This window comes from Entelurus aequoreus, linkage group LG10 (genome assembly GCF_033978785.1).
Source record: "Entelurus aequoreus isolate RoL-2023_Sb linkage group LG10, RoL_Eaeq_v1.1, whole genome shotgun sequence".
In the NCBI taxonomy this organism is placed as follows: domain Eukaryota; kingdom Metazoa; phylum Chordata; class Actinopteri; order Syngnathiformes; family Syngnathidae; genus Entelurus; species Entelurus aequoreus.
In genome coordinates, this window is record NC_084740.1 from 38,242,703 (window position 1) to 38,364,598 (window position 121,896).

At 39.4% G+C, this 121,896-nt stretch overlaps 3 protein-coding genes, 17 non-coding genes and 1 pseudogene across 31 annotated transcripts in view; 6 read left to right on the forward strand and 15 right to left on the reverse strand.

The window, feature by feature from the left end:
- Nucleotides 1–32,076, forward strand: part of LOC133658581 (homeotic protein spalt-major-like) — a 36,509-nt gene extending 4,433 nt beyond the window's left edge. Inside the window, exons 2-9 of one of the 10 annotated variants that reach the window (XM_062060765.1) lie at nucleotides 4,435–4,554; nucleotides 13,388–13,534; nucleotides 18,253–18,547; nucleotides 18,718–18,812; nucleotides 23,712–23,877; nucleotides 23,943–24,122; nucleotides 24,188–24,235; nucleotides 30,834–32,076. In XM_062060765.1, the coding sequence (XP_061916749.1) occupies nucleotides 4,435–4,554; nucleotides 13,388–13,534; nucleotides 18,253–18,547; nucleotides 18,718–18,812; nucleotides 23,712–23,877; nucleotides 23,943–24,122; nucleotides 24,188–24,235; nucleotides 30,834–31,525 (1,743 nt within the window). In that variant the 3' untranslated portion in view covers nucleotides 31,526–32,076. Of the gene's footprint in view, nucleotides 1–4,434; nucleotides 4,555–4,695; nucleotides 4,892–13,387; nucleotides 13,535–18,107; nucleotides 18,178–18,252; nucleotides 18,548–18,717; nucleotides 18,813–23,711; nucleotides 23,878–23,942; nucleotides 24,123–24,187; nucleotides 24,236–30,833 lie in introns of those variants that run through there. The other 9 variants (XM_062060766.1, XM_062060771.1, XM_062060773.1 and 6 more) reach the window with 9 other exon arrangements.
- Nucleotides 32,077–38,356: 6,280 nt separating this feature from the next.
- LOC133658582 (uncharacterized) lies at nucleotides 38,357–53,934 on the forward strand. 3 transcript variants are annotated; one of them, XM_062060777.1, is made up of 12 exons: nucleotides 38,357–38,686; nucleotides 39,911–40,103; nucleotides 49,397–49,499; nucleotides 50,506–51,061; nucleotides 51,132–51,412; nucleotides 51,491–51,600; nucleotides 51,676–52,094; nucleotides 52,177–52,501; nucleotides 52,567–52,791; nucleotides 52,866–53,409; nucleotides 53,488–53,701; nucleotides 53,790–53,934. In XM_062060777.1, the coding sequence occupies exons 4-12, from the start codon at nucleotides 50,532–50,534 to the stop codon at nucleotides 53,857–53,859; spliced, it is 2,718 nt and encodes a 905-aa protein (XP_061916761.1). In that variant the 5' UTR covers nucleotides 38,357–38,686; nucleotides 39,911–40,103; nucleotides 49,397–49,499; nucleotides 50,506–50,531; the 3' UTR covers nucleotides 53,860–53,934. The 3 variants fall into 3 exon arrangements, with proteins under 3 accessions (XP_061916761.1, XP_061916763.1, XP_061916760.1); XM_062060779.1 differs by lacking the exon at nucleotides 39,911–40,103; XM_062060776.1 differs by lacking the exons at nucleotides 39,911–40,103; nucleotides 49,397–49,499.
- LOC133659441 (U1 spliceosomal RNA) lies at nucleotides 39,620–39,783 on the forward strand. Its single transcript, XR_009827671.1, has one exon. It is a non-coding gene; the product is annotated as a U1 spliceosomal RNA (small nuclear RNA).
- On the forward strand, nucleotides 53,867–56,261 carry LOC133658583 (uncharacterized). Its single transcript, XM_062060780.1, has 5 exons — nucleotides 53,867–54,031; nucleotides 54,105–54,355; nucleotides 54,472–54,723; nucleotides 54,816–55,419; nucleotides 55,495–56,261. The coding sequence occupies exons 2-5, from the start codon at nucleotides 54,186–54,188 to the stop codon at nucleotides 56,116–56,118; spliced, it is 1,650 nt and encodes a 549-aa protein (XP_061916764.1). The 5' UTR covers nucleotides 53,867–54,031; nucleotides 54,105–54,185; the 3' UTR covers nucleotides 56,119–56,261.
- A 492-nt stretch (nucleotides 56,262–56,753) lies between these two features.
- LOC133659457 (U6 spliceosomal RNA) lies at nucleotides 56,754–56,816 on the reverse strand (annotated as a pseudogene).
- Nucleotides 56,817–61,957: 5,141 nt separating this feature from the next.
- Nucleotides 61,958–62,121, forward strand: LOC133659453 (U1 spliceosomal RNA). The gene has a single exon (XR_009827681.1). It is a non-coding gene; the product is annotated as a U1 spliceosomal RNA (small nuclear RNA).
- Nucleotides 62,122–65,493: 3,372 nt separating this feature from the next.
- LOC133659464 (U1 spliceosomal RNA) lies at nucleotides 65,494–65,657 on the forward strand. The gene has a single exon (XR_009827691.1). It is a non-coding gene; the product is annotated as a U1 spliceosomal RNA (small nuclear RNA).
- Nucleotides 65,658–71,783: 6,126 nt separating this feature from the next.
- Nucleotides 71,784–71,969, reverse strand: LOC133659449 (U2 spliceosomal RNA). The gene has a single exon (XR_009827677.1). It is a non-coding gene; the product is annotated as a U2 spliceosomal RNA (small nuclear RNA).
- Nucleotides 71,970–74,620: 2,651 nt separating this feature from the next.
- On the reverse strand, nucleotides 74,621–74,751 carry LOC133659463 (U8 small nucleolar RNA). The gene has a single exon (XR_009827690.1). It is a non-coding gene; the product is annotated as a U8 small nucleolar RNA (small nucleolar RNA).
- A 1,125-nt stretch (nucleotides 74,752–75,876) lies between these two features.
- Nucleotides 75,877–76,040, reverse strand: LOC133659446 (U1 spliceosomal RNA). Its single transcript, XR_009827675.1, has one exon. It is a non-coding gene; the product is annotated as a U1 spliceosomal RNA (small nuclear RNA).
- Nucleotides 76,041–83,154: 7,114 nt separating this feature from the next.
- LOC133659465 (U8 small nucleolar RNA) lies at nucleotides 83,155–83,277 on the reverse strand. The gene has a single exon (XR_009827692.1). It is a non-coding gene; the product is annotated as a U8 small nucleolar RNA (small nucleolar RNA).
- A 742-nt stretch (nucleotides 83,278–84,019) lies between these two features.
- On the reverse strand, nucleotides 84,020–84,183 carry LOC133659472 (U1 spliceosomal RNA). Its single transcript, XR_009827699.1, has one exon. It is a non-coding gene; the product is annotated as a U1 spliceosomal RNA (small nuclear RNA).
- Nucleotides 84,184–87,462: 3,279 nt separating this feature from the next.
- Nucleotides 87,463–87,626, reverse strand: LOC133659431 (U1 spliceosomal RNA). Its single transcript, XR_009827661.1, has one exon. It is a non-coding gene; the product is annotated as a U1 spliceosomal RNA (small nuclear RNA).
- An 8,882-nt stretch (nucleotides 87,627–96,508) lies between these two features.
- Nucleotides 96,509–96,672, reverse strand: LOC133659432 (U1 spliceosomal RNA). Its single transcript, XR_009827662.1, has one exon. It is a non-coding gene; the product is annotated as a U1 spliceosomal RNA (small nuclear RNA).
- A 2,894-nt stretch (nucleotides 96,673–99,566) lies between these two features.
- On the reverse strand, nucleotides 99,567–99,730 carry LOC133659433 (U1 spliceosomal RNA). The gene has a single exon (XR_009827663.1). It is a non-coding gene; the product is annotated as a U1 spliceosomal RNA (small nuclear RNA).
- Nucleotides 99,731–102,629: 2,899 nt separating this feature from the next.
- Nucleotides 102,630–102,793, reverse strand: LOC133659434 (U1 spliceosomal RNA). The gene has a single exon (XR_009827664.1). It is a non-coding gene; the product is annotated as a U1 spliceosomal RNA (small nuclear RNA).
- Nucleotides 102,794–105,676: 2,883 nt separating this feature from the next.
- LOC133659435 (U1 spliceosomal RNA) lies at nucleotides 105,677–105,840 on the reverse strand. Its single transcript, XR_009827665.1, has one exon. It is a non-coding gene; the product is annotated as a U1 spliceosomal RNA (small nuclear RNA).
- Nucleotides 105,841–108,749: 2,909 nt separating this feature from the next.
- On the reverse strand, nucleotides 108,750–108,913 carry LOC133659436 (U1 spliceosomal RNA). Its single transcript, XR_009827666.1, has one exon. It is a non-coding gene; the product is annotated as a U1 spliceosomal RNA (small nuclear RNA).
- A 2,883-nt stretch (nucleotides 108,914–111,796) lies between these two features.
- On the reverse strand, nucleotides 111,797–111,960 carry LOC133659437 (U1 spliceosomal RNA). Its single transcript, XR_009827667.1, has one exon. It is a non-coding gene; the product is annotated as a U1 spliceosomal RNA (small nuclear RNA).
- A 4,714-nt stretch (nucleotides 111,961–116,674) lies between these two features.
- On the reverse strand, nucleotides 116,675–116,838 carry LOC133659438 (U1 spliceosomal RNA). The gene has a single exon (XR_009827668.1). It is a non-coding gene; the product is annotated as a U1 spliceosomal RNA (small nuclear RNA).
- Nucleotides 116,839–119,728: 2,890 nt separating this feature from the next.
- Nucleotides 119,729–119,892, reverse strand: LOC133659439 (U1 spliceosomal RNA). Its single transcript, XR_009827669.1, has one exon. It is a non-coding gene; the product is annotated as a U1 spliceosomal RNA (small nuclear RNA).
- Nucleotides 119,893–121,896: the final 2,004 nt, after the last annotated feature.

Below are 121,896 nucleotides of genomic sequence, written 5' to 3' on the forward strand. Positions count from 1 at the left end.
AGTAACCGTAGAAGGGAAAGTCAAACACAAATACAAACAGACGGAGTAGACATTGAAAGGGTAAAAGAAAACACATTTTTGAGTGTAATAATAGATGATAAAATGAACTGGAAATCTCATGTAAAAAATATGACAAAGAAATCTTTGTTAAAAAAAAAAAATCACGTCATATTTGATTCTTAATCGATTCATGATTTTTTTTTTGGAATCGATTTAAAGAATGTGTTTTAAAAAAAGATAAAGAATACATTTTTGGATGAAGAACATTAAACAACTATTATTGATATTATTATTATTGATACTCTTGCTTTTATACATTTTTGGTTCCCCTTTTATTTTATTATTTACTAACTTTTGTTTTTTTAAATATATGTGACTATAAATGTATAATAGCCTTGTTACACGATTTGCATAGGCAACTATTTTTGATTATATTTTTTACTAACAAATTGATGGATAACTTGCTTTGAAGACAAGCAGATATTAATGTTGAAGTGTTTATTTTTTGACAACCAAAAAAAATTGCTTTAAACGTGACACCCCTGAGTGCACGATCAGATATAATTAAAGTGTAAAACGTGTGCAATCGCATGAAGTACATGTCGCTGTTAATTGTCAAAAAAACAAAAACATTTAGCCAGACATGCCTTTATTATTTCAAGCTTTTCACAGGCCACATAAAATAAGGAAGTGAAGCGCATAAAATGAAAGTGATGTGACAGACTACATAAAGTGATATTGTGGACCACATTAAATAATGTGACAGACCACATAAAATGATGGGGTGGGCCACATAAAATAATGTGACTGACCACATTAAATAATGTGACAGACCACATAAAATGATGGGGTGGACCACATTAAATAATGTGACAGACCACATAAAATGATGGGGTGGGCCACATTAAATAATGTGACAGACCACATTAAATAATGTGACAGACCACATAAAATGATGTGCCGGGCAATATTAAATATTGTGACAGACCAGTTGGATGAACCATCAACATACAGGTTAACGGGCATATATTTACCCCGTTAGCCTGTATGTCGATGTGTCATTGACCGGGCAAGCATGCTAAGCATTTATTGCACGAACAAACTACCTTTGTTCCTTTTACTTGTTTTACGTAATAGACTTCTTATTATCATACTGTACATTCTGTGTCTATTTTTTTGTGTATTGATTTATTATACAACGGTGTCTTGACATACAAGTTTAATTTGTTTTGTGACGTAGCTCGTAACTCAAAATACTCATACCTTAAGTTTGTCAAATTAGTCCGCCACCAAAAAAACAGCACTGTTCGTATGTAACATGCTTTTTCATCAGAGAAACGGACTTCTACAGAACAAATATTGTATAAAAAACAAAACAATAGAATGCAGTACAAATCAATCAATCAATCAATCAATGTTTATTTATATAGCCCTAAATCACAAGTGTCTCAAAGGGCTGTACAAGCCACAACGAAATGACTACAGTAGTTTAATGAAGTAGTGCATTATACATTGTACAGCATTTACCTTGGTGAGTGGACTTCTACTGTACAGTATTGTGAGTTATTATGTAGAAATATGGAGAAATAGCTACAAAAGTACACTTCATTCATTAACCTTGGTTCAAAAGAGGATAATACATGATTTTGGATATTGAGAGCACACAAAATATTGTAAATCAAAAGATTTAGTGCAATTTTAAACAGCTAAAGCTATACACAAAGCAAACCCAAGAATGTACAACTATATATTGTATGCACGCACAGCACTTAAAACCTTTAGAATATCAGTATGTGGAATTAATTTATGGAGTGTGTTAAGCAAAAAAGACAAACAATGTACTAATATGATCCACTTTAATGAAACTATTCAAACTCAGTGTTTACAAAGTTCAAAGAAGAATCCTGATAAACATCTTGAACCTTATTGAAAATAAGATAATCCTATTCACCTCACTATGTGAACCATAACTTCACTCAGGGGTGTCAAACTCCTTTATAGTGAGGGCCATATCGCAATTATGGGTGCCGCTTGCAACAGCAAATATTTAGGAGTTTAAAATGTTTATTAGATAATTGTGTATTTATTTTTTATCACCAAAAAATGTGTGGAATATCTTGTTGCATGCACAGATAATATTAAACTTTTGAAGATATGGAGTAGAGGCGCTAAAACAATTGTGATTTTTATTTATTTGATTCTGTATCGATTCATGATTATTTTTTTAATCGATTTAAATATTGTGTTTTAAAAAACATTTTTTTCAAAGAATAAATTTTTGGATTATTATTGATATTATTATTATTATTGATACTCTTGCTTTTATACATTTTTGGTTTTCCCTTTATGTTATTATTTACAAACTTTTTGTTTTTTTGTCAACTGGTCTATCTTAAGTATTGTAAGGCTGGGATTGAAAGTGAAAGTGAAAGTTGTTTTTTTTTTGTCTGTCAAACTTAAAAGAACAAACACATTTAGCCAGAAAATACTTTGTCGCACATTATTTTCACACAAAATGAAGCGATCTTGTGTTTGACACCTGTGACGTAACTATTTTTTTTCTCATGAGAACTGCTGTATTTATTATTCATTGATTTAAAAGTTTGTCGCAAAACCAGAACAGGAAGTGAACAAATGTGTTAGTAATTGCTCTGAAATGGAAAAGTAGTGTAGTATTAAACAAGCCCTGCTTCTTCCTACTCATTTTTGGACAAGTAGAATTGTGCAACTGTAAACAAAACACGCAATGTACTTTAAATATGACTTTGTTAGGCATGTTCCAGAGATATTGTTATACAAACCCCGTTTCCATATGAGTTGGGAAATTGTCTTAGATGTAAATATAAACGGAATACAATGATTTGCAAATCATTTTCAACCCATATTCAGTTGAATATGCTACACAGACAACATATTTGATGTTCAAACTGATAAACTTTTTTTTTTTTGCAAATAATCATTAACTTTAGAATTTGATGCCAGCAACACGTGACAAAGAAGTTGGGAAAGGTGGCAATAAATACTGATAGTTGAGGAATGCTCATCAAACACTTATTTGGAACATCCCACAGGTGAACAGGCAAATTGGGAACAGGTGGGTGCCATGATTGGGTATAAAAGTAGATTCCATGAAATGCTCAGTCATTCACAAACAAGGATGGGGCGAGGGTCACCACTTTGTCGACAAATGCGTGAGCAAATTGTTGAACAGTTTAAGAAAAACCTTTCTCACCCAGCTATTGCAAGGAATTTAGGGATTTCACTATCTACGGTCCGTAATATCATCAAAGGGTTCAGAGAATCTGGAGAAATCACTGCACGTAAGCAGCTAAGCCTGTGACCTTCGATCCCTCAGGCTGTACTGCATCAACAAGCGACATCAGTGTGTAAAGGATATCACCACATGGGCACAGGAACACTTCAGAAACCCACTGTCAGTAACTACAGTTGGTCGCTACATCTGTAAGTGCAAGTTAAAACTCTCCTATGCAAGGCGAAAACCGTTTATCAACAACACCCAGAAACGCTGTCGGCTTCGCTGGGCCTGAGCTCATCTAAGATGGACTGATACAAAGTGGAAAGGTGTTCTGTGGTCTGACAAGTCCACATTTCAAATTGTTTTTGGAAACTGTGGACGTCGTGTCCTCCGGACCAAAGAGGAAAAGAACCATCCAGATTGTTATAGGCGCAAAGTTGAAAAGCCAGCATGTGTGATGGTATGGGGGTGTATTAGTGCCCAAGACATGGGTAACTTACACATCTGTGAAGGCGCCATTAATGCTGAAAGGTACATACGGGTTTTGGAGCAACATATGTTGCCATCCAAGTAACGTTACCATGGACGCCCCTGCTTATTTCAGCAAGACAATGCCAAGCCACGTGTTACATCAACGTGGCTTCGTAGTAAAAGAGTGCGGGTACTAGACTGGCCTGCCTGTAATCCAGACCTGTCTCCCATTGAAAATGTGTGGCGCGCATTATGAAGCCTAAAATAGCACAACGGAGACCCCCGGACTGTTGAACAACTTAAGCTGTACATCAAGCAAGAATGGGAAATAATTCCACCTGAGAAGCTTCAAAAATGTGTCTCCTCAGTTCCCAAACGTTTACTGAGTGTTGTTAAATGGAAAGGTCATGTAACACAGTGGTAAACATGCCCTTTCCCAACTACTTTGGCACGTGTTGCAGCCATGAAATTCGAAGTTAATTATTATTTGCAAAAAAATAAAATAAAGTTTATGAGTTTGAACATCAAATATCTTGTCTTTGTAGTGCATTCAATTGAACATGGGTTGAAAAGGATTTGCAAATCATTGTATTCCGTTTATATTTACATCTAACACAATTTCCCAACTCATATGGAAACGGGGTTTGTACATAAACATCTGCTTGGATGGATAAACTTTATTGATATTTTGTTTTTTCTGTCAACAGAGGATTCACCCCGACGACGTGAGCAGGTATACTTACTTAATCGAGTCCCACAGGAGGAAAAAGTTCTGCTCTGAGGAACCTCCCAAGAAAATTACAAAGGTCACCATTGTTGCATACCAAGTAAATAAAATGTGTAGTTTTAAACATTACTAATAAAAAAAAGGTGGGCTACTAAACTGCAAAAAGAACAATAAATCAGAACTTGAGTAGGTTTGTCATTAAATCATTTTGCTTGATATTTCCCAAAAGTTACTGCACTCTTATTGCCGGCTTGTTTGCCCCCTCGGCGCGTTACCGTGCGCGCTCGATCACTTTGCGCACGAATGTTGCGCGCTCCGGCCAGAAGACGGCGGTGTTACGCGCACGGAGTCTGCGCAGTCGCGTTTCTTCTCGACACTGCGAAATCCACCGGAACGCAGCGCAGGAAGGAGGGCCCGAGCACGTCGCCATTTTGCGGGTAAAAAACATTTCACATTTTGCGGCGGGATAGCGCGCACGCACGCGAGCGCACTGTGCGTGTTGGCGTTAGCACCGCGGCTAACAAAAGAAGCTAGCTGGCGTCTCCGCGCTCGCCCCGGCCGGCGCGGCCACGCAACACGGGTGTACTCGCCCACGCGCGCGTGCGGGCTATCGCTGGCGTGTTTGCGGTGACGGTTCGATGCTCGCGACGACGTGACTATGGCGACTTTAGGCGTTTGTACCGAGCGATAAAGCTGCTGTTTGGGAGCCCACAAAGGCACGGCAGGGACACCGGTGATTGGCCGAGACGGACCACGTGACCGGACATCGTTTGACTTCATCTGTATTGTAACTCAACGTTAACTCCGCGTCGAATTAATTTACCAACAGAACGATTTCTGTCAAGCGTGTATTAATTTAACTATATTAGTGGCCGCATTACTGCGGGTTTTCAATTACGTCCACATTATGTGTGTTTGTATGAGTGCAGTGGCAAAAGTCTTGATTGAACTAATATAGTGATGTGCAATACCACCGATTTTCTTTCCGATCCGATACCAAGTAAAAGTGAGGCGGGTTTCGATGCCGAAATTTGTGCGAAAATATCTAACGTGTCTGCAAAAATTTCATTTCATTTTTTATTTATCTCCTTCATTGATGTGCATCTTTGATCAATAGACAACTAAACTCACATTTACACACCAATGCCTGAGAAGGAACAGGATGAAGAAAATCTTATATTTTCCTGCCCCCTTCAACATAATACTAGGGCTGCAACAACTTATCGATTAAAATCGATTATAAAAATAGTAGGGATGTCCAATAATGACTTTTTGCCGATATTCCGATATTGTCCGACTCTTAATTACCGATAGCGATATCAACCAATACTGATATATACAGTCGTGGAATTAACACATTATGCCTAATTTGGACAACCAGGTATGGTGAAGATAAGGTCCTTTTTAAAAAAATTAATAAAATAAGATAAATTAAAAACATTTTCTTGTATAAAAAAGAAAGTAAAAAATACAAAAACAGTTACATAGAAACTAGTAATTAATGAAAATGAGTAAAATTAACTGTTAAAGGTTAGTACTATTAGTGGACCAGCAGCACGCACAATCATGTGTGCTTACGGACTGTATCCCTTGCAGACTGTATTGATATATATTGATGTATAATGTAGGAACCAGAATATTAACAGAAAGAAACAACCCTTTTGTGTGAATGACTGTGAATGGGGGAGGGAGGTTTTTTTGGGTTGGTGCACTAATTGTAAGTGTATCTTGTTTTTTTTATGTTGATTTAATAAAAAATAAAAATAATAAAAACAGATACCGATAATTAAAAAAACGATACCGATAATTTCCGATATTACATTTTAAAACATTTATCATCTCTAAAAAATAGTTGGCGATTAATTTAGTCATCGATTCGTTGGATCTATGCTATGCGCATGCGCAGAAGCTACTTTTTTGTTTTTATTTAAATTAGATTTTTTATAAACCTTTATTTATAAACTGCAACATTTACAAACAGCTGAGAAACAATAGTCAAAATAAGTATGGTGCCAGTATTCTGTTTTTTCTTCTTCAATAAAATACTGGAAAGGATAGAAATGTAGTTCGTCTCTTTTATCCGATTATTAATCGAAGTAATAATCGACAGATTAATCGATTATCAAATTAGTTGTTAGTTGCAGCCCTACATAATACGTAGTCTTACTTAATGGATAGCATACAAACCAAACAAATACATCCAAATATAATGCAAATAAACACAAAAAAAACCACAAGTGCAAAACTTCATGAAGTACAAACCGAACAAAAAAAAGTAATGTACATCTCACGGGATTATACAAAACAAATACAAAACCAGACAATAAAATAAGTAAAATAATAAACATAAAGCAAAATGTAAACACTTATGGCTGTCCATATGATATTATTGTTCTGTCTTTATATATCAATTGGAATATATTTTTACAGTCTTTTATCTCATTAAGTGTTGTATTTTCAAGTATTAACATATTTATATTAAAAAAACAACAGTAAAATGTAAGAAAAAAGCAATAATTCAGAATGTAATGAGAAAAAGTTGATATTGTTAAACTAGTAATTGATAATAATGCACTTTGTCACCTATGACATTATTTATATCATAATATGATTTTAGCATTCTTTTTTAATTTAAATAATATCAAAAAAAGACCCCTCCATACTTGACTTTTCAGTATACGGCCCTTGGTAGAAAAAGTTTAGATACCGCTGAGCTAAAATATTAGAAGCTCTCAAAAAAATACATTATACTTAAAATATAAAGGAAGTTTAGTTAGTTAATAAAAAATATACTAAATTATTAATTAATTACAAAAATTACAACAACCACAATAAACACTTTCAAAGTGTACCTGAATATGTTTTTTTTGTACAGGCAGAAATTTTGACACATTAGGTTATGCAGTTAAACAATCATATTATCATTTTTTTATTCTACTCTTACATTTGACAAAACAATAGTAAAAATGTAATGAATAAAAAAAAGAGCAAAAAATAGGTATGTAATGAGAAAAAGTTTAAATATTATATCCAATAATAAAAAATATACTTAGTCACCCATAATACTGACACAATATTGTTTTTAGCATTTTATTAAAATAAAAAACTATCAATATGGATGGCCCCCGCACACTTTTAACTTTTCAGTTTGGGCACCACTGAAGTATCAAAAGCAGCAATATTTTGATTTGAGGATCGATATTAGAGGGTAAAGATCTGGTATCGATATTCCAGTATCGACCCGCACATCTCTACTGTAAGAGTGCATTCACACTTTTCATTCTTAGCCCGATTACAACAAATTCTGTTTGTTCTGCTAGTACAGTTTGTTTGGTCAAGTGTGAACATAATCCGGGCCGTGGCTAAATTGGGGCCCTATGTAGAATTTTATTTTGAAGCCCCTCCCATTACAAGATTTTGTCACACTATTTTATTTATGTAAAACAATTTATGTATTTTTTAATCAAACTTGAATTTGAATTGGTGCACATTTTGTACTAAACTAAATCAATTGTTAAATAATTTTTTTGGGTGCAAAATAATAATGAAAAAACCAACTAAAACAAAACTGCATGTCTTTCTTACACATCGCCGGCTAGGATTTGATCTCAGTACTACTGCCAATTAGTCCAGCACAAACGCTGCACGTCATGGCGGACAACGAGAGTGGTCTGGGAAATTTGCCAGTACAATGGAACCTCCATTTACGAACTTAATTGGTTCTTCAACCTCGTTGGTGAATCGAACCAAAGAAATCATATAGTGAAGTTCCTTCTCTATAAGAAACAATGTAAACATTAATAATTGGTTCCCTATTTTAGTAAAAGAAGATTTAAAGACACTATAATGTATATATACTTACATATTGTGTGTGTGTATGTATATATATATTATATATTTATATATATATATATATTATATATGCACATACATATTTATATATATATAATATTTTTATTATCAAAATACCACAACAACAATCGCAAGCTTTACTGTCAATGCACACACACAAAAGTCCCTTTGGCGCTCTCAAAAACGTTAACAACAATGTTGCTTTAATAATAATAAAAAACATTTAAAAAGTAAAATAATTTTGACTTTGCTGTCAGTAAATGGCAGACGACGTGTCGTCACGAGGCGTAGAAGGGAGGGCAGGCAGAGAGAGGAGGGCGTGGAGAGTTTAAGTCCTCAGCAAATCCCTCATTCTCTCCAGGCTGGTGTGTAGGCCTTTTTGGACTCGTTTTGAGTAAGCAAACTAGACACAAATGGCGAGAGAAGAAATGCTGACGCACTGAGAAGTAGCGACCAAGGGATGGACTGCGTAAACAGGATGTGACAAAATTGCAGCGCACTGTACTGCACAGGAAGTGACGTCATCAAAATGGCAGCGGCACACAAAATAAATGAATGAAGCGTTTGTACACTGAGGCATTTTTTGTGCCATCTAAATAATTGTGAACCGAAAAGTTTGCAAATGGAGGGCTACTTAATCGAGGTTCCTCTGTAAATTGTTATCAGTAACGGCGCAGGATAAGGTGAGAAATAGAATAGAATAAAATATTATTGGAATAGGGACAATACAGTTCAACATAGTGCCAAAACAATTAATGTTGTACAGAGAGTTTATAGCTATTGCTAATTACCAACTCTTGTCCCCAGCTGGGCTTCTGAATAAGTAAGATACTCTTACACGCCATACAACAACCAATATAATACACAAAATACAGGGTAACACCTTACAAAACAATTACAACCAGGGCTAAGTTATGTGTAAAGCTTTGTTTTTTTCCCTTTAGCCAACACTTAATGTTTGTTGTGAACAGATTAATATCAAAGATTACTTTGATTTGAATACGTTTGTGGTGAAGTTTCATATAGAGCGCCCGGTCATTCGTTAATTTACATTTTACATGTGCCTATTGATGCAAAACGGGGCCGTACACATATCGCATGATCTGCGACTAGGTATGATATCACCACATGTTGAGCGTTACCAGTCAATGGTTAGCAAAACTCAACAGAAAGTTAAAAAAAAACCAAATGATAATTTAGTAAACGTACTTGAAGCTTTTCAGCAAAGGTGTTGTTGTTCATTATAGTTCGGTGAAGTCGAGGCGTCTCCGGGCTCTGACCTTTTGACATCTAAAAATTCAGCCGCAGAAACATAAGTCAAACGATTGCATGCGACTCGGAAGACGTCATAAACGCGAGAGTTTCGTCGGACAATCCACACGTCTCATACACAAGCTTAATTAGGTGAGTACCGTTTGGTCCGATGACAAAAGTACAACTAACCTAACAGCATGAAAATTACCGCCAAGTTATTTATTTTGCTAGCGGACTACAAGTGTGAAAGCACATGAAGGTACTACTTTCTACTTTCTCCACCAGACTACAGTTGTCATTCCTACTTGGGACTATAAAGCGAGGTCTAGGGATGTAACGATATGAACATTTAATATCACAGTTTTTGTGACCAAAATGAGCACTGTTATGACAATCATCTCGCTATTGTTGAGTGTGCTCAAATTAAACCAAGTTTTGTTTAAAAAACATTTAATAAAATAGACACATACATACATGATATTAACATTAGACATTTTGTTGTGTTTAATGTTTAAATCACAGGTGTCAAATTATGTCAACTTTTTTTATCTGGCCTGCCAAAGCCTAAAAATAATATTTGTCAATAAAGTACATGATCTTTTCTTCCTAAATCTATTTGTTCTTTCCATTTTGGCAGAAGAAGACACATGTACTGCATGCAACAAATGTTATATTATCATACATTCCAAAAATTATATTTTTGTTGAAATGAAAATGGACAGCGTGACTCGTGATTTCAAAGCAAGTTGTTCATCAAGTTGTACAATGATTGTACGATAATATTTTACTATAAAAAAAAACTAGTAGGTCAGTCAGCAGAATAACTGGTACCATTTTTTTCATTTACCGTAATAGACCGTAAAAACAACTGTAGATTTTACCGTGAAAAATGGTGGTCCGTTTTCCCATTCATAGTAATATGCTGTAAAAACCATCGTCAATTGTACGGTAAAATTCTGCCATCTGAGCTATCATTTGATTTACTGTAAAATCTATGGAAATTTTTTTACAGTGTAGATCCTTGTTTCTTAACCATAGGGCACAATAGTAAAGCGCCGCCTAAAAATAGCTGTTTCTCAGTTGTGGTCCATACGGGCCACAGCGGTACTCGGTTGTAAAACACTTTTCCACCACTTGTGGCAGTAATGACAATATCAAACAAACAGAAGAAGTCTGAAGCTAAAGTCATAGAGAAGTTTCTTGAGCCCAAAGATTATTACGGAAGTGGTGATGCTGTATCTTTATTTTCACTTTTCAGTTTAATTATTAATTTAGCTTATTTATTTTAGCACAACATTTCAAGTAATTGTAATTTTTGTAAGTTATTAATAAGTCCCTTCTTATGCAGAATATTTGGTTAGTGTTCATTTTTTAGAATTTTTTTTCTAACCAGCCTGACCTAAGATTTAAGGTTTATTTGTTAAATAAATAACAATCTTTGTGATTAACACATGCTTCCCTATAATTTGACAAGGTTGTAAACTGTAAGTAGGTTATTGAATACAATTAAAATCAAGAGAAAGATTACTAAATCAGTGTTAGTATTTGAGTGGGCCCCGGGCCCCTCTGTAGTGGAAAAGTTGGGCCTCGAGGTCAAAAAGGTTAAGGTGTAGATAAGACAAATATATCTAATCAAATGCATCGACAATTGTGCAACAAATGTCATGCAGCGAATTCTAATACATTTATATTAGGGCTGGGCGATATATTGAGTTTGTAAGATATATCGATATATTTTTAAACAAGATATGAATTAAGAAAATCTCATATCGATATATTTCATTTCACGTTAAAATGACCAAACACCGCTTATTTGTTGTGTTCCTTATTCTCCCCCGCTCCTCCTCCATGGCCTACTGAACCCCTCCCCTTCCTCCTTCCATGACTCGCTTACAGTATAACAACATCCATGATTGGTTGGTTGTTTACTATGACGAGTCACGATTGGTTAGGGACAGGCCAATCAGAGGCAAGATAGGGCGGGTCATCAAACCAGGAAGGGAAATCACAAAGAGCTTGCCTGCAAATGTATTTTTTTATCCGAGTTTGACACATTTTGTATTATTTGCACAGCTATGTTATTTATTTTACGTAGAAATAATATTTTTATATTTTATTTATGTTATGTAATTCTGTGCTACTTAAACAGTTTCTTTTCTGTGCTGTTAATACTAGGAGTGTAACGGTACACAAAAATTTTGGTTCGGTACGTACCTTGGTTTAGAGGTCACGGTTCGGTTCATTTTCCGTACAGTAAGAAAACAACAAAATATAAATTTTGGGGTTATTTATTTACCAAATTTGCAAAATCTTCCACCTAAAATATTTTTCTTAGTGGAATATTTGATGTGAAGTAATGGGAACCTTGGATAGGTCAATAATTCATAATAACAATGATTTTGATTTAATATTATGTTTTGAGCAATGACAGTTTAAAAAAACAAAAACCGCTCTGTTTTATTAGTCAACATTGCAACTTTTTCTAAATTACATTTAACCTTTAAGCTTTTTTATTTCACTTTTGTTATGTTTTTGTTTATTTTAACAGTATTTTTAGAATGTGCCGTGGGCCTTTAAAACATTAGCTGTGGGCCGCACTTTTGACACCCTTGCTATAGATATTAAAAAATTAAATGTGATAAATCTATGGATAAAAAGCAGAGCCTGGCGACGCATGCGCGTTTATCATAACTCTCTCGCTCTCTCCGTCTCTGCCCCTCCCTCACCAATGCTGCTGCGCGCACAATTTGTTTTGTTTGTAACCCCTTCTTAACCCTGAACGTACATTGAAAATACACGCAACCCTAACTCAAAATGCCGGACATTTGAGGCATTTAAGAAACGCCGCCCTGACAGCTCTGCAAAAGAGGACATGTCCGGTGAAAAGAGGACGTATGGTCAGTCTATCCTAGCCCGTTAGCTGCTAGCATGCCGTGTGTTGTGCCTCGGTGTGCATTGTTTACACAACGTGCGTTACGCTACTTAATATGTCCATGTGGAAACTCGTTCGGTACACCACCGAACCGGAACCCCCGTACCGAAACGGTTCAATACAAATACACGTACCGTTACACCCCTAGTTAATACCCATCTTGACTAACTGGGTTAATAAAAGTGCCACTGACTGTTTACAGTACAGTAGTCATTCACCTCAATTTCACTGAATATCGCTCAAAAATTAATATCTTTATATGTATACTTTCACCGAAAAATACATCGAATATCGAGTTTAAGTATATCGAGATATACTTTTTCCTCCATATCGCCCAGCCCTAATTTATATTCATGTATTTGTTTTTACTGTTACGAACGGCCCTCTGAGGGCAGCCATAACTGTCATGTGGACCTCAATGAAAACAAGTTTGACACCCCTGGTTTAATTATCTTCTTGCGTTTTAATTTGTAAAAGTTTTGGAACACATTTTTAACAGCAAAGGTAAAATGAGGGTTGCACGTCCGGTTTATGTGAGGTCACGCGCGTTCCTTTCCTGTTGTAGACGCGTCCGCGTGCGGATCTTGGAGGGGTTTTTTTAATGAGAAAAGTTTCTATTGGGGTTTGTCTTAACGGGGAAAGATGTTAATGTCTCTTGTTTTGATGTTAACTTTCAAGCTAGCTCGCCAGCTGTTTGCGTGCCAGCTTGCTTCTCCAGTAAATGTCTGAGTTTATCAAAATGTGGTCGTCACGGTTCCGCCGCCGTTTTTAATACGAACCGTATGCTACAGCTAAACGTTTCATGTGATCACATTGAGAATGAGGAGGAAGTGGAGGTGTTCAAGCGGCCTTTTATCACTAACCTTGGCATGTGTGTTCATGTGTATGTCATCAGAAGATGGGCCCAAAAAGAAAGCCAAGTCTGGAACAAAAACGCTTGACCGCCCGAGTGAGGATGCGTGCGTACAGAGCTCGACTCGCCCTCAAGCGTGCTGCTGCTGCCAACGATATGTTTATGCAGAGGCTAAACTTTGCTCCTAGTGTGAGTTTACGTTACACACTATATGCTCCATCAGTTAGATTCTCATCAGCGCTGTTGATGTGCTTAGAACAGCAACATATTTCCTATCCATGATGTCAGTTGGTGTCATTCATGTCCTGGCTGGTGTGCTTGGTGGCGTAGGACACTTTGAGGCCATGTTCACACGAACACAGATACTTGAAAGTGAAAAGCTTAAACCATCTCCGTCCACACGATTCAAAAGCGTCTCGGTTTAAACGAAAACCCATCAGAAGCTTGGAAAAGACTGGTGGCATTATAACGTAGCGCTCAGGAAATATCATAAATGTTTTTTGTTTTTTTTTAATCGCCCAACACTCATAAAATGAAACGGCACTTGTAAGTAAATGTAGTCATGTTCTGTTGCTAAATAACGTTAAAAAACATGACGTGATGTCGCACAAACCAAAGAGCTCAGTTTTACCCATCGATGAATTTGTCAGAAAATAGATCTTTTAAGACTGTCCTTATGTTGATAATCTTACAGCAATTACATTCAGAATCGGTTCTCGATAAAAACAAATTCTCGTTTCAAACCGATCCCAGCAGTATAATATTTGATGTAAAAATGATGATAAAACCTTTTTAAAACGGTTTACAGGTACAAAAGCGCTTCTTGGTCGCTGACGTATGAAGTATGTGAGTGCAGCAGTTAAGCACGGACATGTACTAAAGAAAAAAACAATTATATATACACTACCGTTCAAAAGTTTGGGGTCACATTGAATTGTCCTTATTTTTGAAGGAAAAGCACTGTACTTTTCAATGAAGATAACTTTAAACTAGTCTTAACTTTAAAGAAATACACTCTATATATTGCTAATGTGGTAAATGACTATTCTAGCTGCAAATGTCTGGTTTTTGGTGCAATATCTACATAGGTGTATAGAGGCCCATTTCCAGCAACTATCACTCCAGTGTTCTAATGGTACAATGTGTTTGCTCATTGGCTCAGAAGGCTAATTGATGATTAGAAAACCCTCGTGCAATCATGTTCACACATCTGAAAACAGTTTAGCTCATTACAGAAGCTACAAAACTGACCTTCCTTTGAGCAGATTGAGTTTCTGGAGCATCACATTTGTGGGGTCAATTAAACGCTCAAAATGGCCAGAAAAAGAGAACTTTCATCTGAAACTCGACAGTCTATTCTTGTTCTTAGAAATGAAGGCTATGCCACAAAATTGTTTGGGTGACCCCAAACTTTTGAACGGTAGTGTATATTTTTTATTTTTTCATAAATTCTTCAAAATTGTACATTTATTTAGAATCGGTCTGAATAAGAATCGCGATTAGTCCCGCAAATTTAGCAGTGACGAGTAGGGGTGTGAAAAAAAAATTAGATTTTCGAGTGAATCGTGATTCTCATTTGTAGTGAGTCTTAATCGATTCAGAAAAAAAAATCGATTAAAAAAAAAAAAATTACTTTTTTTAATTAATAAAAAATACATTAAAAAAAGTCCTATCCAGCCACTCAGGCAAATCATATTGTTGATGTATGTGAATATTGTAAATATTTACTTTACAAAAGACAAATGTTGGATACTTCTGTTGCTGCATTATTCGTATTTGACTGTATTAAATATATGGGTAGAATTTTTTTTTTTAAACAAAACCAGTTTTCTTTTAAGTAATTTAAACATTTATCAGAGCTGTTTGTCTATTTTATGGCGGAATGTAGTTAATCATAGGACTGACACCCAATGTTATTAAAAAGTACTGATTTTTGAATCTAGAATCGATTCTTAATCGAATCGTTACCCCCCGAGAATCGAATCGAATCGTGTGGTGCCCAAAGATTCACAGCCCGAGTGACAATTAAATGACTGTCCTCAACCCAGTGTAGCGTCTTTGCGAGCAGCCAACTTCCCTCCACAGTGCAAAGCTGCTTTTAAATCCAAATTCCTTGTTTCCCTGGCAGCAAATAAACTACTTTTCCTTACAAGTATCATTATCACTGAAGGTCGAGGAATAGCTTAACATCCGGAGGAGGTTACAATAGGCCGTGCTAACCGCAAAGCTAGAGCTCTTGAATGTACACGAAGGTGAGCGGACCGATGCAAATATCAACAGTATTGATACTGTATAGCATCAGTATAAGGTCGATACTATGGTGATTAGATTGATATTTTTTATAATTACAAACTTTTTTTTTTTTTTTGCTGTTAAAAATTCAGGAAAAAAGTCCAATGGCAAAAAACAAAATATTTGAATCAGAGCCAATAGTGGGAAATAATTAAGAAAATATATTTGTTTTATGAATATTGTTACATCCTGTTTATTTGTCTGATTATAATTGTAATCAAACATTTAATCATTCAATGATCTGGAACATTTTAAGCATTAGAATCAGCATTTGTAAACTTTTTAACAGGTTTTGTAACCTGTTCATCATTTACATAGCAAATAATAACACACAGTTTGCAAAAGTGGCTGCTTTTCACGGACAAACGTATACATTAAGATGTGGACGAGAGACCAAAACATAAAAGTACGAGTTTCAAAGGTACCCACTTTCGTGTCTACATGGTCTTCAGAAAAAGATACTATTTGGGTCCACGATGACATGAGAACACACAGTAGAAATATGTTGACATACAGTTGTCATTGTATGTAGTAGGGCTGCACAAACATGAATGATCTCAATTCACAACCTGCAATCTACTTTCTCAATATTCTCTGATTGAAATCAAATATAAAAAACCTCCTTCATGAACTCACGCCGCGATGGCGTCAGCACGACGGCCGACACTTCCTCCTCACCCTCACTGGCTGTGTCATTCATCAGCTCGCAGGAGAAGCGATCGCATTATTGGGGCGTAGGCGAGCATGTTTATGGAATATTTAATTTTTCTAGTCATTCCTAACAACAACAACAACAACAAAAACTCCTGTGAAGAATTCCAGAAATACGACTGGAATTGTTCAAAAAGGAGTCTAAAAATAATTATTGTAAAAAAAATTAAAAACAGCGGGTGTGAAAGAAATCTTGCAAGAGAATCTCAGTGAATTAATGCAGACTCGTGCAGCCCTATTGTGTACATGTCAGTGTTTTCCGCCACAAATACATTTGAACTTGTACCTTCTTGGCAGAAGGAATGTAAATTATTGTTCGTGCTTTTTTCTGTGTGACTGTTCAAATGTGGTTATCTTCTTCCGTTTTAATTTGTAAACGTTTTAGGGTGAGTTTTGCCAAACAAGGTTTGCACATCCGGTTTATGTGACATCACTTCCTGTTGTAGACACGTCTGTGTCTTCATATTTCTTTGAGAAGAAAGCACAGCTTTAAGGGTCCATTTGCACTATTAAACTTTTTTTTTTGCTCAGACAGCGATGTGTTTGTGTAAACGTTTAGCTTGGTGTAAGACGTTAGTGTAGGGGTGTAACGGTACACAAAAATTTCGGTTCGGTACGTACGTCTGTTTAGAGGTCACGGTTCGGTTCATTTTCGGTACAGTAAGAAATCAACAAAATATAAATTTTTGGGTTATTCATTTACCAAATTTGCAAAATCTTCCACCAAAAATATTTTTCTTAGTGGAATATTTGATGTGAAGTAATCGGAACCTTGGATAGGTCAATAATTCATAATAACATTGATTTTGATTCAATATTATGTTTTGAACAATGACAAAACAGCTTTGTTTTATTAGTCAACATTGCAACTTTTTCTAAATTACATTTAACCTTTAAGCTTTTTTATTTCACTTTTGTTATGTTTTTGTTTATTTTAATAGTATTTTTAGAATGTGCCGTGGGCCTTTAAAACATTAGCTGTGGGCCGCAAATGGCCTCCGGGGCACACTTTTGACACCCCTGCTATAGATAATACAAAATTAAATGTGATAAATCTATGGATAAAAAGCAGAGCCTGGCGACGCATGCGCGTTTATCATAACTCTCTCGCTCTCTCTGTCTCTGCCCCTCCCTCACCAATGCTGCTGCGCGCGCAATTAGTTTTGTTTTTAACCCCTTCTTAACCCTAAACGTACATTGAAAATACACGCAACCCTAACTCAAAATGCCGGACATTTGAGGCATTTAAGAAACTCCGCCCTGACAGCCCCGCAAAAGAGGACATGTCCGGTGAAAAGAGGACGTATGGTCAGTGTATCGTAGCCCGTTAGCTGCTTGCATGCCGTGTGTTGTGCCTCGGTGTGCATTGTTTACACAACGTGCGTTACGCTACTTAATATGTCCGTGTGGAAACTCGTTCGGTACACCTCCGAACCGAACCGGAACCCCCGTACCGAAACGGTTCAATACAAATACACGTACCGTTACACCCCTACGTTAGTGTGTATTGTATTCATGTTAGCTTTTAAGCTAGATAGCGTAGCGTTTAGCGAGCTTGCTGATTCTCCAGGAAATACGCAATCAAAATCAGTCACAATTTTACGATGATCACAATTTCAAACTGTAAAACTAACTGTCAGGAATTTGTGCGCGATTTATCAATACCGGTTATCATCATAACATTTTTGCTTTTATTGTTTTCTATTTGCATGTTTTTGCAACTACATCATGGCCAATTATGTGACAATTACGACTTTAGCCCGCCGCCGCCACAAATAGATTGCAGTTCTGTGGGAAACACTCGACACACTGTATGTCCACTTCATTAGGTACAGCCGCACACGCTCTCATTCTGACGCCGCTTGATGGAAGCCACCTTTCATTCAGCCGTGCTTTTGCCTCAGGAGAAGGACGATCCGGTGGGGCGCAACAGCGACTGGATGGCGGGCGAAACGGTCACAGACTTCGAAGTGGACACCAGCCTGCCAGCCATGTCGACCCCATGGCATGAGGAGGAAGACGACTTTAACGTGGGAGGAGACGATGACTTTAAGATGGAAGAAGACGACTTTAAGGCGGGAGGAGAAGACGACTTTAAGGTGGGAGGAGCCCGGGGGCTGAGGTCCAAGCCGAGGTTCTCCTTCTCGGAGGTCAAACTCCTGCTGGAGGCGGTCAAGGAGAACCGACACATTGTTCTCAGTGAGTAGATGGAAGGTGGATCTTCTCATGCATTCCGATACGCAAGTGAAGTACGTTTTTTAAAACCTTTGATGTAAAAGTTGGTCCAAATTGACGGAGTAAACACCATATATGGACCTGCTTTTTCCAAGCAAATCTAATGTAACCGGTGTCTTCTTCCTGTCATTCAGGGAAGTTCAATCACGGCGTGTCGTCAGATTCCAAGAAACAGAAGTGGGCGGAGATCACGGATCAGATCAACAGCCTGGGAGAGAACCAGAGAGAGGTGACGTGTTACAATTTACACGCAATTTACATCATCGCCATGTACAGTAGTGCTTCCTTAAAGAGGTCAAAATATATTTTTTTTTCCTACATGTAAAACACTTCCTAGTGGTTTACATTACGGTTTCTTTTTGGGCTGCCGAAAAAAATATGTTTCTCAGTTGTAATACACTCTTCCACCACTTGTGGCAGTAATGACAACATCAAGCAAACAGAAGAAGTTTAGAGCTAAAATGGTGAAAATGTATTTTAATTTTCACTTTAATTTCATTGACACTTTAGTTAAACATACTAAATATACATTTTGACATCATTGTATGTGAAACTTTTTTTTATTAGTTATTTATTAGTTAATTTTTATGCAGCATATTTGATTCGTGCTTATTTTTCTAATTAGCCGGATAAATAATAATCTTTGTGATTAACACATGCTTTCATATCATTTGATAAGGTTGTAAACTGTAAGTATGTTAGATATAATTATTGAAGACAATAAAATCAAGAGTAAGATGAGTAATTCAGTGTTATATATTTGAGTGGGCCCCAGACCCCTCTGTAGTGGAAAAGTTGAGCCCTGAGGTCAAAAAGGTTAAGAACCCCTGGTCTACATAACATTTAATGGTGGTCAATATTTTGCATAGATTATGTTTTACAGACCGTTTTCAAGCCACTTTCTCTTCAGTATGTGCTATTTTGGGGGCGGCCTTATTTACGTGCCTCCACTTCAACTGCGTCTTCTCCTTGTCAGCCATGTTGTAGTTTTTAGCGCTGCCATAGCGAGTCTACTGCCCGATATAAGTTAAAAGTATACACTTTTACTGACAGCTATAAGTTAGAACTAGAGATGTCCGATAATATCGGCCGGCCGATAAATGCTTTAAAATGTAATATCGGAAATTATCGGTATCGTTTTTTTTTATTATCGGTATCGGTTTTTTTTTTTGTTTGTTTGTTGTTTTTTTTTTATTTTTTATTAAATCAACATAAAAAACACAATATACACTTACAATTAGTGCACCAACCCAAAAAACCTCCCTCCCCCATTTACACTCATTCACACAAAAGGGTTGTTTCCTTCTGTTATTAATATTCTGGTTCCTACATTATATATCAATATATATCAATACAGTCTGCAAGGGATACAGTCAGTAAGCACACATGATTGTGCGTGCTGCTGGTCCACTAATAGTACTAACCTTTAACAGTTAATTTTACTAATTTTCATTAATTACTAGTTTCTATGTAACTGATTTTATATTGTTTTACTTTCTTTTTTATTCAAGAAAATGTTTTTAATTTATTTATCTTATTTTATTTTATTAATTAAAAAAAAAAGGACCTTATCTTCACCATACCTGGTTGTCCAAATTAGGCATAATAATGTGTTAATTCCACAACTGTATATATCAGTATCGGTATCGGTTGGTATCGGTAATTAAAGAGTTGGACAATATCGGAATATCGGATATCGGCAAAAAGCCATTATCGGACATCCCTAGTTAGAACTATATGCTACTTTGTATTAGAAATGGAGGATGCATGTGCATGTACGAGACAGTGTGCCCCACAACAAGAGGATAGAGAAAAAGAAGGAGCTTATTGACTATAATAACGGACCCGCGTAAAGTCCTTTCTGTCAATTTATACCATATATGGATAATCTGCTGATGTCACCAATGGGAAAATCGTCACCAAGTGGGCAAATTCCAAACGGCCCGTTACTAGGAAGTATGAAAGAAGGCAAGATTCCATCCATCCATCCATCCATCTTCCTCCGCTCATCCGAGGTCGGGTCGCGGGGGCAGCAGCCTAAGCAGAGAAGACCAGACTTCCCTCTCCCCAGCCACTTCGTCCAGCTCCTCCCGAGGGATCCCGAGGCGTTCCCAGGCCAGCCGGGAGAAATTGTCTTCCCAAAATGTCCTGGGTCTTCCCCGTGGCCTCCTGCCAGTCGGACGTGCCCTAAACACCTCCCTAGGGAGGCGTTCGGGTGGCATCCTGAGCAGATACCTGAACCACCTCATCTGGCTCCTCGATGTGGAGGAGCAGCGGCTTTACTTTGAGCTCCTCCCGGATGGCAGAGCTTCTCACCCTATCTCTATAAGGGAGAGCCCCGCCACCCGGCGGAGGAAACTCATTTCGGCCGCTTGTACCCGTGATCTTGTCCTTTCGGTCATAACCCAAAGCTCATGACCATAGGTGAGGATGGGAACGTAGATCGACCGGTAAATTGAGAGCTTTGCCTTCCGGCTCAGCTCCTTCTTCACCACAACGGATCGATACAGTGTCCGCATTACTGAAGACGCCGCACCGATCCGCCTGTCGATCTCACAATTCACTCTTCCCCCACTCGTGAGCAAGACTCCGGGGTACTTAAACTCCTCCCACTCCTAGGTGATGGATCAGACAAAGAGCAGCTCAAAGACCTTTATGAAAAGTACAACTCGAGGACCTAGATTTCCCTCGCCCGGATGCGGGTCACCGGGGCTCCCCTCTGGAGCCAGACCCGGAGGTGGGGCACGATGGCGAGCGCCTCGTGGGGCCCGGCCGGGGTCAGCCCGAAGAGGCAACGTGGGTTCCCCCTCCAATGGGCTCACCACTCATGGGAGGGGTCATAGAGGTCGGGTGCAGTGTGAGCTGGGCGGCAGACGAAGGCAGAAGGCAAGATTGTTTTATAAATATCTCTGCAATGCTTCCACGGTTTGATTTCACATATTTGGGACTTATGCCGATCTCAAACATACAACAGCATGTACTAATAGGTAAGAATTTTATTTCTTTTAAATTTTGATTACATAATGATTTACTGTATTTTTTGGACTATATAAGCAGCACCCACTAAATTTTAGAATAAAAAATATATTTTCCATATATTAGCCACACCAGACTACAAGCCGCAAATATATATACGTTGTGAAATTAGTTAATTACACATAAATATTGTGCAAATGGTAGTAAATTACATGTTATGTAGACCAGTGGTCCCCAACCTTTTTTGCACCACGGACCGGTTTAATGTAGGCATTATTTTCAGGGACCAGCTTTCCACTTGTGCCAGATAAATACAGCAAAAATATGCATGAAAAATACAACTCACTAAAATGCTGAATTAGTGGGAGCCCTGGGCTTGTTCCTTTGCAATGAGTTGCAGATGGAAATCAGCCTTTTGCTCCCAATCTGTCACATTTATATTTTATATGTTTATTAATGTGCATTGTATCATGTCACAAAGCTATAACAAATGGTAACTTACTACGAGGAGTGTTATTGTAAATTTTTAAACAAGCTTATTGGTGTGTCTAGTGCAGGGGTGTCCAAACTTTTTCCACTGAGGGCCGCACACTGAAAAATCAAAGCAAGCGGGGGCCATTTGGATATTTTTTATTTTAAAAACCAATACAATATATGTATAAAAAAGATATATTTAGGCCTCCACTCAGACTTGATCCCGGGGACCCCAAAAGGTTTTGGTCAAAAAAAATATTACAAATGTGTCATTATTTAGTATTATTATTATTATTATTATTATTATTATTATTATTATTCAAGGTTTAAATCTCTAGATCAACATTAGGTCTATCTGTCAATATAACGCTTTTAAAGATTTAAGTTGTATGCCATTTTTGTCAAGGAAAACCGTGTTTTTTAACGAAAAAAACACACAAAATATGCAATATTTTCCCCTAATAAAATTTTTAAAGTGGAATATTTGAGATTATATAATAATCGTAGTCTTAAAAAGGTCAATAACTCATAACAACATTGATTTTAATTCATTATTTTTTTGAGCAATGACACTTAAAAAAAACAAAAAAGTCCCACTAAAATTATTGGGGATCCAAAAGGGTACTGCTCAGTAAAGTTTAAAAAAATAAATCCAAAATTTTTTGTAACTTTTACCACAATAGTCTCAAGATCAACTTCAGATCTATCCGTCAATTATAAGTTTTATTGTTGTTTATGTTTTTTGTTTGTTCGTTTTAGGCCCTTCTTTAAAAAACTTTGTTTTTTAAATGGCAACCAAAAAATATGCAACATTTTCCCCCCAAAATATCTCAAAGTGGAATATTTAATGTGAAGTAAATGGAGCCTTGAATAGGTCAATAATTCATAATGACATTGATTTTGATTCATTATTATTTTTTAAAGAAAGAAACAGCCTGCATGGCAGCTTTGTGTTATTAGAGTAAATAATGCAACATTTTCTTGTTACATTTCACCTGTTTGCTCTTTTATACCACTTTTTATGTTTTTTATTTTTTTTTCATCGTATTTTTAGAATGTGCCGTGGGGCCGTTAAAAAATTACCTGCAGGCCGCAAATGGCCCCCGGGCCGCACTTTGGACACCCCTGGTCTAGTGGGACAGGCGAAAGTTTAGTCTGAGAAAATGCAGTTGTTTATAAATTATTTCATGTTTCTCTGCAGCCCGGTAGCAAATGCGTCACGGACCGGTACCGATCCGTTGGGGACCGCTGATGTAGACCACAAGGATGTGCTTTAAATGTCGAAAAATTCAATCATAATATGACCCCTTTAATGTGTCCCAGTCAGGCCAAAATATGAACACTAAACACATTTTATAGAGAATAAGTATCGTTTGCATGTACTTAACGACTTCTTTCTTGAATTTGATAGTGTTTCTCACCTTTTTTATCAAAGTGCTGACCCTCGCAACTTTTTTTGGTAGATTGTTTCGCAGCCGTACGTCATAAAGTGTGTTAGTCTTTGTTTGGACACTAGACTATGTGGGCAAAAACACCAGTTTGTGAAGTGCAATAACTGAAACCGGGGAAAAAGTTTGGGCGTTGAAAACCAAATGGTGAAAGAAAAACACCCAGGTATTGCTCGTCATTCCTCCGATCCGATCCAGATCAACGTCAATGTGTTTTTTTTCCCTCCCAGGTGCGTCAGATCATGAAGAAGTGGGCGGACCTTAAGTGCGATGGCAAGCGGCGCCTGGTGGCCCTTCACTCCCCCAACGGCTCATTTGACAGGCGACGGAAGAAGTCGTCGTTGGGCCCCGTGGAGAAGATGGTCCACGAGATCCTGCTGATGAGTCCCAAAAGAGGTGAGGCGCCATCTTGTGTCACGCGATCACACGCTTCAATTCAACGAGCGGTGCGTTGTTGTCAGACGGCAACAGCGGCGTGGACTTGGGAGGCGAAGACGAAGACTCCAAGTTGTCCGTGGAACAAGGAGGCAACATAAGCCCCTCCTACTCCAGCCTCAACGTGCCCAATAGCACGCTCTCTCTTCCTGGAGGGCTTTGCCTGGACTTCTCTCCTCTGTCCTCGCCTGAGAAGGAACACAGCGGTAAGTCCGTGTCAATGGCGCCACGTCTCTACTGGACCTTCAGCGCTTTGTCTCCTGCTTTCCAGGCGACCCGTTCCACTCGTCGTCGGACTTTGACCAGCAGGATGATGCAGGTAAGGGCTAGGGATGTATAGCGGTAAGAATGTATCCGTACGATACCCTCATAGATGCCAGTATTTATCTGTACTCTTATCGGTACCGTATGTAATTTGTGGAAATAAATATGTGAAAAAATGCATTTTAATTAGCATTTTTATCAGCACAAATTAAACCATAACACCTCCACCATGATGTACTATGTCATCTCAGAGCAGCTGCTTTTTTGAAGTCTTAAAAAAGTCAACTATGTGTGCAGTGCAAGGTGAAATGCAGTTATGTCATCTTCTTGTAAAGACCACACAGATCCATCTCTGTTTCTATTCATTACAGCTAAATAATATGTATGTATGTGCAAATCAACCATTTTACATGATATATCCAGGCATGTGATTTGTCCGTCTGTAGTCGGAAATCCGTCTTTTTTTATCTATGTAAAAATATAAAAAAATATTTTATGCTATGTGTGTTATAGAGATGCGCGGTTTGCGGACACAACCGCGGATAATCCGCGGGTCGGGCGGATGCATGACGAAAAAAATAGATTTTGAATAGATTGGGGCGGGTGGCTGTTGAACCAATTCGGAAATAATATACACACCGTAATTTCCGGACTATAAGCCGCTACTTTTTCCCCTCGTTCTGGTCCCTGCGGCTTATACAAGGGTGCGGCTTATTTACGGCCTGTTCTTCTCCGACACAGACGAAGAGGATTTCGGTGGTTTTAGTACGCAGGAGGAAGACGATGACACAATGATTAAAGACTGACTTTTCATATACCGGTAGGCTGGTTATTTTGATAACGTACAGGCGAGCACTTTGTATTACTTTGCACCGTTGTATTATTTGTACTCTGCACGAATGCTGTTCGCCATGTCAAAGATGTGAAAGTTTGACTGAATGATTGAAAGATTTATTGTTAATAAATAGGACGCTTTGTGTTCCCAAACAGTCATCTCTGTCCCGACAATCCCCTCCGTGGTTGTAGGAACCCCTATATACTACGGTAATTACACATCAAAACCCTGCGGCTTATAGTCGGGTGCGGCTTATATATGGAGCAATCTGTATTTTCCCCTAAATTTAGCTGGTGCAGCTTATAGTCCGGTGCGGCTTATAGTCCGGAAATTACGGTAGTTAAATGTTGTTACCCACATACGAAAAACGAGCAGCACTCTTTGAAACAGGCAATTATTCATCAGGCACTGCTGCGGCTGTCACGCCAAATTTCTTCCCCCCCATTTACTTCCGGGGCTGCGTCCAATAAAGTCACAGTTGCCGGGGGTCCTTAACCGGCACGCGACTGTCCTGTTTCGCGCCTGTACAAAAAAAAAACAATAATCGATTTCTTCAGATTCCAGCAGCTGTCAAGGACGCAGTATCCTTCCAGCGACGGGCAGTCAAAGCCGAAGTGCTATCGATTGCTGTCAATGACGTAAGAGGAATCATGACCACAGAGGTAAATGGGGGGGGGGGGTTTTGTAGGGGGAAGAAATTTGGCGTGACACAGCACACCACAACACAACAGAAGAAGAAGAAAATTAAAAGATTGCAACGCCGGCAGCAAACGTGGTACGCGACAAACTAAAAAAGGGAATACTAAAGACCTGGGGAAAAAAATAACAATAATAGTCAACACTTTCTTAATGGAAATGACAATAATATTATAATAATGATAAATAATATTATCACGCATTAATATCTCTTAGCCTCTAATGCGTGGCCAAGAGATACTAATGCCACGCAAGAGATATTAATGCCTTGCATCGTCTATATTAGATATATAACAACGGGCGGGCGGTTGTGGTTTTGATAAAATGTTAGTTCGGGTGGATGGCGGGGGGATGACGACTTTTGTGATGCGGTTGCGGATGAAATAATTGCCTATCCGCGCATCTCTAGTGTGTTACAATGTGTGTTAAAATCTTAATCCATCTCTTTGCAATACCTGACAACTATGGTTTTCCCGTAATGAGTACGTTTTTTGATAATCCATCGGTAAAAAGTACGGTTTTCCATTAAAAATGATTAACTTAAAAATCGAAGCTACGTAGCGAAGCAACCCCACAAGCATGGGACAAAATATATGGGAAACATCAATGATGATTGGTTGCTTTACGTATAAGAACATCCACGATTGGTTGGTTGTTTACTATGACCAGTCACGATTGGTTGAGATTAGGGCAAAACATTAGGGACAGGCCAGTCAGAGGCAAGATAGGGCGGGTCATGGAACCAGGAAGGGAAATCAGAACAGACATCCCAAATGACGACGAGAAGAGGGAATATTCAAGCGGGCGATTTATATATTAAAAAACTAGTGGAAGATGGCAGAGGGATTCTCTTCTTTAGATTTTTCTTTTAGTGATGGAGACGACGTCCAGGAAACCCACATTGTGTCTACTTGGACGCATTTGGACAAATGTGTGCGTCTGGGTAAAACATTAATTTGAGTTGTTTACTATGTAAACCCAGATCAAAACTGTTCTGAAGTTGCCAAGTCGGGCATATTACGCACAAGAAATGCTGCCAAAAATGTATGCCGAAGTGAGGAAGATCATAGCCGCACAATTAAGTTTTGTCACTTACTTGGCGCTGACCAGAACCGTACATGTGTGACAGTCTAGTACAGGGGTGGGCAATTAATTTTTACCAGAGGCCGCATGAGCAACCCGAGCACTGCTGGGGGGAGGGCCACATCGACAATATTTCAATTAAATTTTGCTTAATATTATTTTTTATATATACCGTAAGGTAAATAATAATAATAATAATACTTTCATTTAACCTAACTTAACTTTATACCAAAAGCACTGCTTTGGAAATCATTTGTACCCCTTTCAGAGATCACATTTAGTTCCTCTTAAACATCCTCATGTTGCACAATGAAATGTAAGCATAGGATGAAGTGTGCATTCCTGTAACTTTCTCTAGTAACAGCATTCCATGATTAATATAAATAAATTAACATTAATAATAAATGACAGTAAAATAAGCACACGTATGACTGAGGAGTCATAGTGTAACTTTGTGTGGTGTTTGAGTTGTCCGACTTTTTGTGTGGCCATAAACGCACCAGTGGCTTAGTGGTATGCGTGTTGGTGACAGATGACAAGTTGGTTTTGGCCTGGTTTGTACGGCAGAAAATGACTAGTTTTTCGAGATAGAAGTGTTTTACTCATGTTTTTGGTGTGTTTATGGCCGAATATAAACAGTTTTGCTCAATAAAGTGATCGATATAATTCCTGGCCTCGAAGCATCTCGATAGACGTTACAATAATTGAACGGTGTTGACGAACACCGTTAGGGCCGCTTGTTGTCACTGTCACTCAGAGTTGCATTGCAAAATTACGCAGAATAAATGTGTTTATTTTGTTTAGAATTCAGGTGGGATTTGATTTGGTGCGCGGCATATATTTGCTGTGCGCAGCGGACGCTTGAGCAGTGCGCAATTGCGCAGGCGCGCACCTTAGAGGGAACGTTGCTTGGCAGTCCATGTCTTGTTGAAAACACGCCATTCGTCATCAACTTTTCTCTTTTTAGCGTCTCGGGTGTAAACCGTGCATCACCTGTCGCTGTGCACCTTCACTCACAGGTTACACACGGACAAACGCCCATAAATAACACTTTTCAAAATAAATGCAGCACAGTTGTATTGCACGCACGACATAGATGTTTTTTCAACTTTATTTTGTAATTTGTGATTGCAGCTGTTCACATTCACTCACAATCACGCACGCGCATACGTCCACACGGAAGTAATACAAATAACGCTTTTCAAAACAAAAGCAGCACCGTTGTATTGCACACTCGACATAGATACTGTTTTACATTTATTTTGTAATTTATGATTGGCCTCACGCGGACCGGGCAGGGACGCACAAAGGGCCGGATGTGGCCCGCGGGCCGCAGAATGCCCAGGTCTGGTCTAGTACATCGTCGAATGGGGATTAAAAAGTGCCTGCCTGCAAATGTATTTTTTATCTGAGTTTGATACATTTTGTATTATTTGCACAGCTATGTTATTTATTTTACGTAGAAAGAATTTGTATTATTTTATTTATGTTATGTAATTCTGTGCTACTTAAACAGTTTCTTTTCTGTGCTGTTTAATACCCATCTTGACTAACTGGGTTAATAAAAGTGCCACTGACTGTTTACAGTACAGTTGTCATTCACTTCAATTTCACTGAATCTTGCTCAAAAATGAATATCTTTATATGTATACTTTCTAGGGGTGTAACGGTACACAAAAATTTCGGTTCGGTACGTACCTCAGTTTAGAGGTCACGGTTCGGTTCATTTTCGGTACAGTAAGAAAACAACAAAATATACATTTTTTGGTTATTTATTTACCAAATTTGTGAACACTGGCATAACATACATGTACACACAGGGTCCATTGCCAGGGTTAATGTGGTCAACATATATAACATAAAAACTAAATAAGATAAGGCTCAGAATGGTTTCTTAACAAAACCTTTCTACCGGTACATATAAAGTGCTTTTTTTGATTGATTGATTGAGACTTTTATTAGTAGATTGCACAGTACAGTACATATTCCGTACAATTGACCACTAAATGGTAACAGCCCAATAAGTTTGTCAACTTGTTTAAGTCGGGGTCCACGTTAATCAACATTAAACTGCCTCAAGTTGTTGCTCAGATTAAATAAAATGACAAAACTTTTCTTCTACATATAAAAAGTGCAACATTAAACAGTTTCAAGTCAACTCAGCCTCAGATTAACTTTTCTGCAGAAAGAAGAAGTGGGTCAAAATCTAGTTTTTAATGCAATATGGTCTTAAATCTGCTGCTATAAAAACATCAACGGCATTTGTTATTGCTTTAGCCCTGCCTGACTTCTTCGTTGAAGCGATATTCACTTGGGGGGTGGTGACGCTTCAAATGGGTTAGCATGTTTGACGTGTTACCAGAAGCATACTCTACCACTGCTGAACAATGTCGGCAAACCGCTTTCGCTTTGTTGTCGTAGCCCGTTAGCTGCTAGCATGCCGTGTGTTGTGCCTCGGTGTGCATTGTTTACACAACGTGCGTTACGCTACTTAATATGTCCGTGTGGAAACTCGTTCGGTACACCTCTGAACCGAACCGAAAATCCCTGTACCGAAACGGTTCAATACAAATACACGTACCGTTACACCCTTAGTTAATACCCATCTTGACTAACTGGGTTAATAAAAGTGCCACTGACTGTTTACAGTACAGTAGTCATTCACTTCAATTTCACTGAATATCGCTCAAAAATGAATATCTTTATATGTATACTTTCACCGAAAAATATATTGAGATATATATCGAATATCGAGTTTAAGTAAAAATATATCGAGATATACTTTTCCGTCCATATCGCCCAGCCCTACTCGTTAGACATCCGTAGTAAGGGGTGTGGTTGGGTGTACACTGCAAAAAGTCAGTGTTCAAAAACAAGAAAAAAAATACAAAAATTAAGGGTATTTTATTTAATCTAAGCAAAATTATCTGCCAATAGAACAAGAAAATTTGGCTTGTCAAGACTTTCTAAAACAAGTAAAATTAGCTAACCTAATTGAACCCAAAAATACCTCAAAATAAGTATATTCTCACTAATAACAACTGTACTACTATATGAGTACGTATTTTCTATTGTTTCATTGAAAATAAAACAGCAAAGTCCATTTGGCTGTCATCTGTTTTAATTATGAGACACAATTGTGTCAAAGTCATGATTTTTTTTTTTTTTACATGCTTGAAATAAGAAATTATTACTTTAAAAAAAGTAGTTTTATACTTGTGAGTGTTGATGACACGGCTTTGCAACAGTTGATATTCTAGTTTCAAGCATGTTTTACTCAATATAGGTCATCAAATCTCAGCAACAAGCTGTAATATCTTACTGAGATCATTTAGGACCAAAACACTTAAAACAAGTAAATAACATAAAATCTGCTTAGTGAGAAGAATTATCTTATCAGACAAAAAATACCATATTTTTTGGAGTATAAGTCGCTCCGGAGTATAAGTCGCACCGGCCGAAAATGCCTAATAAAGAAGGAAAAAAACGTATATAAGTCGCACTGGAGTATAAGTCGCATATTTTGGGGAAATGTATTTGATAAAAGCCAACACCAAGAATAGACATTTGAAAGGCAATTTCAAATAAATAACGAATAGTGAACAACAGGCTGAATAAGTGTACGTTATATGAGGCATAAATAACAAACTGAGAAGGTGCCTGGTATGTTAACGTAACATATTATGGTAAGAGTCATTCAAATAACTATAACATATAAAACATGCTATAGGTTTACCAAACAATCTGTCACTCCTAATCGCTAAATCCCATGAAATCTTATACGTCTAGTCTCTTACGTGAATGAGCTAAATAATATTATTTGATATTTTACGCTAATGTGTTAATCATTTCACACATAAGACGCTCCTGAGTATAAGTCGCACCCCCGGCCAAACTATGAAAAAAATGCGACTTATAGTCCGAAAAATACGGTTAGCAAATTTCATCCTTATTTTAGGTATGTAATCTTACTTAATTTCAGTTTTTGCAGTGTAGGCTGCTCGTGACGCTCTGTTCACGTCTCCTCTTTCTCTTGCAGAACCTTCCGTGGACTTTGACGACAACGACAACTCCACCTTTTCCTACCGCTCCTCCTTTCTGCCGCCCACTGACAACGCTCAGGCTGTGGCCAAGCCCATCCACACCTACTCCAGGAACCAGAACCACAACGCCACCACCTCAAAGGCTCAGGCACGTCCCCTTTTCGAGCCTAGCACCACCTCGTCTCCCGCCGCGCCTCCGCCGGCGCACTCCCCCTCGGACGCCGCCCCCCGCGCCGGCCCCTCCTCCGCGTCTTCCTCACTGGCCCCGCCCACTGCCTCCAATGGCTCCTCTCAGCCTTTCGGAGTCCTGCCGCCTCCGAATCACCTCGCTGCGCCGCTCCCCAGGCACGCCCCTCCGGACTCCGCCCAGCCGGACCTGCTCCCGCCGGGGCCCGCCCACAAGGCGCAGCAACGCGTGGCCCAGCTGGCGTCTCAGAGCGTGCAGCAGCAGCGCGCCACCCGCCACCTGCTCTCCTCCGTGTCTCGCTCGCTGGAGACGCTGGCCCAGTCGGTGCAGCTGCTGGTGGAGAGCCAGCAGGAGTTTGTGCAGGAGTCGCTGCTCCTGCAGAGGGAGACGCTGGACATCCTCAAGGACTTCTCCGGCACGGCGCTGACCATGCTGCGCGACAAGTCCAACGCCGGCCAGGCGCCGGCACCGGCACAGCATCCGCCAGCCTCGCGCATCTGAGGCAGCGGGAAGGTTCCGTGACCAGAGGCCACCTCGGTCCACGGCCGTCACGTTGTGGACATCATGGACGTCAGAGTCCTCCTCGATGCTCTCCCGCACCACTCAAACGGTCCGTTACGAGCTGCGGAGGGAATGCGGGCGGCCTTTCCTCAAACCATGAGACGTGTGAAAGAGGCAGAATAGGACTTTTGTTTTTAACTTCATTTCCTTCACTGGATGAACAAATCATGACATATATCTAACCATGTGCTCGCAGGATGACGCGTGGCAGACACACGCAAATAAATGCAGGATCTTCTGACGCGCCACTTGAGTGGAATAAAACTGTAGTGGTGTGAGAACTTCCAGGTGACGTCACACACTTCCCAGTTAGACGACCACGTCCAGTCAATTAGTATGCTAGTGTGTGATCCATTGTGATGCTTATTAAAGTAGCAGCAACGCTAACGTTGACCATGTTGGTTTCGGACGATCATTCAAACGCCGTTCCTCCGCCGTGCTGTCAAATCCTCCACTTTGCCCCTTCACAATAAAAGTGAGCGCCTAATTCAGCCATTCGTGTTCTCAAAATGGCTGACTTGACCGTTTCTTTGCAACGAGCAGAGGAGGCGTCGTCAAAAGGAAAAGTCCAGCAACTTCCTGCTAGGCTGCTCCTCCCACACTGCAAAAAGTCAGTGTTCAAAAACAAGAAAAAAATTAAATAAAATGAGGGGTATTTTATTTGAACTAAGCAAAATTATCTGCCAATAGAACAAGAAAATTTGGCTTGTCAAGACTTTCCAAAACAAGTAAAATTAGCTAACCTCAATTAACCCAAAAATACCTTAAAATAAGTATATTCTCACTAATAACAACTGTACTTCTATACGAGTACGTATTTTCTATTGTTTCATTGAAAATAAAACAGCAAAGTCCATTTGGCTGTCATCTGTTTTAATTATGAGACACAATTGTGTCAAAGTCATGATTTTTTTTTTTTTACATGCTTGAAGTAAGAAATTATTACTTTAAAAAAGTAGTTTTATACTTGTGAGTGTTGATGACACAGCTTTGCAACAGTTGATATTCTAGTTTGAAGCATGTTTTACTCAATCAATATAGGTCATCAAATCTCAGCAACAAGCTGTAATATCTTACTGAGATCATTTAGGACCAAAACACTTAAAACAAGTAAAACACTAACATAAAATCTGCTTAGTGAGAAGAATTATCTTATCAGACAGAAAATAAGCAAATATCACCCTTATTTGAGATATTTCATCTTACTTAGATTTCAGTTTTTGCAGTGCAACACCATACCAACTTCACGGGTCACGTGTTGTGCGCGGGGCCTCGCCATCCGTGAGGGGCCCCGTTTATTGTACAGTGGGTACAGAAAGGGTTCAGACCCCTTTGAAATTGTTCACTCTGTTTCATTGCATCCATTTTCTAAAATCAAAAATGCTTTTTTTCTCATTAATGTACACCAAGTACCCCATCTTGACAGAAAAAACAGAAATATAGATTTTTTTTGTAAATGTATTTAAAATATAAAACTCAAAAAACACATGTACATACATTACCATTCAAAAGTTTGGGGTCACCCAAACAATTTTGTGGAATAGCCTTCATTTCAAAGAACAAGAATAGACTGTCGAGTTTCAGATGAAAGTTCTCTTTTTCTGGCCATTTTGAGCGTTTAATTGACCCCACAAATGTGATGCTCCAGAAACTCAATCTGCTCAAAGGAAGGTCAGTTTTGTAGCTTCTGTAATGAGCTAAACTGTTTTCAGATGTGTGAACATGATTGCACAAGGGTTTTCTAATCATCAATTAGCCTTCTGAGCCAATGAGCAAACACATTGTACCATTAGAACACTGGAGTGATAGTTGCTGGAAATGGGCCTCTATACACCTATGTAGATATTGCACCAAAAACCAGACATTTGCAGCTAGAATAGTCATTTACCACATTAGCAATGTATAGAGTGTATTTCTTTAAAGTTAAGACTAGTTTAAAGTTATCTTCATTGAAAAGTACAGTGCTTTTCCTTAAAAAATAAGGACATTTCAATGTGACCCCAAACTTGAATGGTAGTGTAAGTATTTAGACCCATTGTTCAATACTTACCGTATTTTTCGGACTATAAGTCGCTCCGGAGTATAAGTCGCAGCGGCCGAAAATGCATAATAAAGAAGGAAAAAAACATATAAGTCGCACTGGAGTATAAGTCGCAGTTTTTGGGGAAATGTATTTGATAAAAGCCAACACCAAGAATAGACATTTGAAAGGCAATTTAAAATAAATGAAGAATAGTGAACAACAGGCTGAATAAGTGTACGTTATATGAGGCATAAATAACCAACTGAGAAGGTGCCTGGTATGTTAACGTAACATATTATGGTAAGAGTCATTCAAATAACTATAACATATAGAACATGCTATACGTTTACCAAACAATCTGTCACTCCTAATCACTAAATCCCATGAAATCTTATACGTCTAGTCTCTTACGTGAATGAGCTCAATAATATTATTTGATATTTTACGCTAATGTGTTAATAATTTCACACATAAGTCGCTCCTGAGTATAAGTCGCACCCCCGGCCAAACTATGAAAAAAAACTGCGACTTATAGTCCGAAAAATACGGTAATTGATGCACCTTTGGCAGCAATTACAGTCTCAAGTGTTTTTGAATACGATGCCACAAGCTTGGCACACCTATCTTTGGGCAGTTTGGTCCATTCCTCCTTTCAGCACCTCTCAAGCTCCATCAGGTTGAATGGGAAGTGATAGTGTTCATCTCGGATGTCTCTGTATATTGCAGCATTCATCTTTCCCTCTATCTTGACTCGTCTGCCAGTTCCTAATGCTGCCACCACCATGCTTCACTGTAGGGATGGCATTGGCCTGGTTTCCTCCAAACATGATGCCTGGCATTCACGCCAAACACTTCAATCTGTGTCTCGTCAGACCGGAGAATTTTGTTTTGTATTGACCAAAGGCTGCGAATACTTGTGTGCATGTGATTATTAGTTTGTTTTTGGGTTTTTTTATTATAAATTTGCAAAAATCTCTGTTTTTTTTCTGTCGAGATGGGGTGCTGAGTGTATAATAAGGAGAAACAAAATTAACTTATTTGATTGTTGCGCATGGCTGCACTGAAACGGGGCCCCTCACAGACTGCAGGGCCCTATGCACATGTGACCGGCTCCACTGTAGCTACACTACCGTTCAAAAGTTTGGGGTCACATTGAAATGTCCTTATTTTTGAAGTAAAGCACTGTACTTTTCAATGAAGATAACTTTAAACTAGTCTTAACTTTAAAGAAATATACTCTATACATTGCTAATGTGGTAAATGACTATTCTAGCTGCAAATGTCTGGTTTTTGGTGCAATATCTACATAGGTGTATAGAGGCCCATTTCCAGCAACTATCACTCCAGTGTTCTAATGGTACAATGTGTTTGCTCATTGGCTCAGAAGGCTAATTGATGATTAGAAAACCCTTGTGCAATCATGTTCACACATCTGAAAACAGTTTAGCTCGTTACAGAAGCTACAAAACTGACCTTCCCTTGAGCAGATTGAGTTTCTGGAGCATCACATTTGTGGGGTCAATTAAACGCTCAAAATGGCCAGAAAAAGAGAACTTTCATCTGAAACTCGACAGTCTATTCTTGTTCTTAGAAATGAAGGCTATTCCACAAAATTGTTTGGGTGACTTTTGAACGGTAGTGTATATGATAATTCAACAAATTACTTCCAAAGAGTTCATTTTACAGACAATCATTCATTAAATTGATAAAAAATCTAAATAAATTGATACAAAATCTAAATAAATGTTTTTTCCTATTTAAATAATGAATTTAAAATATTGTAATGGGGGCTCCACAGAAAATATTGCTTACGGCCCTTATTTAGCGAGGAGCGGATTATATGGCAACAGACATACATTTGAAGAAAGTTCCATTGAGTTATCGTCACCCTTTTAAAATCATCGCCCTTTTTCAAGTTTTTCAGGAAACCCAAACATTTTTTACCAAAACAAAAGCATTAACAGATCATTTCACTCCTAAAGGATGGCTACCGGTACAGTAATAATACTCTGTAAACTATGTAACTTAAAAGAAATTACTTAGGCAATTGTTTTACATGCCTTTGTGACTTTAGCAAGCTATGCTAACACTTTATTTTGAAGGCGTCTACATACGGGTCACACAAGCCTGCCATAGACGGTGATCATGAGCATTAATGTTACTTCAAAGTGTCAATCTTCATGACACAGTCTTTGTAGACACCTTCAAAATAAAGTGTTACCACCTCTTGCTGAAGTCACCAAAAATTGCCTTTTTTATTTCTCATATGCCATTATTTTGAAGGGGTGAAATCACATGATCAACTTAGGCAAAACAATGTTCACATAAAAAGACTCGGGCGATTATTTGAACAGTGTGACAAATATCACAATCACGAATATGTTCACCTCTTTTCCTACTCCTCACTTTTTTGTGTAACAAACTAGTCTATTTTTACAATGTAACACTTTTTTTATCGAGTACAACTGCATAATAATAATCCATCATGGGGGCCAAATAAAGTTGCTAGTGAGTGACACTACTGGGGGTTGGGGTGGCATTCCTCTCCACCAAGAGTAAAGTACCAATGAAATTAAAGTCTCTTTGCCTATAGCAGTGCTATTAAAGTACAGTTTCAAGAGCCCGAGGTCAAAATTTGGATGTTTCTTTAAAAAGTGCCTCCGCGGGTTATATTCCATCAGCTTTTTCACTGCACTGTCAATAAATTCATTATTCTGCCCTCGCTACTCGTTTCCAGCGTGTGCAGCTAGACAGATAGTTAACAGCATGAAGAAACAGAAGCCACGTTTATGATTGATGTTCCTTCCTTTGAATTATTTTTCTTCCTTAGTTTTATTTCTTTATAGGTCTTCCTTTATTTAGGTTTGTAAGACTAAAAATAGAAATATTACAAAAGTGTAATGTCCATTGTGTGAATGTTAAGTGTTAATACACTCAGGAAACTAAAAGAAACAGAAGCTAAGTTGATGATTGATGTTCCTTCTTTTGAATTATTATTCTTCCTTAGTTTTATTTCTTTATAGGTCTTCCTTTATTTAGGTTTGTAAGACTAGAAATTGAAGTGTTACAAAAGTATAATATCCGTTGTGTATTTTACATAAATAAAATACAATGTTAAGTGTTAATACACACAGCAAACATTGCACACATGTGGTTTACCACAATTAAACCTAAAGTGTAGCTTTAAAGTATATTGAACCAGTTTTGATCGGCAGAGTTAAACAGCCAAAAACAACACGACCACCAACACAAAAAGATATCGCAAGGTCAGCAATTTCAATACTTTTGTAATTTGTTGTCCAATCGCTGTTAAAAGTCAGGGGCCGTACTTATCAAGCTTCTTAGAGTGCCATTTTACACTTAAGTCCTGAGAATTTGCTAAATTTAGTCCTACTCTCAAACTTAAGAATAAAAGCTTTTTATCAACGTTCTTAAGTCTAAGAATCACTCCTACTCTCCACGATATTTAAGAGACCTTCAGAGGTGTCTTAAGTGGTTAGGAGTTGCCAGCAGGGGATGGCACTGAGGCGAGAGAGACGTGCGCGAACGTTCAGGGAACGGAACCATGTTTTTTTTTTTTGATGACGAGCAGCTGATCAAACGGTATCGTTTAGACAGAGCGGATATTATTTTTGTCACAGATTTAATACTTTTCGATTCCTTGTGGATTTCTGCATGTGTCTGCAGTGGGCTAGTATATATAGAGCCAGCCACACCAGTTTCAAATTAGTTGCCTAATTAATGAATTGGAAAGAAAATGTTATGACAGTAGCGTATGTGTGTGGCCGTGAGGTGAGTGACGTCAGTGAGTGTGTGGGCGATAGAAGAGAGGGAGCGGTAGCGTGAGTGCCGGCGGGGACTAGTTTGTTTTGTATTATTTTGTAGTTTATTGTCAAAATATACACTACCATTGTCCACTTAAATATTTCCAAGATATTTCTTTATTCTTAGACAAGGGATTCCCTTCCGTGATTGGTCATTTCTATGGACACAGAAATGACGTCACCTAAAATTCCGTTTACGGCACATAGTAATGTCGTAATTCAGGGGTTTACCACATAATTTATGATCAATGATTACTCCCAAGAATTTAGTTTCATATACTCTATCAATTTCAACTTGATTTAATTGTAATTTTGCTTCACAATTTGTCCTTGTACCACTAAACACCATGCATTTAGTTTTCTTATCATTTAATGATAACTTATTAATATCAAACCATTTTTTTTAGCTGAAGCAACTCAACCTAATAATCCTCAACACTTCCTTCAAGTCTTCTCCTGAACAATATACTTTGGTATCATCTGCAAACATCATACATTTACATTTATTATATACTGAACAAATATCATATAAATAACTTAGGTCCCAATACCGAGCCTTGTGGAAACCCAAAAGTTACTCTTCTCCGCTGTGATTTAGTCTTATTAATTTCCACATATTGAGAATTATTACTTAAATAACTACTTAACCACTGTTGTGAAATGTTGTGTATCGGACATCACTGATGAATACACCACTTAACCGTAATATTATTTAGGTTCGAACCTTGAACAGCCAGCTGGGTGGGCTCTTTTTAAACATGCGACTTTATTCCAACAGTGCTGTAAGTGTATTTAAAAGTACAACAGCAATGAGATATATTATTATATTATACTATTATGTAAGCTGTAGGCGCTCGTCTGAGCGACATCAAACCGATAATTTGCCCTCAAGATACATTTTGAAGCTTCTGGTGCGATAATTTGTCATTTTCCATCTGGCAACACTGACATGTGTCACTCGGTGTAGGTCAAGTGATGTTCATTAAGCTTCAAACTCCACGCCAGGCCCTCATTTTCCAACTTCGGCCGTGGAATATACATTTTTAAACCGCGTTAGAAACATTTGTATGCTTTTATACTTCTTTGCTAGGTGTTTTCCCCGTTCTTTTTGCGGTACCAACAAGCTAGCTTAAAATACAAAAAAAAAAACGCGTGGCAGAAAATGCGTTCAAAAATGGATTCAAGTGGACTTTTGAAGTTTTAACGCAAGCTAAGTGAAGATGGATCATATTTAATGTCACTTGCTGTCGACAGGTAAGGCCTAAACCTTAACATAACAAAAGCACATACTAGCGTTAAGTACCCTTATTTTCTTATTATCTTATTTTCACAAATATCTATATTTTTGTGCTGTATGTTGCATCCATCCATCCATTTTCTACCGCTTGTCCCTTTTGGGGTCGCGGGGGGTATATTATATGTTATATTGTTTAAATAAAATATATGTGCGTACTTGACTGATCATGCAGTGAGTGTACAGAAAGCTGGTGTTGTACTGCCCTCTAGTGGTAACTCTTGCATTGTGCACTTTAGCAAGATATTATTGTGTGTATCAATACAGGTGCTGGACATATTACTAGAAATCATTCCTATGCGTTTTACTTGTGTAATTGTTATACGTCAAACTTTAAATGGATGAAACCAAACGTTGTTTGTTGAAGCTCGTTTCAGACGAGATACGAGCAGTCATGGACATTTAGAGACTGGAATTATTTTCCATTCTTCTTGAAAAAAAAAAAAAACTCAGTCGAATTAAAAGAAAAGTGTTTTGGTTTTTTTCAGATATTGCCAAATATTTGGTATTGGATTTAGGCTTGTTTAGCCACTATAAATGTGTTATAGTTTGTTATAAAGTAGATTCTAAACAGTGTTGTATGTGCTACCTACCACTAGATGGCAGCAACATTGGCATACTGTCCCATACTAGGAAACAGAAAGTGGTTGTGAAGGGCCACAGTGACCTATCAGTGGAGTGGAGTCGTGTCGAAAAAGCCCCATTGCATGATGGGAACATAGTTGTGTTGAAGTGTAATATAAATAGTTATAATATTGTAATGATCCAACAGTGTTGTGTAGTAGACTCTTGTACATGTGCAGGCTTGTTGAGTGTGTTTGTTTGCTAGTGTGCACCATCACTTAACATGGTGTGTGTGTGAATGAGTTGTGTGTGTGAGACGTGTACAACTCATACTTACCTGGCAGGGGAGATACCATGATCAAGAAGGTGGTTCACCTAGGGTGAGGCTCAGCCATTGCACTCCGGCTGTGCTGACCCTTACGAATTCCCCAAATGTGGGAATCTCGACTGCATAATTTGTGGTAGTGGGGGACTGCGTTCGCGCTCTCCCCTGATTTTATGTCCAATGTCAATCAGAGTAATGTCAATTAAATTTGTGACTGTCACTCGTTTAGGCAATTGTTGGTTCTTCTTCGTCTCCTTGATTTTCAATGCAACTGTGCACTTTTCACAAACCATAGATGTTACAACGTGACTGGGCCGGCAGCTGTTTGAATGGAGAAAAAGCGGACATGACGAGAGGTTGTCTTCACTCAGGTCCGCACGACCTGGAGGGGGCGTGCCTTAAGTCCGGCTGAAATCGGGAGAAATTCGGGAGAATGGTGGTCCCGGGAGATTTTCGGGAGAGGCACTGAAATTCGGGAGGGTTGGCAAGTATGGTGTCTCATGCACTGTAATGTCAGTGTCTCATGCACTGTAATGTCAGTGTCTCATGCACTGTTTTCAGTGTCTCATGCACTGTAATGTCAGTGTCTCATGTACTGTAATGTCAGTGTCTCATGCACTGTAATGTCAGTGTCTCATGCACTGTAATGTCAGTGTCTCATGCACTGTTTTCAGTGTCTCATGCACTGTAATGTCAGTGTCTCATGCACTGTAATGTCAGTGTCTCATGCACTGTAATGTCAGTGTCTCATGCACTGTTTTCAGTGTCTCATGCACTGTTTTCAGTGTCTCATGCACTGTCATGTCAGTGTCTCATGCACTGTAATGTCAGTGTCTCATGCACTGTTGTCAGTGTTTCATGCACTGTAATGTCAGTGTTTCATGCACTGTAATGTCAGTGTCTCATGCACTGTAATGTCAGTGTCTCATGCACTGTAATGTCAGTGTCTCATGCACTATAATGTCAGTGTCTCATGCCCTGTTTTCAGTGTCTCATGCACTGTAATGTCAGTATCTCATGCACTGTTTTCAGTGTCTCATGCACTGCAATGTCAGTGTCTCATGCACTGTTTTCAGTGTCTCATGCACTGTAATGTCAGTGTCTCATGCACTGTAATGTCAGTGTCTCATGCACTGTAATGTTAGTGTCTCATGCCCTGTTTTCAGTGTCTCATGCACTGTAATGTCAGTGTCTCATGCACTGTAATGTCAGTATCTCATGCACTGTTTTCAGTGTCTCATGCACTGTAATGTCAGTGTCTCATGCACTGTTTTCAGTGTCTCATGCACTGTAATGTCAGTGTCTCATGCACTGTAATGTCAGTGTCTCATGCACTGTAATGTCAGTGTCTCATGCACTGTTTTCAGTGTCTCATGCACTGTAATGTCAGTGTCTCATGCACTGTAATGTCAGTGTCACATGCACTGTTTTCAGTGTCTCATGCACTGTAATGTCAGTGTCTCATGCACTGTTTTCAGTGTCTCATGCACTGTAATGTCAGTGTCTCATGCACTGTAATGTCAGCGTCTCATGGACTGTTTTCAGTGTCTCATGCACTGTAATGTCAGTGTCTCATGCCCTGTTTTCAGTGTCTCATGCACTGTAATGTCAGTGTCTCATGCACTGTAATGTCAGTGTCTCATGCACTGTTTTCAGTGTCTCGTGCACTGTAATGTCAGTGTCTCATGCACTGTTTTCAGTGTCTCATGCACTGTAATGTCAGTGTCTCATGCACTGTAATGTCGGTGTCTCATGCACTGTAGTGTCAGTGTCTCATGCACTGTAATGTTAGTGTCTCATGCACTGTTTTCAGTGTCTCATGCACTGTAATGTCAGTGTCTCATTCACTGTAATGTCAGTGTCTCATGCACTGTTTTCAGTGTCTCATGCACTGTAATGTCAGTGTCTCATGCACTGTTTTCAGTGTCTCATGCACTGTAATGTCAGTGTCTCATGCACTGTAATGTCAGTGTCTCATGCACTGTAATGTCAGTGTCTCATGCACTGTAATGTTAGTGTCTCATGCACTGTTTTCAGTGTCTCATGCACTGTAATGTCAGTGTCTCATGCACTGTAATGTCAGTGTCTCATGCACTGTAATGTCAGTGTCTCATGCACTGTAATGTCAGTGTCTCATGCACTGTTTTCAGTGTCTCATGCACTGTAATGTCAGTGTCTCATGCACTGTAATGTCAGTGTCTCATGCACTGTAATGTCAGTGTCTCATGCACTGTTTTCAGTGTCTCATGCACTGTAATGTCAGTGTCTCATGCACTGTTTTCAGTGTCTCATGCACTGTAATGTCAGTGTCTCATGCACTGTAATGTCAGTGTCTCATGCACTGTTTTCAGTGTCTCATGCACTGTAATGTCAGTGTCTCATGCACTGTTTTCAGTGTCTCATGCACTGTAATGCCAGTGTTTCATGCACTGTAATGTCAGTGTCTCATGCACTGTAATGTCAGTCTCTCATGCACTGTTTTCAGTGTCTCATGCACTGTTTTCAGTGTCTCATGCACTGTAATGTCAGTGTCTCATGCACTGTAATGTCAGTGTCTCATGCACTGTAATGTTAGTGTCTCATGCACTGTTTTCAGTGTCTCATGCACTGTAATGTCAGTGTCTCATACACTGTAATGTCAGTGTCTCATGCACTGTTTTCAGTGTCTCATGCACTGTAATGTCAGTGTCTCATGCACTGTAATGTCAGTGTCTCATGCACTGTAATGTTAGTGTCTCATGCACTGTTTTCAGTGTCTCATGCACTGTAATGTCAGTGTCTCATACACTGTAATGTCAGTGTCTCATGCACTGTAATGTCAGTGTCTCATGCACTGTTTTCAGTGTCTCATGCACTGTAATGTCAGTGTCTCATGCACTGTAATGTCAGTGTCACATGCACTGTTTTCAGTGTCTCATGCACTGTAATGTCAGTGTCTCATGCACTGTTTTCAGTGTCTCATGCACTGTAATGTCAGTGTCTCATGCACTGTAATGTCAGTGTCTCATATAAATGATAATGATAAATGGGTTGTACTTGTATAGCGCTTTTCTACCTTCAAGGTACTCAAAGCGCTGCACTGTTTTCAGTGTCTCATGCACTGTAATGTCAGTGTCTCATGCACTGTTTTCAGTGTCTCATGCACTGTAATGTCAGTGTCTCATGCACTGTAATGTCAGTGTCTCATGCACTGTTTTCAGTGTCTCATGCACTGTAATGTCAGTGTCTCATGCACTGTAATGTCAGTGTCTCATGCACTGTAATGTCAGTGTCTCATGCACTGTTTTCAGTGTCTCATGCACTGTAATGTCAGTGTCTCATGCACTGTAATGTCAGTGACTCATGCCCTGTTTTCAGTGTCTCATGCACTGTAATGTCAGTGTCTCATGCACTGTTTTCAGTGTCTCATGCACTGTAATGTCAGTGTCTCATGCACTGTAATGTCAGTGTCTCATGTACTGTAATGTCAGTGTCTCATACACTGTAATGTCAGTGTCTCATACACTGTAATGTCAGTGTCTCATGCACTGTAATGTCAGTGTCTCATGCACTGTTTTCAGTGTCTCATGCACTGTAATGTCAGTGTCTCATGCACTGTAATGTCAGTGTCTCATGCACTGTTTTCAGTGTCTCGTGCACTGTAATGTCAGTGTCTCATGCACTGTTTTCAGTGTCTCATGCACTGTAATGTCAGTGTCTCATGCACTGTTTTCAGTGTCTCATGCACTGTAATGTCAGTGTCTCATGCACTGTAATGTTAGTGTCTCATGCACTGTTTTCAGTGTCTCATGCACTGTAATGTCAGTGTCTCATGCACTGTTTTCAGTGTCTCATGCACTGTAATGTCAGTGTCTCATGCACTGTAATGTCAGTGTCTCATGCACTGTAATGTCAGTGTCTCATGCACTGTTTTCAGTGTCTCATGCACTGTAATGTCAGTGTCTCATGCACTGTAATGTCAGTGTCACATGCACTGTTTTCAGTGTCTCATGCACTGTAATGTCAGTGTCTCATGCACTGTTTTCAGTGTCTCATGCACTGTAATGTCAGTGTCTCATGCACTGTAATGTCAGTGTCTCATGCACTGTAATGTCAGTGTCTCATGCACTGTTTTCAGTGTCTCATGCACTGTCATGTCAGTGTCTCATGCACTGTAATGTCAGTGTCTCATGCACTGTTGTCAGTGTCTCATGCACTGTAATGTCAGTGTCTCATGCACTGTAATGTCAGTGTCTCATGCACTGTAATGTCAGTGTCTCATGCACTGTAATGTCAGTGTCTCATGCCCTGTTTTCAGTGTCTCATGCACTGTAATGTCAGTGTCTCATGCACTGTTTTCAGTGTCTCATGCTTCCCTTACCCTATGCCGGCCTCGTCCTACACCTGAAGACCCTCGCCCTGACCCTAAATACCTTGGGGTCACCCTGGACAGGTCGCTCACTTTCCGTAAACACCTCTTGGCAACACGCAAGAAACTCAACACCCGCGTCTCACTGCTGAGACGGTTGGTCGGGTCCGGTTGGGGTGCCGGGGCAAGAACTCTGCGAACAGCAGCACTTGCCCTGGTCTACTCAACTGCTGAGTACTGCGCACCTGTCTGGGCGCGCAGTGCTCACTCTAAACAACTTGATGTCCCGATCAACGAAGCCTTGCGTGTTATCACTGGATGCCTGCGCCCCACCCCTGTGGAGCTACTGCCCATCTTAGCAGGCATCCAACCCGCTGAGCTTCGTCGCCAAGGTGCTGTAGCAACTCTGGCGGGCCGGGCAAACATGGATGAGAACCACCTGCTCCATGAAAGGCTCACACTCTCCTCAGAGCCAACGCCCCGCCTCCCCTCCAGAGACCCACTGGTACCAGCCGCCCTGAAGCTCCTGCAGCAATGCAGTGACAACAACATCAGGGCGGCTCACTGGGCGAATCACAAATGGAGCACGGACCTGGAGCATACCATCTCCTCCAGACTCCGTGACTTCATACCTGACACCGGCTCAATACCAGGCCTCTCACTACCACGAGTGGCCTGGGTGAGGCTTAACCGCCTCCGAACTGGTGTCGGTCGCTTTCGCTCAAACATGTTCCAGTGGGGCTTAGCACCTAACGCGACGTGTGAGTGTGGCGCGGAGGAGCAGACTGCCGACCACGTGATCCTGCGTTGCCCGATTTATCGTGCTCCTAATGGTTTGCGTGGCCTGGCGGACCTGGATGACTGCTCGGTGACCTGGCTCACTTCTGTGTGTCCTGACATATGAACGGGAGGGCCCCCCGGGCCTGGGGTGGTAAAAGGCATAGACCCTCGGCCTCAGGTCCGGGTGCCGGAAAACAGCTGCCCATACGATGAAGACGATGAAGAAGTGTCTCATGCACTGTAATGTCAGTGTCTTATGCACTGTTTTCAGTGTCTCATGCACTGTAATGTCAGTGTCTCATGCACTGTAGTGTCAGTGTCTCATGCACTGTAATGTTAGTGTCTCATGCACTGTTTTCAGTGTCTCATGCACTGTAATGTCAGTGTCTCATTCACTGTAATGTCAGTGTCTCATGCACTGTTTTCAGTGTCTCATGCACTGTAATGTCAGTGTCTCATGCACTGTTTTCAGTGTCTCATGCACTGTAATGTCAGTGTCTCATGCACTGTAATGTCAGTGTCTCATGCACTGTAATGTCAGTGTCTCATGCACTGTAATGTTAGTGTCTCATGCACTGTTTTCAGTGTCTCATGCACTGTAATGTCAGTGTCTCATGCACTGTAATGTCAGTGTCTCATGCACTGTTTTCAGTGTCTCATGCACTGTAATGTCAGTGTCTCATGCACTGTAATGTCAGTGTCTCATGCACTGTTTTCAGTGTCTCATGCACTGTAATGTCAGTGTCTCATGCACTGTAATGTCAGTGTCACATGCACTGTTTTCAGTGTCTCATGCACTGTAATGTCAGTGTCACATGCACTGTTTTCAGTGTCTCATGCACTGTAATATCAGTGTCTCATGCACTGTAAGGTCAGTGTCTCATGCACTGTAATGTCAGTGTCTCATGCACTGTAATTTCAGTGTCTCATGCCCTGTTTTCAGTGTCTCATGCACTGTAATGTCAGTGTCTCATGCACGGTTTTCAGTGTCTCATGCACTGTAATGTCAGTGTCTCATGCACTGTTTTCAGTGTCTCATGCACTGTAATGTCAGTGTCTCATGCACTGTAATGTCAGTGTCTCATGCACTGTAATGTCAGTGTCTCATGCACTGTAATGTTAGTGTCTCATGCACTGTTTTCAGTGTCTCATGCACTGTAATGTCAGTGTCTCATGCACTGTAATGTCAGTGTCTCATGCACTGTTTTCAGTGTCTCATGCACTGTGATGTCAGTGTCTCATGCACTGTAATGTCAGTGTCTCATGCACTGTAATGTCAGTGTCTCATGCACTGTAATGTCAGTGTCTCATGCACTGTAATGTCAGTGTCACATGCACTGTTTTCAGTGTCTCATGCACTGTAATGTCAGTGTCTTATGCACTGTTTTCAGTGTCTCATGCACTGTAATGTCAGTGTCTCATGCACTGTAATGTCAGTGTCTCATGCACTGTAATGTTAGTGTCTCATGCACTGTTTTCAGTGTCTCATGCACTGTAATGTCAGTGTCTCATGCACTGTAATGTCAGTGTCTCATGCACTGTTTTCAGTGTCTCATGCACTGTAATGTCAGTGTCTCATGCACTGTTTTCAGTGTCTCATGCACTGTAATGTCAGTGTTTCTTGCACTGTAATGTCAGTGTCTCATGCACTGTTTTCAGTGTCTCATGCACTGTAATGTCAGTGTCTCATGCACTGTTTTCAGTGTCTCATGCACTGTAATGTCAGTGTTTCTTGCACTGTAATGTCAGTCTCTCGTGCACTGTAATGTCAGTGTCTCATGCACTGTTTTCAGTGTCTCATGCACTGTAATGTCAGTGTCTCATGCACTGTAATGTCAGTGTCACATGCACTGTTTTCAGTGTCTCATGCACTGTAATGTCAGTGTCTCATGCACTGTTTTCAGTGTCTCATGCACTGTAATGTCAGTGTCTCATGCACTGTAATGTCAGTGTCTCATGCACTGTTTTCAGTGTCTCATGCACTGTAATGTCAGTGTCCCATGCACTGTTTTCAGTGTCTCATGCACTGTAATGTCAGTGTCTCATGCACTGTTTTCAGTGTCTCATGCACTGTAATGTCAGTGTCTCATGCACTGTAATGTCAGTGTCTCATGCACTGTAATGTTAGTGTCTCATGCACTGTTTTCAGTGTCTCATGCACTGTAATGTCAGTGTCTCATGCACTGTTTTCAGTGTCTCATGCACTGTAATGTCAGTGTCTCATGCACTGTAATGTCAGTGTCTCATGCACTGTTTTCAGTGTCTCATGCACTGTAATGTCAGTGTCTCATGCACTGTAATGTCAGTGTCCCATGCACTGTTTTCAGTGTCTCATGCACTGTAATGTCAGTGTCTCATGCACTGTTTTCAGTGTCTCATGCACTGTAATGTCAGTGTCTCATGCACTGTAATGTCAGTGTCTCATGCACTGTAATGTTAGTGTCTCATGCACTGTTTTCAGTGTCTCATGCACTGTAATGTCAGTGTCTCATGCACTGTTTTCAGTGTCTCATGCACTGTAATGTCAGTGTCTCATGCACTGTAATGTCAGTGTCTCATGCACTGTTTTCAGTGTCTCATGCACTGTAATGTCAGTGTCTCATGCACTGTTTTCAGTGTCTCATGCACTGTAATGTCAGTGTTTCATGCACTGTAATGTCAGTGTCTCATGCACTGTAATGTCAGTCTCTCATGCACTGTTTTCAGTGTCTCATGCACTGTTTTCAGTGTCTCATGCACTGTAATGTCAGTGTCTCATGCACTGTAATGTCAGTGTCTCATGCACTGTAATGTTAGTGTCTCATGCACTGTTTTCAGTGTCTCATGCACTGTAATGTCAGTGTCTCATACACTGTAATGTCAGTGTCTCATGCACTGTAATGTCAGTGTCTCATGCACTGTTTTCAGTGTCTCATGCACTGTAATGTCAGTGTCTCATGCACTGTAATGTCAGTGTCTCATGCACTGTTTTCAGTGTCTCATGCACTGTAATGTCAGTGTCTCATGCACTCTTTTCAGTGTCTCATGCACTGTAATGTCAGTGTCTCATGCACTGTAATGTCAGTGTCTCATGCACTGTAATGTCAGTGTCTCATGCACTGTTTTCAGTGTCTCATGCACTGTAATGTCAGTGTCACATGCACTGTTTTCAGTGTCTCATGCACTGTAATGTCAGTGTCTTATGCACTGTTTTCAGTGTCTCATGCACTGTAATGTCAGTGTCTCATGCACTGTAATGTCAGTGTCTCATGCACTGTAATGTTAGTGTCTCATGCACTGTTTTCAGTGTCTCATGCACTGTAATGTCAGTGTCTCATGCACTGTAATGTCAGTGTCTCATGCACTGTTTTCAGTGTCTCATGCACTGTAATGTCAGTGTCTCATGCACTGTTTTCAGTGTCTCATGCACTGTAATGTCAGTGTTTCTTGCACTGTAATGTCAGTGTCTCATGCACTGTAATGTCAGTGTCTCATGCACTGTTTTCAGTGTCTCATGCACTGTAATGTCAGTGTCTCATGCACTGTTTTCAGTGTCTCATGCACTGTAATGTCAGTGTTTCTTGCACTGTAGTGTCAGTCTCTCATGCACTGTAATGTCAGTGTCTCATGCACTGTTTTCAGTGTCTCATGCACTGTAATGTCAGTGTCTCATGCACTGTAATGTCAGTGTCACATGCACTGTTTTCAGTGTCTCATGCACTGTAATGTCAGTGTCTCATGCACTGTTTTCAGTGTCTCATGCACTGTAATGTCAGTGTCTCATGCACTGTTTTCAGTGTCTCATGCACTGTAATGTCAGTGTTTCTTGCACTGTAATGTCAGTGTCTCATGCACTGTAATGTCAGTGTCTCATGCACTGTTTTCAGTGTCTCATGCACTGTAATGTCAGTGTCTCATGCACTGTTTTCAGTGTCTCATGCACTGTAATGTCAGTGTCTCATGCACTGTAATGTCAGTGTCACATGCACTGTTTTCAGTGTCTCATGCACTGTAATGTCAGTGTCTCATGCACTGTTTTCAGTGTCTCATGCACTGTAATGTCAGTGTCTCATGCACTGTTTTCAGTGTCTCATGCACTGTAATGTCAGTGTTTCTTGCACTGTAATGTCAGTGTCTCATGCACTGTAATGTCAGTGTCTCATGCACTGTTTTCAGTGTCTCATGCACTGTAATGTCAGTGTCTCATGCACTGTTTTCAGTGTCTCATGCACTGTAATGTCAGTGTTTCTTGCACTGTAGTGTCAGTCTCTCATGCACTGTAATGTCAGTGTCTCATGCACTGTAATGTCAGTGTCTCATGCACTGTAATGTCAGTGTCTCATGCACTGTAATGTCAGTGTCACATGCACTGTTTTCAGTGTCTCATGCACTGTAATGTCAGTGTCTCATGCACTGTAATGTCAGTGTCTCATACCCTGGAATTATTTATCTCTGAATTAGTGTAAAGAAAAGCTATTTTCTAATAGAAAAAATTTGGAAACGCTTCACGAATTTGCGTGTCATCCTTGCTCGCCTCGCGGAGAAGGATGGTCTCTGTTCCAAGTTCTAAATTACAGCCGTCTGATTGGCTGTCACTGAGCCGTTGGACAAAGCTTCGAATTAACATAACAGAGCTGTGATTGGTCCCGCCGCTCTTGTGTCCGCCCCATAAAGGTGGAGTCCGCCCATAAAGGTGGTGTCTTTCTCAGCGCGCTTGCTCCACACGTAGACTTCGATAGGATTATACGCAGCTCTTCAAATTCAGACAACAACGACGGTAAGTTATTACTTAAAAATGTTTACGTTTAGTGTGTGAAAGTTTTGGGCTTTTTACATGAACAGCGTTAACGTTGTGGTGTGCGTTTTAACACGTTAAACACGAGGAGGAGAAGAGGGGGGTGTATTCTTCGACACATTTAAACAATTAACGCAAATAAAACATGTTTTAATCGTGTATGTGCAAGTACTGTATGGTTTAACTTTGTAACGTTGCTGTTGTGGTGTAACTTTTAGCATGAGGAGACATGAAGCAGCTTGCGACTTTGTTTGTTTGTTTGTTTGTTTCTTTGAAGAACAAAAGGAATCCTAAGCTAAAATGGCTGCCATCATCACTATCAAACTTTTTTTCCCTCTACTACTGTTGTTGCTGGTACTACACTACCACAAGTACTACTACTACTACTTCTACTACAAATACAAGTACTACTACTACAAATACTCCTACTACTTACTACTACAAATACTACTACTATTGCTACTACTACAAATACAAGTACTACTACTACTAACACTACTACAAATACAAGTATTACTACTATACTACTACAAATACTCCTACTACTACTACTACTACTGCTACAAATACTCCTACTACTACTACTATTACTACAAATACAAAGTACTACAACTACTACTACTAACACTACTACAAATACAAGTACTACTACTATACTACTACAAATACTCCTACTACTACTACTACAAATACTACTACTACTATACTACTACAAATACTACTACTACTATTACTACAAATACAAGTACTGCAACTACTAACACTACTACTATACTACTACAAATACTACTATACTACTACTAACACTACTACTTTACTACTAATACTACTATACTACTACTAACACTACTACTACTACTACTTAAATGCTGTTCCCCCGGATAAAGCAAAAATATTTAACTAGATAGAATAACAACAATAACTGTGAGAATAACAACAATAACTGTGTTTATAAACGTGCATGTGACTTTATGCTTTGTTTTGGCAGACAATAGCTTCCTTGGACAACATAACATGGATTTTCACCCATTGTTTGTGTTTCATGGCTTCTCCACTGAGCTAACCCTGGAGCGTACGGCGGAGGCAACCAAGGTGGGGAAAAATAAGTCATCGGTGGCCTGCGCGGTGCAGAAAGGCGAGGAGGTGAAAGAGGAAGCCCGGGCACGCATCCGCCAGTCTGGAGGAGACCCCGGATGCGCCAAGCTGGTGCTCAGTGAGAGCAAGCTCCAGTTTGGGCAGTACCGGGGTCAAACCTTCAAGTGGCTGCTGGGGAATGACGTGGGGTACGCCTGCAGCATCGTGGTGTTGCACCAGAAGGAGCGTGACAGCGGATACACTTCCCAGTCACCCCTCGCGGTCAACAAGACCGCACTGGCATCATACGCGCGACTCTTTCCGGACATGGTCGCCGCCTTGCGCTCTCAAGCCGCGCTCATGGGGGAGATGCCCGTCAGGGAGCTGGATGGCAGAGCAGTGGGTTTTGGGGCTCATGCCAAAAGGACATACTCCGCTCTGTACGAATCCCCCTACGGCGACGATCAATCGTAAGTTTAATTTGATTGATGAGGGAATACTTTCCATTGCACATGTAACATATGTGTTGTGTCTATGCAGCTACTTGCAATGGCTACGAGGCAAGCGGACCAAACCGGGTTCCACGATGCACGCCTTCCAGCGTTATGTGTTGAAGCGTGACAAGGATGCGCAAACGCAGACCGCGCCCGGACCCGACGCCTCAGGTAAATGCTCTCCCCAGGTTTGCTTGACTTTTACAGGTGAAGAGGAGCCCACTGATGCCATGCTCCTGGAGCCCACTGATGCCACCACTGATGCCATGCTCTTGGAGCCCACTGATGCCATGCTCCTTGAAGCGGCCATGGAGGCGGAATCTCAGCGTGAGTTTTCATCATTGTTCATTGTCCAAAATATACGCTAATATGAACTGAATTGAGCTGACTGAAATGTGCCAACAGCTTCTACCTCGCAGACGCCGATGAGGACGCCGCTGGAAGCAGGCCCTTCCCGCCTTACAGCTCCCATCGCCGGAGACGGTGCTGCGTCGCCCCTGACTTCAGGCGCCGAGGTACGAGCGCATTGGCGACGCAACGTTTGAGGTTATTCCAGCCAACGTGTTTATTTGGTGTCCCTTCTGTTACAGTTGCTGCCCAAGTCCTGGCGACAGACGCTGCCGGAGGACCAGCACGACTGGGTGGGCCGTGCGCTTTTTGTCCGAGGTCCCAACGGGAAAGCGGTTCTCAAGTCCGGGCTGCAGCTATGGTGGCAACCTCCTAAGAAGTTGCCGTATTACACGCAGCCCCCTGCCTCGTCCACTGTGTTTTTTCACTCCCGCTTTTTCCTGTGGTGCCCGTACAAGCTTTGGGGCTGTAAGCTCGAGTGCCCAAAATGCAGGCGCAAGCTGACAGGTTGTGGACTGTACAAGACCCTGAGAAGGGTCCTGGACCTCAGTGACTGGTACTACATGGAGTGCCACAAGAAGTATGCCGCGTGGGCCAGCAACATCATCGGACAGCTGAGCACGGCAAACCAGGCAGAGTTCCCGGCCATCCTCACCTACAAGTGAGTCATTTAAAGAGGCGAGGATGTGTGGTGCATTTGTCTGGAATCTGTGTGACCGTGTGTTCCTCTCCCTCTTTAACAGGTCATCTTGTGACAAGAAGGTCATCTGGCAGATGCAGGCTCGCACGCTGGGCAACAGTGCCACTCGTCTTCGCTCCAACTTAATAATGGAGCACTCGCGAGAGTGGCAGACTCGGGCCATCGGCTACCTGGAGGTGATGGATCGCTTTTGCGCTGTCAGCTCCTCCTTGCTGCCGGGGGCCTGTATCCCGCCCATGCGCCCGCTACCGAGCGTTTCCTGGCTGCTGTCAGTGTACGTGAGGGAGGTTCTTCCTCGCATGGAGCACACGAAGGCCAGGATCACATCTATATTCGGAAGTATCCTGAAAATGGACTCCACCAAGAAGGTACGTCCGAGAAACGGCACCGACTACGGTCACGTTAAATGCCTTACGTCTTTTGTGTTTCCTAGATGACCAAGAAGCTTGCAGGTGAAGCCGCGGGAATGGCTGCCTGGGTCACCAACGTCGGCAACGAGCTTGGCCAGGTGCTCATGTCGGTGGTGACGGCGGCAGAGGGGGACGGTCTGCTGGCCATGGCCCGGGGACTCATGCGCCGCTACCGGGAGGCCGGGCGAGACCCTCCTCTCGTGAACTACGTGGATCGTGACTGCTGCTCCGCCGCCGGACAGCCTAAGGCGAGGTTTTGATCTGTTGTGCGGTAGTCTTCAAATTATGGCCTGCCTAGCGTAACGTGTGTCTGTGTCATTAGGTGGCGGCTACGTTCGGCGAGTGGGACCGGCTGGTGGTGCGCCTGGACGTGTGGCACCTCATGCGCCGCTTTTCCAGCGGCGTTACCACAGAGGCCCACACGCTCTATGGCGAATTCATGAATAGACTCTCGTTTGCCATGTTTGAGTGGGACGAGGGGGACGTGAGGCGTCTGAGTGAGGCTAAGCGGGCAGAGCATGGCGGGAACGCCCACGTCCAGCCGTCGGCCAAGGAGCTGCACCGTCACTGCCGCCGGCGCACCAGAGGAGCGGAGGAGACCAAGCGTCTTGTCCAGGAGGTGCTGGATCACCTGTGGGATGCCAAAGACACAATGGGCGTCAAGCTGTTTGACCAGGACAGAATGAAGGAGATCTGGAGCACTCAGCAACGCCACTTGGGCTGCATCCAGGACCCGCCTGGCGTGGCGCTTTATACCAGAACTTCCACAGTGACCAGAGGAGGGGTGGCTCTTCCCGTCTTCCGCTGTGCACGGGGCTCCACCTCTCTGGAGAGCTTCCATCTGCACTTGTGCCGTTTCATTCCAGGTAAAGTCTATGTGTTTGACAGGCCCTTTGGGCCACTTTCGCAGACGTGCGTGTCTAACACATTTCCTCTGTACGCAGGTACGTCGGCCGACGCCCTCCATTTCCAGGTTTACCTCCTGGAGGGTCTGTGTAGGTGGAACGAGGACCGAGGAAAAGCGGCGGTGAAAGGGACCGATGCTGTCACGGTGCAGTGCTATGACGCCAGTCTGCAAGACGCCCTCGCGCGGCTGACACAGCGGCTCATGGGTGTCACGCTGGTTGACAATTACACCCCAGGCGAGCAAGTACACAGGTAACGTGGACAGGGGGGGTGGAAGCTTTGCTGCTGCGGCGGCCATGAAAATCCATTCCGGTCTCATTTGATGTCTAATTGTGTTCAGGAGAGCTCATTGGCATCCAGTACCTGTATGCCCAGACTGGCGCCGTGCTGCAGTCCCACGCCGTGGATGATCCGGACCAGCCTGATGACTCAGCTGACCTGGGAGACGAGCAGGAGGACGAAGACCAACTCGAGGATGATGAGGGTTACGATGACACGCCAGTGGGAATCGAGCAGTACCCAGGTGACCGCCATTCCTTCCCTCCCGATGATGAGCAGCGGGCAGAAGAGAAGGAAGAAGAAGTGAGTGTCGTCTTTCTCCTGACTTACCTGACCATTTCGGACGTGCGTAATAAAGATATGTTTTTTGACACAGGATGTGTTGGGTCCAGACGGGAACGGCGGATACCAGCATGTCTGTCGCTTGGCCACCGCCCTTGTTGCGCTGCGGCACCGAATGTTTGTGCAGCCTCGGCAGGAGAGGCATATTATCGAACTTTGGCAAAAGCTGACAGACGTAGACAAAGCTCCTCTCAGCCTTCCCCCCCGCCACGCTCCCAAGCTGAACAAGGGACGCTTCAAGGTCTCCAGGCAGCACCACTTGGAAGGGGTGGCCAGTGTAAAACGGTATATGCGCAAAACAATTTATTTTATTGTATCAACTTGTGTCCTTTGCAAGACAATTTATTTTATTTTTCAATGTGTGTACTAATCAGTGTGATGTTGGTGTTCTTTCCATCTAGTTTGTACATCGGGCGGGGCGCCGAGGATGCGCACTCTCCGGACACAAGCAGGTTGATGGAGGCCGTCTTTATCGAGCTGTCGAGCCACAACAGGCAAGAGCGCATCATTTCGGGGTTCCGGCAGAGCCGATGGTCGCTGATAATGCGGGACTACACGCGCATTCGCGAGAACCTGTCCAGCAACCGGGCCATCAAAGCTGCTGGCTGCAGCATTCGCCTCTTGGAGGTCAACCACCGCACGCTCACTCTATGGTAACGCTTGTGTAATAATACAATGTATGCTTCGTAAAACAGTGCTGATTATTGATGGAAATGCTAATACATTGATGTATGTATACACACAGGTTCAACAAGCGGTGTAAGGACATGGCCAAGGCTGATGTTGTTGCGACGGTGCCAGCACAAAGTGGAGCAGCGACGACAACACAGTCCCTTCCTGCAGCCAGGGAACTGATGGAAGACATCGCACAACCCCATAATGCACTCGATTATCAGCACCCAGCTGACACCTCTGGCCTGGCTTGCACACGGAGGGGGCCTGTGGTGCCAGAACTCTACCGTGCTGTTGTTGCTGCTGCTGCTCCTCCATCATCATCATCATCCGCTGCTGCTCCTCCATCATCATCCGCTGCAGCTGCTCTTCCTCCTCCTCCTCCTCCTCCTCCATCATCCTCTGCTGCTGCTGCTCCTCCTCCATTGGGCTCCACCACCAGGGTACCACGCTCAACTGCTTGGTATCGGAAAAAGAAGGCACTCAGCTTAGGTGGTATTATGGACATCAACGACCTCAAGCGAACCGAGACATTCAAGTGCAAACTCTGTGGGCAACCAAAGAATAAAGAACATGGCCACAGTCGCTACAGAAACGAGACCTTTTGCGCACGTTCGCAGGGGCGTTCGGTGGAGGAGTGGCTGGCTGAGAAGAGGAGCCAGGACACCCAAAGACAGGTACTAGTGTTTGTTTATCCTGCACTACCTCAACTTCTTTACTGTTTACTGATTGCTTCATCTTGTCACCCACAGAGGCAGACCCAGCACACAAGAGCAACCCAGCCACTTGCCAACCCACAGACCCCTGTGCCCAACCCACAGACCCCTGTGCCCAACCCACAGACCCCTGTGCCCAACCCACAGACCCCTGTACCCAACCCACAGACCCCTGTGCCCAACCCACAGACCCCTGTACCCAACCCACAGACCCCTGTGCCCAACCCACAGACCCCTGTACCCAACCCACAGACCCCTGTACCCAACCCACAGACCCCTGTGCCCAACCCACAGACCCCTGTGCCCAACCCACAGACCCCTGTGCCCAACCCACAGACCCCTGTACCCAACCCACAGACCCCTGTGCCCAACCCACAGACCCCTGTACCCAACCCACAGACCCCTGTGCCCAACCCACAGACCCCTGTGCCCAACCCACAGACCCCTGTGCCCAACCCACAGACCCCTGTGCCCAACCCACAGACCCCTGTACCCAACCCACAGACCCCTGTGCCCAACCCACAGACCCCTGTACCCAACCCACAGACCCCTGTGCCCAACCCACAGACCCCTGTGCCCAACCCACAGACCCCTGTGCCCAACCCATACGCCCATTCAGTGCTGCTGCTGCGGAAGATTTTACCAAAGCCACCTCCGTAACCTTAATTGGCCCTCTGTTTTTTGCATTGTCCCTTTTCTACTGCTTTTGCATTGTATAGTTTTGTTATTTATAGTTTTGTTATTGTATATTGTCTATGTTATATTGTCTATGTTTGCTCTGTGAATTAAACATGTGATTTTAATGATTGTTTGCATTGCATTCTTTACTAGTGTTGAATTTAATGATTGTTTGATTTTAATGATTGTTTGCATTGCATTCAATTATTATTGTAAATACAAAAACTACAGTTATTTATATCTAATAAGTCAATAGTATATGTATATAGTTTTTATAATTAAATGTAAATAAAATCGTGAACGAGGCCCGGCCCCGGGACGCGAACACGCGCCGTCGGGTCAGCTGCTAGCCGCGCCCACCGGACGGCGATATAGCTCCCCTCGCTGCGAGGGGAGCTATATCGCCGTCCGGTGGGCGCGGTCTCCGGGGACGCGGCACACCGGAGCACATGCATGCGAGGGCGGGTACCAGAAAGCGCACTCGCTTGCCAGACGTCGCGCGTGCGTCTCCGCGGAAAAGACGCGGTAGGAAGACTTCGGGTGTTACCGCACCGGGGAAAGTCGGCGCGAGGGGCCGCCGCGCGCCGATGGCGCCTGGCCCAAGGAACCGGAAGTCGAGGGGCCATGCTAATCTTCTCTGTATCGTTCCAATTTTAGTATATGTGTTACCGAAGTAACACATTGTACTGGAGTGGCACAATAAGTAAAAGTATAATGTTTTTTTAATGTACGTTACATACACGGTAGCGGTATTACGACATTTTCACCATAGAAATAAAGAATTTACTGTTCATTGTTCTTTAACTTCATATTTCAGATCATGTTTTTGTGGAATCACGACCAGCAATGGTAAGAAACAAACGGTTAAGCAGTTTGAGCTGGTCAGCTAGTGGAAATATATGCGAATTAATGTAATACTACATTCTCCCAGGGGTTGAGGTGGGCGGGGTTTGGTGGTAGCGGGGTGTATATTGTAGCGTCCCGAAAGACTTAGTGCTGCAAGGTGTTCTGGGTATTTGTTCTGTTGTGTTTATGTTGTGTTACGGTGCGGATGTTCTCCCGAAATGTGTTTGTCATTCTTGTTTGGTGTGGGTTCACAGTGTGGCACATATTTGTAACAGTGTTGAAGTTGTTTATACGATCACCCTCAGTGTGACCTGTATGGCTGTTGACCAAGTATGCCTTGCAGTCCCTTCAGTGTGTCTGTATGTATGGAGAAAAAGAGGACACTAAAGCCAGTGCCATCACAGCACACCCTCAATATTATTGTCTGTGTGAAAATCAGGAGAAGTTCAAGAGAATGGTTGCCCCGGGATGAACGCTGAGATTCGGGAGTCTCCTGGGAAAATGGGGAGGGTTGGCAAGTATGATGCTCACCTGCTAAACGCCTATCTGCTCGACGCTGAAGCGCTGACCACATGCGCTCTGAATACGCACAGCTGATTGGCTGTTACCGCTTTGTGTGTAACCAATCAGATGATTGTGAGGGTGGGACAATGCCGGGTGCTGAGACAGAGGCAGAAGAAGCAAAGCAGCTTGTTAAGACTTTAGCTTAGAAACTCATTCGATACACCACCATACCGAACCGAAACCCCCGTACCGAAACAGTTCAATACAAATACACGTACTGTTACACCCCTAATATGTACATATATATTCAAAAATAAACACAATTTAATAATATTAATAAATAAATAAATCATATATACATATATGGATATATATAGATACCAGTGGAGGCTGGTGACTTCCAGAATTGAGGAGGCCATTTTTTTCCGCTTGCTCACTTCACTCGCGATGGAATGTTCCCTGTTCTCTTATCTGTCTTTGTGCTGGCCAAAGGCATACTATTTGGAGTGTAAGCTACAGTCAGAAAGTTCTTGCTGATGCAATTCATTGTGCAGAGCTTAGCCTTGTGCCTTCCTGAAGAAATTACATTGCTGTAAGTCTATGAGCCTGCCTGATAATTAAGCTGAGAAATGACATTTGGATGTTATATAAACGCCAAGTGAACATGTGTAAAAGGCAGGAATTTTAATTATGTAGTTAAAAACAATTTTGTTTAGCTTACATTTTTCATTCTTCTACAGCTTCAACATGTAATCACCAATTTAATCAAGTTTAGCATATAAAAAAGATAAGATAACACTTTCTTTATCATATGTAGTTTTATTCAATATATTTAATATAAAATATGTAAAAATATGGTTCCAGTTGGCTTTATCTGCTGAGAAACACAGACAAAATGGAGTGTTATTACTACTGAGAACTAGTGGTGTAACACTGGTAGAGACATCTAATTAGTTCAACTCACATCTGGTTTAGCTGAGGGGCGGCATGCTCTCTCCTGGACTCCACTCCACATCTATCTCCAGCCCAAGATCTCAAATTGCGCCAGAATCTCGCCGATTTCCGAGGTCGTTTTAAGCAAAAGTATTTGGCTATATGAGCTATAAACTTCACGGATGATAGCCAGGGGTGTTCTCTAAATTTCCTGAAAAGCACAAGTTGATAGGACACTCGTAGCCACTATGGCGAGTGTTTGTTTGACTGAAGTGGCTGGCGAATTCTCAAAATGGCTTCTGTGTTGATTAGGAAAGGAAAGGATTGATTCCAAATGAACCAGTAGCATGTGATTGGACGAACAAAATGTCAATCTTTCAGCCCTGGACACAATGCATGGTGAGGCCAGGCCTCCGTTGCCCACCCATTTTCAGTGATCTGGCCAATCACATATTGGCATGAAAAAGCATGCATTACATTGACTTCTATGAGAAGCTAATTTCCTAGGGGAGGCCTGGCCTCCCTTAATACAAACTGATAGGGAAATCTGGCCTGTTGCTTTACAATTGCAATATTGGGTTTTAGCCATGGGAACATTTAGATTTATGAACAAAACTAAAATAATATGAATATAAAAAATAAAAAATATGTTTTTTGTTCAAATAAATAAATAAAATAAATATATTTATTGTTTTTTTTAAATCTCTCTCTTCTCTCAAATTATTGGGGAGGCCAGGCCTCCTCCACCTCTATGGAGGAGCCTCCACTGATAGATACATATATACATGTGTGTGTGTGTGTAAAAAAGAGAGTCCAAATGCTGCTAAGTTTCCTTTGAGTATGACTCATTTCCTAGTAGTGTGGGCAATTGATGACACTATAGCTGCATGTGCATTATAAAGCGGCTCCCAAACGAACGGCTTGCAACTGGGAATTGGTTCTCATAGTTCACTTAAAAGAGCCGTTCAATAGACTCAATTTGTTTGCGATCGTCACATCTCTACAGATAGGTTTCCGATGACGTCGTCTGCTAACATCCGCCATCTTGTCTGTCAAAACTAAGCGAAGTCACTAAATTGCCAGAAGGGAAACACTTCTAAGCAAGCACGCCTCTATTGTTATTTTTGTGCTAAATGGGTCACACATGCATCATGTGTGGTTGTAGAAATCGAGCGAATTCAGGACAAGGAACCACAGGTCATTGTAAAGCAGGGAAACTGAACCGTGGACAGAAAGGTGCAACCTGTTTACATACTGTATATCCACAATGTACATAAATATCAAGGCACTTTCAACATATCTCAACAAGTTTACACTCCCACCAGTTTGAGCAATGATGTCTTTAACAAAACATTTCCGGGAAGAAAATAAAAGCAAATACAAATAGAGTATTAAAAGATAATAATAAATAATAATAAACAACAGGATAAAATACACAATTAAAAAGTACAAAAAAAGGCTAATCTAAATCACCTTAAATTTCTCCAATAAAGATATCAATTTAAGGGCTTTTGTGCTTTCAACCATTTTCCAAGATTTAATTGATACATTGAAAACATTAAGCCAATGTGAAAATGTAAGTTTTACTTTCAGAAATTGACATTTATGTATAAAAAATTGAGCTTGTAGCATAATAATGTTGACAAACATTTCTATGTTACCATCATTTATAAATATGGCAAATTTGTTCTCTTCTATTGTGAATGGGGACATCTCCACACCTGAAACCGGGTTAAGTCGCTAGCCTGCCACTTATGTCGCCATTAGTCGACGTAATCCATCCATCCATCCATCCATCCATTTCCACCGCTTATTCCCTTCGGGGTCACGGGGGGCGCTGGAGCCTATCTCAGCTACAATCGGGCGGAAGGCGGGGTACACCCTGGACAAGTCGCCACCTCATCGCAGGTAATCAATCGTGAAAATGTGTCGGCTGCCATTTCTATGAAATTTGTTTAGTATGTAGGCATGTTTTGTTCTATTACCTCCCTCATAATCACACAACGGCGTGCCACAACTCTGTAAAACGTGCTATGGGTGTAACAGTACATGTATTCCTATCCATTTTTTTTTTTTTTGGAACAACCTTCGGTATGGTACACGTTCCCAATTTCCATATCTTGTTTATGAACACTACGCCTCGCGGTGAAATGGGTAATCGTACAAATACAAATAGGTAAGACAAAACAGTGTGCCGCCATCGTTCAGTCGAGGACAGGAACAGTGCTAGATACAAACTATAAATCCTGCACTTCAGCCAGTAAGGGACTTCATTCTACTAAAAATAAAAAATTAAATTACACTCTTATTGTTTCATACACATGTTTCATATATGTGTTTCCTAAAACAACAAACGCTGTATATGTGCTGTCTGAAGTGTGGCCCGGGGACCATCTTTGGCTTGCAGCTTGTTTTTTATTGGCCTTCAGCATAATCTAAAAGTAAAAGCTACCTGGAGCTTGTGTGTTATTCATTCTCGTCTAATGCCCTCCCACTTGCTCTGATGTCTATACAATAAATACTTATTTATTGATTTGTTTATGACTGTTTTGTCAAGATAAACCAGTATGAAATGTTTCCAGCAGCTAAATTCCCGACACAAATCGATGGCGACATTACAACTTGGTTTAAGAAAAACAAGAAAAAGGTAGGTTAAAGTATACATTTAATCTAATGTGACATTTAGTGAAATACATATTGCTTTCTACTCCTTTTCAGACATATTGTCGAAATCTGATGTTCCTTCATGTAACTTTGTGGAGCATGTTGGAAATAAACTCAACCATGAATTGATTAACGTGTTGAAAACAAGTTGAAAAACTTATTCGGGTGTTGCTATTTAGTGGTCAATTGTACATAATATGTACTGTACTGTGCAATCTACTAATAACAGTTTCAATCAATCAATCAAAACCCTGACCATTATAACGTCACTAGGCCATGAATGTCAGCAAAGTGTTCCTCTGTCAAAGTGATAATGCCCCAACTAGTTCACTGACCTCCTTGACTAACACAAACAGTGCAGTGTGCAGTACTCACCACAGGATGGCAGTAGTGTTAGCATGTGTTACTGTCCAAACAAAGAAACAGGAAGTTGCAGTAGAAGGGGGAAGGTAGAATTCCTAATTGAGTCGTTCAGTTGATGAAACAACACAGGTTAGTTTTCAAAAATAACAACTGTATTAATTCACATAAACCTTTGTGTCATTTCAAGGATTGAAATAACTTTATTGTCACACCAGCACACACAGACAAGTGTGTCCATCCATACTCGTAAACCGGAAGTGGTTGTGAAGGGGGGCAGGGACACTTCCCGGTTGAGCTGAGGCGTGTAGAAAAAGCCCCATTGCATGATGGGAACACATAGTTGTGTTGAAGTGTAATATAAATAGTAATAATATTGTAATGATCCAACAGTGTTGTGTAGTAGACTCTTGTACATGTGCAGGCTTGTTGAGTGTGTTTGTTTGCTAGTGTGCACCATCACTTAACATGGTGTGTGTGTGAATGAGTTGTGTGCGTGAGACGTGTACAACTCATACTTACCTGGCAGGGGAGATACCATGATCAAGAAGGTGGTTCACCTAGGGTGAGGCTCAGCCATTGCACTCCGGCTGTGCTGACCCTTACGAATTCCCCAAATGTGGGAATCTCGACTGCATAATTTGTGGTAGTGGGGGACTGCGTTCGCGCTCTCCCCTGATCTTATGTTCAATGTAACCAAAGTGCTCCATCCCCTAAGGATTTAATAGGTCTTGGTCAGATCAGTATAACATACTGTCACCATAAATGGTGCGATTCACATTATCCATTAGACTGCCCCTCGTTACGATAGTAACACATGCGAAAGCTCCGCCATCTAGTGGTGAGTAGTGAGCAGCACACCCTTTATGGTTTTTGCTGATATTGGCAAATTGTAGTTAAAGAAAACTATTCAACATTAAAATTTAACTTATTAAAACATCACTCTACTGTAACTTGGAATAAATAAAACCAACAGAGAATATTTGATCAGATCTTTAAACTGCTGTTCACAAACACTCTCCTTATAATTTGACTTAGTTGTAAAAGGTTTATTTTCAAAAAATAATAGGCAAACATTTCTTTCTCTGGATGTGCTAAGCTGGTTTTCCACTTTGTTTTGTTGTCTGAATAATAATAATTCTCTGACAACCATAGAAGATATATTTTAATAAGTACATTGCTACTGTTGGGAAAAACATGATTATTGATATATGTTTGTTAGACATGTACTGTTTATTGAAATAAAGTTAAAGGTTAAAAATGTGTAAAGCAACCAAAAGACTTGCAGATGTAACTTTCCTCACAAGGAAACAATCACTAGTATCAGTTATAAGATATAATATGGATAAGAATTATTTCAAATTTAAACAAATATTATTTTGTTTGTGGGAATAATTCTGAAATATTGCTTATACTTTTGTTTGTGTTGTTTTCACCGTAAACGTCCTTTAATGTGGTGTCATATTTCCATGCTTTGACAGTGACATCACTAGTGCATTTCCCCTCATGTAAAAAACCTAGTAACACAAGAGCATTTTAACAATACAGAAAAAATATACAAAAATAATAAGTAAGAATAAAACACCTTTTTACATACAAAAATAAGAAACAAAACTAGAATAAAAAAATGTACGTAATAAAGATGTGAATACAATAGAAAACAATAGAATGTCATAGACTTTGAAGCACAAGAGCATTTTGACAATATAGAGAAACAAAAAGTAAGAATAAATTGCAATGATGTAAAAATGATAAACAAATCTAGAACAAAAATTAGGACGTAATAACAATGTATATACAAAACACTACCCTACTTGGTATGTGTAAGATTGAACTTTTACATATCAAAACAATGAACCACAAAAGTGAATCCCAGTAAAAATAATGAAATAAAATAAAAAATAAATACAATTCAAAATTAATGATTAAAAAAATCACACACACACACACACATATGTATGCATGTATGTGTGTGTGTGTGTGTATATATATATATATATATATATATATATATATATATATATATATATATATATATATATATATATATATATATATATATATATATATATATATATATATATATATATATATATATATATATATATATATATATATATATGTGTGTGTGTGTGTGTTTGTGTATGTATATATGTGTGTTTGTGTATGTATATATGTGTGTATATATATATATATATATTAGGGCTGCAACTAACGATTAATTTGATAATCGATTAATCTGTTGATTATTACTTCGATTAATCGATTAATAATCGGATAAAAGAGACAAACTACATTTCTATCCTTTCCAGTATTTTATTGAAAAAAAACCAGCATACTGGCACCATACTTATTTTGATTATTGTTTCTCAGCTGTTTGTACATGTTGCAGTTTATAAATAAAGGTTTATTTAAAAAAAAAAAATTTTTTAAATAAAAATAAAAAAAAAGCCTCTGCGCATGCGCATAGCATAGATCCAACGAATCGATTACTAAATTAATCGGCAACTATTTTTATAATCGATTTTAATCGATTTAATCGATTAGTTGTTGCAGCCCTAATATATATATATATATATATATATATATATATATATATATATATATATATATATATATATATATATATATATATATATATATATATATATATATATATATATATATATATATATATATATATATATATATTGAGGAAAAATGTGGATCCAAGGGCTACTAGGTCTCCTTTAAGTATGACTAATTTTCTTCCATTTGTTCGTGAAAAGTCGTTCTCACGGCGGCCGAGAAAGGTCACTACAATTGCAGACACCACAACAACATAAGGACGCAACACAACAACTTTCAGCTACAGCATGATTGTAAAATCCACAATAAATGTTATAATTTTCTTCTGACCAAAAAATATAAATATATATTGAATGTTTTATCAAACTCATTTTATATTGATATTGATTATGTGTTTATCATGATACATATTGATATTGTTTTATTGGCCCAGCTCTAGGTTCAAGTAGTATTTCTTCTAACGGTGGCTTCTGCACAATAAAACTGACAGGTGACATTTAGTGACATAAATGTTGCAGAAAACAGATTTTTTATGCAGTTCTGGAGTCTGTATTGATGTGTGCAGGTGTACCTAATGTTGTGACCGGATGAATCAGAATAATGTTTCTGAAGTTTATTTACAACCGTGTCTGGAAAAAAAATATCTGTGAGGTTAAAGTAAATGTACAAAAAATGGTCAGGTTTGGTTTGATTTCTGCTATGTCAATAACCGCCTATGTCCACGTCAGTCAGCCACTGCTTGCACAAGCTTTGCTTCTTCCTACTCCTTTTCAGACATATTGTCAAAATCTAATGTTCCTTCACGTAACTTTGTGAAGCATGTTGGAAATAAACTCAACCATGACCATCATAACGTCACTAGGCCATGAATGTCAGCAAAGTGTTCCTCTGTCAAAGTGATAATGCCACAACTAGTTCACTGACCTCCTTGACCAACAGTCTGTCCATAAACAGTGCAGTGTGCAGTACTCACCACAGGATGGCAGTAGTGTCAGCATGTGATCCTGTCCAAACAAAGAAACAGGAAGTTGCAGTTGAAGGGGGAAGGTAGAATTTCTAGTTGAGTCGTTCAGTTGATGAAACAACACAGGTTAGTTTTCAAAAATAACAACTGTATTAATTCACATAAACCTTTGTGTCATTTCAAGGATTGAAATAACTTTATTGTCACACCAGCACACACAGACAAGTGTGTCCATCCATACTCGTAAACCGGAAGTGGTTGTGAAGGGAGGCAGGGACACTTCCCGGTTGAGCTGAGGCGTGTCGAAAAAGCCCCATTGCATGATGGGAACACATAGTTGTGTTGAAGTGTAATATAAATAGTAATAATATTGTAATGATCCAACAGTGTTGTGTAGTAGACTCTTGTACATGTGCAGGCTTGTTGAGTGTGTGTGTTTGCTAGTGTGCACGTGATGATCCCATCACTTAACATGGTGTGTGTGTGAATGAGTTGTGTGTGTGAGACGTGTACAACTCATACTTACCTGGCAGGGGAGATACCATGATCAAGAAGGTGGTTCACCTAGGGTGAGGCTCAGCCATTGCACTCCGGCTGTGCTGACCCTTACGAATTCCCCAAATGTGGGAATCTCGACTGCATAATTTGTGGTAGTGGGGGACTGCGTTCGCGCTCTCCCCTGATCTTATGTTCAAAATCAACTAATTGTCTCATCCCATAGTCGACTCAATAGGTATTGATGAAACCAGTTTTGTACCTTACCACATATCTATGGTGTGAGTCCTTCCATCCATCCATCCATTTTCTACCGCTTATTCCCTTCGGGGTTGCGGGGGGCGCTGGAGCCTATCTCAGCTACAATCGGGCGGAAGGCGGGGTACACCCTGGACAAGTCGCCATCCTCATCGCAGGGCCAACACAGATAGACAGACAACATTCACACTCACATTCACACATGAGTCCTATTTTCCTTTATTCCCCTTCGAAAGGTTAGTAATACATGCGAAAGCTGCCACCATCTAGTGGCGAGTAGTACAATAGTCAAATTGTGATTAAAGAAAACTATTCAACATCACGCTACTGTAACTTGAAATAAATAAATCTAACAGAGAATATTTGATCAGATCTTTAAACTGCTGTTCATAAACACTTTCCTTATAATTTGACTTAGTTGTAAAATGTTTTTTTCAAAAAATAATCAGCAAACATGAATGTGCAAAGCTGATTTTCCACTTTGTTTTGTGGTCTGAATAATATTAATACCCTGACAACCATAGAAGATATATCTTAGTGATGACATTGCTACTGTTGTGAAAGACATTATTATTGATATATGTTTGTTATACATGTACTGTTTATTGAAATAAAGTGCAAAGCTGCTAGAGACACAAACCAAAAGACTTGCAGATGTAACTTTCCTCACAAGGAAACAATCACTAGTATCAGTTATAAGATATAATATGGATAATTTACACAAATATTATTCTATTTGTGGGAATAATTCTGAAATATTGCTTATACTTTTATTTTTGTTGTTTTCACAGTAAACATCCTTTAATGTGGTGTCATATTTCCATGCTTTGACAGTGACATCACTAGTGCATTTTCCCTCATGTAAAAAACTTAGTAACACAAGAGCATTTTAACAATACAGAAAAAATATACAAAAATAATAAGTAAGAATAAAACACATTTTTACATACAAAAATAAGAAACAAAACTAGAATTAAAAAAGTGACGTAATAAAGATGTGAATACAATAGAAAACAATAGAATGTCATAAACTTTGAAGCACAAGAGCATTTTGACAATATAGAGAAACAAAAAGTAAGAACAAATTGCAATAAATGGATGTAAAAATGATAAACAAATGTAGAATAAAAATTAGGACTAAGGCTGAAACGACGCGTCGACGTAGTCGACGTCATCGGTGACGTAAATACGTCAACGCCATTTTTGTGCGTCGACGCGTCGCATATTTACGTCACACTACCGTCATGGCGGAGCGCAAAGCAGACTGTGCGAGCGAGGGGAAAAACGCACGCCAAAAGTCGTCAAAAGTGTGGGAGTATTTCAATACACAGCCTAATAATGTTGTTGTATGCACACTGTGTCGAGCGTAAATGGCCTATCATAGCAGCACAACGGCTATGAACGAACATTTGAAAAGAAAACCATCAACTAGTCAATCGTCGGCGCGAGCATACGTTGTCATCATTACACAAAAATATGAATGTGTCATTTGTATCTGCTAGGGGTGTAACGGTATGTGTTTTGTATTGAACCGTTTCGGTACGGGGCTTTCGGTTCAAACAGGAAGCAAGACATGTTACTTTGTGCATGGCTCTCAGCACCTGAGTGCCTTTATTTAACTGTAGAATGACCTGGACAGAGTGACCCCTCTTTTCACTCATTCACAATCTTTGTCCCACGGAGACGAGAGCAGGGCGCCGCCAACACACTCAAAGTACAGAGAGCCCCGCAAAGTAACAAACAATAATAAGAACTAATAAGATTATACAACCAAATGTCCTGTTGTGGGAATATTTCATCTTCAAATCAATGGGCAATATGAGCCCATCAACACGGATGAACAAGCGATAATGCAACAATCACATGATAGCAATAAACAAAAAGACAAGGTCCAACCTCATTTTTTCAACTGGGAAACAAATGCACTTTAAAATGTTGAATATCTACTTAGGTTACATTTTTGCTTTCAGAAATGAGTCCAATTGATTTTTTTGTTTGTTTATATATTTAGGAAAAAAAAGTTGTTTACCTTCCAATTACAGTACAAAACAATTCTACAATAATGAGAAATAAAAGAGTAAATGTTTTCAAATGAATAGTTGCATTAATAAGATATATTCAGGGTTTCAGTGCTCACGGCAGAGGCAGGCAGAGAGGAGAGACGGTGCGGGTTAGCAGAAAGGCGTTTAGCAGGTGAGCATAATGCAGCGGACTCTCCCCAATTTATAATAAACACCTCCCAGTCAACTACTAGTAACATCACTATGAGCCCGTTGACGTTCTAGAAATATAAGCAGCAGCTCAGCTCGCTCGCAGTCCTTTAGGTGAAGGCTAATTAGCTTTTAGCGTAACGTTAGCTCATTTTGCGGTGTGTGTGTGTGTGTGTGTTACGGACAGCAAAGCCCTGTCTGTCTGAGAGAAAGATGTAGTGGATTGTCCGAAGCTTAAGCAGGCAACAAAAGTAGTTTAGTACAACAAATTTATTTACCCATTATCAGAAGTGCAGGTTGAATTGAGTTGGTCGTGCAGACAAACCACAAGTTACTCCGGAGCAAACAAGACACACACAAGCCAAAATCACTCCCGAGTTCCGGTCTTCTGCCATTTTTTATGTCTGTTGTGCGTCATCGTTCCTTATCGAGTGCGTCAGTGTCTTGTTTTGCTTTTCCTATCTGTTCCATAACAACTCGAATCCTTTAGACAGTCAACACATTCTATAGACAGGTTGGCACGACTTAATATTCACTTTTGTCCCACAACTGGTCCATTCAATGGCACAAAAATACAAGAGTATTGAAAATGAGCGGACATTCTTAAAAGACAAGAAATATAGGTCAAAAGGTCAGAAATTCTACTACAGAGACAAGCATTATTGACCTACAGTTAACAACTAAGTTATTTCACTTTACCTTTTTCTGTGTTGAAGCAGCAAAAAAGGACATTATGTTAAATGAAGAGTTTCTGTCTCTGATAGTTGATATAATAATGTAACTGCATCATAAAGCCTACATGAACTCCATGGTGTTCAGGGATGAATAGTCTCTCCTATTGCTATTGTACTATTTTTTCAGTTATAGTTAAAAGTTAAGGGAATCATGTTTGGTGTTCTAAACCCCAATTCCAACCCTTGATGCTACATTAATCATTAGTAATGTAGCAGCCTAGTTTTGAATGGCAGGGTCCCTGCTATCACATGTTGATAAAAAATATAACATTTACATAATAAAAATCAACTACAGGCTTCCCAAATGCTGTAATAAACTAAGCGTGATGAGTTGAGCATGTGGCCCCACTTTTAACTCTTTTTTTCAAACGCTCATTGCAAACGCTTATTTACATTAAGTCATTCATTTGACTTAAGTCATTACTTTTACTTGAGTAAATATTGACTTACTAAGACAACATAATGACATACTTAGTATCTCAGGTAACTAGGACTGTTTTGTGTTTTGGTTTTACTTTACGGAAAAAATATCGAGATATATATCGTATATTGCCATTCAGCATACGGAGCGGAAAACACAACCACAAATTGTAGGCTTCATCACGCGAGGAAGCCAGCCTACTTCACCACAGTCTGTAGTCTATTGCCCCCCCCCCCCCCCCCCCCCCCCAGGCAGCGATGAGATGGAGACGTGATGGTGGCGACAGGCCAAATTACAGTGTTCCTTGCACCCACCCAGCACCTTCCCCATCTGTCCGCCTGTCCCGGGCCACACACCCCCTTCCCCCTGGAGAGACACCACCTTAACTCTAACACAATTTCTGGGGGAAACACTGTATAGATAACATTTGTGTATGGAAATAAATCTGCTCCTCACAAGACCAAGGATATCTCAGTGGTTAAGACTGCTGACTTGGAATGATAGATACTGGGTTCGAACCCCACTCTACTTGACAGCATTTTGTTCCACCTCATCACGCTTTACTGAGCCAGGAGTCCTCGATTACATTTGTGTATGGAACACAATCTATGCTTCACAAGACCCGTGAAAGACCAGGGGTTAAGACTGCTGACTCGAAATGAAAGGTACTGGGTTCAAACCCCACTCTGGTTAATGGTATTTTGTTCTACCTCATTATACTGTACTGAGCCAGGAGTCCTCGATTACATTCGTGTATGGACCAAAATCTTCTCTTCACAAGACTGACGATAGCCCAGTGGTTAAGACTGTTGAATTAGCACAAAAGGTACAGGGTTCGAACCCCACTACAGTTGGCAGTATTTTGGTCCACCTCATCATACTTTAGTGAGCCAGGGGTCGTAGATAACATTTGTGTATGGAAAGAAATCTCCTTTTCACAAGACCAAGAATAGCTCAGTGGTTAAGACTGCTGACTTGTAATGAAAGGTACTGGGTTCAAACCCCACTCTGGTTAATGGCATTTTGTTCTACCTCATCATACTTTACTGAGCCAGGAGTCCTCGATTACATTTGTGTATGAAAAAAAAAAATTATCTCGATAACATCCAGAATAGCCCAGTGGTTAAGACTGTTGACTCAGGTTGAAGGGTGCTGGGTTTGAATCCTGGTTGGGTTGACATGTAATTTACAAAACCGTCTGGAGGATTCAAGGTGACACATATTGTGACTTTGTCACTTCTCCCATATAATGTTAAAATAATGTATTTAATAAACTTTTTTTTTTATCCAATTACAATTAACCTATTTTATTTTAATTGTACCCAGGAGAGGTCATTGGTCAATGCTCTTTATTATTAACTTTATACTCCTATTCCCACCCACCTCAGGAATTACACTCACTCGCACACACTCATTCATTCTCACACACTCACACTCACAGGTAACCCCTGAGGTGTCATCATCATTTATTTTTGATTACTGTTAACTTTAGTGTTTACTTAATTTTTCAACTATATGTTACTCAAACAACGAGCACATAACATTACTCTGTGTGGGGGAGAAGAAACACCCCACAATGTATGTCGTTTTGACGCCATACAGCCAAATTACTGACTCCATGTATGGGGTTTGAACTCAGTACCCCTGTATTAGGAGCCCACAGTTTTGACCATTGAGCTATCCTAGGTCCCGTTAAGGTTTGTTTTTTGCTCATATATAAATGTAATCAGTGAACTATGATCGAGGCGAAACAAAAAACTAGGCCTTCCTAATTATGGATTTGAACCTAGTAATACTGAGTGAGAGGCAACAGTCTTAACCATTGAGCTATTCTGAGTGTTTTTGTAAGTGTAGTCTGGCTCATTCACTAATGGAATCGTGACATCTCTCGCAGTAAACTACGATTGAGGTGGAGCTAAATTTTGAAACTAAGTTACATATCAAACCAATTCGGATTCCAACCCAGTACCCCTGTATTTGGAGCCCACAGTGTTGACCATTGAGGTATCCTGGGTTCCATCAAGACATGACTTTCGCTCATATACAAATGCAATCATTTAACAATGATAGAGGTGAAACAAAAATCAAGACCTTCCAAGTTATGGATTTGAACCCAGTAATACAGAGTGAGAGGAAGTAGTCTTAACAAATAAGCTATCCTGGATCCTAGCAAGACATGATTTTCGCTCATATACAAACGCAATCATTAAACTATGATAGAAGGGAAACAAAAAACTAGATCTTCCAAGTTATGGATTTTAACCTAGTAGTACTGCATGAGAGGCAGCAGTCTTAACCATTGAGCTATCCTGGGTTTTGTTGCAACAAGATTTTTCTTAATATACAAATGCAATCATTTAACTATGATAGGTAAAACAAAAAAGCAGCTATTCCTAGTTATGGATTTGAAACCAGTTTTACTGATTGAGAGGCAGCAGTCTTAACCATTAAGCTACCCTCAGTCTTTTTGTAAGTGTAGTCTGGCTCATTCACTAATGTAATCGTGACACCTGTCGCAGTAAACTACGCTTGAGGTGGAACAAAATTTTGAACCTAAGTTACATATCAAACCAATTGGGATTCAAAACCAGTACCCCTGTATTGGGAGCCCACAGTGTTGACCATTGAGCTATCCTGGGTGCCATCAAGACACGATTTTCGCTCATGTACAAATGCAATCATTAAACTATGATAGGTGAAACAAAAATCTAGCTATACAAAGTTATGGATTAGAACCCACTTTTACAGATTGAGAGGCAGCAGTCTTAACCATTAAGCTATTTTCAGTCTTGTAAGTGTAGTCTGGCTCATTCACTAATGTAATCGGATAAGAACAGATACTACACTTGATCTTAGCCAAAAGGCAGAGAAGCGATGCCACTAAATTGTCAGAAGGGAGGATGTCATTCCAGACACAACAAAAAGTGACGGTTACACACATTTATTAACCACCACGTCACATATCAACACACCAAACGACAACCATGCACTTTTTGAATGACTGCATTGTTTTGAAGGCTATAAAATACTTTTAATGACTGGAAGTGTTTGATCACTCCTGCTGCTCATGGTTGATTTACTACGACAAAAATGTATCAGAAGTGCTAATGACGAATATTATAAAAGCGGATATCACTGTTTACATCCAGAGCAGCCATCTTTGGGCGGTGAGAGTATTCAGACTTTCCGAGTCGGAAATTCGACCTCGAGGGTCGTTCCAGTTGAAATTCTGACTAGGAACTCAGAAATTCCGACTTCCCAGTACAAATGGAACGCACCATGAGTCTCAGCATTTTAGCTTGAGCTGTTTTGTTAGCTTAGCAGGTTGGCAGCAGCAATTTGTTGGCTCTGACGGCAGCTCTTTTGAATCTTTCACTGGTTTGTGTTACCTCTGCTTAATAAATAAATTGAATGTGCTTCTATAGCTGTATGTTCTTGTCAACAAACGGGATATTGTTTGGATAACAAGTTTATCACTTCATCATTCATTTGTTGTTCAATATTTCTTCCGACCCTTCGGTTTCCTCATTTAAAGTTTGCATGTATTTAAAACTAAACATAAAAAAAGGCACGTAAAACATGTTGCGCATGTGCAAGTTTACCTGCAAGTACCCACGTCAGTCTGGGTGGTATTTGTGTTATGTATAATGTACATGTGCACAATGATAACCATATTACCAGTCTATGACTTCCATGATTATGCTTTGGAATTCAAAGAATTTAATTTGTATCGGTGTTAGCACTAGGAATCTTCAAAACGGGGTCCCCATCAAGTCATAAAAATGGGGTCCCACAGTAAATTTTTGGGGTCCCACTTTTTTGTAACCGTTTTGGAAAACAAATGATAAATATATGCATTATCCTGTTATATCTCACATTCTATATTGTGTTTTGGAAAAAGGTTGTCATAAACGTCACTTCATTCATTAAAAAAATAACACAAAAGGAAACACATTTTTATGCATATGTAAATTTATTCAGTTATAAACATTCATTCACTTTCTTCTTTCTTTCATGGATCTAAACTTTACCGCGGTTGGTATTTTTTTCTATATTATCATTTAATAAGTGTATTTATTTCAGTATAAAAGTGTAAAAAGTGTTTTGCTTCGGTCATAAAATTATGACGAACGTGTGCCAGGGCATACATGCATATGACAAATTGAATTGATTATTCTCACCTCTATGTAGATCATCAGTCATTTATAAACCGCCACATCTACACTTTCACGGAAAATAATGCCAACAAACTTAGAATTTTGCAGGAGTGTTAATAGCATGGTGGATGTCCACTTGGCTTTGTGGAAAACATAAATAAAGAGTTGTAACAAATTGACGGCCTCGTCATTCCGACTAAAGAGCAGGACTGTAGGGACCCAAATTGGAGGGTGTTTCTTGGTGCCTGGTGAGGCTGGATAAAGGTGTTCTTTTTCTTAGCCTGTTTAAATGATAAATGGGTTGTACTTGTATAGTGCTTTTCTACCTTCAAGGTACTCAAAGCGCTTTGACAGTATTTCCACATTCACCCACTGATGGTGCTAACCAGCAGCCATCAGGAGCAAGGGTGAAGTGTCTTGCCCAAGGACACAACGGACGTGACTAGGATGGTAGAAGGTGGGGATTGAACCCCAGTAACCAGCAATCCTCCGATTGCTGGCACGGCCACTATACCAACTTCGCCACACCGCCCCATTTTTACATGGCATGCAAAACATCTTTCCATTTCATAAGTGAGCCATTTGCTGAAAAGTGGCTCCTGAAGACACTTTTCATTGAAGCTTCGCTTCTTGGGTTTATTGTTCGCCATGACAAATACAATAACACACCGGAGTCCTAATACCGGAAATGCAGTATTTGTGATTGATAAAACTTTCGACGAATCAAAATTTAAAAAATTATACCGGAAAGTGCATTACTTTGAAGTCGACCAACAATTAATCATTTGACCCGGCAAATATAAACTATACAAAACAAGCGGGAAGCGATAATCTGTTAAAAAAAATAAAAAATTTACTGCTACAAAAATTAATCAGAAGTGGTCTTAAGTTGACTTATTCATGTTTAAATAATATAATGAAGGAATAATGAAGTATTGTAAATTGTTGTTTTTGTGCACATTTACATGTTATTTGAGAATGTTTACTTCCACTAATGATTAATGTGATCTTGTGTTTAACTTTTCTGCTTAGTTGTTTTTTTGTTGTGCAGAATTAGGAGGACTTGGACAACACCAGAGCAAGAAGAGATTACACAAAATCAGTTTGGATAATCATTTAATAACAGAGTAGTTTTAGAACCCTTGTAAATAAATACACTCTGTAGAGTTAATCAATCAATCAATCAATCAATCAATCAATGTTTATTTATATAGCCCTAAATCACAAGTGTCTCAAAGGGCTGTACAAGCCACAACGACATCCTCGGTACAGAGCCCACATACGGGCAAGGAAAACTCACCCCAGTGGGACGTCAATGTGAATGACTATGAGAAACCTTGGAGAGGACCACATATGTGGGTAACCCTAGTGCCAGAATGAGTTTTACAGAGTTGCTGTTCTCTGCAAACGGGAGATATTAATCATATCTCATGATTCTCCATTCATCATGTTCTGTGACTCCATTGCTGGAGTAACAGGTAAGGAAGTACCTTACTGAAGATATCTCCTACCTGACAGAGCAATGTTTTTATATTCCAGGGCAAAGATAACAAAGTCGCGGTTTCATGTTACCATGGTAACATTCCTTTTTACACAAACACATATATTCATATATGCTCTCACTTAGGATATTTTAGTTAAATGCTCACATTTCGTGTTTTGGATCAAAGCCATTTGTAAATAATGAAGCATATTGTCGTATAGTCAAGACACTCACTATCGAACCCAAGGATGGAGCTTTTTTCACCAAACCCTTATAGATCATTCATTTATTCCCTAACAAAATATCTGAAACACTAATTTTGTTTGATATTATTTTGATTCAAGAAATAATTAAAACACACAACCGAGGCGGAATTACAGTACCACAGAAGAAGAAAAGGGAGGATTTTACTTCCTGGTTTGATCCGAACATAAAAGTCTTGGATTACTCACTGAGTGATCATACTTGTTATATTTCTTTATTTTGTAATTATATACCAAATAACGACCTAAATTGCAGTTCCTTACCGTTTTGGTTAGTTTAAAGATAGACAATAGGTGACATAACATCGGAAGCGGTCATGTCGGTGTTCGGCAGGCAGGCAGATGTCTGTGCTGAGTTCAACCCTTCCAGAATAAAACTAACCATCAGATAACGGGACGGCGTGGCGAAGTTGGTAGAGTGGCCATACCAGCAATCGGAGGGTTGCTGGTTACTGGGGTTCAATCCCCACCTTCTACCATCCTAGTCACATCCGTTGTGTCCTTGGGTAAGACACTTCACCCTTGCTCCTGATGGGTGCTGGTAGCGCCTTGCATGGCAGCTCCCTCCATCAGTGTGTGAATGTGTGTGTGAATGGGTAAATGTGAAAATAGTGTCAAAGCGCTTTGGGTACCTTGAAGGTAGAAAAGCGCTATACAAGTATAACCCATTTATCATTTTATTTATAACGACATGACAGGATTCCAACATTTAGCAGTAAAACATTTGTATGTTTACTAAAATATGTGATAAGTCAGCTTGTTGTAACCTTGTTATATTGGCATGTGTCCAAACAATATAATTACCCTTGGACACAATAGGTTGAGAGACGGCATACTATTGTTACAATGTTTTTATGGTGGTTGACATTGAACATTAGACCAGGGGAGAGCGCGAACACAGTCCCCCACTACCACAAATTATGTAGTCGAGGTTCACACATTTGGGTTATTCATAAGGGTCAGCATAGCCGGAGTGTAATGACTGTACCTCACCCTAAGTGGTCTCCCTTCTTGATCATTGTATCTCCTCTACCAGGTAAGTATGAGTTGTACACGTCTCACACACACAAGTCATTCACACACACACCATGTTAAGTGATGGGATCATCACGTGCACACTAGCAAACACACACACTCAACAAGCCTGCACATGTACAAGAGTCTACTACACAACACTGTTGGATCATTACAATATTATTACTATTTATATTACACTTCAACACAACTACGTGTTCCCATCATGCAATGGGGCTTTTTCGACACAACTCCACTCCACTGGGAAGTGTCCCTGCCCCCCTTCACAACCACTTCCAGCGAGTAACCCCTGGCTGCAGCGAGTAACCCCTGGCTGCAGGCCGCAGATCGAGGAGGGGCTTATTTTCCCTCAATGTGGGCGGGCTCAACGTTGAGCCCGCGGGCTCCATCTGGTGGCGGAGATCCGAATATGGAAAAAGGTTCATGTATTTGATAGACTTAGACATTCCTACTTCTAACTTGTCAAATGTGTTTTTTTACCATGAAAAAAAATAATATATATATATATATATATATATATATATATATATATATATATATATATATATATATATATATATATATATATATATATATATATATATATATATATATATATATAAACCATAGCATTTACCATGAAAAAAAAGAATAATAATTATATATAAACCATAGCATTTCCAAAAGAGTATAGACACATATTATTTTGCACACTCAATTATATTAGCTAAGTCAAATAAACCAAAGACAGAATACTTTGCATCATTGATTTTATTTTTCACCCCAGGTTAAAAATGTTTGATCTGTAAAGAAAAAAAAAATGTTGTAGCCTAGCCAAATACATTCCTTAAGCTTCCATAAATGTTTAACAATGGCAAGTATCAAGGTATTTTTCTGGCCCATAACAAGCAACCCTGTTCCCTGTTTCCAGGTCTGTTCATTTTCCACTGTCTAGAAAGGAAACCGATGGCGGTTCTTATAGGCACAATAACAATGCAAGATGTAAAACTAAGGTAATTGAAATAAGTGGAGGAATTACGCTTTAGTCTAGCAATAGTTGACTACAAGACTAATTAATCACATGACCTCTCACCTGTAGCCCTCCTTGCACTCGTCGCCGTTTTCTGTCCTGCAATCGGTCTTCTTCAGACCTTAGTGATTTAATGACAACATACATTCACTATGAAAACATTCATGTTGGTCTGTTGACCGTGAGTAAAACATTTTTTTTGTGATTTGTGATATTCAAAGCACTTACGGCATGGGGAAGTTCTGCAGGAGAGCGAGACACCACCATCTCCTAATTTGCAGCATGTTTTCCTTTGAAGAAGGAAATGCAGGAAGATGTTAATATCCATCCATCCATCCATTTTCTACCGCTTATTCCCTTCGGGGTCGCGAGGGGCGCTGGAGCCTATCTCAGCTACAATTGGGCGGAAGGTGGGGTACACCCTGGACAAGTCGCCACCTCATCGCAGAGATGTTAATATGTTGTAAAAAAAATAACACCTTGTACACTAAGCATAATGTGTCACGATTTACACATACCTCTCTGAAATCACAATTGGCCCCCATTACAATGTACAGAGTGTACTGTAAGCCAAATGGTACTGCTTAATATAATGTCAGGCGTATTCCCAAGGATACATTTTTTTCAATACAAATTAATGTGGTTTTAATGTAGCAAGCAAACATTTTGACAGACAACAGCAATGCTATAACATGCTGATTTGGTCTTACCATCAAAACAAACACGCCACAGTTGTTGGAGCACCCTTGCTTTGTTAGGCCCTGAGGTGTGAACAATGTATTTTAATAAAAGTATGGCAAGAAAATAGTAAAAAGTTAGCAAGTGCTATTATGTAATGTCTCACCTGGAAATCATTCACACCAAGCTCTCTCCAGGGGCCAGAAGAGAGGCTGCGAGCAACGTGTCTGTACAAATAATAAGCGAAATAAAAGTCACTCAACTTCAATCAACTTTTGATTGAAAAGCACGCATAAACGCTTGGAACAAAGCCTGAACTGAATAAGGAAAAGGTTGGAACTTCAAATCAAAAAGTTTTCATAACAGGCTTAAACAGAACTGCCCGTCTCAAAAAAGATAAATAGTTCTGTTTCCATCTGTTTAAGGAATCAAAATAGTTGGAATATGGAATGGAATATTTTAGATCAAATAAAAACAGAACCATTAATTAAAACAAACAAAGGACAAGTGGTTTAAAACAGAACTACCACTGTCCAGGAGGTGCCCTAAAAACCTGAATAGACTGGTTCTACTCTCATCTCTCCAAGACATGAGACAGCTAGTGGAAGAAAACAAAGTCTTAATACGTGTATGATTATATGAGTGACATTCATAGATAACCACAGTGGCACAATAGTTAACTTTACCAGTTGTTCCTGGCTGTCTTGGAGTTTCTGTCCCCAGTATGCAGTGTGTGCTGAAAACTTGTGGAGACTAGGGAAGTCTCCATGAGGTCTCTGCTCACTGTCATCATTTACTAGAGTAGAAAGCAACAACCGAAAAATAAAATCAAGTGTGAAATGTCACATTTCTCATTTGAATGATGTGCAAAAGAGCCAAAACTTTTTGATTTGAAGTTCCAACCTTTTCCTTATTCAGTTCAGGCTTTGTTCCAAGCGTTTATGCGTGCTTTTCAATCAAAAGTTGATTGAAGTTGAGTGACTTTTATTTCGCTTATTATTTGTACAGACACGTTGCTCACAGCCTCTCTTCTGGCCCCTGGAGAGAGCTTGGTGTGAATGATGTCCAGGTGAGACATTACATAATAGCATTTGCTAACTTTTTACTATTTTCTTGCCATACTTTTATTAAAATACATTGTTCACACCTCAGGGCCTAACAAAGCAAGGGTGCTCCAACAACTGTGGCGTGTTTGTTTTGATGGTAAGACCAAATCAGCATGTTATAGCATTGCTGTTGTCTGTAAAAATGTTAACCACATTAATTTGTATTGAAAAAAATGTATCCTTGGGAATACGCCTGACATTATATTAAGCAGTACCTCTTGGCTTACAGTACACTCTGTACATTGTAATGGGGGCCAATTGTGATTTCAGAGAGGTATGTGTAAATCGTGACACATTATGCTTAGTGTACAAGGTGTTATTTTTTTTACAACATATTAACATCTCTGCGATGAGGTGGCGACTTGTCCAGGGTGTACCCCGCCTTCCGCCCAATTGTAGCTGAGATAGGCTCCAGCGCCCCTCGCGACCCCGAAGGGAATAAGCGGTAGAAAATGGATGGATGGATGGATATTAACATCTTCCTGCATTTCCTTCTTCTAAGGAAAACATGCTGCAAATTAGGAGATGGTGGTGTCTCGCTCTCCTGCAGAACTTCCCCATGCCGTAAGTGCTTTGAATATCACAAATCACAAAAAAAATGTTTTACTCACGGTCAACAGACCAACATGAATGTTTTCATAGTGAATGTATGTTGTCATTAAATCACTAAGGTCTGAAGAAGACCGATTGCAGGACAGAAAACGGCGACGAGTGCAAGGAGGGCTACAGGTGAGAGGTCATGTGATTAATTAGTCTTGTGGTCAACTATTGCTAGACTAAAGCGTAATTCCTCCACTTATTTCAATTACCTTAGTTTTACATCTTGTATTGTTATTGTGCCTATAAGAACCGCAATCTGTTTCCTTTCTAGACAGTGGAAAATTAACAGAACTGGAAACAGGGAACAGGGTTGCTTGTTATGGGCCAGAAAAATACCTTGATACTTGCCATTGTTAAACATTTATGGGAGCTTAAGGAATGTATTTGGCTAGGCTACAACTTTTTTTTTTCTTTACAGATCAAACATTTTTAGCCTGGGGTGAAAAATAAAATCAATGATGCAAAGTCTTCTGTCTTTGGTTTATTTGACTTTGCTAATATAATTGAGTGTGCAAAATAATATGTGTCTATACTCTTATGGAAATGCTATGGTTTAGATATATATTTTTTTAAATTGTTTTTTCATGGTAAAAAAAAATACATTTGACAAGTTAAAAGTAGGAATGTCTAAGTCTATCAAATACATGAACCTTTTTCCATACTATGGTTTATATATATTTTTTTTAAATTGTTTTTTCATGGTAAAAAAAAATACATTTGACAAGTTTTTTTGTGTTTTTTTTTGCAAATATTTGTATTGAATTTTACAGTTAAAATCACATTTAACAGTCATACTTTGGTCACGCAAAACCTTCATACAATCGCACATCCACTCATACCCACTCACATGCACACTTGAGGAGAGAGGTGCACTTAAACTTTAACAATTCAAGGTTTACAGTATAAACAGTATTAGAAAAGATACCCAGATATTGTATATATATATATATCCATCCATCCCGCTCTGGCTCAGGATCAGCTACAGGCTATCCAGACCATAGTGGATGAACATTCCTCGGCATCAAGGATCCTCAGGAAGTGATCCCAAGATCACCTCTCGAGGACCTCTCCACCGTTCACACTTAAAAAAGAAAAGGAAAGTCACAGAAGTTGATCAGATGTAAAACAATACAAAATAAAAAGACACAAAAAATAAATAAATAAATAAGCAAATAAACCGTGGCAAGGCCATATCAGAAGTAACAAAAAAAACACAATAATAGTGTAGGATCAATACTGAAAATAATGAAGATAATAAAAAAGGAATAAAACTACAAAAAAGATGGCAGATACATTTGACAAGTTAAAAGTAGGAATGTCTAAGTCTATCAAATACATGAACCTTTTTTCATACTATGGTTTATATATATATATATTTTTTATTGTTTTTTCATGGTAAAAAAAATACATTTGACAAGTTAAAAGTAGCTTTATTGACGTTTGAGAATGTGTGCTGCCGGATCTCCGCCACCAGATGGAGCCCGCGGGCTCAACGTTGAGACCCGCCCACATTGAGGGAAAATAAGCCCCTCCTCGATCTGCGGGCTGCAGCCAGGGGCACTTGGCAGCCAGGGGCACTTGCTTCCAGCTGCATCCTCTGCAGTGTGCATTAGTGGGGTGCTGACGTCATCGCGGCGCACGAAGGCTGTCCCAATACACAAAAGTTCCAAGTTTCCTCCCAATTCGGCCGACAAATTAGTAGAAAGTTTGCATCCGTGTATACTTCGTGTCCTTTCATATCCTGACATCCTTTGCGCACTCGAGTTTGAAAATTAATTTCAACAACATGAGCGGAAAGAAATACTTTAAAATGTAAGTTTAGCTTTATTTATACATTTAAATGAGCTAAAAGCAGACATGTCAGTAGGGATATACATTTGTGTTAAAATACGACAACTTGACTATCGTAATGTTGAGCCACCTCCCTCTCTTTACCCAGGAGAGCCATATATCCGGCCATTGCAGACAGTTTGGTGCCTGGAGATTTTTTTTTTAACGTTTTTTAAAGCCTAACATCTTTTAATTTACTTTTTTGAACCGCAAGAAGTTGACTTGATTATTTTTTATTAATGTCTGGCCAGAATAATGAACTATTGTAAATGTGTGCATCAATGTACGATATTAGTTATTGTTTTTGTGCACATTTGCATGTTATTTGAAAATGTTTACTTTAATCAATGATTCTTGTTATTTTGTGTTTAACTTTTCTGTTTAGTGTTTTTTTTTGCTGTGCAGAATAAGGAGGACTTGGACAACACCAGAGCAAAAGGAAATGACACAAAACCAGTTTGGATAATCATTTAAAAACAAAGTATATTTATAACCCGTGTAAATTAATAAACTCATGTGCTGAAACTGTAGTTGTTGTGATTCATTTCCTGTTTTCATTGCAAATAATTATGTCATAATATTATGCTATCCCAATATTTACTATTACTGGCTATAATGCAAGCAATTTGACACGATTAGAAAAGTACATCAATTGTGAATCACATATTAATAAAGTAAGATTGTGTGTTTGGTTTCATCCATTTAAAGTTTGCATGTTTAAAGCTAAAATAAAAGTCACATAAATATGAGTGAGTTTTCTTGCAAGCGCTTCAAGACCAGTGACTGGAGGGAGTCAGTACTCGGTCATCGAGGGTGATGTTTTTGCAAATTGTACAAGTGTGCACTGTCAAGCATATGACATCATTCTGAGACTTCCATGTGTTACTGACTCCAATGCTTGCAGATCCATACACAAGCTACAGGAATTCTACCACACACTTTGGTAGATGTGGTTATTGAGGTTATTTTCAACAAGAGAGGGAGTGCAGCGTTCCTGGAACTACTGCCAACAGTGTGTGAATGTGTGTGTGTGAATGGGTGAATGTGGAAATAGTGTCAAAGCGCTTTGAGTTCCTTAAAAAGGTAGAAAAGCGTATAACCCATTTACCATTTACCATTACTGCAATACCAGGTCCATGCGGGAAGTGGACGGAGCAAGCCCTTATTCTGTCTCCCTGCTCCAAAAATCTATTTAACCTCCCCTTGAGGTAAGTACGACAAAGGTAGTTTGCCAGATGTCACCCAAAAGTCTACAGCAGCACTGCACTCCCACATGAGGTGTCTCACCCACTCAGGTGTGCCACAGTCTGGTCGGGGGCAGGTGGAGATGGCTGACATGACTTGGTACTGCATAACAGACCTGACTGGGAGAACCTTGTGGAAGATGGACTTTCTTTGGCATTTTCATGCATTTATTTCATTATTCTTGAGTTAAATCTTGTGTTAAAAGCACATCTTCCCTTACTGTTTTTCTATCAAGTTTAAAACCTCTGACATTGTATCAGTACAGGTGTTCTTCGTGGCATATAGTTCTTCATAAAAATGTTATACAGTTTTGTTTATTTTAGTTGTCACAACTATTTCTCTTTTCTCATTTAGTAATTCTAATATGCCTCCACCTTTACTTATATATTTTTTAAAGAAGTATTGTGTACATGTTTATCTTTATTGGATTTCTTTTCCCTCACTTCTTAACATTGTGACTGTTTTTGCAGTCCCAACATGCATCTCTTCTCCTTTTTTGAGTTTTCTTGGCCTGCTCTTTTACATAATCTCCAGGTCCTTAGCTCTGATGTCATCCTGAGCACATTAATCCCTACACATTAATGAGCAGTGGCAGACGGCACACAATACTTAACTTCTTGATTTATACAATTATTAATCAAAACAAAACATTAAAGTCAGAATGAGTTTTGCTCTTCTCTGCAAACAGGAGATATTATTCATATCTCATGATTTTCCATTCATCATGTTCTGTAACTCCAATCCTGGAGAAACAGATAAGGATGTACCTCACTGAAAATATCCCCCAACTGACAGAGCTATGTTTTTATATTCCAGGGCATAGATAACAAAGTCGCGGTTTCATGTTACCATGGTAACATTTCTTTTTACACAAACTCACATATATTCATATATTAACCAAAAGGCAAACATGCTAGGATATTTTAGTTAAATGCTCACATTTCGTGTTTTGGATCAAAGCAATTTGTAAATAATAAAGCATGTTGTCGTATAGTCAAAAAACTCACTATCGAAGCCAAAGATGGAGCTTTTTTCACCAAATTCTTATAGATCATTCATTTATTCCCTAACAAAATATCAAAAACATTTATTTTGTTTGATATTATTTTGATTAAAAAAATAATTAAAACAGAGAGGGAAATGTTTGCTGATAATTTTTTGAAAAAAGCATTTTACAACTAAGTCAAATTATAAGGAGAGTATTTGAGAACAGCAGTTCTGTTAGATTTATTTATTTCAAGTTACAGTAGAGTGATGTTTTAATAAGTTAATTTTTTAATGTTGAATAGTTTTCTTTAATCACAATTTGACATTTGTAGCAAAAAACCATAAAGGGTGTGCTGTTCACTGCTCACCACTAGGTGGCGGCAGCTTTCGCATGTATTATTATCCTTGTGAGGGACGATAAGATGAACAATATTAATCACACCACAGATGTTTGCAGGATTTAATATTGATTTCATTATAACGTACTTATTAGACTAGAGAATGAGACAGTTTTTTGACTTTAAACATAAGATCAGGGGAGAGCGCGAACGCAGTCCCCCACTACCACAAATTATGCAGTCGAGATTCCCACATTTGGGGAATTCGTAAGGGTCAGCACAGCCGGAGTGCAATGGCTGAGCCTCACCCTAGGTGAACCACCTTCTTGATCATGGTATCTCCCCTGCCAGGTAAGTATGAGTTGTACACGTCTCACACACACAACTCATTCACACACACACCATGTTAAGTGATGGGATCATCACGTGCACACTAGCAAACACACACACTCAACAAGCCTGCACATGTACAAGAGTCTACTACACAACACTGTTGGATCATTACAATATTATTACTATTTATATTACACTTCAACACAACTATGTGTTCCCATCATGCAATGGGGCTTTTTCGACACGCCTCAGCTCAACCGGGAAGTGTCCCTGCCTCCCTTCACAACCACTTCCGGTTTACGAGTATGGATGGACACACTTGTCTGTGTGTGCTGGTGTGACAATAAAGTTATTTCAATCCTTGAAATGACACAAAGGTTTATGTGAATTAATACAGTTGTTATTTTTGAAAACTAACCTGTGTTGTTTCATCAACTGAACGACTCAACTAGAAATTCTACCTTCCCCCTTCAACTGCAACTTCCTGTTTCTTTGTTTGGACAGGATCACATGCTGACACTACTGCCATCCTGTGGTGAGTACTGCACACTGCACTGTTTATGGACAGACTGTTGGTCAAGGAGGTCAGTGAACTAAGGAACACTTTGCTGACATTCATGGCCTAGTGACGTTATGATGGTCATGGTTGAGTTTATTTCCAACATGCTTCACAAAGTTATGTGAAGGAACATTAGATTTTGACAATATGTCTGAAAAGGAGTAGGAAGAAGCAAAGCTTGTGCAAGCAGTAGCTGACTGACGTGGACATAGGCGGTTATTGACATAGCAGAAATCAAACCAAACCTGACCATTTTTTGTACATTTACTTTAACCTCACAGATATTTTTTTTCCAGACACGGTTGTAAATAAACTTCAGAAACATTATTCTGATTCATCCGGTCACAACATTAGGTACACCTGCACACATCAATACAGACTCCAGAACTGCATAAAAAATCTGTTTTCTGCAACATTTATGTCACTAAATGTCACCTGTCAGTTTTATTGTGCAGACGCCACCGTTAGAAGAAATAATACTTGAACCTAGAGCTGGGCCAATAAAACAATATCAATATGTATCATGATAAACACATAATCAATATCAATATAAAATGAGTTTGATAAAACATTCAATATATATTTATATTTTTTGGTCAGAAGAAAATTATAACATTTATTGTGGATTTTACAATCATGCTGTAGCTGAAAGTTGTTGTGTTGCGTCCTTATGTTGTTGTGGTGTCTGCAATTGTAGTGACCTTTCTCGGCCGCCGTGAGAACGACTTTTACGACTTTTCACGAACAAATGGAAGAAAATTAGTCATACTTAAAGGAGACCTAGTAGCCCTTGGATCCACATTTTTCCTCAATATATATATATATATATATATATATATATATATATATATATATATATATATATATATATATATATATATATATATATATATATATTAGGGCTGCAACAACTAATCGATTAAATCGATTAAAATCGATTATAAAAATAGTTGCCGATTAATTTAGTAATCGATTCGTTGGATCTATGCTATGCGCATGCGCAGAGGCTTTTTTTTTTTTTTTTTTTTTTTTTAAATAAACCTTTATTTATAAACTGCAACATGTACAAACAGCTGAGAAACAATAATCAAAATAAGTATGGTGCCAGTATGCTGTTTTTTTTCCAATAAAATACTGGAAAGGATAGAAATGTAGTTTGTCTCTTTTATCCGATTATTAATCGATTAATCGAAGTAATAATCGACAGATTAATCGATTATCAAATTAATCGTTAGTTGCAGCCCTAATATATATATATATATATACACAAATATATACATACACAAACACACATATATACATACACAAACACACACATATATATATATATATATATATATATATATATATATATATATATATATATATATATATATATATATATATATATATATATATATATATATATATATATATATATATATATATATATATATACATACACACACACACACATACATGCATACATATGTGTGTGTGTGTGTGTGTGATTTTTTTAATCATTAATTTTGAATTGTATTTATTTTTTATTTTATTTCATTATTTTTACTGGGATTCACTTTTGTGGTTCATTGTTTTGATATGTAAAAGTTCAATCTTACACATACCAAGTAGGGTAGTGTTTTGTATATACATTGTTATTACGTCCTAATTTTTGTTCTAGATTTGTTTATCATTTTTACATCATTGCAATTTATTCTTACTTTTTGTTTCTCTATATTGTCAAAATGCTCTTGTGCTTCAAAGTCTATGACATTCTATTGTTTTCTATTGTATTCACATCTTTATTACGTAAATTTTTTTATTCTAGTTTTGTTTCTTATTTTTGTATGTAAAAAGGTGTTTTATTCTTACTTATTATTTTTGTATATTTTTTCTGTATTGTTAAAATGCTCTTGTGTTACTAGGTTTTTTACATGAGGGGAAATGCACTAGTGATGTCACTGTCAAAGCATGGAAATATGACACCACATTAAAGGACGTTTACGGTGAAAACAACACAAACAAAAGTATAAGCAATATTTCAGAATTATTCCCACAAACAAAATAATATTTGTTTAAATTTGAAATAATTCTTATCCATATTATATCTTATAACTGATACTAGTGATTGTTTCCTTGTGAGGAAAGTTACATCTGCAAGTCTTTTGGTTGCTTTACACATTTTTAACCTTTAACTTTATTTCAATAAACAGTACATGTCTAACAAACATATATCAATAATCATGTTTTTCCCAACAGTAGCAATGTACTTATTAAAATATATCTTCTATGGTTGTCAGAGAATTATTATTATTCAGACAACAAAACAAAGTGGAAAACCAGCTTAGCACATCCAGAGAAAGAAATGTTTGCTTATTATTTTTTGAAAATAAACCTTTTACAACTAAGTCAAATTATAAGGAGAGTGTTTGTGAACAGCAGTTTAAAGATCTGATCAAATATTCTCTGTTGGTTTTATTTATTCCAAGTTACAGTAGAGTGATGTTTTAATAAGTTAAATTTTAATGTTGAATAGTTTTCTTTAACTACAATTTGCCAATATCAGCAAAAACCATAAAGGGTGTGCTGCTCACTACTCACCACTAGATGGCGGAGCTTTCGCATGTGTTACTATCGTAACGAGGGGCTGTCTAATGGATAATATGAATCGCACCATATATGGTGGCAGGATGTTATACTAATCTGACCAAGACCTATTAAATCCTTAGGGGATGGAGCACTTTGGTTACATTGAACATAAGATCAGGGGAGAGCGCGAACGCAGTCCCCCACTACCACAAATTATGCAGTCGAGATTCCCACATTTGGGGAATTCGTAAGGGTCAGCACAGCCGGAGTGCAATGGCTGAGCCTCACCCTAGGTGAACCACCTTCTTGATCATGGTATCTCCCCTGCCAGGTAAGTATGAGTTGTACACGTCTCACACACACAACTCATTCACACACACACCATGTTAAGTGATGGGATCATCACGTGCACACTAGCAAACACACACACTCAACAAGCCTGCACATGTACAAGAGTCTACTACACAACACTGTTGGATCATTACAATATTATTACTATTTATATTACACTTCAACACAACTATGTGTTCCCATCATGCAATGGGGCTTGTTCTACACGCCTCCACTCCACTGATAGGTCACTGTCCCCCTTCACAACCACTTCCTGTTTACTAGTACAGACACACTTGTCTGTGTGTGCTGGTGTGACAATACAGTTATTACAATCCTTGAAATGACACAAAGGTTTATGTGAATTAATACAGTTGTTATTTTTGAAAACTAACCTGTGTTGTTTCATCAACTGAACGACTCAACTAGGAATTCTACCTTCCCCCTTCTACTGCAACTTCCTGTTTCTTTGTTTGGACAGTAACACATGCTAACACTACTGCCATCCTGTGGTGAGTACTGCACATATGGCGTCACATTAGTACCAAAAATCCAAGCGCGTAAAAACTGTTATCGCGCGCTGATTCTCCACTTCGTGCGCGCGCGCGACACCCTTTTGCGCGCGCGTGGTGCCTTTGTGCGCGCGCGCGGCGCCTTCTTGCGTGTGCGCGGTGCCTTTCTGCGCGCGCGCTGTCTCGTTTTGCGCGCGCGCGGTGCCTTTCTGCGCGCGCGCTGTCTCGGTCTGTGCGCTGTCATGTTTCATTTTGGTACTTTGGGGGCGGGCATGCTTAGACCGCCACTTCTTTCTGATTGGCTTTGAGCAATCAGAAGTATAGCAGGGCGGGTCATCGTCAATATGTATCAAGAATTACGGAGGAAGAAGTGGATAAAAAAATGTTGGCTGAAAAAGAGGTAAGTTATTGAACTGGCTTGGAGTGATTGTCAGGGTACTATTACTAAAAAAAAAAAAAATTTTTTTTTTTTTATAAAGCACTTTTCATACATTTAAAATGCAGCTCAAAGTGCTTTACATAGTTAAAAACAAAATGAGAAATAACACCCACACCCCATGAAGACCGTCAAACATGTACATAAAAATAAACAAACAACAACAACAACAACAACAATAATAATAACAACACAATGACAATAGCCAATCACAGGAACCCTCTGGACGTGGCGATCCAGAAGGCTCTTTGAGGAAACACTAGATCAGGGGTCACCAACGCGGTGCCCGCGGGCACCAGGTCGCCCGTAAGGACCAGATGAGTCGCCCGCGGGCCTGTTCTAAAAAAAAAAAAGTTTTTTAATTAAATCTACATAGAAAAAACACAAGATACACTTTCAATCAGTGCATCAACCCAAACAACCTCCCCCATGCACACTCATCCACACCCACTCACACAAAAGGGGTTATTTCTTTCTGCTACCAATATTCTGGTTCCCACAACATAGACAACACATCTGCAAGGGACACAGTCCCTGAAGCACACATGATTGTATAGGCTGCTGGTCCACTAACATTTTTATTGATTACTATTTTTTATGTAATTATTTTTATATTGTTTTACTTTCTTTTTTATCCAAGAAAATGTTTTTTATTTATTTATCTTATTTTATTTTATTTTTTTAAAAAGGGCCTTATCTTCAACAGACCAGGTTGTCAATGAAATTAGATTTGTTTAAAGGGTTTTTTAAACCAGGCCCAGTCCAGATAATGTCCAAGTCGGACTCAGCAACACACACCTTCATTCATGTACACAGAAAAAAATTAGGGAACACAACAGATTGCATATAATTTATAAACAAAATTACATTTTCAAAATAAACATTTATGTACAGTCCAGATTATGTCCAAGTCACTCAAATTAGGGAACACAACAACAGATATCATATAATCTATAAACATAATTATACTTTCAAAATAAGCCTTTGAGGACTTCTCATCTTTTTTTTAATGTTTTTTGGCATCATTATCGTTTTCAACCATGTAATTTTCTAAAGTTAGAAAATACTGAATAAATGTTTTAAAGAAAGTAATACTCAGTGAATATCTGTTTTTGGCCTTAAAAATAAACATTTTACCGAGTACTATAATTAAATTGACTAAATCATGATTGTCAATGAACTCTCCTAAAATAACAGAAACCACATTAAGCTTCATAAACAAACCAATCCTTAAACACATTTTTTCAACTTCCACCCAAAACAAAGACACAATATGACAATACCAAAACAAATGCAGGGTGGATTCAGGCTCCTGACAACAAAATCGGCAATCATCTGACTCTGTCATATTCCATAATTTTAACATTTTCCCTGTGGGTAAGAAGTTATAAATAATTTTAATTTGAAAATAACGATTTTGCACATCGATAGTGGTTTTATAAATTAGTTTGAATATGGCATCCCATGGCAACGGGCAGTCAAAAAAGTCCTCCCATTTTCCATTTGTGTTGTATGAGGCAGCCTTCAAAGATTTCTTTATTAAATAAAAATTATATATTTTTCTATTTATTTTAGTTCCTTTTTGCCAACTAGAATTTCTTATTAGAGGTTTACACACTAATAATTTAGTAGTTCCATAATTAATTATTTGTTTCCATCTTTTCCCAATTACTCCAGTTAGTTGATAAAATGAAAAGCTTGAGCAAGCATCACCATACATAGCTCTAAATTCATCATACTTCATAATTTTACCATTCTCATTGATAATATCATTGACAAAAATGATTCCTCTTTCAAACATATTTTTCCAAAAGAAAGGCTTTCCATCTATTACAATATTAGAGTTCATCCATATTAACTGCTGCAAAATATCGTCTCTTTTTTCTGGCACATAAAATTGAAAACACCACTATGAATGGATTGTTTCCTTTATGAACCCCGCCATGTTTCCCAGCAGACTCTCTGGGAGGGGATCACTTGTAAAAAAGGATACAATTTTATTTTGATACAGTACATGTTTTTTGTCCAACAGGACATTTGTGTACCACTCAATGTTTAAATACATCTTTGGAACAATTAATGCTTTTAAAGACAGACACATAGCTTCAAGGTTGAGAAGTTTCAGGCCCCCATATTCATACTCTTTGTACAAAACCTTTCTTTTAATCTTTTCTGGTTTGCCGTTCCAGACAAAATCGAAGACCCTCCGCTCATAAATCTTAAAAAAGTTTTGTGATGGAACTGGTAATGACAAAAACAAATAAATAAATTGAGGAATAATTAACGAGTTGGCAATAGACATTTTACCATACAAGGTTAGGGATTTCCCTTTCCATAATTGCATAATTTTGTCCAGCTTTCTTAGACGATTATCATAATTTACTGAGCCTAGATCTTCCAGATTTTCTGGGACAACAACACCAAGTATGTTAACTGGTCCATCTGTCCACAAAACAGGCACTTTGCATTCCATTCGAGAGGACGTGCCCTTTAGATTTCCGATCCTTAACATTTTACATTTATCATAATTAAGCTTAAGGCCAGATTGCTGTGAAAATATGTCCAAAGGATTAAGAAGGTTCCGCAAACAATGAGGAAAAATCTTATCTTTGTGAATCAGCCTTTTCTGACATGAACTTCATCAAGAACAAACACAGAACACGCCTCACTAATGCACATCTGCAAGACTCACTCAGAGTTGCAGTGTCAAGTTACACACCAGAGTACAACACACTAGTTAACAGCATGCAATGCCAGGCTTCCCACTAACTGACATGACATGATTTAAAAATTTGAGAGTTTACTTTTGTATTTTACATGAGTTATTATTTGTACAAACATGGTGCAAAGTAATTCATGATTTGTTAAAAAATGTTAGTGGCTAGCTAGTTAAAATGGGTTATTGTGATTTCACAAGACTGTCTTACAAGTGATCATTTGAAAATGTTCAATTTGAAAAATGTGCACTTAGAGAAAATATAAAAATAAAGTGTTGCATATTGATATGTATCTGTTTCTATATATATTTATTGTGAGAAATCATTAAGATAATCAGTGTTTCCACAAAGATAAATATCATTAATTATTAATAATAACAGAGTTAAAGGTAAATTGAGCAAATTGGCTACTTCTGGCAATTTATTTAAGTGTGTATCTAACTGGTAGCCCTTCGCATTAATCAGTACCCAAGAAGTAGCCCTTGGTTTCAAAAAGGTTGGTGACCCCTGCACTAGATGGATTAAAAATAATTAAAATACACATCAGGTAAAAGTCCAAAAATAATATGAAATAAGATAAGATATAATCAAACATAAAAATAAACTACAATATGAAAAACTATAAAATAAAATAAAATACAATAAAAACTGAAATATAAATATAATAAGACCATATAAAAATAGGCTAAGATATGATAAAACATAAAAATAAGCTAAGATATGATAAAACATAAAAATAACTAAAACTAATAGAATAATCCTGCACATTGGGCCTAATATTTGTGTAGTAAAGTGGTTTTTGAATTCGAGCAATGTAATCTGAAAGATGTTTAAAATATCAACAATTAATGTTAATATTTTTGAAACAATATACTTCTCATAACATGAGTATCTGTGTGCATGAGAGAGTGTAAAGAAAAGCATTGCATTGTTTCACTTCATCTGCCTTTTTTTACAACCTACTTGAAGTTGTATATTTCTTTTCCTTTTTTTTTTTTTTTTTCAAAGCCAATCAGAAAGAAGTGGCGGTCTAAGCATGCCCGCCCCCAAAGTACCAAAATGAAACATGACAGCGCACAGACCGAGACAGCGTGCGCGCAGAAAGGCAGCGCGCGCACGCAGAAAGGCGCCGCGCGCGCGCACAAAGGCACCACGCGCGCGCAAAAGGGTGTCGCGCGCGCACGAAGTGGAGATTCAGCGCGCGATAACAGTTTTTACGCGCTTGGATTTTTGGTACTAATGTGACGCCATAACACACTGCACTGTTTATGGACAGACTGTTAGTCAAGGAGGTCAGTGAACTAGTTGTGGCATTATCACTTTGACAGAGGAACACTTTGCTGACATTCATGGCCTCGTGACTTTATAATGGTCATGGTTGAGTTTATTTCCAACATTCTGCACAAAGAACATCAGATTTTGACAATATGTCTGAAAAGGAGTAGGAAGCAACATGTATTTCACTAAATGTCGCATTAGATGAAATTAATACTTTAACCTACCTTTTTCTTGTTTTTCTTAAACCAAGTTGTAATGTCGCCATCTATTTATGTCGGGAATTTAGCTGCTAAAACGATTTCATACTGTTTTATCTTGACAAAACCAGGCATGTGATTTTTCCGTCTAAAGTCGGAATTTCGTCTTTTTTAATCTCGGGAGAAAAAAAAAATTATCTCCCTTTTTTCCGTTTTTTTTTCCGACCCTAAATCAAGATTCGAGACGTAGTTTATATTACGCCGTAGTTGATTGGTCGATATGTTCCTTGTGACCAATCAGGACATCTGTTATGAATGATGACGTTAATAACGTCATCATTCATAATGGTTATTAGCGCCATTTTCCATATGTAAACAATGTCGGTATTCGAGAGAAGGGACGCTTTTTGAGTAAAAGAAATTGATAAACATGTCAAAAATAAGTTTCGATGGGACTGGATGGAAAGGGAAATCACTGATACTGTTGGGAAGAAGGAAGTTACGACTTTGTTCGGTGATTTTATTCGGAAAATCGATCGTCCCGGAAAGGTTTTGTGCACGTGGTGTCATGATAATATTGACTATGGATCACGAGGTTTCAAGGCTTTGGAAGTACATGCGAAACGCCAAAAACATATGAAACAACTTGAAGCAAGGAAAACAAACTTTTCACTAGCTGGTACTTTTGGATGTCAACCGAAAGTGAGCAAACCTTACGGTCCTTTGTTTACATCGACAACTGCCGTAGACATCGAGAGGAAAGATCCACCCACTTCAGTTGCAGACAGGGTTGTTAATAATGAGGTAAGCTAAAAAATATTTGCTTGCGAAATACGCATGTTTGTTTTAAATATTAACCAATTATTGCTTTGCGAAATATAAATGGGTTTTTCTAAATGAAAATATATTATGAAATTACAGAAATTCAAAGAGTCGCATTATTGATTCTAGGTAACAATTTATTTGAAATAAATTTGCATATAATACTATATTGTAATATTAAGTTCTTATGTAGTCTGTTGAAACTATTGTCAGTGGTGTAACAATCTTGAAGGTAAATATTTTCACACTTGTTTCATGCAATATGTCAGTGTCCTCACATTATTATTATTTCCTATTTTCAAATATGAGTAAACAATACTAAACATGTTTAATTATTTTCATAAATGTATATCCTATTTTGGCGAAAAGAATGAAATGTTTACATTACATGAACTGAAGTAATGTGGTAATACTGTAAATAAACTGTAGATAATAAGACTGATCAATGTGACACCTGTGGATGTGAAATGAACACAAGATGTAAATATTAGTGACTAAATACTGTTGGGACTGAACCATATACAGTGATTCATTAGGATAATTGGGTTATGCATGTTCTATTAATGATGTTTTCATGTCTTTAAACACTAAAATATTTTCTTCAAATGGTGCTGTCTTTGTTAATTTTAGCATGTTAAATTGGTGAAAAACCAGGAGCTTCGAGGGCCTTCGTCCCCCAGACCCCCGGAAATTTTTTCAGTCTTTTTCATTGTGGTCAAATCACATGCCTGCAAAACAAATCAACGAATAAGTATTTATTGTATAGACACATTTAAAACATTAAGCCAATGTGAGAATGTAGGTTTTACTCTCAGATATTGACATTTATGTATACAAAAATGAGCTTACAGCATAATAATGTTGACAAACATTTCTATGTTACCATCATCTATAAATATGGCAAATTTGATATCTTCTATTGTGAATGGGGACATCTCCACACCTGAAACCAGGTTAAGTCGCTAGCCTGCCGCTTATGTCACCATTTGTCGACGTAATCAATCGTGAATATGTGTCGGCTGCCATTTCTATGAAAATTGTTCAGTATGTAGGCATGTTTTGTTTTATTACCTCCCTCATAATCACACAACGGCGTGCCACATTTCTTTAAAACGTGCTATGGGTGTAACAGTACATGTATTCGTATCAAATTATTTTTGGAACAACTTTTGGTATGGTACACGTTCCCAATCGTTCCCAATTTCCATTTCTTGTTTGTGAACACTACGCCTCGCGGTGAAATACGTAATCGTACAAATACAAATAGGTAAGACAAAACAGTGTGCCGCCATCGTTCAGTCGAGGACAGGAACAGTGCTAGAAACAAACTATAAATCCTGCACTTCAGCCAGTAAGGGACTTCATTCTACTAAAAATAAATAATAATTTACACTGTTATTGTTTCATACACATGTTTCATATATGTGTTTCCTGAAAAAACAAACGCTGTATATGTGCTGTCTGAAGTGTGGCCCGGGGACCATCTTTGGCATGCAGCTTGTTTTTTATTGGCTTTCAGCATAATCTAAAAGTAAAAGCTACCTGGAGCTTGTGTGTTATTCATTCTCGTCTAATGCCCTCCCACTTGCTCTGATGTCTATACATCCATCCATTTTCTACCACTTGTCCCTTTTGGGGTTGCGGGGGGAGCTGGAGCCTATCTCAGCTGCATTTGGGCAGAAGGCGGGGTACACCCTGGACAAGTCGCCGCCTCATCGCAGGGCCAACACAGATAGACAGACAACATTCACACTCACATTCACACACTAGGGCCAATTTTAGTGTTGCCAATCAACCTATCCCCAGGTGCATGTCTTTGGAAGTGGGAGGAAGCCGGAGTACCCGGAGGGAACCCACACAGTCACGGGGAGAACATGCAAACTCCACACAGAAAGATCCCGAGCCCGGGATTGAACTCAGGACCTTTGTATTGTGAGGCACATGCAATAACCCCTGCTCCACCGTGCTGCCCGACGTCTATACAATAAATATTTTTTTAGTGATTTGTTTTGTCAAGATAAACCAGGATGAAATTGTTCTAGCAGCTAAACTCCCGCCATAAATAGATGGAGACAGTACAACTTGGTTTAAGAAACACAAGAAAAAGATAGGTTAAAGTATTAATTTCATCTAATGGTGACGTGTGCACAATAACACTGACGTGCGACATTTAGTGACATACATGTTGCTTCCTACTCCTTTTCAGACATATTGTCCGAATCTGATGTTCCTTCATGTAACTTTATGAAGCATGTTGGAAATAAACTCAACCATGACCATCATAACGTCACTAGGCCATGAATGTCAGCAAAGTGTTCCTCTGTCAAAGTGACAATGCCACAACTAGTTCACTGACCTCCTTGACTAACAATCTTATAACTGATACTAGTGATTGTTTGTTTCCTTGAAAGGAAAAAAAAAAGTGTCTCTACCAGCTTTGCACATTTTTTTTTACCTTTAACTTTATTTCAATAAACAGTACATGTATAACAAACATATATCAATAATAATGTATTTCACAACAGTAGCAATGTGGTCATTAAAATATATATTCTATGGTTGCCAGAGTATTATTATTATTCAGACAACAAAACAAAGTGGACACCAGCTTTGCACATCCAGAGACTGAAATGTTTGCCAATTCAATTCTGCAAACATTTACAACCAAGTCAAATTATGAGGTGTTTGTGAACAGCAGTTTAAAGATCTGAATAAATATTTTCTATTGGATTTATTTATTTCAAGTTACAGTTAGTGTGATGTGTCAAAATGGTAATTTTTAATGGTGAATAGTTTTCTTTTTTCATACTTTAACATTTTTAGCAAAGACCATTTAATGTATAGTATGTGCTACACTCTATAGTGGCAAGATGTATTGTCATCCTTACCAAGGACTATTTAGTCACATTATTTACATTGACCATAAGATCAGGGGAGAGCGCGAACGCAGTCCCCCACTACCACAAATTATGCAGTCGAGATTCCCACATTTGGGGAATTCGTAAGGGTCAGCACAGCCGGAGTGCAATGGCTGAGCCTCACCCTAGGTGAACCACCTTCTTGATCATGGTATCTCCCCTGCCAGGTAAGTATGAGTTGTACACGTCTCACACACACAACTCATTCACACACACACCATGTTAAGTGATGGGATCATCACGTGCACACTAGCAAACACACACAATCAACAAGCCTGCACATGTACAAGAGTCTACTACACAACACTGTTGGATCATTACAATATTATTACTATTTATATTACACTTCAACACAACTATGTGTTCCCATCATGCAATGGGGCTTGTTCTACACGCCTCAGCTCAACCGGGAAATGTCACTGCCCCCCTTCACAACCACTTCCTGTTTACAAGTACAGACACTCTTGTCTGTGTGTGCAGGTGTGACAATAAATATATTTCAATCCTTGAAATGACACAAAGGTTTATGTGAATTAATACAGTTGTTATTTTTGAAAACTAACCTGTGTTGTTTCATCAACTGAACGACTCAACTAGGAATTCTACCTTCCCCCTTCTACTGCAACTTCCTGTTTCTTTGTTTGGACAGGATCACATGCTGACACTACTGCCATCCTGTGGTGAGTACTGCACACTGCACTGTTTATGGACAGACTATTAGTCAAGGAGGTCAGTGAACTAGTTGTGGCATTATCACTTTGACAGAGGAACACTTTGCTGACATTCATGGCCTAGTGACGTTATGATGGCCATGGTCGAGTTTATTTCCAACATGCTTCACAAAGTTACAAGAAGGAACATCAGATTTTGACAATATGTCTGAAAAGGAGTAGGAAGCAACATGTATGTCACTAAATGTCGCACGTCAGTGTTATTGGGCACATGTCACCCATCCATCCATCCATTTTCTACCGCTTATTCCCTTCGGGGTCGCGGGGGGCGCTGGAGCCTATTTCAGCTACAATCGGGCGGAAGGCGGGGTACACCATAGACAAGTCGCCACCTCATCACAGGGCCAACACAGATAGACTGACAACATTCACACTCACATTCACACACTAGGGACCATTTAGTGTTGCCAATCAACCTATCCCCAGGTGCATGTCTTTCAGTGTTTCCCACATATTCATTTATTTGTGGCGACCCGCCACGAAAGAATTAAGGCCGCCACAAAAAAACAAACAAAAAAAAACAAAAAAATGTTTTTGTTTTTTTTTGTTTTTTTTGTACTGTCCAGCTTCTCAGGCAAATCATATAGTTGATGTAGATGCCCATATTGGCTGTTCAGATTTACTTTACAAAAGAGAAGTGTAGGATCAAGATTTTTGGAGCTCTTTGTTCAGTGGATCAGATGTTTGATGAAGCTTTGTGTCTATCTACCACCACTACTGTTTTCTGTTTATTTGTTGCTGACTGTGGCAGGACACCTCTGCCTCTGTTTCACTTTATGTTGCTGGTAAATAATATGGTTGTAGTAGTAGGCTAAAGTAAAATTATTTAGTATGGACTAATTAAAGGGGCAGAGTTTTAGGAGACATTTTAGCTTTTATATTTTTATAAGATATATTTTTTGTAAGAACCACAATTAATGAATATATTTCAGTGAATAACTTATTGTTCAAATCTGTATATAAATATGTAGATAAAGTGTTGTAATTATATTGTAAAATGGATGGATGGATGGATGGATGGACGGACGTTTAAAACAAAACTGTTATTATTAATTAGTAAGTATACATTTTTTGAGCCTTTTTAGAGAAAATCATATCATTGTAGTAAATTATGCAATTTACTCGATGATGTCATGGTGACCACGCCCCCACCGCCACAGGTATCTTGGCAGTTTATGGGAAACACTGTCTTTAGGTGTGGGAGGAAGCCGGAGTACCCAGAGGGAACCCACACAGTCACGGGGAGAACATGCAAACTCCACACAGAAAGATCCCGAGCCCGGGATTGAACTCAGGACCTTCGTATTGTGAGGCACATGCAATAACCCCTGTTTCACCGTGCTGCCCGACGTCTATACAATAAATACTTATTTATTGATTTGTTTTGTCAAGATAAACCAGGATGAATTTGTTCTAGCAGCTAAACTCCCGCCATAGATAGATGGCAACAGTAAGACTTGGTTTAAGAAACACAAGAAAAAGATAGGTTAGAGTATTAATTTTATCTAATGGTGACGTGTGCACAATAAAATTGACGTGCGACATTTAGTGACATACATGTTGCTTCCTACTCCTTTTCAGACATATTGTCAAAATCTGATGTTCCTTCATGTAACCTTGTGGCGCATGTTGGAAATAAACTCAACCATGACCATCATAACGTCACTAGGCCATGAATGTCAGCAAAGTGTTCCTCTGTCAAAGTGATAATGCCACAACTAGTTCACTGACCTCCTTGACTAACAATCTTATAACTGATACTAGTGATTGTTTGTTTCCTTGAAAGGAAAAAAAAACAGTTAAAAAAGTTACAAAAAGTGTCTCTACCAGCTTAGCACATTTTTTTTTACCTTTAACTTTATTTCAATAAACAGTACATGTATAACAAACATATCAATAATAATGTATTTTACGACAGTAGCAATGTGATCATTAAAATATATATTCTATGGTTGCCAGAGTATTATTATTATTCAGACAACAAAACAAAGTGGACACCAGCTTTGCACATCCAGAGACTGAAATGTTTGCCAATTCAATTCTGCAAACATTTACAACCAAGTCAAATTATAAGGTGTTTGTGAACAGCAGTTTAAAGATCTGATCAAATATTTTCTATTGGATTTATTTATTTCAAGTTACAGTAAGGGTGATGTGTCAAAATGGTAATTTTTAATGGTGAAGAGTTTTCTTTTTTCAAACTTTCAAAATTTTAGCAATGACCATTTAATGTATAGTATGTGTTACACTCTTTAGTGGCAAGATGTATTGCCATCCTTACCAAGGACTATTTAGTCACAGAATGGCTAAGCCACATTACTTACATTGAACATAAGATCAGGGGAGAGCGCGAACGCAGTCCCCCACTACCACAAATTATGCAGTCGAGATTCCCACATTTGGGGAATTCGTAAGGGTCAGCACAGCCGGAGTGCAATGGCTGAGCCTCACCCTAGGTGAACCACCTTCTTGATCATGGTATCTCCCCTGCCAGGTAAGTATGAGTTGTACACGTCTCACACACACAACTCATTCACACACACACCATGTTAAGTGATGGGATCATCACGTGCACACTAGCAAACACACACAATCAACAAGCCTGCACATGTACAAGAGTCTACTACACAACACTGTTGGATCATTACAATATTATTACTATTTATATTACACTTCAACACAACTATGTGTTCCCATCATGCAATGGGGCTTGTTCTACACGCCTCAGCTCAACCGGGAAGTGTCCCTGCCCCCCTTCACAACCACTTCCGGTTTACGAGTATGGATGGACACACTTGTCTGTGTGTGCTGGTGTGACAATAAAGTTATTTCAATCCTTGAAATGACACAAAGGTTTATGTGAATTAATACAGTTGTTATTTTTTGAAAACTAACCTGTGTTTCATCAACTGAACGACTCAACTAGAAATTCTACCTTCCCCCTTCAACTGCAACTTCCTGTTTCTTTGTTTGGACAGGATCACATGCTGACACTACTGCCATCCTGTGGTGAGTACTGCACACTGCACTGTTTATGGACAGACTGTTGGTCAAGGAGGTCAGTGAACTAGTTGGGGCATTATCACTTTGACAGAGGAACACTTTGCTGACATTCATGGCCTAGTGACGTTATGATGGTCATGGTCGAGTTTATTTCCAACATGCTCCACAAAGTTAAAAGAAGGAACATCAGATTTTGACAATATGTCTGAAAAGGAGTAGGAAGCAACATGTATGTCACTAAATGTCGCACGTCAGCGTTATTGGGCACATGTCACCCATCCATCCATCCATTTTCCGCTTATTCCCTTCGGAGTCGCGGGGGGCGCTGGAGCCTATCTCAGCTACAATCGGGCGGAAGGCGGGGTACACCATAGACAAGTCGCCACCTCATCACAGGGCCAACACAGATAGACTGACAACATTCACACTCACATTCACACACTAGGGACCATTTAGTGTTGCCAATCAACCTATCCCCAGGTGCATGTCTTTCAGTGTTTCCCACACATTCATTTATTTGTAGCGGCCCGCCACGAAAGAATTAAGGCCGCCACAATTTTTTTTAATTTATTTTTTTTGTCCTGTCCAGCTTCTCAGGCAAATCATATAGTTGATGTAGATGCCCATATTGGCTGTTCAGATTTACTTTACAAAAGAGAAGTGTAGGATCAAGATTTTTGGAGCCCTTTGTTCAGTGGATCAGATGTTTGATGAAGCTTTGTGTCTATCTACCACCACTACTGTTTTCTGTTTATTTGTTACTGACTGTGGCAGGACACCTCTGCCTCTGTTTCACTTTATGTTGCTGGTAAATAATATGGTTGTAGTAGTAGGCTAAAGTTAAATTATTTAGTATGCACTAATTAAAGGGGCAGAGCTTTAAGAGACATTTTAGCTTTTATATTTTTATAAGATGTATTTTTTGTAAGAACCACAATTAATAAATATATATCAGTGAATAACTTATTGTTCAAATCTGTATATAAATATGTACATAAAATGTTGTAATTTTATTGTAAAATGGATGGATGGATGGATGGATGGATGGACGTTTAAAACAAAACTGTTATAATTAATTAGTAAGTATACATTTTTTGAGCCTTTTTAGAGAAAATCATATCATTGTAGTAAATTATGCAATTTACTCGATGATGTCATGGTGACCACGCCCATGGCCACGCCCATGGCCACGCCCCCACCGCCACAGGTATCTTGGCAGTTTATGGGAAACACTGTCTTTAGGGGTGGGAGGAAGCCGGAGTACCCAGAGGGAACCCACACAGTCACGGGGAGAACATGCAAACTCCACACAGAAAGATCCCGAGCCCGGGATTGAACTCAGGACCTTCGTATTGTGAGGCACATGCAATAACCCCTGTTTCACCGTGCTGCCCGACGTCTATACAATAAATACTTATTTATTGATTTGTTTTGTCAAGATAAACCAGGATGAATTTGTTCTAGCAGCTAAACTCCCGCCATAGATAGATGGCAACAGTAAGACTTGGTTTAAGAAACACAAGAAAAAGATAGGTTAAAGTATTAATTTATCTAATGGTGACGTGTGCACAATAACATTGACGTGCGACATTTAGTGACATACATGTTGCTTCCTACTCCTTTTCAGACATATTGTCAAAATCTGATGTTCCTTCATGTAACTTTGTGAAGCATGTTGGAAATAAACTCAACCATGACCATCATAACGTCACTAGGCCATGAATGTCAGCAAAGTTTTCCTCTGGAGGCGTCTCTGTCAAAGTGATAATGCCACAACTAGTTCACTGACCTCCTTGACTAACAATCTTATAACTGATACTAGTGATTGTTTGTTTCCTTGAAAGGAAAAAAAAAACAGTTAAAAAAGTTACAAAAAGTGTCTCTACCAGCTTAGCACTTTTTTTTTACCTTTAACTTTATTTCAATAAACAGTACATGTATAACAAACACATATATCAATAATAATGTATTTCACAACAGTAGCAATGTGATCATTAAAATATATATTCTATGGTTGCCAGAGTATTATTATTATTCAGACAACAAAACAAAGTGGACACCAGCTTTGCACATCCAGAGACTGAAATGTTTGCCAATTCAATTCTGCAAACATTTACAACCAAGTCAAATTATAAGGTGTTTGTGAACAGCAGTTTAAAGATCTGATCAAATATTCTCTATTGGATTCATCTATTTCAAGTTATAGTAGGTGTGATGTGTCAATATGGTATTTTTTTATGTTGAAGAGTTCTCTTTATTCATAATATAACAATTTAAGCAGAGACCATGTAAGAATAATATGTGTTACACTATATGGTGACTAGATGTATTACCATCCTTAACTAGACCTATTTAATCTTAAAGTGACAAAACATTTCATTTACATTGAACATAAGATCAGGGGAGAGCGCGAACGCAGTCCCCCACTACCACAAATTATGCAGTCGAGATTCCCACATTTGGGGAATTCGTAAGGGTCAGCACAGCCGGAGTGCAATGGCTGAGCCTCACCCTAGGTGAACCACCTTCTTGATCATGGTATCTCCCCTGCCAGGTAAGTATGAGTTGTACACGTCTCACACACACAACTCATTCACACACACACCATGTTAAGTGATGGGATCATCACGTGCACACTAGCAAACACACACACACTCAACAAGCCTGCACATGTACAAGAGTCTACTACACAACACTGTTGGATCATTACAATATTATTACTATTTATATTACACTTCAACACAACTATGTGTTCCCATCATGCAATGGGGCTTTTTCTACACGCCTCAGCTCAACCGGGAAGTGTCCCTGCCCCCCTTCACAACCACTTCCGGTTTACGAGTATGGATGGACACACTTGTCTGTGTGTGCTGGTGTGACAATAAAGTTATTTCAATCCTTGAAATGACACAAAGGTTTATGTGAATTAATACAGTTGTTATTTTTGAAAACTAACCTGTGTTGTTTCATCAACTGAACGACTCAACTACAAATTCTACCTTCCCCCTTCAACTGCAACCTCCTGTTTCTTTGTTTGGACAGGATCACATGCTGACACTACTGCCATCCTGTGGTGAGTACTGCACACTGCACTGTTTATGGACAGACTGTTGGTCAAGGAGGTCAGTGAACTAGTTGGGGCATTATCACTTTGACAGAGGAACACTTTGCTGACATTCATGGCCTAGTGACGTTATGATGGTCATGGTCGAGTTTATTTCCAACATGCTCCACAAAGTTAAAAGAAGGAACATCAGATTTTGACAATATGTCTGAAAAGGAGTAGGAAGCAACATGTATGTCACTAAATGTCGCACGTCAGCGTTATTGGGCACATGTCACCCATCCATCCATCCATCCATTTTCCGCTTATTCCCTTCGGAGTCGCGGGGGGCGCTGGAGCCTATCTCAGCTACAATCGGGCGGAAGGCGGGGTACACCATAGACAAGTCGCCACCTCATCACAGGGCCAACACAGATAGACTGACAACATTCACACTCACATTCACACACTAGGGACCATTTAGTGTTGCCAATCAACCTATCCCCAGGTGCATGTCTTTCAGTGTTTCCCACACATTCATTTATTTGTAGCGGCCCGCCACGAAAGAATTAAGGCCGCCACAATTTTTTTTAATTTATTTTTTTTGTCCTGTCCAGCTTCTCAGGCAAATCATATAGTTGATGTAGATGCCCATATTGGCTGTTCAGATTTACTTTACAAAAGAGAAGTGTAGGATCAAGATTTTTGGAGCTCTTTGTTCAGTGGATCAGATGTTTGATGAAGCTTTGTGTCTATCTACCACCACTACTGTTTTTTGTTTATTTGTTACTGACTGTGGCAGGACACCTCTGCCTCTGTTTCACTTTATGTTGCTGGTAAATAATATGGTTGTAGTAGTAGGCTAAAGTTCAATTATTTAGTATGCACTAATTAAAGGGGCAGAGCTTTAAGAGACATTTTAGCTTTTATATTTTTATAAGATGTATTTTTTGTAAGAACCACAATTAATAAATATATATCAGTGAATAACTTATTGTTCAAATCTGTTTTTAAATATGTACATAAAATGTTGTAATTATATTGTAAAATGGATGGATGGATGGATGGATGGATGGACGTTTAAAACAAAACTGTTATAATTAATTAGTAAGTATACATTTTTTGAGCCTTTTTAGAGAAAATCATATCATTGTAGTAAATTATGCAATTTACTCGATGATGTCATGGTGACCACGCCCATAGCCACGCCCCCACCGCCACAGGTATCTTGGCAGTTTATGGGAAACACTGTCTTTAGGGGTGGGAGGAAGCCGGAGTACCCAGAGGGAACCCACACAGTCACGGGGAGAACATGCAAACTCCACACAGAAAGATCCCGAGCCCGGGATTGAACTCAGGACCTTCGTATTGTGAGGCACATGCAATAACCCCTGTTTCACCGTGCTGCCCGACGTCTATACAATAAATACTTATTTATTGATTTGTTTTGTCAAGATAAACCAGGATGAATTTGTTCTAGCAGCTAAACTCCCGCCATAGATAGATGGCAACAGTAAGACTTGGTTTAAGAAACACAAGAAAAAGATAGGTTAAAGTATTAATTTATCTAATGGTGACGTGTGCACAATAACATTGACGTGCGACATTTAGTGACATACATGTTGCTTCCTACTCCTTTTCAGACATATTGTCAAAATCTGATGTTCCTTCATGTAACTTTGTGAAGCATGTTGGAAATAAACTCAACCATGACCATCATAACGTCACTAGGCCATGAATGTCAGCAAAGTTTTCCTCTGGAGGCGTCTCTGTCAAAGTGATAATGCCACAACTAGTTCACTGACCTCCTTGACTAACAATCTTATAACTGATACTAGTGATTGTTTGTTTCCTTGAAAGGAAAAAAAAAAACAGTTAAAAAAGTTACAAAAAGTGTCTCTACCAGCTTAGCACTTTTTTTTTACCTTTAACTTTATTTCAATAAACAGTACATGTATAACAAACACATATATCAATAATAATGTATTTCACAACAGTAGCAATGTGATCATTAAAATATATATTCTATGGTTGCCAGAGTATTATTATTATTCAGACAACAAAACAAAGTGGACACCAGCTTTGCACATCCAGAGACTGAAATGTTTGCCAATTCAATTCTGCAAACATTTACAACCAAGTCAAATTATAAGGTGTTTGTGAACAGCAGTTTAAAGATCTGATGAAATATTCTCTATTGGATTCATCTATTTCAAGTTATAGTAGGTGTGATGTGTCAATATGTTGAAGAGTTTTCTTTATTCATAATATAACAATTTAAGCAGAGACCATGTAAGAATAATATGTGTTACACTATATGGTGACTAGATGTATTACCATCGTTAACTAGACCTATTTAATCTTAAAGTGACAAAACATTTCATTTACATTGAACATAAGATCAGGGGAGAGCGCGAACGCAGTCCCCCACTACCACAAATTATGCAGTCGAGATTCCCACATTTGGGGAATTCGTAAGGGTCAGCACAGCCGGAGTGCAATGGCTGAGCCTCACCCTAGGTGAACCACCTTCTTGATCATGGTATCTCCCCTGCCAGGTAAGTATGAGTTGTACACGTCTCACACACACAACTCATTCACACACACACCATGTTAAGTGATGGGATCATCACGTGCACACTAGCAAACACACACACACTCAACAAGCCTGCACATGTGCAAGAGTCTACTACACAACACTGTTGGATCATTACAATATTATTACTATTTATATTACACTTCAACACAACTATGTGTTCCCATCATGCAATGGGGCTTTTTCTACACGCCTCAGCTCAACCGGGAAGTGTCCCTGCCCCCCTTCACAACCACTTCCGGTTTACGAGTATGGATGGACACACTTGTCTGTGTGTGCTGGTGTGACAATAAAGTTATTTCAATCCTTGAAATGACACAAAGGTTTATGTGAATTAATACAGTTGTTATTTTTTGAAAACTAACCTGTGTTTCATCAACTGAACGACTCAACTAGAAATTCTACCTTCCCCCTTCAACTGCAACTTCCTGTTTCTTTGTTTGGACAGGATCACATGCTGACACTACTGCCATCCTGTGGTGAGTACTGCACACTGCACTGTTTATGGACAGACTGTTGGTCAAGGAGGTCAGTGAACTAGTTGGGGCATTATCACTTTGACAGAGGAACACTTTGCTGACATTCATGGCCTAGTGACGTTATGATGGTCATGGTCGAGTTTATTTCCAACATGCTCCACAAAGTTAAAAGAAGGAACATCAGATTTTGACAATATGTCTGAAAAGGAGTAGGAAGCAACATGTATGTCACTAAATGTCGCACGTCAGCGTTATTGGGCACATGTCACCCATCCATCCATCCATTTTCCGCTTATTCCCTTCGGAGTCGCGGGGGGCGCTGGAGCCTATCTCAGCTACAATCGGGCGGAAGGCGGGGTACACCATAGACAAGTCGCCACCTCATCACAGGGCCAACACAGATAGACTGACAACATTCACACTCACATTCACACACTAGGGACCATTTAGTGTTGCCAATCAACCTATCCCCAGGTGCATGTCTTTCAGTGTTTCCCACACATTCATTTATTTGTAGCGGCCCGCCACGAAAGAATTAAGGCCGCCACAATTTTTTTTTATTTATTTTTTTTGTCCTGTCCAGCTTCTCAGGCAAATCATATAGTTGATGTAGATGCCCATATTGGCTGTTCAGATTTACTTTACAAAAGAGAAGTGTAGGATCAAGATTTTTGGAGCCCTTTGTTCAGTGGATCAGATGTTTGATGAAGCTTTGTGTCTATCTACCACCACTACTGTTTTCTGTTTATTTGTTACTGACTGTGGCAGGACACCTCTGCCTCTGTTTCACTTTATGTTGCTGGTAAATAATATGGTTGTAGTAGTAGGCTAAAGTTAAATTATTTAGTATGCACTAATTAAAGGGGCAGAGCTTTAAGAGACATTTTAGCTTTTATATTTTTATAAGATGTATTTTTTGTAAGAACCACAATTAATAAATATATATCAGTGAATAACTTATTGTTCAAATCTGTATATAAATATGTACATAAAATGTTGTAATTTTATTGTAAAATGGATGGATGGATGGATGGATGGATGGATGGATGGACGTTTAAAACAAAACTGTTATAATTAATTAGTAAGTATACATTTTTTGAGCCTTTTTAGAGAAAATCATATCATTGTAGTAAATTATGCAATTTACTCGATGATGTCATGGTGACCACGCCCATGGCCACGCCCATGGCCACGCCCCCACCGCCACAGGTATCTTGGCAGTTTATGGGAAACACTGTCTTTAGGGGTGGGAGGAAGCCGGAGTACCCAGAGGGAACCCACACAGTCACGGGGAGAACATGCAAACTCCACACAGAAAGATCCCGAGCCCGGGATTGAACTCAGGACCTTCGTATTGTGAGGCACATGCAATAACCCCTGTTTCACCGTGCTGCCCGACGTCTATACAATAAATACTTATTTATTGATTTGTTTTGTCAAGATAAACCAGGATGAATTTGTTCTAGCAGCTAAACTCCCGCCATAGATAGATGGCAACAGTAAGACTTGGTTTAAGAAACACAAGAAAAAGATAGGTTAAAGTATTAATTTATCTAATGGTGACGTGTGCACAATAACATTGACGTGCGACATTTAGTGACATACATGTTGCTTCCTACTCCTTTTCAGACATATTGTCAAAATCTGATGTTCCTTCATGTAACTTTGTGAAGCATGTTGGAAATAAACTCAACCATGACCATCATAACGTCACTAGGCCATGAATGTCAGCAAAGTTTTCCTCTGGAGGCGTCTCTGTCAAAGTGATAATGCCACAACTAGTTCACTGACCTCCTTGACTAACAATCTTATAACTGATACTAGTGATTGTTTGTTTCCTTGAAAGGAAAAAAAAAACAGTTAAAAAAGTTACAAAAAGTGTCTCTACCAGCTTAGCACTTTTTTTTTACCTTTAACTTTATTTCAATAAACAGTACATGTATAACAAACACATATATCAATAATAATGTATTTCACAACAGTAGCAATGTGATCATTAAAATATATATTCTATGGTTGCCAGAGTATTATTATTATTCAGACAACAAAACAAAGTGGACACCAGCTTTGCACATCCAGAGACTGAAATGTTTGCCAATTCAATTCTGCAAACATTTACAACCAAGTCAAATTATAAGGTGTTTGTGAACAGCAGTTTAAAGATCTGATCAAATATTCTCTATTGGATTCATCTATTTCAAGTTATAGTAGGTGTGATGTGTCAATATGGTATTTTTTTATGTTGAAGAGTTCTCTTTATTCATAATATAACAATTTAAGCAGAGACCATGTAAGAATAATATGTGTTACACTATATGGTGACTAGATGTATTACCATCCTTAACTAGACCTATTTAATCTTAAAGTGACAAAACATTTCATTTACATTGAACATAAGATCAGGGGAGAGCGCGAACGCAGTCCCCCACTACCACAAATTATGCAGTCGAGATTCCCACATTTGGGGAATTCGTAAGGGTCAGCACAGCCGGAGTGCAATGGCTGAGCCTCACCCTAGGTGAACCACCTTCTTGATCATGGTATCTCCCCTGCCAGGTAAGTATGAGTTGTACACGTCTCACACACACAACTCATTCACACACACACCATGTTAAGTGATGGGATCATCACGTGCACACTAGCAAACACACACACACTCAACAAGCCTGCACATGTACAAGAGTCTACTACACAACACTGTTGGATCATTACAATATTATTACTATTTATATTACACTTCAACACAACTATGTGTTCCCATCATGCAATGGGGCTTTTTCTACACGCCTCAGCTCAACCGGGAAGTGTCCCTGCCCCCCTTCACAACCACTTCCGGTTTACGAGTATGGATGGACACACTTGTCTGTGTGTGCTGGTGTGACAATAAAGTTATTTCAATCCTTGAAATGACACAAAGGTTTATGTGAATTAATACAGTTGTTATTTTTGAAAACTAACCTGTGTTGTTTCATCAACTGAACGACTCAACTACAAATTCTACCTTCCCCCTTCAACTGCAACCTCCTGTTTCTTTGTTTGGACAGGATCACATGCTGACACTACTGCCATCCTGTGGTGAGTACTGCACACTGCACTGTTTATGGACAGACTGTTGGTCAAGGAGGTCAGTGAACTAGTTGGGGCATTATCACTTTGACAGAGGAACACTTTGCTGACATTCATGGCCTAGTGACGTTATGATGGTCATGGTCGAGTTTATTTCCAACATGCTCCACAAAGTTAAAAGAAGGAACATCAGATTTTGACAATATGTCTGAAAAGGAGTAGGAAGCAACATGTATGTCACTAAATGTCGCACGTCAGCGTTATTGGGCACATGTCACCCATCCATCCATCCATTTTCCGCTTATTCCCTTCGGAGTCGCGGGGGGCGCTGGAGCCTATCTCAGCTACAATCGGGCGGAAGGCGGGGTACACCATAGACAAGTCGCCACCTCATCACAGGGCCAACACAGATAGACTGACAACATTCACACTCACATTCACACACTAGGGACCATTTAGTGTTGCCAATCAACCTATCCCCAGGTGCATGTCTTTCAGTGTTTCCCACACATTCATTTATTTGTAGCGGCCCGCCACGAAAGAATTAAGGCCGCCACAATTTTTTTTAATTTATTTTTTTTGTCCTGTCCAGCTTCTCAGGCAAATCATATAGTTGATGTAGATGCCCATATTGGCTGTTCAGATTTACTTTACAAAAGAGAAGTGTAGGATCAAGATTTTTGGAGCTCTTTGTTCAGTGGATCAGATGTTTGATGAAGCTTTGTGTCTATCTACCACCACTACTGTTTTTTGTTTATTTGTTACTGACTGTGGCAGGACACCTCTGCCTCTGTTTCACTTTATGTTGCTGGTAAATAATATGGTTGTAGTAGTAGGCTAAAGTTAAATTATTTAGTATGCACTAATTAAAGGGGCAGAGCTTTAAGAGACATTTTAGCTTTTATATTTTTATAAGATGTATTTTTTGTAAGAACCACAATTAATAAATATATATCAGTGAATAACTTATTGTTCAAATCTGTTTTTAAATATGTACATAAAATGTTGTAATTATATTGTAAAATGGATGGATGGATGGATGGATGGATGGATGGACGTTTAAAACAAAACTGTTATAATTAATTAGTAAGTATACATTTTTTGAGCCTTTTTAGAGAAAATCATATCATTGTAGTAAATTATGCAATTTACTCGATGATGTCATGGTGACCACGCCCATAGCCACGCCCCCCACCGCCACAGGTATCTTGGCAGTTTATGGGAAACACTGTCTTTAGGGGTGGGAGGAAGCCGGAGTACCCAGAGGGAACCCACACAGTCACGGGGAGAACATGCAAACTCCACACAGAAAGATCCCGAGCCCGGGATTGAACTCAGGACCTTCGTATTGTGAGGCACATGCAATAACCCCTGTTTCACCGTGCTGCCCGACGTCTATACAATAAATACTTATTTATTGATTTGTTTTGTCAAGATAAACCAGGATGAATTTGTTCTAGCAGCTAAACTCCCGCCATAGATAGATGGCAACAGTAAGACTTGGTTTAAGAAACACAAGAAAAAGATAGGTTAAAGTATTAATTTATCTAATGGTGACGTGTGCACAATAACATTGACGTGCGACATTTAGTGACATACATGTTGCTTCCTACTCCTTTTCAGACATATTGTCAAAATCTGATGTTCCTTCATGTAACTTTGTGAAGCATGTTGGAAATAAACTCAACCATGACCATCATAACGTCACTAGGCCATGAATGTCAGCAAAGTTTTCCTCTGGAGGCGTCTCTGTCAAAGTGATAATGCCACAACTAGTTCACTGACCTCCTTGACTAACAATCTTATAACTGATACTAGTGATTGTTTGTTTCCTTGAAAGGAAAAAAAAAACAGTTAAAAAAGTTACAAAAAGTGTCTCTACCAGCTTAGCACTTTTTTTTTACCTTTAACTTTATTTCAATAAACAGTACATGTATAACAAACACATACATCAATAATAATGTATTTCACAACAGTAGCAATGTGATCATTAAAATATATATTCTATGGTTGCCAGAGTATTATTATTATTCAGACAACAAAACAAAGTGGACACCAGCTTTGCACATCCAGAGACTGAAATGTTTGCCAATTCAATTCTGCAAACATTTACAACCAAGTCAAATTATAAGGTGTTTGTGAACAGCAGTTTAAAGATCTGATGAAATATTCTCTATTGGATTCATCTATTTCAAGTTATAGTAGGTGTGATGTGTCAATATGTTGAAGAGTTTTCTTTATTCATAATATAACAATTTAAGCAGAGACCATGTAAGAATAATATGTGTTACACTATATGGTGACTAGATGTATTACCATCGTTAACTAGACCTATTTAATCTTAAAGTGACAAAACATTTCATTTACATTGAACATAAGATCAGGGGAGAGCGCGAACGCAGTCCCCCACTACCACAAATTATGCAGTCGAGATTCCCACATTTGGGGAATTCGTAAGGGTCAGCACAGCCGGAGTGCAATGGCTGAGCCTCACCCTAGGTGAACCACCTTCTTGATCATGGTATCTCCCCTGCCAGGTAAGTATGAGTTGTACACGTCTCACACACACAACTCATTCACACACACACCATGTTAAGTGATGGGATCATCACGTGCACACTAGCAAACACACACACACTCAACAAGCCTGCACATGTGCAAGAGTCTACTACACAACACTGTTGGATCATTACAATATTATTACTATTTATATTACACTTCAACACAACTATGTGTTCCCATCATGCAATGGGGCTTTTTCTACACGCCTCAGCTCAACCGGGAAGTGTCCCTGCCCCCCTTCACAACCACTTCCGGTTTACGAGTATGGATGGACACACTTGTCTGTGTGTGCTGGTGTGACAATAAAGTTATTTCAATCCTTGAAATGACACAAAGGTTTATGTGAATTAATACAGTTGTTATTTTTTGAAAACTAACCTGTGTTTCATCAACTGAACGACTCAACTAGAAATTCTACCTTCCCCCTTCAACTGCAACTTCCTGTTTCTTTGTTTGGACAGGATCACATGCTGACACTACTGCCATCCTGTGGTGAGTACTGCACACTGCACTGTTTATGGACAGACTGTTGGTCAAGGAGGTCAGTGAACTAGTTGGGGCATTATCACTTTGACAGAGGAACACTTTGCTGACATTCATGGCCTAGTGACGTTATGATGGTCATGGTCGAGTTTATTTCCAACATGCTCCACAAAGTTAAAAGAAGGAACATCAGATTTTGACAATATGTCTGAAAAGGAGTAGGAAGCAACATGTATGTCACTAAATGTCGCACGTCAGCGTTATTGGGCACATGTCACCCATCCATCCATCCATTTTCCGCTTATTCCCTTCGGAGTCGCGGGGGGCGCTGGAGCCTATCTCAGCTACAATCGGGCGGAAGGCGGGGTACACCATAGACAAGTCGCCACCTCATCACAGGGCCAACACAGATAGACTGACAACATTCACACTCACATTCACACACTAGGGACCATTTAGTGTTGCCAATCAACCTATCCCCAGGTGCATGTCTTTCAGTGTTTCCCACACATTCATTTATTTGTAGCGGCCCGCCACGAAAGAATTAAAGGCCTACTGAAAGCCACTACTACCGACCACGCAGTCTGATAGTTTATATATCAATGATGAAATCTTAACATTATAACACATGCCAATACGGCCGGGTTAACTTATAAAGTGACATTTTAAATTTGCCGCTAAACTTCCGGTTCGAAACGCCTCTGCGGATGACGTATGCGCGTGACGTAGCCCGGCGAACACGGGTATGCCTTCCACATTGAAGCCGATACGAAAACGCTCTGTTTTCATTTCATAATTCCACAGTATTCTGGACATCTGTGTTCGTGAATCTGTTTCAATCATGTTCATTGCATTATGGAGAAGGAAGCCAAGCAAGCAAAGAAGAAAGTTGTCGGTGCGAAATGGACGTATTTTTCGAACGTAGTCAGCCACAACAGTACACAGCCGGCGCTTCTTTGTTTACATTCCCGAAAGATGCAGTCAAGATGGAAGAACTCGGATAACAGAGACTCTAACCAGGAGGACTTTTGATTTGGATACACAGACGCCTGTAGAGAACTGGGACAACACAGACTCTTACCAGGATTACTTTGATTTGGATGACAAAGACGCAGACGTGCTACTGTGAGTATGCAGCTTTGGCTTTTTTTTGCGTATGTACGTAACTTTTTTAAAATATATAAGCTTTATGAACCTTGGGTTAGGTGAACGGTCTTTTGGGCTGAGTGATTGTGTGTGTTGATCATGTGTTTGAATTGTATTGGCGTGTTCTATGGAGCTAGGAGCTAGCAGAGGAGCTAGCATAACACATACCGTACCTACGTGCGCGTCACGTACGTAACTTTTTAAAAATATATAAGCTTTATGAACCTTGGGTTAGGTGAACGGTCTTTTGGGCTGAGTGATTGTGTGTGTTGATCGGGTGTTTGAATTGTATTGGCGTGTTCTATGGAGCTAGGAGCTAGCAGAGGAGCTAGGAGCTAGCATAACAAACACGCAGGTGTTATTATGCAGGATTAATTTGTGGCATATTAAATATAAGCCTGGTTGTGTTGTGGCTAATAGAGTATATATATGTCTTGTGTTTATTTACTGTTGTAGTCATTCCCAGCTGAATATCAGGTACCGTGAGTATGCAGCCTTGGCTGCTAAACATTCGATAACTTGACCGTATGTGCGCGTCACGTACGTAACTTTTTAAAAATATATAAGCTTTATGAACCTTGGGTTAGGTAAACGGTCTTTTGGGCTGAGTGATGGTGTGTGTTGATCAGGTGTTTGAATTGTATTGGCGTGTTCTATGGAGCTAGGAGCTAGCAGAGGAGCTAGGAGCTAGCATAACAAACACGCAGGTGTTTTTATGCAGGATTAATTTGTGGCATATTAAATATAAGCCTGGTTGTGTTGTGGCTAATAGAGTATATATATGTCTTGTGTTTATTTACTGTTGTAGTCATTCCCAGCTGAATATCAGGTCACCCCCGGCTCTCACAGCATCTTCCCTATCTGAATAGCTTCAACTCCCCACTAGTCCTTCACTTGCACTTTACTCATCCACAAATCTTTCATCCTCGCTCAAATTAATGGGGAAATTGTCGCTTTCTCGGTCCGAATCTCTCTCACTTCATGCGGCCATCATTGTAAACAATAGGGAACTTTGCGTATATGTTCAACTGACTACGTCACGCTACTTCCGGTAGGGGCAAGCCTTTTTTTTATCAGATACCAAAAGTTGCAATCTTTATCGTCGTTGTTCTATACTAAATCCTTTCAGCAAAAATATGGCAATATCGCGAAATGATCAAGTATGACACATAGAATAGATCTGCTATCCCCGTTTGAATAAAAAAAATTCATTTCAGTAGGCCTTTAAGGCCGCCACAATTTTTTGGAATTTTTTTTTTTTTTTTTTTTTTTGTCCTGTCCAGCTTTTCAGGCAAATCATATAGTTGATGTAGATGCCCATATTGGCTGTTCAGATTTACTTTACAAAAGAGAAGTGTAGGATCAAGATTTTTGGAGCTCTTTGTTCAGTGGATCAGATGTTTGATGAAGCTTTGTGTCTATCTACCACCACTACTGTTTTCTGTTTATTTGTTACTGACTGTGGCAGGACACCTCTGCCTCTGTTTCACTTTATGTTGCTGGTAAATAATATGGTTGTAGTAGTAGGCTAAAGTTAAATTATTTAGTATGCACTAATTAAAGGGGCAGAGCTTTAAGAGACATTTTAGCTTTTATATTTTTATAAGATGTATTTTTTGTAAGAACCACAATTAATAAATATATATCAGTGAATAACTTATTGTTCAAATCTGTATATAAATATGTACATAAAATGTTGTAATTTTATTGTAAAATGGATGGATGGATGGATGGATGGATGGACGTTTAAAACAAAACTGTTATAATTAATTAGTAAGTATACATTTTTTGAGCCTTTTTAGAGAAAATCATATCATTGTAGTAAATTATGCAATTTACTCGATGATGTCATGGTGACCACGCCCATGGCCACGCCCCCACCGCCACAGGTATCTTGGCAGTTTATGGGAAACACTGTCTTTAGGGGTGGGAGGAAGCCGGAGTACCCAGAGGGAACCCACACAGTCACGGGGAGAACATGCAAACTCCACACAGAAAGATCCCGAGCCCGGGATTGAACTCAGGACCTTCGTATTGTGAGGCACATGCAATAACCCCTGTTTCACCGTGCTGCCCGACGTCTATACAATAAATACTTATTTATTGATTTGTTTTGTCAAGATAAACCAGGATGAATTTGTTCTAGCAGCTAAACTCCCGCCATAGATAGATGGCAACAGTAAGACTTGGTTTAAGAAACACAAGAAAAAGATAGGTTAAAGTATTAATTTCATCTAATGGTGACGTGTGCACAATAACATTGACGTGCGACATTTAGTGACATACATGTTGCTTCCTACTCCTTTTCAGACATATTGTCAAAATCTGATGTTCCTTCATGTAACTTTGTGAAGCATGTTGGAAATAAACTCAACCATGACCATCATAACGTCACTAGGCCATGAATGTCAGCAAAGTTTTCCTCTGGAGGCGTCTCTGTCAAAGTGATAATGCCACAACTAGTTCACTGACCTCCTTGACTAACAATCTTATAACTGATACTAGTGATTGTTTGTTTCCTTGAAAGGAAAAAAAAAACAGTTAAAAAAGTTACAAAAAGTGTCTCTACCAGCTTAGCACTTTTTTTTTACCTTTAACTTTATTTCAATAAACAGTACATGTATAACAAACACATATATCAATAATAATGTATTTCACAACAGTAGCAATGTGATCATTAAAATATATATTCTATGGTTGCCAGAGTATTATTATTATTCAGACAACAAAACAAAGTGGACACCAGCTTTGCACATCCAGAGACTGAAATGTTTGCCAATTCAATTCTGCAAACATTTACAACCAAGTCAAATTATAAGGTGTTTGTGAACAGCAGTTTAAAGATCTGATGAAATATTCTCTATTGGATTCATCTATTTCAAGTTATAGTAGGTGTGATGTGTCAATATGTTGAAGAGTTTTCTTTATTCATAATATAACAATTTAAGCAGAGACCATGTAAGAATAATATGTGTTACACTATATGGTGACTACATGTATTACCATCGTTAACTAGACCTATTTAATCTTAAAGTGACAAAACATTTCATTTACATTGAACATAAGATCAGGGGAGAGCGCGAACGCAGTCCCCCACTACCACAAATTATGCAGTCGAGATTCCCACATTTGGGGAATTCGTAAGGGTCAGCACAGCCGGAGTGCAATGGCTGAGCCTCACCCTAGGTGAACCACCTTCTTGATCATGGTATCTCCCCTGCCAGGTAAGTATGAGTTGTACACGTCTCACACACACAACTCATTCACACACACACCATGTTAAGTGATGGGATCATCACGTGCACACTAGCAAACACACACACACTCAACAAGCCTGCACATGTGCAAGAGTCTACTACACAACACTGTTGGATCATTACAATATTATTACTATTTATATTACACTTCAACACAACTATGTGTTCCCATCATGCAATGGGGCTTTTTCTACACGCCTCAGCTCAACCGGGAAGTGTCCCTGCCCCCCTTCACAACCACTTCCGGTTTACGAGTATGGATGGACACACTTGTCTGTGTGTGCTGGTGTGACAATAAAGTTATTTCAATCCTTGAAATGACACAAAGGTTTATGTGAATTAATACAGTTGTTATTTTTTGAAAACTAACCTGTGTTTCATCAACTGAACGACTCAACTAGAAATTCTACCTTCCCCCTTCAACTGCAACTTCCTGTTTCTTTGTTTGGACAGGATCACATGCTGACACTACTGCCATCCTGTGGTGAGTACTGCACACTGCACTGTTTATGGACAGACTGTTGGTCAAGGAGGTCAGTGAACTAGTTGGGGCATTATCACTTTGACAGAGGAACACTTTGCTGACATTCATGGCCTAGTGACGTTATGATGGTCATGGTCGAGTTTATTTCCAACATGCTCCACAAAGTTAAAAGAAGGAACATCAGATTTTGACAATATGTCTGAAAAGGAGTAGGAAGCAACATGTATGTCACTAAATGTCGCACGTCAGCGTTATTGGGCACATGTCACCCATCCATCCATCCATTTTCCGCTTATTCCCTTCGGAGTCGCGGGGGGCGCTGGAGCCTATCTCAGCTACAATCGGGCGGAAGGCGGGGTACACCATAGACAAGTCGCCACCTCATCACAGGGCCAACACAGATAGACTGACAACATTCACACTCACATTCACACACTAGGGACCATTTAGTGTTGCCAATCAACCTATCCCCAGGTGCATGTCTTTCAGTGTTTCCCACACATTCATTTATTTGTAGCGGCCCGCCACGAAAGAATTAAGGCCGCCACAATTTTTTTGAATTTTTTTTTTTTTTTTTTTTTTTGTCCTGTCCAGCTTTTCAGGCAAATCATATAGTTGATGTAGATGCCCATATTGGCTGTTCAGATTTACTTTACAAAAGAGAAGTGTAGGATCAAGATTTTTGGAGCTCTTTGTTCAGTGGATCAGATGTTTGATGAAGCTTTGTGTCTATCTACCACCACTACTGTTTTCTGTTTATTTGTTACTGACTGTGGCAGGACACCTCTGCCTCTGTTTCACTTTATGTTGCTGGTAAATAATATGGTTGTAGTAGTAGGCTAAAGTTAAATTATTTAGTATGCACTAATTAAAGGGGCAGAGCTTTAAGAGACATTTTAGCTTTTATATTTTTATAAGATGTATTTTTTGTAAGAACCACAATTAATAAATATATATCAGTGAATAACTTATTGTTCAAATCTGTATATAAATATGTACATAAAATGTTGTAATTTTATTGTAAAATGGATGGATGGATGGATGGATGGATGGACGTTTAAAACAAAACTGTTATAATTAATTAGTAAGTATACATTTTTTGAGCCTTTTTAGAGAAAATCATATCATTGTAGTAAATTATGCAATTTACTCGATGATGTCATGGTGACCACGCCCATGGCCACGCCCCCACCGCCACAGGTATCTTGGCAGTTTATGGGAAACACTGTCTTTAGGGGTGGGAGGAAGCCGGAGTACCCAGAGGGAACCCACACAGTCACGGGGAGAACATGCAAACTCCACACAGAAAGATCCCGAGCCCGGGATTGAACTCAGGACCTTCGTATTGTGAGGCACATGCAATAACCCCTGTTTCACCGTGCTGCCCGACGTCTATACAATAAATACTTATTTATTGATTTGTTTTGTCAAGATAAACCAGGATGAATTTGTTCTAGCAGCTAAACTCCCGCCATAGATAGATGGCAACAGTAAGACTTGGTTTAAGAAACACAAGAAAAAGATAGGTTAAAGTATTAATTTCATCTAATGGTGACGTGTGCACAATAACATTGACGTGCGACATTTAGTGACATACATGTTGCTTCCTACTCCTTTTCAGACATATTGTCAAAATCTGATGTTCCTTCATGTAACTTTGTGAAGCATGTTGGAAATAAACTCAACCATGACCATCATAACGTCACTAGGCCATGAATGTCAGCAAAGTTTTCCTCTGGAGGCGTCTCTGTCAAAGTGATAATGCCACAACTAGTTCACTGACCTCCTTGACTAACAATCTTATAACTGATACTAGTGATTGTTTGTTCCCTTGAAAGGAAAAAAAAAAACAGTTAAAAAAGTTACAAAAAGTGTCTCTACCAGCTTAGCACTTTTTTTTTTACCTTTAACTTTATTTCAATAAACAGTACATGTATAACAAACACATATATCAATAATAATGTATTTCACAACAGTAGCAATGTGATCATTAAAATATATATTCTATGGTTGCCAGAGTATTATTATTATTCAGACAACAAAACAAAGTGGACACCAGCTTTGCACATCCAGAGACTGAAATGTTTGCCAATTCAATTCTGCAAACATTTACAACCAAGTCAAATTATAAGGTGTTTGTGAACAGCAGTTTAAAGATCTGATGAAATATTCTCTATTGGATTCATCTATTTCAAGTTATAGTAGGTGTGATGTGTCAATATGTTGAAGAGTTTTCTTTATTCATAATATAACAATTTAAGCAGAGACCATGTAAGAATAATATGTGTTACACTATATGGTGACTAGATGTATTACCATCGTTAACTAGACCTATTTAATCTTAAAGTGACAAAACATTTCATTTACATTGAACATAAGATCAGGGGAGAGCGCGAACGCAGTCCCCCACTACCACAAATTATGCAGTCGAGATTCCCACATTTGGGGAATTCGTAAGGGTCAGCACAGCCGGAGTGCAATGGCTGAGCCTCACCCTAGGTGAACCACCTTCTTGATCATGGTATCTCCCCTGCCAGGTAAGTATGAGTTGTACACGTCTCACACACACAACTCATTCACACACACACCATGTTAAGTGATGGGATCATCACGTGCACACTAGCAAACACACACACACTCAACAAGCCTGCACATGTGCAAGAGTCTACTACACAACACTGTTGGATCATTACAATATTATTACTATTTATATTACACTTCAACACAACTATGTGTTCCCATCATGCAATGGGGCTTTTTCTACACGCCTCAGCTCAACCGGGAAGTGTCCCTGCCCCCCTTCACAACCACTTCCGGTTTACGAGTATGGATGGACACACTTGTCTGTGTGTGCTGGTGTGACAATAAAGTTATTTCAATCCTTGAAATGACACAAAGGTTTATGTGAATTAATACAGTTGTTATTTTTTGAAAACTAACCTGTGTTTCATCAACTGAACGACTCAACTAGAAATTCTACCTTCCCCCTTCAACTGCAACTTCCTGTTTCTTTGTTTGGACAGGATCACATGCTGACACTACTGCCATCCTGTGGTGAGTACTGCACACTGCACTGTTTATGGACAGACTGTTGGTCAAGGAGGTCAGTGAACTAGTTGGGGCATTATCACTTTGACAGAGGAACACTTTGCTGACATTCATGGCCTAGTGACGTTATGATGGTCATGGTCGAGTTTATTTCCAACATGCTCCACAAAGTTAAAAGAAGGAACATCAGATTTTGACAATATGTCTGAAAAGGAGTAGGAAGCAACATGTATGTCACTAAATGTCGCACGTCAGCGTTATTGGGCACATGTCACCCATCCATCCATCCATTTTCCGCTTATTCCCTTCGGAGTCGCGGGGGGCGCTGGAGCCTATCTCAGCTACAATCGGGCGGAAGGCGGGGTACACCATAGACAAGTCGCCACCTCATCACAGGGCCAACACAGATAGACTGACAACATTCACACTCACATTCACACACTAGGGACCATTTAGTGTTGCCAATCAACCTATCCCCAGGTGCATGTCTTTCAGTGTTTCCCACACATTCATTTATTTGTAGCGGCCCGCCACGAAAGAATTAAGGCCGCCACAATTTTTTTTTTTTTTTTTAATTTTTTGTCCTGTCCAGCTTCTCAGGCTAATCATATAGTTGATGTAGATGCCCATATTGGCTGTTCAGATTTACTTTACAAAAGAGAAGTGTAGGATCAAGATTTTTGGAGCTCTTTGTTCAGTGGATCAGATGTTTGATGAAGCTTTGTGTCTATCTACCACCACTACTGTTTTCTGTTTATTTGTTGCTGACTGTGGCAGGACACCTCTGCCTCTGTTTCACTTTATGTTGCTGGTAAATAATATGGTTGTAGTAGTAGGCTAAAGTTAAATTATTTAGTATGCACTAATTAAAGGGGCAGAGCTTTAAGAGACATTTTAGCTTTTATATTTTTATAAGATATATTTTTTGTAAGAACCACAATTAATAAATATATATCAGTGAATAACTTGTTCAAATCTGTATATAAATATGTACATAAAATGTTGTAATTATATTGTAAAATGGATGGATGGATGGATGGATGTTTAAAACAAAACTGTTATAATTAATTAGTAAGTATACATTTTTTGAGCCTTTTTAGAGAAAATCATATCATTGTAGTAAATTATGCAATTTACTCGATGATGTCATGGTGACCACGCCCATAGCCATGCCCCCACCGCCACAGGTATCTTGGCAGTTTATGGGAAACACTGTCTTTAGGGGTGGGAGGAAGCCGGAGTACCCAGAGGGAACCCACACAGTCACGGGGAGAACATGCAAACTCCACACAGAAAGATCCCGAGCCCGGGATTGAACTCAGGACCTTCGTATTGTGAGGCACATGCAATAACCCCTGTTTCACCGTGCTGCCCGACGTCTATACAATAAATACTTATTTATTGATTTGTTTTGTCAAGATAAACCAGGATGAAATTGTTCTAGCAGCTAAACTCCCGCCATAAATAGATGGCAACAGTAAGACTTGGTTTAAGAAACACA

Bases quoted from the DNA above. Each gene is read 5' to 3' on its own strand.
- LOC133658582 (XM_062060777.1), top strand. From the start codon at position 50,532: ATGGATTTTCACCCATTGTTTGTGTTTCATGGCTTCTCCACTGAGCTA. The intron at 51,413-51,490 runs GTGAGTTTTCAT...ATGTGCCAACAG, and splicing joins CATGGAGGCGGAATCTCAGC to CTTCTACCTCGCAGACGCCG. The intron at 53,410-53,487 runs GTAAAGTCTATG...CTCTGTACGCAG, and splicing joins CTTGTGCCGTTTCATTCCAG to GTACGTCGGCCGACGCCCTC.
- LOC133658583 (XM_062060780.1), top strand. From the start codon at position 54,186: ATGTTTGTGCAGCCTCGGCAGGAGAGGCATATTATCGAACTTTGGCAA. The intron at 54,356-54,471 runs GTATATGCGCAA...CTTTCCATCTAG, and splicing joins GGGGTGGCCAGTGTAAAACG to TTTGTACATCGGGCGGGGCG. The intron at 55,420-55,494 runs GTACTAGTGTTT...TGTCACCCACAG, and splicing joins GCCAGGACACCCAAAGACAG to AGGCAGACCCAGCACACAAG.